This window comes from Manacus vitellinus, unplaced genomic scaffold, assembly GCF_001715985.3.
Source record: "Manacus vitellinus isolate BGI_N305 unplaced genomic scaffold, ASM171598v3 scaffold_29_pilon, whole genome shotgun sequence".
In the NCBI taxonomy this organism is placed as follows: domain Eukaryota; kingdom Metazoa; phylum Chordata; class Aves; order Passeriformes; family Pipridae; genus Manacus; species Manacus vitellinus.
Genome location: NW_021940207.1, coordinates 9,695,589 through 9,804,328, shown reverse-complemented (window position 1 = coordinate 9,804,328; position 108,740 = coordinate 9,695,589). Strand labels below are relative to the sequence as shown.

At 39.5% G+C, this 108,740-nt stretch overlaps 5 protein-coding genes and 1 long non-coding RNA gene across 12 annotated transcripts; 3 read left to right on the top strand and 3 right to left on the bottom strand.

Moving 5' to 3' along the window:
- Positions 1-8,131: 8,131 nt before the first annotated feature.
- On the top strand, positions 8,132-34,982 carry AGFG1 (ArfGAP with FG repeats 1). 6 transcript variants are annotated; one of them, XM_018074982.1, is made up of 14 exons: positions 8,132-8,219; positions 18,622-18,737; positions 19,181-19,343; positions 20,349-20,505; positions 26,139-26,258; positions 26,877-26,948; positions 27,883-28,092; positions 28,907-29,090; positions 29,757-29,836; positions 30,128-30,220; positions 31,585-31,632; positions 33,012-33,170; positions 33,773-33,858; positions 34,234-34,982. In XM_018074982.1, exons 1-14 carry the CDS (start codon positions 8,166-8,168, stop codon positions 34,291-34,293), a joined length of 1,602 nt encoding a protein of 533 aa, XP_017930471.1. In that variant the 5' UTR covers positions 8,132-8,165; the 3' UTR covers positions 34,294-34,982. The 6 variants fall into 6 exon arrangements, with proteins under 6 accessions (XP_017930471.1, XP_017930470.3, XP_008923722.1 ...); XM_018074981.3 differs by having other exon boundaries at positions 33,767-33,858; XM_008925474.2 differs by lacking the exon at positions 26,877-26,948 and having other exon boundaries at positions 33,767-33,858.
- A 2,577-nt stretch (positions 34,983-37,559) lies between these two features.
- LOC103759408 (thiamine transporter 2) lies at positions 37,560-46,003 on the bottom strand. 2 transcript variants are annotated; one of them, XM_018074986.3, is made up of 6 exons: positions 45,644-46,003; positions 44,909-45,065; positions 42,081-42,897; positions 39,430-39,622; positions 38,798-38,939; positions 37,560-38,031 (listed from the first exon to the last, which is right to left on the bottom strand). In XM_018074986.3, exons 2-6 carry the CDS (start codon positions 45,056-45,058, stop codon positions 37,909-37,911), a joined length of 1,425 nt encoding a protein of 474 aa, XP_017930475.3. In that variant the 5' UTR covers positions 45,059-45,065; positions 45,644-46,003; the 3' UTR covers positions 37,560-37,908. The 2 variants fall into 2 exon arrangements, with proteins under 2 accessions (XP_017930475.3, XP_017930476.3); XM_018074987.3 differs by lacking the exon at positions 38,798-38,939.
- A 1,089-nt stretch (positions 46,004-47,092) lies between these two features.
- On the bottom strand, positions 47,093-48,169 carry LOC108640117. Its single transcript, XR_001920946.2, has 3 exons — positions 47,846-48,169; positions 47,580-47,739; positions 47,093-47,168 (listed from the first exon to the last, which is right to left on the bottom strand). It is a non-coding gene; the product is annotated as an uncharacterized LOC108640117 (long non-coding RNA).
- A 2,414-nt stretch (positions 48,170-50,583) lies between these two features.
- LOC103759396 (thiamine transporter 2) lies at positions 50,584-67,968 on the bottom strand. Its single transcript, XM_025895354.2, has 7 exons — positions 67,933-67,968; positions 59,332-59,377; positions 56,538-56,704; positions 55,387-56,203; positions 53,748-53,940; positions 52,037-52,178; positions 50,584-50,816 (listed from the first exon to the last, which is right to left on the bottom strand). Exons 1-7 carry the CDS (start codon positions 67,966-67,968, stop codon positions 50,637-50,639), a joined length of 1,581 nt encoding a protein of 526 aa, XP_025751139.2. The 3' UTR covers positions 50,584-50,636.
- Positions 67,969-73,112: 5,144 nt separating this feature from the next.
- CCL20 (C-C motif chemokine ligand 20) lies at positions 73,113-75,639 on the top strand. Its single transcript, XM_018075007.2, has 4 exons — positions 73,113-73,691; positions 73,917-74,031; positions 74,797-74,874; positions 75,142-75,639. Exons 1-4 carry the CDS (start codon positions 73,610-73,612, stop codon positions 75,167-75,169), a joined length of 303 nt encoding a protein of 100 aa, XP_017930496.1. The 5' UTR covers positions 73,113-73,609; the 3' UTR covers positions 75,170-75,639.
- A 10,005-nt stretch (positions 75,640-85,644) lies between these two features.
- On the top strand, positions 85,645-105,131 carry DAW1 (dynein assembly factor with WD repeats 1). The gene is made up of 13 exons (XM_018074819.1): positions 85,645-85,942; positions 87,254-87,326; positions 88,549-88,693; positions 91,905-91,963; positions 92,628-92,750; positions 94,344-94,443; positions 96,880-96,987; positions 97,674-97,780; positions 100,123-100,225; positions 100,585-100,699; positions 101,758-101,834; positions 103,789-103,951; positions 104,600-105,131. The coding sequence occupies exons 1-13, from the start codon at positions 85,645-85,647 to the stop codon at positions 104,632-104,634; spliced, it is 1,506 nt and encodes a 501-aa protein (XP_017930308.1). The 3' UTR covers positions 104,635-105,131.
- The last annotated feature ends 3,609 nt before the right edge of the window (positions 105,132-108,740 follow it).

Below are 108,740 nucleotides of genomic sequence, written 5' to 3'. Positions count from 1 at the left end.
TATCTAAACCTTGGAAAGGGATTGGCTCTGATAAACTAATTGCATTTTTCCTGTTCCTCATTCCTGCATGGGCCTCCCCACTACTCCTCCCTTTTCCACCCATCCTCCTCTGAGATAGTGTATATGAAACTAAGAGTTGAAATCAGTCAGTTCTGAATTACAGTCACACAGACATAGCTTAGGGGAAAACCCTTCTGTCGTCAGTGCTACTAGCTTTAGCTAGATATATTTGCATTTTTTATGATTCTGTACCATTGTGCTTATGGGATGGAGCAGAATCAAAGAGTAGCTGGAGAAGTAATAAATGGTATGTCAAAGGATAGATTGGTGTTTGTAGGGGTTTTGAGTTCATAAAAGGCGTTCAGGAGCTTGAACTAATTCCTGCCCCCTTAATAACCCAAACAGGCCTTCCGAGTAAGGTCTGGTGTTTTAGAAGTCAGTTGGTAGTTACACTGAGCTTCAAAACAAAGCAAACATGTTAGTTCTGTGCCGAATTTACATGGAAAGAACTGCCTTTTATACTACTAGACAGGTCATTAGACTTGGGATGTTTTAACTTCTACTTTGTGTGGACTTTTGAACAGTCTTGACACAAATACAGAAAATACATTTAGCTTGTGAAACTGAAAAGAGACTTTGGTTTTTCACACATACATGCTACTCAATCAGCCAGCTCTGGCTATTGTTTGCTCTCTTAGCAAACTGTTATTTGTGCTGGCATGTGAAACTATTTTAAGCTACTGCACTGAGCTTATTTAATGGTTGCACATGTTCTTACTGGTTAGACTGACAGCGTGATAAAGCTGCGCCACGAGAGTATTTGTCTTTATTTTTCAGGCTTCTCGACCTTAATAGACAGCTATATTGTGAATGCTGCTGAGATGCTTAGCGTGGGTTCAGAAGGATCTGTTCCCTTTATTTGTTGTCTGGGAGGTGTGGACTAGTGAAGTGTGTAGTCCAATTTACAGAAACCAAAAGGATGCATAGGCAGTGAAACAACTAGCAAGCAAGGGACAGCTGCCACTTGATGTTAAGTTGACCATCATTTGGATGTTACCATGATTAAAGGAGGAAGACTTTCTGCAAAGAAGTGGTTAATGTATTGGCATTCAAATAAAATACAGATAGTTCTTTCATTTTAAATATACAGTTTTTTTGTGTTGCTATAAAAAAGCAACCACGAACAACATGTTTGGTTCTTACAGCTAGTAACACCTACACTTAAAACTGGAGTAAAGGATTGTTAGGGGGACTTAAAGCTTTCTTCTGAAATACATTTGGTCTCCCTCTTTCATGTTGACTTGGAAAAGCTTTCATAAATTGTGTGTTCAGGATCATATACATTGGTTACCACCTTAGAACCTAGGCAGTGGGGTATTTTTGTTACTGATGAGACTCAGTATAGGTCATGTCTGTTGTGTAGCTCAGAACTGTTATTTTCAACACTTCTGTCAGAACAATCCTTCATACAACTTATTTCCAAATGCTTTTCACTGTAGAATTCCACAGTGGAGGGAAATTACTTGAGAACAAACCACATAATGGCAAATAAGCACAAAAGTGCTGTTGCTTCTGTAGTTCTTAATGGCTGCTTGCATTCTGCCTCATAATACTGGTTATACTGTAAGGCTTTAATAATCTTAGTACTTTATCTGTTTGTATGCTATGTGAATGACTCGCATTGCTTCTTGTTTTAATTATTTTTTTCTAATCTGGTACAGGAAGTGTTCTTGGAGTCAAGTAGACTAGTTTTTTCAAGTATGAAGTGCCCAATGCAAGATTAAAATATTAGTGTATTAACAAGCCTCCTTCAGAAAGGTTTCTCGATTAACTGAAAGTGGTTGCTAACAGCAGTATCATCTTAAACAGGCATGTTGTTCTAGATGCAGTTAACTCTAAACTTTTTAAAACTGTAGTATAACTTTTTTACATGTTTTTTGAAGTATTCATTCCTTGTCCTGGTGAGGACTGTATTCAAATCCAAAACTGTAACTCTGGATCCATCCTTAATTTCCATTAAGTATTTTAAGTGTATAAAGACAGCAATGCTATTTATTACTCGTTTTAGTTTAAAAAAACCTACTATTTCTTTAACTATTTCCAAAAATAGTATGTCTAACTTGCTCAAGTACTTATAAAAATGATTAGAGAACTAGTGACTTTGCTTAAAAGATGTGTATCTGACTTTGGTGTTGAAGGTGAGTCACGTCAAGTTAGAAGTATGAATGACACAGAGGAGGTTCTTTTTCGTAATACCTGGGTCTAAGTTGCCTTATCAGATCGGGTTTAGCAGAGCAGAAGTTTTGCTGTGCAAAATGGTGCATGCAGGAGAAAGTTCATGAATAGTGGCCTGAATGTGCTTCCTCTTAAAATACTTCCGCTTGTCCTCTGTGTTTAAATGTTTCATGTGGGAAAAAAGCACGATAACATCACACAAGGTAATTCAGCTTTTTGGTGTTGGACAAGAATATAGGATATGTAGAGATATACACACCATCATTTCTTCCCTGAGAGCGGGAGGAGATGCCCTAGAGGAGCAGCCTGCTCAGGTCAAGGATTACAGTCCTACAACACAGGAAGATTTCTCTTTATGATGGCAAAACAGCATCTCAGGAAGTGTTGGCAGACAGATTCTTTTGGTTTTACAGAAATCCTTTGATTCAAAGGATTTTGTTGGTAGCTGTGACTATTGTTTTTTGGGATGCTCCCATGTGTCCAACAGTGACATCCTTCCCTTTGTCTTATCAAATGCCTCTTTGCCTTGGATCTCAGCTGTCTGTGTGCAGCTCTGCTTTCAAGCATTTCTGTACAACTCCTAGTCAGCCCACTCTGAACTTTCATAAGAAGAATGTTTTTAAATTCACCAATGGAAAATATTCCTGTGTGATTAAGAGTTCACTTGCACAAGTTTTGTATTATATAATTTTTTTGTTTAGTCTTGACTCTTTTATATTTGCTGATGTGATAGTTAAGGCACTCCTATCCTTTCTCTCACTGCTGCCCTCTTAACTCCCTCCCTCCCAGCTTACTGAGGAAGTCTCTTGTTCAGATGTTTTCACTTCTGTCTTGTGTTAGGAAGGAGCAACAATGAATGCTTAGAACACAGAGGTACTGTGAGGAATCCCAAAGGCCTTTTATGCTATTTCTTACAGTTACCGGGTCATGTGGCCTTCTGACTGCTTCTAATATGGGAATAGGAAATTTTAAATTTAAAATTTTATGGGTAAGGGACTTCTGTATCAACCAGGTGAGGTATTTGATGGCAGATACACTAGTAAAATACTTAAAATTTTTGTGCAATAGTGCTGAATTATTGTCCCTTTCCCTAGAAGAAGTTTTGCAGAAATTAAAATAGTTTAAATAAACAGTCTTAGAGTGAAGGTGATTCAGATTGTGTGAGCATGACTTTTCAGTCCTTTTTTTTCCTTTGGAGCATGTTTGGAAAATGTGTTTGTATATTTAAGGATATTTCCTATATTACTATATTTCTTGTTTTCAGTTTCAGGGCTGGAGAGCAAAGGAAATGTCTGTATACCGCAGTGAACACTGTGCAGTTCACAAAGAATGTTTGTTTGTTTTTTTAAGAAAAAAATTAACCTTGACTGTGCTTCAAAATGTGTGTGTGAGCCTTCTGCTGTTAAAAATAAATGAGCTTGTGAGATGGTGGAGGGTCTCCAGGGAGGTCTACAAGTATCAGGAATGGCCACTGCTGCTTATATTCTCTTTTGCTAATTACAATAGCATAGAAATAATAACAACTGCCATGACACTGGGTTTTCTAAAGCTTGTTTTTTGGACATGTGGGGATGTAGGGTGCTTTATGATGGCTTGGCATTTGACTTGCCTCATTAACTTCCTGCTTTTTAGGGGATCAGATTTTACTGGCTTAGACTTGAGATCTTAAATCTGATACAGGGGACACTGGCAGTGTTGAGTAGCATCTGCCCCCTGTTCCTCCCACGGAGGGGACCCTCTGTTTCTGCAGAGCCCACTCTTGACATTTTTTTCTCTTCCCAGCCCTGGCCTTTGCAGACAACTTTGCTGACACTTGTTTGAGGTGAATTCAGGAATGGCTGCTCTGCCAAAAATCACAAGTTCAACTATAATTTGCCACTAAATTATGTTAGTAACAAATATCCACTGCTTGTTGACAGTGTTTTTGAATGTTTAATGTTTCAGTTGCCAGACTGTAGAATCCTGTGTCAGCAGCCTTAAAGCTTCCTTTGTTTGCGAGAGCCCCAGTTTAACAAAGCTCTCTGGAGAACAGAGGTCTCATGTTCTCTGTGGCTGCCCCTACGGTGGCTGGGACTCGGTGGAGGGTCAGTGGAGGAATCTCATGGTTGGATGCTCTGGTCACAGTGCTATTCCACAGAAATAACCGTTGCTGAGCGTGAAGAAGTTGGCAGTGATGAGTGGGATCTCTGTGTGGGATGTTCTAGCTGTGGTGTGCTGGGTAAGTGCAGATGGCAGAATTGTCTTACTCTGTCATCTTTCCTCAGGGCCTCTTAGGAGATCACTGCCTTCTGGATTAGTGCTGAGGTGGTGTTTGGTTGCTGTCTTCCTCAGGAGCTCTGTTGTAGAGAAAGGAGTAACTGGTACCACTGCACAAGTGCAGGTTGCAAATATTTGTTTAGGCTCAATTTAAATTAGGGCATGATTCATTTGGAGTAAGGGACTATAATCCATTCTGTCCCCTGTTAAATAGGGAATACTGTAAAGCATTAGAACTGGGCAAGGCACTTGTCAAATACATGGAAAGAAACATTTTTCCTATGAAAAAGAAGGTTTGTTAATTCCTCATAAGGGATAATTGTACTTGGCTGTCTACCAGTAACCTTCCCCCATATGTAGGTGAGCTGTTTCTGAATCATTTGGTTCAAGTATTCTTTGTAGGTAAGGAAGGGTTGGTCCTTGAATTCTGCTTCAAAAGTCCCACAACTGCTCTGTTTTAGGGAGATTTTAGGCGGTTCATGGGTGTTACGTTAGTTAGAAATCATAAAAAAATAGGGTGTTTCCTGTTCTATCGGTAGAATCAAAGTAATTTCTCTAAGGAAGATAACACATATGCTTGGGCTGTGTTTGTGTGCAGCTTCTTGTCTTGAATTCCTTGTTCTAGGCAGACTTCTTAGGCTGTTTTAGCATAACAGGAAGCTTTTCATAGGTTCTCCCCCCAGCCCTTGCCATATTAAATAAATGTAAGTATGTGGATGTGTAAGTACTGCAGCTTGATATTTCTCAGCATTTATGGCTGTTGAAGTTCTGTTCAGGATTTCCAGTCCTCCTGGACCACTGATGTTCTCTTTCATCATGCCAGACATCTGACACTTCTCTGTTGTGAGCTGACCTTTAGAAGTGGGGTGTGTCTTCCTACTTTAGCAGGATGGTGTAAAAGAAATGAGAATTCATCTTATCCCATGTAGATATGATGTATGTATCAGGGAACTTTATAACCTGAACCTCAAAACTGTAGAACATTCTTCACTGGAGAGGGAGGCAGGGAGGAAGTCTCTGGTTAGACTAAACAAAATCTTACCTAGGCCTCAAGTACACTTAATATTGCTGCTTAATAGAGCTGAAGATACATATTTGCTGATTTAAATGCTATGAAGAGCCTTAGTAGATCAGTAAAGAGTAAGTACTGCTTAAATAACTTGATCAGTGCCTTCAAATTGTAAACACAGATACAATAGAGCACTTAAACTATACTTATTGCAAAAACGAATTTCTAGCAGGAGCTGGTGGGAAAGTTTAGAAAAACTATTTAACTGCATCTCTGTAATTAATAGGAGGAGGGTAAATTGAACAGACTAAGGTAGACAGAACTGCTTTTACTGTAAAAGCAAGGGACAGTGGTTGTCATATAATATTTGATGGAGCATATTTCTCTGAAATGCCAGGTGGATGCCAACTTCATTGCTGTGCTGTCAGTCAGTATGTGATTCTACAATGTTGCTCAGTGTAATGTAATTACTCACATGCACAGAACAGACCAAGGTGTGTGTTTAAAACCCAAAAATAAACAAACCCCAACCAACCAAACCTAGTACTAGCACCAGCTCTGAAACAATGAACTTTAACTGCGTAAAACTCCTACAGATTTCTTTTAAGTTGCATCATCTTAAAATGAGTACTTTGAAGAAAATCTTTGATAATGGTACAGTATTTTCATAAGTGTTGTGTATTTGTGATGTAGATGTGGATTTGATTTATGGCTAATTGAAAGATGTGACATTTTTAATTTTAATTTGCCAGGGAATTTAAATGTTTTGAGAGAAGTGAATTTCCTGATAGTTGATTTAACTATCTTGAAACCTCTCTCACTAACCTTAGTAAAACTTCTACCTTCTTGTCAAGGTGCTGAATTGTAGAGTTTAATTCAACTGCTCTGATTTCAAAAGTTTGCCTAAGCAAATAATGTTCTGTAAAATTAGTTCTCATTTGCCTGTAGGTTTCTATGACTTCTGCTTTTCAGGTACTCAAATTTATTGCATTTCTTAGCAAAACACAATTGTTTATCCAAGTGCTTCAAAGAATGATTCTCTCAAATTTGTTTTCTAATAAAACTTAGGCTAAAATGTTACTGCTTAGTGTTCTAACCAGTATTCAACTTTTAACTAAAAATGTGGAGATTCTTTTAACACAGTATCAGGATTGTTTTCTTACAGGTATATTGTGAATTTAGGTGTCAGGGTGAATTTGCAAGCTAAATGCACAACAATATCTTTCTCATTAGACTTACTGACAGAACTTGAAGTGCTGTAAATTTTGTCTAAAAGTTGAGTATAATGTGATAATACTTGGAATATCAGATTTTTGTCATAGGGTGTTTTGATGGATAACAATTTAATTTCTAGTCAGTGTTCTTGGAATAATCGCAGAGTTTAAAGAAAACCCCTAGTCATCCTAAATTAGATGTCAGTGATTTTTTTTTTTTTGACCAAATTTAGAATTAAAGCGTAGGAGCAAATATAAGCAGTAAAGCTATCAGTGATTTTCTTAGCAATTTGCTAGCCCTGTATTACATCCCTGGAAAGTTTTTTGTGTGCTTTCACATCTCACAGTTAATGTATATTAATTGGTTTTTAAGATGGTATTTCAGAAATCCAGGCCTGATTAACTTGAGTGTTAAAATAGCCTCCTTGTGTTGCCTGAGTGTCTCCACTGTTTGGCATATGTGGGAAGTAAATGTTCTCGCATCCATTGAGCAAAGCACGGCTTGCTTTTAATTACAATTTTGTGGGCAAAAGCAGTAGTTAGCATGTATTTAAAGAAAGAGCTTGAAAAGAAAGCAAGCTTTTCTTACCCTGGTGCTGTTGCTCAGCAGGTTTTCTCTCTGTGCTTGCAGGTTTTGACTGAACTGGGTTTGACAACGTCAGGCTGTGGCAGCACAAGAGCCTGGCATTTGTTGGCCCTGCTGCAGCAGCCTGGCGTGGAGGGAGAGTGGTGCCAGTCCTGGCATAAGGCTGAAGTTTTGAGCTGTGGCATTAGTAATGGTATCTCTCATTTGAGAGCACATGAAAAACGTTGTCTTTTTGCTTTTGTTGTGCTCACTTGTGTAGTGCTCAGGAAGAGGAAGAAGCCCCTGTGGATGCGGGGGCAAAAAGTAACTAGAAAATGGTGCTGGGAGGAAATGGGAAATGTAGGTTAAAGCAAGAGAAAAAGACTGAGCTGGGGAATTTAGTGTGAAGAAATCTAGTGATTGGGTAGAAGTTGTAGTAAGAAGAGATTGAAGTGAGGGAGAAATTGGAGGGAAAGAAGACTACAACAGGGGGCCCAAGGTGGAGAGATGAATGACAGAGACAAAAGTCAAAAAGTTTGGGGAAGCAGATTAGTATTTTAAGAAAAGTCTAGCTATGTTTTCATAAATTTGCATAGAAAGTGTCAGAGCTTGCATGTGCAGTTGTGAATATTGGTCTCTCCTGAAGTTCAGTCATCTGACTTGTCATGCTTAATGTTACTTTGAGAAGAGCTTTCAAAGCCTTAAGTTGCACTGCAGTACCAAAAATGAGTGTGTTTTACAGGAATGGCTCCTGATTTTTAAGACTGACCAACTTGCAGCTGTTTAAAGTGATTGTGTGATGACAAACTTCCTAAATACTGAAGGAACACTTCTTGCTTCTTTCAGGCGGGGCTTGAATCCACCCCATCGAGTGAAGTCGATTTCAATGACTACGTTCACACAACAGGAAATAGAATTTCTGCAGAAACATGGAAATGAAGTAAGTATTATTTGGAGAATAAAGTGGTTTTCTCACTTTGATATTAAAGTTTAAAACACTACTTAAAAGAAAATTTGGTTTATTTTTTTTTCTTAGCAAAAACTAGACATAAATCATCATAATGTTGCATGTTATTACCCAACACAGACAATCCAGATTCACATGATCCGTGTTTCTGAACTGGGTTTTCTTTTGCTTTTGCATAAGGCAATAAGCAGCTGTCTCTTTTTTTTTTGCATCTCAGACCTTGAGACTGAGTGCAGCAGTGTTTCCTGAGTGTACCATGACAAAAATAAATACCAAAATACAGCTTATAGCTGTATTTGTTCAGAGTAGATGTCAGAAAGTCTTCTAGAAGTTTTAATAGCCTCCTTACTGAATAAAAGTATATCCATGTTGAAGCGTCTTGAAGAGAGAAAGGAAATTGAGAAAGAAGTTCTAGTGTACTGAATTTTTGTTCTTTTTAATAGAAGAAAAAAATTGGAGGTAAATGTTGGATCCACCTAAACCCTGGATGTAGCTATTATGTCTTCAATTTGAGGATGAAGTTTGTGTTTCAATACCATACTGTAGTGTTGAGGATTCTAGAGGTAGATTGTGCCTCTGTTCAAACTAGATAAAGTTCTATTTCACACTGATTGCATCTGTATTCAGTTTTAGTAGAACTATTGCTTGTAGGCCACAGAGTGTCTCACCAGCGTGTTCTTGTGAAGCTTTGTGAGGATGTATCCCATCATTCGTTAAAATGCTGATACTTGACTTTCCTAACTTGGCCCCTTCTTAAGTGTCAGGTTGAAGAATGAAAATAGAAGTAACAATTTCTTTTCCCGTCCTGGTAAATACACTTTAGTTGTTGAAATGACTCTTAGTGGATGATTCCTCTAGACAGAGCTGGATCAAGGTCTAAACTCTTCTGGACATTATAAAATACTCCTGATGGCTTAGGCTGGTTGGGTTTTTTAAAGCTGTAGAGCATTGCATATATATATATATTTGTATATAAGTATATTATATTACTGACTTTCTGCATAGGGAAAATAATAAAGAATTCTTTGTGTTCGTATAGACTATTTTGGATTCTCTTTCCATTAGATTGTAAACTCCAGCTTTGTTTTAAGCTTCACAAGTGTGAAGGAAAATGTGTGTGTTTGTACTTCCCTTCCTGCATTGGTTTTAATTTCAGCTTTTCACTGAATCTGCTGTGTCTACAGAGTGGTACAAGTTTGTTTTCGCTGATCTGGAACCTTAAGTGATCCCTACTCAGTTGATTAGTGTAATTGTCCTTGTTATAGACCTGACTACTCTGCCAATCATAATGATGTAGTTGATACATAATTTATTATTGACATACAGAATGTTCACAGATCTCTGCAGTGCTGTGCTCTGTTTCAAAAGCAGGTGTCTTTGCACTTGTAGTACTCTTAATAGAAGTATTGAAATGACTTAAATGAGCTGCCTCATAAATGAAGATGTCCTCCTGAGTTTAGTTTTGGGTTGTTTGATTATTGCCTTAATTCTAAAGTAAAACTGAGTAGATAGTTGTAACTGCAGATGGTAGATTGAACTGAGCAAAACTGATTATTGTCTTAAACACTGTTAGAAATTTAAATCCTAATTAAACATGTTTTCACTTTGTTGTGCTTTGTATTGCAGTAGTTAAATACTCGTTTTGCTTTCTCTTGTTAGTATTGGACTTTGGAATACTTACCTGCAGATAAGATAAAAGTATTGGACAGATGAAATTCATCTGACCACACAAAAATCTTTGCTTGGCTTCTGTTCAGCGTAGGAAGTTCTTGTGTCTATATGAAGAAGTGAAATTTCTTAGAATAAGACTTCAAACATGGAATTGTCCAACATATTGGAACATGCACATGTGAAACAAAATACAGTCACTGAACAGCTTAGATGTTGTAACATTGTTTCATTCTGCATCTACATATATATAAAACTCAACTTTTTACAATCTATTATGTTTAACTTCAATTTTTCTGTAACTTTTAAAATACTTTCATTCCCACTTGTTTCTTCTGGTCTTTGTCCAACATGGCCAAGGCCTCTGTGGTAAACTTTCTTGCCTCCAGATGAGTAGATCATGGTTTACAATAGGGATCTTGTTCTGAATAGAAAGGAAAACAGCAAGCAAGCTTCCATGAGATAAAGTAATTAATAAGGTGGTGAGTTGTTCTTAGAGGAAGTAGTTTTCCATTCTCCTTCAAAGAGTTTAAGGTCAGTGTATTGAATGAGGTTGAAGTTCTCTAAAAAAAAAAAAGAAACACCCAAACCAAACAAATCAACAAAACCAAAACACTTCCTAATATCTGCAATCCGAACTTTTTGTGAGTTGTTATAAATTACCCTCTTTGTGGCACACATGGGTAAAACGTTCGCTTACTGGAAAGCTTCTACAAGGCAACTGCTTTGGGAAGAGATTATCAGAGCAGCTTCTCTTGAGGTGAGACACCATATTCCCTGTATATACACTTCTAAGGTAACTTGATCTTTATTTTGGATGAGTTGTTACTGCTTCAAACACAGTTTTAAATCCTTTTACTGGGTTAGAAAACTTCTGTATTTTGGTGTTGTTTACTCATCTGTAGGTATAAACAGATGTCCAGACTCTGGTTTTGCTAATGTTGGGGTTTATCTCACTTTTGCAGCAAGAATAGAGGCATCTTCCAGCTGATATTCCTCAAGTGCCTTCTGCAGTCCTTTTGAAGGATAAAGGCAATTGGGACTCACTGGGTAGGGTTTTTCCCCTCCTCCTTCTCTTCATGAAGAGCTGGGTGAGGTATTTCCACATTTTCATGTTAGGAATAATGAGGAGAGTGTGGTATGGACATGCTTGTGTGTGAGTACTCACACTCAAATGACACCATGGTGGATTAGGCCTCTGAATCAATTGTGCAATGGTGGTAGGAAGTGAACTTGCTGTTTGCAGAAAGTGGATGTGGTGCTAATCTCATGTTGCCATTACAGCTGTGAATATTTATTCAGAAACTTTTCCCTGAAGCTGAAAAATATTATTATGAGGAAGACCAGTTGCATAGTTAATTTTTCTCCTACCCTTTTGAAAAATGAGAGGTGTTTTATAGCCTTTCCAAGTGACCCATTCTAATATGCACATGCTCAAAGAAAAAAGATTTTGTTGGTCTAGTATTTAGAAAATCTGTGTTCCTCTGGGGGAAAGGACCATGTTTACCGGAGTTAATGAGTAGAATAAGATGCAGGTATGCTCAGCTGCTTGGGGTTATCTTAATAGTGCTTAATTTTGTTTTGGGGCCAATCTTCCTGACTCTCAGTAGCACCTGAGATTGCAAGGTACAAGTACCAGCTTGCTGCATTCTTGTAGCAGTAGTAGCAGCACGAGGCTGGTTCAGAGCTGGTGTTAGGCCCGACCAGAATTTTTTCCTAAAATCTCCTTACTATGGAATATGGCCTAAAAACCCAGGAGTGGAAAAAGCAGCATTAATCTGGAGCTGATGAGTCCTGACAGCATGAGCTGTGCAGTCAGGTGTCTCTGTAGTACGTTCCTGGTTCTGCTAATACGATATAGAGATACGTGAGCTGATTGTGTGTAGAACAATGTCTTTGTTAGCAGGATTTGCTGGCTTGACTCTGCTTATGAAACAGCTATAACTTCTGTTCCTTTGAAATCAGTATGATGGCAGTATAAAATTCTTTTAACCTACAGAGATTAATGAATAATATTGGCATCAGAAGTGCAGAATTACTAAACAAAGCTATAACTTGCTTACATAAGGAAACTGTTTCCAAATCTTTCTTCCTGTGGGGTGAGTGTTATGTTTTGGAACATAGTTTTGTCGTGTGGTAATCTACAGTTCTTTGCACTGTCAGCATTGCATTTGGTGCATAACTGAGAATATTTTATTGGCAGCAGGGGGAGAAGAAGAAATCTAATTTGGCATTTACCAGCCTCCTGAAAGGTAGTATCTCATTAGAGCTTTTTAAACTAGACTGATGTGTGATCTTCCTATGCAGTGGTGTGTCTGGGTCTCAAGAAGTGTTGTAGGTCAAGGAGTGTGCTTTTCCTAGTTGAAGTGCAGCTTCTACCAGCAGAAGTACGTGTCCTGTTGGAGCTTTTCCTTGCCTTGCAGCCTTCACTGCATACAAGAGAAGGAGGCTTCATGAGCGAGAACTTTCATTTTGCTGGCCTAACTGAATTTTTGTTATTCCTAACTAGCACAACTGTGCTAGCAGGAGTTTCTAAAGTGTGGTAGCTCCATGTGTTGTGTAAGCAGAAGGCCTTTGTCTCTCCCATATCCGCCTTCCCACACACGCTGGAGATCTGTATCAGTGAAATAGTTAGGACTTGGTGAAGTGTTGTTTGGTAGTTGAAATACGTAGCACTGGAATAGAGGTAACTGGAATTCAGGTTCTGTGTTTCTGCAAAATTTGATTGATGTTGCTGGTTCTTTTCTTTATTAGCAGTTTTTGGTGTGCCTGTCCTTCCCCACTTGCTCTGTAAAAATACATAGGGGAAAAACCCTAAAACATGTCAATAAACCTAAAAGCAAAACAAAAGCTAAGTTTTTATGGAAAACAGGTTCATGTATTTTTCTCTTAGACTCTGAGCCCTGTGTGGAACTCCTGAAAGCTTGAAATGTTACTGGAGGCTGGGTTTTAAACCAGAAGGCTTTCTGGTCAACTTTGTTTTGTGGCGTACCAGATGTGCACAGAATGGGATGTGTTCTTTGTTCCTTTCTGTCAAAGCTGAAAACAAGGGTAATTACTCAAACCATAGGACTACAAATGTAAATAATGCATGGAAAATAAGATGGGTAAATTGAATTACTATAGGAAAAACAGTTTTTACGTCAAATGGAATAGCTGTGGAGTGCAGATTCAGGGAAACCAATAGCATGAAGAGAAATATAGGTAAAGACTTTATTATAACAGACAGTGTGCACTTGGCCCAATTTCTCCTTTGGACAATATATTTAAGTTACAGTAACTCACAGTTTCTGCCTTGCTACCTCCTGGGTTTTTATCTAGGTCAGGGTGAGTAGGTTGAAGCTGGTTGTGATTCTCTTTCCCTCTTTACTTCATGCTGTACTTACTGATCTAATTCTGAACGTCCCAGTATCTGGTTGCCAAGTGTCTAATGACATCCCTTGCAGGACTGGAACTTGTTGGCAGAGGACAGGTGCTGTTCTTCCCAAAGCAGTTGTAAGGGGATTCTCATGCACTGTTGAATTTCCTGAAGACAACTGCTGAATCTTGTCATCTACTTATTATTACCTGACAAGATGAAACTTTGCTTTGTCTTGTTCCTTTGCAGCCCCCACAGTGTAGCAGGGACAAAAATTCAGAGTATTGCTTCTGTCAACAAAAATAGACTCTCAAATGCTGCATATGCTTAATCATTCTGACTTCAGTGCTGTCCCTTTTTTCCCCTACTGCATTGGTGAACCAGTGGGACATGGACTAATTATACTTTTCAGGGACAGTGGACAATGGTTATGGATTGTTGGATATGTTCCACTGTTTCTAGGGGCTTCCACATAACTTGAATGTTTACTCTTGGCTCCAGCTTGTCAGGCTCTTCTTCTCTAAGCAGAGCATTTTGTCTGATACAGCTTTGGTTATCAAAAGAAGGAGTATAGCAGAGCTTTTGGTGAATGAACAGAGCTTTTGAGGAGAGGCTTATTTGTGCTGCTGTTGCAGAAAGAACAATATTAATATTAAATGGCTGAAACAGAGTATCCCCAGGGAGATGGTGCAGTGTAGAAGGACTTCAGAAAGCCAGAGAATTTTTAGGCCCAATACCTTAATAGTAGTGTTGTGTAACTGTGTGGTGAGTTGGCATGATTCTTTATGTATTATCTGTAAAAGCAAAGGAATGAGTAATTCTGTTAAAATGAAGCTTAAGATGTATCATGGAACTTGGGCAGTAGAATTTTCTGAATGAGCCTTGCAAGTTTGATTTGGAAAACATGCTCTTTGGGATATCAAATTCAAATTCCTCAAGGCAAAACTTTCAAAATAAGCAAAAATTGAGAACAATTACTTCAGTGGTTTTTTTTCTCAAATAGTGAGTTTGTATTAAAAAAAACTAAGAAGAAAACTGTGTTTAGTAGATCAACTGGCTGCTTAAAGCTTGGGTTTGCACAGATTTACATTTCTTTTACTGCCTTTTTGCACTTCCTGCTCTCATGTCCTGCAGGTAATATCCTGCAAGAGTCAGCACATGCTGTGTATATCTGTGCTGATTTGTTCGGGTGTCCTCCCTGGGCAGCTCCTGGGCCAGAGAGAACATAGAACTGAAGTTCAACTAAAGTTACCCATCTGATTTTTCTGTATTTCCACTAAATTTTTTTTGGTCATAATTAATCTCTTGGTATCTGTCAGATTCAGATGGTGAATTAGTGGGGAGTAATCAGGGTACCAAATATATAAATGCTGAGTGATCATTCTGCACCATAAACAGCCAGTTTTATGGCATAAATTTCCTTGATCTTTATCATAACAGTTACATTTAAATAGCTTTGAAATAAAAAAAAAAAAAAGTGATAACCTGATCAACAAAAATACTCAGCAAAAATAAGAAGTTCTCACAGCAAACTTTTTTCTTTGCACAAGATTCAGGACTGTTAGTGACTTATTTTAAAATGACTATGGAAGGATAAGCATTTAAAACCCCCACAATTACATGATGATATGAGTTCTCTGACAACAGTTTTTTAAATTCTGTTTTTCAGTTTTGATTTCATCCTGTGGCGTTGCACAGCACTGCCACTTGTGTTTTTGTAGATAGCTGAAAATTGTGTTTTGTGGTTCCCTTGAAGCATAATCAATGCAGTGTTGTGGATCCCTGTCAAGTCAGATGATAGTAACAAAAGTATAGCTAGAAAGAGCATACAGGTCACCAGCAAACGGGAGGACAAGGGGCCTTTCATTGTGCTCTGAATGCTGGCTTGGAACGGCTGCTGATGTTCAAAGCATTGTGTGGTACTTCATACAGAAAGACAAAACCATGCCTTTTAATGGTTTCTTGTGTGATATTAAGGCTTTATAAAATTTGGCTTCTTAAGGGCTTAAGTCAGAATTGTGTAAGTTGGAATAGACCTTTAAGGTCATCAGAGATGAAGTAGGGAGACAAAACCGCTGTTTTTTGGCAGAAGCATTGTACAAAATGCCCTTATGAGCATGTGATTTACCCTTTGTATTCTACTTGTGGTGTATACCCACTCACAGTTTTATGGTTCATTCTCATCATTGCCACTATCCAAATCCAAACTGCTCTAATCCGTTGTGGTGTTCTGGTTTTGGCTTCTAAGACTTGTCCATATTTAATACTTTTAAGCAATTTTACTTTCTCTGATAACTGTTTGGGTAAATGAACTTGCATGAAATGTGATTTGAATCTCTGGTGTGATGAAGTAAATCTTTTATGCTGTGTTTGTATGGCTCCTGCTGTCAGACTGTGTTACACTGAGAACTTCTTGCTGAAGCGTGTAGGACTGAGTAGGTTCTTTTGCTTGGTGGTTGTGTGTTGCCCATTAGTAAAACTGTTTTCTCTACTACCAGTAACAGAGAAACAATGAGGAGAGCCTGGCAGTTTGTTTAAATAAATTACAGTAGTGACCTAAGGCATATTTCAGTTGTTACTTCTTTTTGTGGTTAGGTATTTAGAAGGAATTAGTTGCTCCAGGAAACACTTTTGGAAGCCTGCTTTTTCTGAAGGTTTGCAGAAATTGCAGTGCAAGAGCAGATGCCTTTAAGAAGCTTGCATCATTTTAAGCTAACAGGTGTTCAGCACAGTCCTCCTCCGTCCCTGTTTGCATATTCATAGAGCTGTTATCTACTATGGCTCCATAGCTGGGAATGAGCTAAAGTCACACAGGACCTTGTTTTCTGATTTCTCCTATAATTCAGCTGTAATGGTCAGGATGGCTTGAGACTGACATGTGGTGGGTTTTCCTTGTTGTTTGTACTCTTTTCTCCTCCAACTGCTCAGGCACTGCGGGGTGAAGATGAAGCAGAAAAGTGGGAGGAAGGTCAATGACTGGGTTGTGGTTTGACTGTTGCTGTGAGTTGATCTCCGACAGGTTTCAGTGGTATTACTGACATGGTAATTATGATGAGTTTTTTTGATCTGACTTGTTTTGGGTGGGAGTAGGAGTGATTGAATGGCCTGATATGGGTGGGGGTGAGGACCTCCTCTTTCATTTGCCAGCACATCTCAGGCTGGATGCAAATGGATTATCATGGTACATCCCCAGGTGTTACTGTGCTGAGTGTGAGATCAGGGGCTGTTGTGACACTTGTCCAAAATTAAGCACTTTCTTTTCTTTGTTTCCTGATGTTCCTTCCAGTACTGAAAAGGAGGTTGGGAGAGCACTCTGTGGATTCGGACACCACCAACTCCTGCTGCTAGAGATTCTGTAAATAGCCACAAGCAGGGCTTCTCTTCCTCCCAGCAGTCATATGACACTGCTACTTGTATAGTTATACTCACAAATCTAAGTATGGAAATACTATTGCTGGCCCACCTCAGGCAATCGACTGCAAGTTTAAAGCTGAACACTGAAATATCCTGACTTTATACATTTTGTCAGCAAAAAGTCATGCTCATGGGTAAGATTGGTACTATTAAAACAGTGATTCATGCTATTAGCTTTTATTTTAGAACAGACTTGTGACTTTTTTGACTGAGTTTATATCTTTTAAGTTTGCATGAAGAAGTATTAAACAGATAAATTCAGTTTCATTTTATCTGTTACCATACTGCAAATGACTGTTCAAATTTGAGAATTCAAATCAGTGCATTGAACCTAACCCTTTTGTGGAGTACAGTTTCTGAATAAATGTGGAATAACTGAGTTTATTTAAGAGTGGAACTACTGATCTTATTTTTAGATGAGTATTTAAGTGGCTAATTTAGAGTTATCTTTTGATCATTAGGTCTGTTTCCTGTTGTTTGTCTCTATGCAGTAGATGATAATAAGGACCGTGGAGTGTTGGACATGCAGTCAGGCTATATAAAACTGAGACATCAAGTATGCAATACATCGTTATGATGTCTGTCTAATCTCTCTAATCCTGAGAACTCTTTGAAATGACCTGTAAGATTTATGACTTGACAACTAGCGCTCCCTGGCCAGGTAAAGAAGAAAACCTGTTTGGGGAAGATGACGAAGTGGAAGTGTCACAGCTTCTACATGGATTTGCCAACTTTCAGAGCAATCTGTTTATGCAGCTCTTGTTTGGTAGAGCATGTGCTTCTCCTGAAGGTCACTGGGGACAATGCTGAAAACATGACACTTGCAGGGATAAGAGGGCACGTTTGTGGGAGGTATGAAAGGAGGGTGGTCAGGACTATTTCAGAAATGGTGTGAGTAGAAAGCATATGCATCATAAAAGCCAAAGTTTTTTTGACTCTATTTCTCTGGAAGAAACCTGTTCTGAAATGGCAGTCTGATTTTTTTGAGGGTAGCTAATGTCTGGTGTTATCATTTGGGTGCATGTTCAAGTTACTTGGAGAATGGTCTGAAGTGCTTACATTTCAAGTTCCAAGTCCTACATCTTGTTCAGTTTTGAGAACACCTTTCCTTTTGTTTTTGTCAGGAATTGAAGCTTGAATGTCCTGAGAATTTTGCGAGTGGTTCAACTTTTGCTCACTCACCACTACAGTTAGAAAGTGGAAGCAGAGCAATAGTACTTTTACCCCTGCTCTTGTAAACATATGATATTGTAGAAACTGCATCACAGTAACACAGGCTGTTTAAAAAAAGTTCCTGTACTCAAATAGTAATGATAAGTATACATACTAAACCTCAGATCCCTTAAAATCTACCATCTGGGGCTTAGAGCATATGGAATCTGTTGAAACAGTTTAAACCCTGAGGTACAGGTAAGGGAACATGTAGAATTAGGTGAAGGGAGAAGAGTCTTAAAGATCACAAGTAGAAATCGGGTGCCTTGCATTTCCTGAGTACATTCTACAAATACTTTGTAAAAGCAGTATTGGATGGGAAATTGGATGCTAGGATGTGCTTGCCCTGCAGTGACAGATGGTCTTTCAACTTTAGGTATTTAGACAAGTACATGGTGCACCAGTCAGTTGTTAAACCAGCTCTGTCTGGAATATAACAGCACCAACCCTGCCAGAGTTCAAGAAGCATTTGGATGATACTCTCAGGCACGTGGTGTGACTCTTGAGGATGGTCCTTTGCAGGGCTAAGGGTTGAACTCAGTGATCCTTGTGGGTCCCTTCCAACTCAGCATATACTGTGGTTCTGTGATAAATTGTGCAGCCACACAGGTTTTAGTGGTTTAATGTATTAACAATAGTCATCTTAAATAAGTTTTTAATTAAGGTATTTTCTCTGATCAATCTGTGGTGTTGTGTGTTTGTTGTTTTTTTTTTTTTTTTAAGGTGTGCAAACAGATTTGGCTAGGCCTATTTGATGATAGGTCATCAGCAATTCCAGACTTCAGGGATCCACAGAAAGTAAAGGAATTTCTACAGGAAAAATATGAAAAGAAAAGATGGTAAGATACCATTTTAATCAAGTTTGCCTCTATGATGAGGGAAGATGGACTGTTTCCTCTCATTTTCGAGTGTGCTTTTCTTGTGTGCTCTTCAGACTGGGTTGCACAGCTCTGTGAAGTAAAATGATTTCTGAACTTCATGCAGAGCTCCTATAGGAAGCAGAGAAGACAGGCTAAAAAGTTTCTCAATGTTCATATTGATGGAACAGAAATGGCTTAAGGGGATGTCAACAACAGTGTAAAGTAACAGTTTTGTAGATTTTTTTATTAGGATGAGAAAGACGTGTGGTTTATATTTAATAAGTGCTAAAAATATTGACTTTAAATTCGAGTCCATTTTTGAAGAACTATCTTGCATATTTAAATAGTAGTTATTTTGCAAACTGTTGATAGAATCTAGAGCAGGATCAGGGGTTCAAAGCTGTTGCTCTCCTCGGATGTAGGTATGTTCCTCCAGAGCAAGCCAAGGTGGTGGCGTCGGTCCACGCGTCCATCTCGGGGTCTTCTGCCAGTAGTACAAGCAGCACACCTGAGGTGAAGCCACTCAAATCTCTCCTGGGAGAAGCTGCACCCGCACTGCACTTAAACAAGGGCACACCCAGCCAGGTGAGTAGTGACAGAGCTGTTCTGTACTGCTTTTTCCTCTTTTAGTGGCACAAAAATTCTTGGAATAGCAACTGTTATGATCCATATGAATGAAATGCGATCACTACAGACAACTTTATATATTTTGTTGAAGTATACAGGTGTTTGCAGGTCAAGTACTAAATGAAGTTTGTTTCTGTTGAGCAAATTGATTTTTTTTTTTTAATGGTTATTTTCAGTAAGCATAGGCTTCTAGTGTGATAAGTTTAATTATGATTGTCTTTTGCTTAAATATCTCTAAACTGTGAACCTAATGTGGTATATTTTCATGTTTGCTTTTTATTTGAAAACAGTAAAATGACTGATACTGTTAACCAAGAGATTAGTAACAAATATATGGATGAAAGCATGCCATACTTATTGTTACTTCCTGTGCATTTGAAACTGTCTTGTCAAGTGACTTTCAGGGATGCTTTCAGTATGCTTTTATGTAAAGCCAAACAACACTAGGTACTTTGATTTTTGGAGGGAAGACAGGTTTTTTTTGAAAACTGCCTTCAGTATACAAGCAACTTCTGAATGGACTTTTTGAGACTCAGACAGTATAAATTTGTGACTTGAAGCCTTGCTATGAAATTTGTCAGTTTTTCTCTCCTTGTACTGAATTGTAAAGATTTTTTCAGAATGAAGTGAATAATTATTTTTCATCTTATAAAATTGTTATTGTTTGTATTTGTATGGTATTTGCAGTTTAAAATACATAATTCTGAAGTTGCCAGTATATTGCTACTTTATTCTTCTAGGCCCTATTAAACCATGGAAATCTGCTGCAGAGTTCCTTTAAAAGCCACAGTAGTAGCATAAATAGTCCTCAGAGAAGGGTTTGTGCTGCATACAGCATCCTAAACTTCAGGAGTAAATGTCTTGTTAAAGAAATATGCTTAGCCTATTCTTCTAATATTTTGCAAATGTCAGTTTGGTAAAATACCAGCTTTTTGTATGAGCTAATTGAAGTGTTGTTTGTAGTCTCCTGTTGTAGTTCGATCTCAAGGACAGCAGCAACAAGAAAAGAAACAATTTGACCTCCTCAGTGACCTTGGCTCAGATATCTTTGCTGCTGCTCCTCCTCAGTCAACTGCTACAGCAAATTTTGCTAATTTTGCACACTTCAACAGTCACACAGGTAGGTGTTGGGACCAGTGTATCCCTTTTAAATGTATAAAATGTAGTTTTAATTTTGATGACTTTAGTCTAAACTTTATGAGGTGTATGTAATCGCTGTGCCTTAATGTTGTGTTGCTCAAGATTTAGACTTTATAAAGAAAGGTTGAAGAGACAAAGAATGACAATTCTGCTTTTTGAAGTGGGAGTTGCTATAGCTATTTTCTAGGATATGTATGATTAGGCTGTTTCTGCCTACTACTAAGCTTCAAATTCTTTGAGGGAGAGAGTGAGAGGATGAGTAACAAAATGTCAGGAGAAGCTGATATTAGACCTTCAATTTTCTTTCTGAAAATTATTAGGAAGAGCATTTGTGGAAAGCAAGCAGATATAGAGACTTTAAAGGAGTTCAAATGCATTGATAATATCTGCCAATTTGTCAGAAGAAAAACAAAAGCTTCCTCAATTTAATGACCTCCTCTTTTGTGCGTGTGTCTGTTTGAAAACTGAGTACTACCCATGTGGACAGTGTTCTATAGTTTCAGGAAGAATAAACAAGCCTTGAGCATATGTATTGACTGAGGAGGCCTTGAATTCTTAGAGAATGACTTCAGTAAAATATGTTGAGCCCTCAGGGTTTTTTTCAGCCACAGATCTAGAGCCATAGAAGTCTGTCCTAAAGAAAAAGTTGGTTCTGTGGTCCTTGGAGTTTGTTGTTGCTAACTTGCATTGTAATTGTGGGAAAGTACCTTTGCCTGCCTGGTCTGAAAGGGCTTTTCATCTAGTTTTTCTGAGAAAAACTGTGATGCTGCTAAGCCGCCAAGAAAAAAAGATATTTCTTGTAAATCAGTCCTGAAACTGAGACAAATGGAGAGAAAGTGGGATGGAGGGGACCTGAGATTCACACCTGAGGAACTGAGCAAAATACCAAGGATTTATTAGTTAACTTCCAAAACCAAACTTTGTGGAATAATTGGTTGAATTCAGTAACACTGCAACAGCATTTTTTATTCTGTGTATTTTGTAAAGTCCTTAAAATAGATTTCATGTTAATCATCTTTCTGGAGGTACATTTAACTGGGAGAACTTGTGCTGACTGGCCAGTGTTGTACAGTGTTAGTGAATCTGCTGCAGATAGTTAATTCTTTCTAATATCTTCTTTCCAAACTTGTTGCTGAATGATTATTTATATACACTTACTTATTCTTTGTAGGTTTTTAGGATATGAAAATTCCATTAAAGCAGTATTTCAATACTGTCTTCCAAATCTAGGTAAATTCTCTGTTGGGTAATTTTTAAAAGGATAAAAAGCTATATGAGTGCTCCAGAATACATATAATCTTAGGAGTCTGTTAATTTCTGGTTGAAAGAAGTGCTGAAAATCAAAATTGAGAGGAATATTCAGCTGTACTGACTAGTTTTCTGTTTCAATAACTAACCATTGTGATCTTTCCTGTGACTTCTTTCCATAAGTTGTAGAATCCAAAACAGTTTCTGGGCTAGTAAATCAGTTTCTTGAAGACAGAAACCTGATTGTGAGCATGCAATAGCTGAATGTGTATTGCAGACCTGTTACCTGAAGGTGTTTCCTGACTTGCCTGGGTAAACTGATCCTAAGGCTTGTTCTATGTGCAATAACTGCAGAGTGGTGTTAATGAAATAAATAACAAAGTGTTACAGACTCTTCCCTTTGGATCACGAGGAGGGTTGATCAGTCTGCCAGCTTTGGCAAAAATGAGTTTGAAATGCTCATTAAGGAGTTGTATAAACATGTAATTTTTGTTAGTAATTTGCACACTGCAGCAGAGGATGGAAGAACTTGCACTTAGTCTAGCACTACTTTCTCAGAATTTATGGTCTGGTGTTCTTGTTTTAGGCTTGGTTTTAGCTATGCCTACAGTGGATGGACTTTTCTTTTTCCCTTTATGTACACTATGGTTAACTAAGGAAATCACTGAAGAGCACCAGCAAACTTAAGATCTTGCAGTATAAGTTACTATTTCTGCTATTAAAGCAGAATTGAGTGCAACAGCTGATAGGAAAATATGAACAAACTTGTGCTGTAATCTGTAAAGTGTAGGTGTAAATACTGAAAATTATGCAGGAACTGCAACTTTCGATATGTTTGTTCTCAAAGTTTTTTAATGTACTGAGCTGGCTCAGGACACTGTTTCTTGAAGGGCAAACATGCTGACCTTACGTTTACTGTCTGTATTTAATTTACAAAGTTCCACATTTTCTGCAAAATGATGAGATTTTGAAGATGGTACAGAACTGTTTGTACTTTACAGATGGGTAATAGGAACAAGGATCAAATTCTGTAGATTTTTCTATAAACTAATCGAAGACTTGCATAAAAGATTTTAGAAAGGCAGAGTGACACAGCACAACTCTGCCACAGGTAACACGGGAGAAGAGACTTTATCTAGAAGAAACAAAATAGTAAAACAAGTTATTTTCTAGAGAATTATTTTCAGCTTTGGATATATGTGGACTTTATTTTAGGGGTTTTTTTTGTTTGTTTTGCAGTGTTTCATGCCGTTATTGTACACTAGGTAGTGCAAACTTCACAGAAGAAACTGTGCAAAGATTGTAGGGGCAGCTGGCATTACCATGACTGGTACTGTCATACTTGAGCTGGCTTTGGTAGTGCCTTGTTGATTTGCAGTCTCAACAGCAGTTGTAAATCCACACCAATCTGCAGTCCCCTGCAGTTCTTTAACTTAGTTAGAATTGTTCTTAGGTTTTTGCATGGAGAACTGAACTTTGGAATTGCCAGTGTACATATTGTCCAGGTACAGGAAAGTAGGAGTCTTACTGGATCTTTACCTTTGTGCCACATTTACATAGGTTTAAACTTTACTGCATAAAAGAAAGCAGGATTAACATCTGAATACACTGCTGAAGTCTTTACAGCTCTACTGCTTGAACATGGGCCCATTTGCAGTCATACTTTGTATCAGCTGATGCAGTAAAATTGACTATCCTGTAATATACTCCAGTTTTTAATCTAGACCTAAAAGATATTTCATTTAAGGTTCTTGACATAGTATTCTGTTTGTGTGAGTGATTAAAAGCAATACTTTGGCCATAATTCTGAGTGACATTTATTTGCTTAATCCTATTTGGTCAACTAAACATCAGTCTCTCAGTATCTATCCAATTCAGGATGAAAGCATCACTTTGATTTTAAAGCAAGTTGCAATTGAATTCTTAATTCCTCTTAAAAAGCTACTGGTTTGAAAACCAAAACAACTCAAACTATGGAATTAGGAGTTAGAGTCTGCAAAATGCTGTTTGAACCAATACAGATAATATAATAATAGAAGTAATTTTGCATCTGTTTGTACCAACTTTTTCTCCTTGCACACTTGAAAGTGAAAATAACTTTTCCAGGATCTTGCTTTCTCTTTGATACTTTTTTTGTTTTCCTTGTCTACTCTCATGCAGTGGTGGTTCGACTTTGCCCGGCTGTTCACTCCTCCCCCTCAGGAGGGTGGGGGGGATAAAATATGAAAAAGCTGATAAGTCAAGAGAAAGTTACTGTCATGGGCAAAACAGACTTGACTTTGGCAAGATTAACTTGGTTTATTGACAATTAATAGTAAAGTAGGATAGTAAAAAATAACAAAGCCAAAACCACCTTTGCCCATTCTTTTTAGGCTTATTTCCACTTCTTACTGTTTTAGCTCCTTCTCCTGAGGGGGATGGGGAGTGGGACTTGCAGTTAGTTCATAATATTTCATCTCTGTCACTGCTTCTTCCTCCTGCTGCTCCTCTGCTCCATTATGGGGTCCCTCCCCTGCAGTGAGATATGGTCTTTCTCAAACCTCTTTCAATGTGGACCCCTTTCCACAGGTTTCAGTTCTTCAAGGACTGTTCCAGCATAGGTCCTTTCCATGGGATACAGTCCTTCAGGCAGGGTCACAACCCCTGCCAGGAGCCTTCTCCAGCAGGGGCTTTTCGGAGGCTCCAGCTCCTTCCTGCCCTGGTGTGGGGTTCTCCCCAGGCTGCATGTGGATGTTACACTGTGTTCCTCCGTGGGCTGCAGAGGGGACAGCCCTCTTCACTATGGTCTTCTCCAGGGCCCCAGGAGAACCTTTTCCAGTGCCTTGAGCATGTCCTTCCTTCCCTCTTAGCTGACCTTGGTGTCTGCAGTGTTTTCTCTTGCATTTTTCTCCCTCCTCTCTCTCACAGCTGCTGCACAGTGGTTTTTAACCTTTCTTAGACACATCACCACAGAGGTGCCTCCAGCATTGCTGATGGGCTCAGTTTTGAGCAGCAGCAGGGCAGTTCTGGAGCCAGCTGAAGCTCAGAAATGGGGGCAGCTTCTGGTCCCTTCTCCCAGGGACCACTCCTGCCACTCCCTGCTACCAAAACTGTGCCCTGTAAACTTAATGCATATGCACAGTTTTTATTAAAAGTGGCATCAAGTCCAGTCAAACCTCACCCTCTCTCCTGTGAAGGGAAATGCTTATGTTTTATGTATATTAGCAGCATTGTGGAATGCAGCAGTTTTTATTAGAATGTCCTTTTAGTTTATAAATCTGTAGTACAGATTCTTTTTTAATAGGAATTTTTTATTAGCACTATCTGAGTACTAGGTAATGGTACTTAGGCAATAGTTCTTTTTGTATATACTTAATCTGCAAAATCCCTCCAGAATAAACAAATTCTGATCTAAAAATATAATGTATTGCCATCTGTTATTCCAGAAGGTGTTTTGTGGGCTTTCTTTAGATAGTAACTTGAGTTACCTATATAAAGAGGTTTAGTTTGCATTTCATGAAAAAGATTTTTTTCCCTTCTTGCTTGTAATAGAGTTTAAGGGTTTCTGTGGAGCTGATCAGTTAGACATACAATTCCTGTTGACTCTATAGATGCTTGAATGTCCAGCTATTTGAAATTAGATTAGTGTTAACTTTTATTTTCTCCTATAGTATGGCACGAAAGGAAGGCGAAAACTGAAATTCTGTTTGAAATTTCCTTGGATTTTATTTTGTGGATACACACTATGAATGCTATCTTCTTGACATTGGTATTGATTTTCCATATTTCTGTACTCTGATTTAGTTTTTTTTAAAGATTGAATTTTTCAGTTAGATGAATTTATAACCCTAGACAAAACTTTTCAAGTGGTGCCAAAATTAATTCAGCTAAGGAAGCAGCACTTTGTATATGAAGAATTTGAATTGTCAGTAGGTTACAAGAATAACTTCTAATTTTTGTCTATTTAGCCCACAGATTCTAGTTTTGGAAACTAGCATTTAGAATGATACCTGTTTGGGGTCCACAGGTATATATCTGGTATTCTGTACTTTATGGCTGTTTTTCCCTGAGCAGCCACCACTGCAGACACTCTAGAGTTAAGCTGAAGTGGACTTCATCAGGTCATGCAGTTGTGAGTAGCAGGATGTGTGAGGAGGACAGAAGGAGCATTAGCTGGTACAGCTCTGTGAAGGCCATTTGGGAAAGCTTGTTCAGAGATGACTTTGAATTGCAGAATAACATGTATAATTTTTTTCACGTAAAAAGCAAGTGCATGGTAGGACATAACCCTTGGAGGCTGTCATGACCATGAGTTCAGTTAATACATCTGTTTTTGTGTTGGTTTCCCATATCCATTAACATGTTTTGTTCCTTTGCGATTTACAGCGCAGAACTCTGCAAATGCAGGTTTTGCAAACTTTGATGCATTTGGACAGTCTAGTGGCTCGAGTAATTTTGGAGGTTTCCCCACAGCAAGTCAGTCTCCTTTTCAGCCCCAAAATACAGGTAGAACTCCTAGCACTTTTGATTAATACTTAATTGAATTAATCCTTACCTTTATGTTGGAAGGTATTGAAGTTGAGTTTTTCTTGCATCTGCCTGCTTTAATGCAATCAAGCCATCTGAAGCTCTGGGGAAACTCAAAATGAATTCCTTCTGTTTGGTGTTGATTTTTTTTTTCCCCCTAATGCTACTCATAAGTCTGATTTATGGCACTATGTGTTTGTTAGCTCTACACCTGAAATAACTGTGAAAAGAGTAAACCATACTGCTTTTGATGAGTATTGAATTGACTCTTCTGTTTCAGTAGACACAAAAGCACATCACAGTACCAAAAAAAGTGTGTGATTCTGCGTATGTATAGCATATGCACACACTTCAGTATCTGTGACTTCATGTGTAGAGCCTATTGCTAAGATTTATTTTGCTTTCCTTTAATTTGATCATGCTTTAGGACTTCTGCTTGAGCTTACACTTGCTGTTTGTCTAGATCTTTGGCTGACTGACTTTCTTTTCCTTTTTTTTTTTTTTTTTGAGTGTGGTGTTGTTTTAAACTTTTTTTTCAAATTTTCTTTCTCCCTTCTTATGTTAACTTTAACCCACACACAATTTCTGGCTGTCCAGCGTTCAGAACGCTTTCATCTAGCTGCAGTTTTGGTGAATTTACTTCAGCTTTTCCTCTCCAGGCTGTACACAGTAAGTTCCACGCAGTGGAAAACTCAGCTTGCTTCATTTTATGCCATTGTAGTATAGCACTTCCATTCCTGCTGTTGCATATGTTGTAACTTGTTGATTATGCTATTAGAAAGTCATGTTCTGTAGTATGAATGCAATCATCAACCAACTGTTATAAAACGTGACACACTTAATGGAACAGCTCAACATAAATTTAAGTATGTGACCTGCCTAGATTAAATTGTCTGGACATGGAAGAGATGGAAGCTCATGGTTTCATAGTAACTCTGAAGTTCAGTTGTGTGGATCCATATCAGATTTCTAAAATTGATTTATCTATCTCTGACATGAGTGGAGACTTGGTATAAAAGAGCTTTGTGTGTCTTCCCTATCCCCTCTTTCCTGATTGGATGTGGTCTAAAACTGGAGAACAGAGAACCAAACTATCTAAACCTTGGCATGAAACCATACTACTCTTAGACTTCTAGGCACTGTTTTTTGCTTAGGATAATGACTGACATTTGAAATGGCTAAGCATCGAACCATTAAGTAAATGCAAATGGTAGCTATTCCTTAGCCACATACAGCAGGAAATGAAGCTTCTGGATTTTGAATATTAAATATTGAGAAAAATACTTGCTTTTCTAGTAAAACATTAACAGCTAAGAAACAGCATATAGTTTTCAAGATCAAATTATGACTCTGATTTTAGCTGTTGAAGTTTGGGGGTTTTGTCCCTGATCTGCAGACCAAAAAATATATTAGAAAATATTTTTTTCTGATGACCCAGTAAACTTTGAAGGAACTGGGAAAGAGTCTTCAATGTGTGGGATGGGGTGGGGAAACATGTTGCCTCAGGAAACCACAAAGGGAGGGTTAATGTGCCATCAGTTACAGGTGGAGAAACTTTCTCTAATTTTGGAGTATTGATCGTGTTTAACTTAATTTGTTACAGGTGGAAGTGCTGGATCAGTGAATGCTAACTTTGCTCACTTTGATAACTTCCCCAAATCCTCCAGTGCCGATTTTGGAGCCTTCAATGCTTCTCAGAGCAACGCCACAGCAACTGCAGCCAGTAAAGCTGCAGTGAATAAGCTGAACCTCCAGTCAGCTGACAAATACGCAGCTCTTGCTAATTTAGATAACATCTTCAGTGCAGGGCAAGGTATTAAACTTCATTCTTTGACATGCTTATTCTATAGGTGTATAGTTACTATGTGTTTGTCAAAATAGTAACTGTATTTCAAAATGCCCTTTCTCTGAGTGATCAGTAGAATTTCCTGTGAGTTTACCCTTTAAGTGTGAGATGTGAGTTTTAAGACTGACATCTTTCCAAAAGGATGTATCATGACTGCTTTTTAGAAATCTATTTCCCATCAAGATGAAGAATTCTAAATTGAAATATCTAAATAATCATTACTGCAATAATGAAAACCAAAAAAAAAAATATTTTATATTTGTACTAAAACCTATAGTGAAGGCTCTTGAATGGAGAGCTGCAGTTGTTGCAGAGAGCTGCCAGAGGACCTTTCCTTCCTCTCTGCCACAAAAAGATTGGGCTTTAGTTTTTTATAAAATAATAGCAGTGATACTTGAATTTAGTTGATTTTAAGTTAAAGAGAAGAAGCTAGTTATTCTACTACTCAAATGTAGTTCTTCTCAAATGGTGGAATTTGTGCTGTAGAGCTTTGTTCTGAAATGGATTATTTGAGGGTACGTGTTTGGTTAAATTTTCTAGTTCAAGATGATGGATTAATTTTTTAGGGAAACCAGAGGTTTGTTGGAGCTGCAGAATATCTATAGAAGCATGACATTTTGCAAACAGCTGCTAGTGGCTTGTTAAACACTTTTTGCTGTGTGCCCTAGTGCACATTTAATTTTTAAGTCTGAAAGTGTCCGTAGACTTTCATGTAGTTCTGTCAGCAGGACAGAAAGTGAAGCCATCTTCATTCCTTTGAATCTGGTTGGTTTCTTTCTAGGTGGGAGTGAGCAAGGAAGTGGTTTCAGCACAGTGGTGTCGGCATCAGCAGGTCCCACATTGTCAGCCCCAAATCAGTCAAGTGCATCTTCAGACAAGTACGCGGCTCTGGCAGAGCTGGACAGTGTGTTCAGCTCCACAGCCACCTCCAGTAACGCCTACACTTCCACCAGTAACGTCAGCAGGTACTCGGGGGGAGCTGCTCCACTTCTACCTTGACTTCAGCAATGTGCAGAAAAGTAGCCTGAAGTTGTTTCACAGATCTGTTTGTTTCTTACCTGAGTGGGGAAATGTCGAATGGGTTTAGAGGTACTACTGGAACTGAATCCTTTGTTTTAAATAATAGCAGTACTGATTGGTAGGATATTATAAGACAAAATTGAGAATACTGTCAGCAGGATGTTCTTTGCACTTTTCTAAACTCTTAGATGGTAGCACTTTCCTGTACAGAATACTTGCATGCATACTGAAAATCATCTCTGGAAAAAAAAATCAGATATTTTTAATGTAAGTGGTGCCACCCACTTCCTTTTGAGATCATTGAAGTAAGAAATACGAAACCCCTGTTAGCTGTTTGGTATTGCAAATGCTTCTGCTTTGCAACCTTTATGCTCAATATTCCTTCTGCTGCTGTTGATGGAGATGACTTTCACTGCTCAGCAGTAGTGAGAGTCTTTGGCCCTGACATTGGGGGCTCAGTTCCTGGCATCAGTGAGGTGTATTGCAGTCTGCAGACTGCACAGAAGCATTCATCCCCTTTCTTCTACATGCCAGCAATAATTGTAAATTGTATTTAATTGTTAAACAAGCAATTCTGCCTTTACTGAAGGAATTGTATAAATTCTTTCCAGCAATGCTTTTGGAACAGTACCTGTGGCTGCTACTGCACAGACACAGCCTGCATCTTCGAGTGTGCCTGCTCCATTTGGAGGTATTTAAGTGTTACTGACACCCTTTGTGGACTGTAAGCAACCAACCTGCTAATTTTTAGTTGATAGTGCTGTACTTTGACACTACTAATACTAAAGTTACTAAAGGATGCCAGAAAAGTACTACTGTTAAAACACTTAATTTGAAATGCATTTCATTATAAATGCCTAATATTTCGTATAGTTTTAGATATTTGTGTATCTTTGTATAAAAGCTGTATAAACTTAATGTGAGTCAGACTGGCTGATGGTCTTTAAAAGACTTATTTGATAAAATGTTTTTAATCTTTCAGCAACACCTTCCACAAATCCATTTGTAGCTGCCCCTGTTGCCCCAGTGGCACCTTCAACAAATCCATTCCAGACCAATAGCCGAGGAGCAACAGGTTAGGAAAAAAACTATTAGGTGTTTGAGAAACTTTCTTTCAAGAATTGCCATGATTTTTTTTTTCTCTAACTGTGTAATTTGTTTCTTAATTATTTTCTGTATTTCTGTCTCTAGTATATTTGACATGTTGTGTGTTTATGCAGTGTCGAGGTTCAATTCTGGGATTTCAAATGGTGGCCATGAAAAATGTCAAAGTGATGTGTTTGAGCTCTGCCTATTTGTAGTTTGTGTATTACCAGTTGGGTACCTTCCAAGACTATAACCTTGGCTTTGAAGCATGCTTTATAGCAGGTTGCCCTGAAATTAGGGATCTTGAAAGCCCTGCAGCTAGCATGGTAAACTCCTTTTTAAAATTAATTTATTTATTTCAAAGTGCTGAAAGCTCTCAAAACCAAAGAGCTGGAGCTGGAACCAGGAAAGACAAGGCTCTTGGACTGGTAACTTCTCACCAGTCCACTTACTCAGTACATTGGTGTTCTCTTTTGTAAAGTGTATGTTTAATCTTTACACTCATTTATTATATTGATTTTCTGTGGGAGAATTTTGTAGAATTCTAATTCCATAGGCAAAACTAAGTCACTTTTTAAAAAAGCAAACTTGTACTTCTTTAAAACATTGAACTTGGATTTAGATGGCTGCTAGGTTATTCTACTTTTCTTCTCCAGGGTCAGTGCTAAATTTTGACACTTTTATCTATTAGCTGGACTTCCAGAGATTAAATCTGCTGATGTGTGTATTTTGACATTGAGTTTTGGTTTGCTTGGTGATTTAGGTAGGCTGAATTAAAGTGATCAGGCTGAGTTAAAACTGAATTGATAAATTCATGTTCTCTGCTAAAATTAATTCTGGTTTTAGTGCCTTTTGAGATATTATGCAGCTGAACTTGTTCAGATATCTTTCAAACATCTTTCCCCTTACTTTAATCTCATTCCAAACTGTGCTGTTTTGGATCATCGTTAAGAATTTGTAGCCTCCTTAGATAAATTTCTTTGAAAATGGCAACTCTATCCTTCCATCTTCTAAACTGCTGTCCTTGGCTTGCTGAGGTTCCAACCCTTTGGCAGCTGTCCTGATGTTATGAACTAGGTGACAAAGATAATGGCTATAAGGAGGTGTGAAGTGTTAACTTGTAGCTTGTCTTTTATGTTTTCTTGCTGCATGAACTTTGCTATTTATTACATGGGAGATCTGTTTTGTAGTGTTTATTCCTAATGTTTTTTTTTAGCTTAATCTATTGCTGGTATGGATGAATTGTTTGGTACATATACATGTATTTATCTAGATATTTATAACTTAAGAAATGACTGTTCAAGAGTGTATAAATGATTTGACATTGTCTGGTCTCTTTGTGGCTTCCATAAGGCCTCTCGGGAGCAATGCACTCTCACATATTTCCTCAGGCTCATTTTGGTAGGTGGCCACATTTGGTATCAAGTTTCTTGTGGCTAATTGTTCTTGCCTGTAAAAGCTTATTGATACCTATCTGGTTCTCTGCACAAAGAATTTTGGAAGACTTTGTTTTTTAAAAGGGAGCGGGTGTGGGTATTTGGCAACCGGGCAAAGGGAGAGAAGAGCATACATGAGACAACCTGTTGAGAAACCAAAACAAAACCATTATTGATATCCTCTATGATCACAATATAATGCTAAAGAGTGACTCAAAGTTTCTACCAACAACAGTTTGATGCCTTTTGGGATATCCCAAGTCACTGCTCCTTTTGTTGTGCTTTTGTTTGCTGTTTTTAGCGAGTTTGCCTGTTGAGTAGCTCCTCTGCTCACTGTAACTTGAGAACAGTGTTAGTACATCAGTTTTATGTGCACTTTGTCAACAGTTTATGTATGTAAAATGTCTTGCCCTTGAATATTTTTGGGGTAATTTTTTCAACTGATAATTAAACTATATTCATTAAATTAACTTTATTAACTTTTTTAAACAGTTGACCTTGCATAAAATCTAACTCGCAACATTTCAAAAGAGAAGTCCTGTCTAACTAGCATAGAATACCTGGTGTCTGTGTTTGTACCAAAAATCCTTCTATACCACTTCTCCTTTCAAGAATAACTCCCAAAAGACTGAATAATGGTTTTGTTATTACACTTTTACACCTATTGTGCTCCTGTTTATTTGCTTAAGGCACATGGAAATGCCTCTGAGCTGCATGTTATTTACTTGAAATGTTCAGCAGAGAATCAGATGAAAAGTTTTGGGTTTATTTGTTGTTTTAAGTCCTACCTCAACAGTAAGAGGGTTTGCAGTAGGAACTTTGTGTGCAAATAATGTGCATGGTGAGAATTTCCTTTTAACGTACCATTAAGGATGGGATGAAGAAAGGGGATGCATGTATCCCTTTGATTTGTTTTTGTTATTGATTTGTAACCTACTGTAGTGCAACTTGAAGTAGGAAGATGCTTTCATGCTCTCCTCAGAAGGAGAAAAAGAGTGGCTTAGGCTGCCTGAATGTGCTTGATTCTGGTGTGTACAGACTTCTACCAGAAAAACTCTGGGGGAAATATATAACATAGACAACCAAAAATAATTTCCTTTTCAGAAAGTATATCTGAGTGTGCTGGATCTAGTAAATTTTAAATGACTTCATTAATTTTTAAAGTGTAAAAGTAAATTATGCACCTAGTTGGTGGTGATCCAAGTGAGAAAATCAGTTCAGTGGCTGTAGAAATTGAACTGACCCTTGTTTGGTTAGGAGACTTTTAACAGGGCATTATAGTAATTTGTTGCATGGAAAAAGTGATTTCTTACAAGTAATCAAATGTTATTTTTTGCCTATCAGCAGCAACATTTGGTACTGCATCCATGAGCATGCCTGCAGGATTTGGAACTCCTGCTTCCTACAGTCTTCCTACTAGTTATAGTGGCAACTTCCAGCAGCCCACGTTCCCAACCCAGGCAGCTTTCCCTCAACAGACTACTTTTGCTCAGCAGCCAAATGGTAGGTCTGCATGTTTTAGATAATCTTGTCTAAATCGGAAACATAAAGAAAATGATCTGTCTATAAGTTGGCAATAATGGGTGCATATTTATTTCTTCATGAACTTGGTAGTAATGTTGATGAGGGGTTCCCACACTTTTTTGGCTCTGTAGTTGAGCTTTCTAACTTGGCTGTGTGCACTTGTGCAATGACAAAACTGAAATTTTAGTAAATTTTACTAGAATTGTAAGTATTCCCAGGCTTAAAGGGTTTTTAAGGGCTTTTTTGGAGTGTCTGCAACACATTGTTACTTTCTCTAACTTCATAGAACACAGGCAAGAGAAAACTGGAAAGTATTTTCTCCCTAAATTTATGGGATACAACAACATTGAAAAAAGTGTATATGCAGAAATTGGAAATAGATTAGTTACAAACAGTTGAAAACAACCAAAGCTCAGTCACCATTTTTTAGGTGTATGTTTGTGATAATGTTTAAGTAGGATCAGTCCTGCTGATTCTGCAGTTCAAGCTTCCACTTACATTTGAGTGGGAGCTGCACCAAAGAACTCTTGAAAGATTGTTTACTAGTATTAATATTTTTCACTTATCTTTCCAAGGAGCAGGTTTTGCTGCATTTGGGCAAGCAAAGCCTGTAGTAACTCCTTTTGGACAAGTTGCAGCTGTTGGAGTATCTAGTAACCCTTTTATGGTAAGTGAGTTGTTGCATGGTATTAATAACTTCTGTATCTCCAAAGAAGCATAATCTGTAACACCTAATTTAGAGATACACAAAGATATTGGGGTTTTCTTCCTTCAAGTAAAGAGAAGCAGCGTGTGACTCTGCTAATTGCAATTCAGTGTGATGATGACACGGCATCTGTTCAAATCAAAACAGAGGTATTTGGATACTATGTTCTTACAGTAGTGTAACTTCAGAGAGGCACCAAAAAATAGACTGCAATATAAACCAGAAATATTTCCCCGTAGGTTATTTTCTTTTTTATATATTCTGCATTTATGATTTACAATATGGAAAAAAAGTCTTAAATACTTGCCTTATTTTTGCTCTGTCCTTTTCCCCCAGGCTGGTGCACCAACAGGACAATTTCCAACGGGAAGCTCATCAACCAATCCTTTCTTATAGCCTTATAGACACTTTACCCAAAAGAACTCTTATGTGGTCACATAACATCTCTGCGCCTCTTGCACTGTTGTCTTGTTTCACTGATATTAGCTTTAAACACAAAAGAAGTCTTTAAGAAGTAAAAATAAAAGCCTGCATTGTGTACCTTTAAAAAATTTTAAAAAGGAAAAAAAAAACCCCAACACAAACAAAATGAGAAAACCAACCCCCCCACCAGGTAATAACGTGCAAAACAGAGGGCTGTGGTAACATCCTTGAACCTGTGAACTGGCAGGTAAAAAGTAGCGGTATCATGTATATTAAAATTGGCTAATAAGTTATTGCAGATACCACATTCATTATGCTGCAGTACTGTACATATTTTTCTTAGAAAATAGCTATTTGTGCATATCAGTATTTGTAACTTTAACACATTGTTATGTGAAAAATGTTACTGGGGAATAGATCAGCCACTTTAAGGTGCTGTTGTATCTCTTGGAATGAATGAGCTGCATCATTTTAACCGTTGGTATTGGAAGTCATGAAGTTAAATTGAAGGTTTGTTCATTTCTCAAAACGTTTTCCTTTCCTAAGAGCTATTCTATTTATACATGCCTAAATCTCTAATGTTAGAGGGATACCTGTCTGCATAATAAAGCTGATCATGTTTTGCTACAGTTTGCAGGTGAAAAAATAAATATTAGAAAAAACAATTGTGTAGCATTATTTCTGTGCAGTAACATTTATTGGATGAAAATGTGCATCCTGCAAGTCTTGTACACAGATGAGGTATCCAGAGAATGAGTTAAGCTTAAAATTTTTACATGCCTCACTTGGAAATGTTTCTTTGTATCCTGCAATGGAGTTTGCTGTTCTAGCTCAAGTGAAGTGACCTATCAAACAGGAGAGTGTTAGATGAACTTGGGTTATTTGGATAGAATATCTGTAGTGAAGGACACTGAAGCAATGCAGAGGGTAGTCATTCAAGAAAGGGTTTGCTGCAAGACACCTGATTATGGGTAACTAGTTGTGATGAGAACAGAATGTGTGACAGCAGGACAAGGTACCACAGATGTAATAGCACTTTTTATTAAAAACTGATATATATTAGTAAAAGCTCCTCTGGAATATTAAATTCGTCATTTTTAAATTTACAGGAATGTTTCCTGCCTTACTAGAATGGAATTCGTAGAGGGGGTAAAAATGTCTGACTTGTCTAGTCTGTAATAGTAATAAGGTTCAAGAAAATGTAATTGTATTGGAGTAGTTGGTGATGGTGTTTTAAACACAGAAATAATTTGGCTTAACTTCAAGTGTAATACTGGAACTAAGCAAATAATATAAATATATCATGAATACATAAACTGCAAGCTTAAAGGTTTTGGACCAGCTGGAGAAAAAATTTTATAGCTTTCAGGATAACAGGAATAAATAAGGTGAGGTTGATTTTTATTTTTTTTTGGTTTGGTTTGTTTTTTTTTTTTGAAAAAGGGTATATAAGCCCATTTGAGATAACCATGACAATTCTTGAAGGTAGGACACTCCACTTTTAATTTACTGCCTGAATGTTAGATCTGTTTATTTCTAGGACATCTGAAAGGCTTGACCTCTGATTGTAAAATTATTAAAGGTAATGCTTTTGACTTCAAATCAACCAAATGTCCTGAAAATGAGACAAATGGTGTTGTGAAAGGGGAACAATCCTGTGCCTGCTTCACCTCGATTGGTATAAATGAGGCTTTGGGCAAGGGCTGATGAGATCAGCATCTGTTGAAATTGTCCTTATCCAAATGAAGCTGATTCTTGCTGATACCAAAATTGATTTAAGTATGCAAGGCATGTAGTTCTAGAATGTGCTGCAGAAGTAGTGGAATACCTTAGTTTTCATAACTAGGTTAAATGCAGATAAAAGGTTGGCAACCTCCACTATACACAGCCACATCTGTTTAGTCTGTTCACTAATTTTGCGTTTTCCAAACTCCAGACAAGCAGCTGAAGTTTGTGTTGTTTTGAGTCTTCTGTATGTTGAGCAGAAACTGCCACTGTAGCTGTTTTGTTGATTAGGTTTTAAAAATAGCCATATTTACTAAATGAATTCTTCACCTGTGATTATAAAGTCATCTTGGAAGTCTCTGCAGTTGTTCACACCATTGCTCATGCATAGTTGCCAAAAAGCTGTATTCATGCTTTAGCATCAAAGAACTTCACTTGGTAACTTCAGCCCTCTTATACAGAAATTAATATGGAAACCTCCTAGATTAGTACTTTAGTCCTAAAATGTCAGCTGTTACGTGTGTAAGAAGAGGCTACAGTTGTAGGAGTGGATACATCTTGTTCGGAAAGGCAGATGTGATGTCCAGGTACTGCAGTTGAAAGGTATTTAATGGCTGCAAACATCCAAATACCATGTTGAAACAAATGCTGAAGCAAAAAATTAATTTGGAAGGCACCAAATTTAGTTGGATTTCCTGAAAGAAAGCTATATGATGCAAGTATTCTGCCCTCTTGAAGGGAAAACTTACTGGGACGTGAAAATGAGCTCAAGTAGCTTTTCAAAACTGTTCTGAAAGGAATTGATGATTTTTACTTCTTTTTGTGAGATGAAGTGGGTCAGTTAATTCTGAGTCTTGACGAATCTCTAAGTTGTGGTAAAGGAATACAGTAGAATTTACTGCTGTCTGGTACAGCTGACTAGAAAGTGGACAGTTGGAAGAACATTCTCTAATTAGCTTTAGTTATATTTAAACTTTAAGTCATGTTATTTAAGACTGTTCTGTATAGCAACTGAAGTGTCTCCCTGTGGTTTAAAAATAAGTTAGTTTAGGAGGCTCTTTGCTTCCAAAGATAAGTGTGTGGGTCATGGCAATTGTTGGATATAATTATTGCAAATGCTTATCAAGGCAGACACTCAAAGGGAAGGTCAGGGTGTTGTGTTCATGCTCCTTCAACAAACTCATGGTAAAGCTGTCATTGCATCAGTAGCAGTTGATCTGTATATGATGACATGTTTTTCCTTACAGTGCTGTCACTTCACATTTCTGAGGAGTGCATTGTCTGTGTGGAATCTGAAATGCCTGCATTTGACCATTGGGAAAGTGACAATATTGCTATACTAAATCACATGGTAGTAATCCAACATTTGAGTAGGATCTTTTGGGGAAAAAATATTGTTTATTGCTATTTGTTAACTTGTTTCAAAAATCTGTCACAACTTCCAGTTGAAAAAGTGTTGTTTCCTTTGTGGCAATCTTTCCAACAGATATCTTGCTGCCAGGGGCAACTGTTGCTTTATATTCCCTAGGAATGTTCAAAGGTCTAAATTGCCTTTAATTGAAATTCTCAGTAGAAGTGAAATTTCAGAGGTTCTGTAAGTTCTTCTGGTGTGAAGTTCAGGCACCTGCCTGTACTTGTTCTTGCGGAGCATTAATCAAAGTTTGGGTGTCGATCACTAGCTTTGAGTTAAACTACTGATGAAGAAAACAGGCAAAATGCATTGCTGCTGACAAAGCTGTCTGTGCTGTAGGCTCGTTAACAGCCTGCTTCAGCCTGCACCAGTTTTGCTTGATGGGACATTATATATTGTTCAGGTGATGGAGCCTTCTGCACTGTTGCTTGTAACCATTCTTGTCTCTGTTGTTAATGACCAGTGCTCTCCCCAGCCGTGCTGGTATTGCTGCGTTTGATGGAGATAATGGTGTATGTGCTTCTGATGAGGAAAATTCCAGCTATGACTGCAAAGTAGCTGCCATAAATGAGAAACTGGGAAATGGAGGTGGGAAAGAAGGAGGAGAAAGAGTCAAAAACTGCTTTTGCTGTTAGATAATAAGAGGTGTCCCTCCACTGCTGCCCTCCCCTGTCACCTGTGCCCAAAATGATCCCATTTGAAAGGACTCGAAGTCTGACTGCTTGATTACATACTGTAGGAAGTTTGAGGTTGTAAAAGGGGGAGAGAATATTCTGTAATGGGCTTGCCTTTCCTACCTCGGTAAGGGAGGATAACAGTCCTACATTTGTGTCTCTTCTCTGCAAAGATGAAAGCTAGAGACTCAGACCTCATTTGGTACATATGTATCAACTTTAAGTTTAGAAACTTAGTGGGGAATTAAGTTAATTTTCAGAATTAGAGTAAATTTCATGGTGCATCCACTGGAACTATCTTACTTAGAATTACCCTAATAAAGGACCCATTGATTGCTTTTTGGTTTGGTTCCTGCTTCTAGTTAGGGTATTTTGACAATAAATTTGTGAATAGTAAGCCTTTAATTGCAGAAATACTCTGAGTGAAGGTGGTGGTCTTTCCTCTCTGTTCTATGAAAATATTCTCAAAATTATAGCAGAAAAGCAAAACTGAGAGGACTGGAGAACAAGTCATAGTAGCTTATAGCAGTTCACTTTAAATGAACTGTTTTTTGCAACTAACTGGCCTAAGCTCACACATTACCTGGTATCTTCACAAAGGCTAGTCTTAGAGCAGAACCCACTTTCTGGGAAGAGTAGGGGGACTGAGAGCAGTCATGTAGCTTACCTGAGTGCTGATATCCAGTCCCAGACCTCTTGAATCTACTACAATAACAGTTAAAATTGTTTGAATCACCAGTGCAACAAAGTTGTTGAAGCCAAACATCAAAGCATAACGCTCCATGCTCAGGTTGACAGCAATCTGAAACCTGCCAATGAATGCACAGGTTGGCCAAACTATGGAGAGCAAGGACGTGTGCACTTTAATGTGCACAGTGGACTCTTCAAAGGACAGTCACTTCAGTCTTGGCTATTAAGCTTTAACAGCTTCAATTTGGCAGAAATTCCTTGGTTTTTCTGGCTTTGTGACTTTTGTGCATCCTACTTACCTTTTACTTGAGTGGATATTTTTGTCGAATACTGGTATATATTTATTTGATCATGTATAGAACACTTGTACATAGATCATTGAACAGCCAAATGCAGAAGCTACCTTGTTCTGACAGGAACTGTATTACTGTAGTGATTAGGTCATATAATTTTAAGCATAGTTTTGCACAGGCTAGAAATAATGTATGCTGCTGTCATAACCTAGTTAAAATTTATTTCTAGGGAAACTTCCAGTAAAATTTTGATAAATTTAAAAATTTGACACAGATTTAAATCATTTTAATTAGAACAGTTGTGTATTGTACTTACGTTGCTATTGTTATAAGGAGCATATAGCAAGCCTTAAATGCAAGGTAACCAGCATAACATGCCCAGATGTTCCCAGTGAAGTACATGAGAAACAGAGAACCAGCATCCATTGCAGAGAAAATTCCCAAGGCCAATTCTCCAGAGAGATCCCAGTTCACTTTGACGTATCCAACTACCATGGATGTTACTGAACCTAAAAATTGGAAAGTACTGATTAAAACTCTGAAATGTTATTATCCTTGAGAGCCATTGTATAACTGTGTAGCTGGATCATGCCAGGAGCTCTTCAGTCTGTTACAGTCACAGTGGGCTCTGATACTGGTGTGGTTTATATTTCCTATTAGTGGTGTGGGAGTCTTCCATTTGTTTGGGTGTTTTTCTCCTTGCTTACAGACCCTTCACTGACTGAAGTGCTCTGGGAAAGTGCCTCATGTCCAAGGTTGGAGGCAGCAGCACACAATCTATTGTTGTTTCTTGCATTTTTTGACAACTGAGCAAAGAGAAGAACAATCTCACCAAGCATTTTCTGCCAAAATAGGTATAATGAGTTCTCTTACTTCATGTAAAGATCTTTATGAAATGAAAATCTGTTGTACTTCACGTTTGCTTTTTCTGAAAGTGTCTTTTCAGTTTCTGGTGAAAAAATCTTGTGAACTGCATTTGCCTTATTGACCACCACATGTAACAAAACCCTGACTTGAGTGCATCATGGTGTAGCAAACTCCGTGTTTTCAGACAGGTTAACAGATTGGACTTTGTTTGCTGGTTGTATGTGCTCTTCATCAGAATTCCTTAAGTTAGAGCAAACCAACCCCTTTGGTCCATCCCTGCTGCAAGCAGAGATTTCCAGTATTGAGTGCCTTCTGTAGTCTGAAATAGTGTCAAGTGCCAGAGAGTGTAAAAGCAAGAAAGTCCTTGGGAACACTACTCAGAACAGTAGTAATTCTGGAGTAGCTTCAGTAAAACAGATTTTCATGCTGATTGCAGGGAGGAAAAGTAAACTGATAGTTCCTTGGAAATGTGGGACGAGGCTCTTGGAATGAAGGGGGAGACAGATGTGTAAATGAGACCTCAAAAAGGAAACTCCATTGGTACTGCACAGTCATGTAAAAGAAGTTTCACTTTGGCCATAGCCTTCTGTTCTGTGGCCAAAGAGAAATGTCATTGGGATGGACCAAGGAACTAATGAGAGTCAGAATGGCTGAGGTTGGAAGAGATGGATGGAGATCACCTGGCCCTGCTAAAAGCTGAGTCAGCTAAAGCAAGCTGCTCAGGATGCTGTCTAGGTTTTCACTATGTCCAAGGATGGAGAGTCCACACCTCTGGTCAACCTGTTGCTGTTTTAAATCACCCTTACAATAAAAATGTTCTTATATGTTTTAGTGGAACTTTGAATCACAGAATATGCTGAGTTGGAAGGAATCCACAAGGATCATCGAGTCCAAGCCCTGACCCTCCACAAGAGCATCCCCAAGAGTCACACCATGTGCTTGAGAGTATCATCCAGATGCTTCCTGAACTCTTGTCAGGCTTGATGCTGTGAACCACTGCCCTGGGGAGCCTGTTCAGTGCCCAACCACCCTCTGGGTGAAGAACCTCTTTCTAATATCCAACTTAAACCTCTCTTGACACAACTCACTGGTCACCACAGAGATCAGTGCCTGCCCCTCCTCTTCCCCTCAGGAGGAAGTTGTAACTGCAATGAGGTCTCCCCTCAGTCTCCTCCAAGCTGAACAGACCAAGTGCCCTCAGCTGCTCCTCACATGGCTTCCCCTCAAAGCCCTTCACCATCTCCGTTGCTCTCCTTTGGACACTCTCTAAGAACTTAATGTCTTTCTGATATTGTGGCACCCAAAACTGCCACAGTATTTAAGGTGAGGCCATCGCAGAGCAGAGCGGGACAATCCCCTCCCTCAGCTGGCTGGTGCTGCTTTGCCTGATGCCCCCCCGGACACGATTGGCCCTCCTGTGCTGGATTTTGTGCCTCTTGCTTTTTGTCCTGTCACTGGGCACCACTGGGAAGAGCCTGGCTCTGTCTTCTTTGCTGTTCCCCTTCAAGTCTTTATGCACATTAATGAAATCCCTTGTTTTCTCAAGGCTAAATAATTACAGTGCTCTCAGTCTCTCCTTGTATATCATATCCAGAGGCAAACTTGCTGATAAGGATATAGATGCAGCACAGAATATTTGCTGAGGAGCACTTAGCCTGAAATGATCTTTAATCTACTGTCTAAATAGACCATTTAGAACAGTGTATCTGTTAGTGTGTTATTTTAATTCCTAAACTTGCCAGCTTAAGGTGTATTTGAGGGAGGTATATACAAGGTTAGTTGTGCAGACTTTCAAACTGCTTGGGGTTAAATTCATGGTCTAAACAGAGCTGTGAACTTAAACTCTTAAAGCACTTAGGTGGAATAAGGTTCCTCTAGAAAGAAAAAGCTTTTTTTAATATATGTATATGTATAATTTTTGAGAAGCCCACTGATAATAAGTCAATAGAAAAAACATGCTTTGCACACTGTTTGGGTGTTATATGTCAGGCTGTTGCTGTTAACCCTGGTCCTCATATGAGATGGAAAGGCACCAAAGGTATGCTGAAGAATGCCTCAGTGCAGGGTGGGTTACTTATTTACTAATTATCTTTTACTTACCTAAAAAAGTTGCTAGTGCTTCGACAGCTCCATTGTACACTGCAGAGCTGTGAGAGGGGGCTTGGAAGTCCCACAGCACTTGGATATAATTCAGGACCTGATAAAAGCCGGCCGTAGCCAGAGCCCACCACAGGGACCAGTAGAGAAGTTTCCTGGAGCCGTAGCAATCCCTCAGGTCCTTGCTCAGCTGCACCAGCACTCTGAGCATGTGATTCCGGGGCTTGGCATTCCCAGCCTGCTGTTGGGGTGTTGGGCTCCTGCCAGCGGAGTCGGAGCTCGTGTCCTCTTGGCAGCTCGAGGGACGGTCAGAACCGGCCGGAGCCGCAACTTTGTCAGGCCCCGGGAGAGACTGGGAGGCATCTTTCCTGTGGAAGAACATGCTCTTCTGGGGCATGGGGAGGAAAAACGCACACAGGAAGGCCAGGGCCACGGAAGCCAAAGAAATGGCGTTGAGGTAGAAGTAGGACACGTCTGCCAAGGACACCAGCAGCTGTCCCAGCACGGCGGCAACAGTGGCTGCCACCAGAGTGCTGCTCCTGCAGTAGCTGGTCACCCTCTGGTAGCGGTCGGTGCTGACCACGCTGTAGATGTAGGCGTAATAGGCCACCTCAGTGGCCGTCACCATCCCGTAGAAGAATTCCACCACCTGCATGGCCAGCACTCCGTGTGCAAAGAGGAGCAGGAGCCAGGTGACGATGAGGCTGATGCCCTGGAGGAGGAGGACGGGCTTGTAGCGCAGGTAGTCTGTGAGCAGGAAGACTGGGAACAGGAGGGCAAGGTAGGAGTATGTCCAAACAGGCAAAATCTGGTTGGTAACCTAGAACAGAAGAAAGAAGGAAATATTTAAAAAAAAAAAACCCAAGCACATAAAATACTGATTTTTTTAGATTTACAGTTATGTTATTGAGGAAACAACGTAGTTGTGGTCACAGGAAACACTGAATTATGTAAACAGTGCAGACTTAAACTGCTTTCAGTGACATTACTGTAAATGTGCTACATAAGGGGCAAAGATAGTGATGCTACACTCTGCTACAGAAACAGGTGGATTGGCTTAAAAATTCCAGTAAAAGCCTATAAAGAAGGCAGATTTTGATATCCAGCTCTTTCAAGCAGTTGTAACTGTGTGTCAGAGGAAAGGCTGTCTAGCTTCAAATCCTATTCCCCACAGTAGCTGGAAATGAACGCCTATTTAGTTTTAACTTTTTACATGAGTCATTGTACACCTTTGGTTACCTCTTTCCATTGTTAAAATTGGACTGAAAAAAGCAGCACGTGCCTCGTACAATGTAACTGGAACTGCACATAGTGAATGTGTAGCTGCTACCAGGTTATCTGCACCGTCTATGTTTTCTTTCAGTTTAATGTGTAAGAAGTAAGCAAGTCTTTGAGGAAGCAGTATTTCAGTAAGTTTCAGCTGGACTCGAGTATATAGATGCTCTGAAAAGAAATTATTTCTCTTTTTTCTAAAACTGTTCTGCATTTGGGTTGGAAGGTGCTGTTTGCAGTCGCCGCTAAAGCTCGGTGCTTGCCCAGGCAGTTTGGGTACACCTAGGTCAGATGTCTGCTTTTAGATGCACATCATAAAATGAGCTTTTTCTGTAAGTTGGCTGTTTTGGGGAGGTCTCACCCAGTAATTATGGGCTCTGCTGGGGGTGTCCATTCCTGATCACTTGTTCTCTGCTTAAACAGAGACTAGAAAGGAACTGTATGAAATGCTGGAGGACAATAGTAGGTGGTCATCTTTTTACTTCTGAACAGGTCCTGGAGTGAGTTGCATGGTGAGCAGCTGGTTCACTGTATCTTTCTGTGTGACTTTTTTTGTTTCTCTGAACTTTAATTAGAATTTCTAAGTGTTTGACTTAAAATTATGTTATAGAATTAGCTCACTGGAGGTGAGTTCGGCTGAAAGAATTATTATCTGTACTATGCTTATTTTTGAGTTAAGGATTCTTGTTGAAATCAGAATTAAGGCATTCTGTGATCCTCATTGTGTATTTTATATAAAACTTCCCTTTGTGATTAAAAAATAATAATAATAAAAAAGGGGGAGAAAATAAACCCTAATGACTTAAACCACAAATACCTTTTCTCAGAAGAAACCTTGGGTTCACACTGTGCTGGTAGATTCTGCCTTAACATTTGCTACTGCGCAGCAGGAATGACTGTTCTTCATATTAGCTGTATGTGGGTGTACCAAGCTTGTGTTTTCTAATTATACTGTTAGCTCCATGACTCAGCCACGTGTCAACTATGGCACCTTTTCCTGGGAAGTGTACTCCTGAAGCAGCCAGTGCTGAACAGAGGAGCAGAGCAAGAAAACTTGCAGTGCATGCTTTTTTCAAAAAAAACCCCCACTTTTCTGAATGTGAACCTGACCTTCACAGGTTAATGCATAAAACATAAGGGGAAGGTTGTTTAGTTTTCTTATGATTTGCTATCAGTGTGTGTCCTGTGGTGGTAACACACCACCACAGTGTGTTAGTGTAATCAGTTCCATGATAAGTATAAATAAATGTCAGTGTTGCCCCTCCTCTGGGGTTCTGCTTTGGAGAGAGGAGTTAGCTGACCTGATTTTGCCAAAAATACCAATCTCTTAAACAACTACCAAAGAGTAGTTGTTTCAAAGTCCTGAGAATGTGGGGTGTTTAATGTTTTGACCTTCTGCCAAAGAGGTGACTCCTTACTCTTTCCCAGAAGCATCTTAAACGTGAGACTCTAGATAAAATATATCCGTATTACTGAACACTTCATCTTCCCGTCAGTTATTGCTGTAAGGCTTAATGCTTTAAGCATTTTAATTATTACTTAAGAGGATAGTTACATACCTCTTCAATCGTTAGGTTTTTGTCTGGCCCCGTTAGATAAGGGGTGAGAAAAGACTCTGATGGCCTCATTGTGGCAAAAAATCCATTTGCACAGATGATCACCGTGGGATAAATCCAGCTGCGGCTTATGGCTTCCTTCCAGGAATCCATAGCCTACCTAAAAGAAAAAAAGGTGGCAAAGAAATGAACAGATGCTCTTCACAACTGGTAAAAATTCATCTGCAAGTTTACTTTTTAACTAAACCTTCACTGCTGGACCCTTAAGCGGGGGCTGTGATGGTGGCATCCAGTTTAATTGGACACTGGGGGACAGATGACAATGTGATAGCCTGGAAGGGCTGCCTGGAATGGTGACACAGAGGTCTTGCTGATGTGCAGATGTAACTGTACATCAATGATCTTGAGCTCTCCTGCACAGCAGTGGAGCTGCACACCTGGATCTCCCTGTGGGCAGGGATGCCTCTCGCAGTTACTCATTGAGGTCCAGAAATTTCTTGCCACAACAGATCCTTGGGAAGTGACTAATAGTGTGCTCAGCTTTGAAATCTTGGCTGAGGACTGACTGCACATGTACAATCCTTTAGACATAGGCAGTTGACCAAATCTGGGACTAGCAGTGGGTCTGGCTGCACCTTGACTCCTCTCTGCGAGGAGTTTAGAATCCTGTGACTTAACAAGAGGGTCTCCCCGCCAGTTCTGTCTTACCTTGTCCTCTGTGCACTAAGTCAAGCCTACCTTGCTGTCGAGTCTTGTTAAACCACTGTCGCATTTACCGTTGAACTTTGATAGATCAGTAGAGGATATTGTTGTGTCTGTCTCAGGAGTGGAGTGACTCCAGCTGTGACACAGCCTGAGCCAATGTTTCTGTCACTGCCCCTGCCTGTGATCACAGATGCAGCTTGTAAATGAATAACTCAGATCAAGGTGCGTTGGCCCATGGTAAACTCCGGTCTCTGTTATTGTCTGTCAAAGGTTGTTCTCGGTGAGGTACTTAGGGCTGGGTGCACGTGCTGCAGGGGAAGAATGAAGTTCCATTACAGTCTCATTTCCAAATAAATGAGTGGGCAGACTGTGAGATTAAAGCTCATTCTCAGGGTGCTGCAGCCTGAGTGCCAAGTGGCACAGTGACAGTGCGAGTGTTCTCAAAGACAAAAGAAGCCACCAGCCAGCTCAGCCCATTGCAAGCTCGTTTTCTTCAAAGTGCTTTAACATTCATCATATTTCTTGCACTCCAGTCATTTGAGAGGGTAGAGAAAGACACAGAAACCATCTGCTCATGGTACCTGCTCAGACTTTGAAAAGAGAAAACTTGACTTCACTTTTAGAAATGATGATCAAAAGGAAAAGAAGGAGGCTTCTTTCTTCGCTGTAGTCAGCAGCAAAAAAAGTCTAAAGAGATTTGTTTTTTTAAGCTTATATTACTTGTTTTGCATTAAAAAGTCAATTTCACTAATCCTGAAAACAAGTGAAATAAGAATGTTCTGAATCATGAGGGAACGAAAGCAAAGCACTAACTGATGTTTAATCATGCAGTTACAAGCTATTTCTTTTAAATTGTTGAATTCCACTTTTTAGCAGGCACTTTTTCAAAAGTGCTTCTACTTGCACTGTAAGATTGTATTTATTAAAACTTAGCATAAATAGTATGTTATAAAGACAGTATTTATGTGACCTCAGAGGAACGTTACAAAAACCAGCCCTAACCCTTGAAACCTGATTTTAAATGATTGCCTTTGTTATCATCTTTCTCTTACAAATCATTATATATAAAGTACAACCTGTACTACCTTTAACTCAAGACCTAATTTGAAATGTTTTGGTATGTTACCTTTTCGAAATAAAAATATATTAAATCCTGGGCTGATCAGTAACATCCGCATAAATGTTTTATCACCTCAAAATGCACTGAGCAATTGAGTAGCCACCACACTCCCAAATAACTCCAAAGGTAATGAATTACCTGTCAAACCTGTGGCTGTGGTGCATTTCTTATGGATTCATGTGCAGTTCCTCCTAGGATGACTTTGTCTTGCAGAGGAGAAGTCAGAAACCACCCTTTAGGTAGTAAGAAATTTCTGTGTCTCTTTTTTTTCTGAAATGTTCTTTCTAAACTTGATGAAATGTTACCAGAATTTAAATAATAATACTAACTCATCACAGCTCTTCTTGCTTGCAGAACTTGTCCATGAAGACTGTAGGGGGGGAAGCATTCTCCTTTACAGGTTTTATCAGCAAACTGAGTTGTATTTTTATGATAAAGCTATAATACAGTAGCTAATGATTAATAAAATCTGCCACGGCAAGAAAGCAATCAATGATTGCATTCTTTATGTTAATAAATACCTTTAAAAGCTCTGGTCTCTGATTCATGGATAAGACAGAGCACCAGTTCAGCACAGCTTGGGCTAACACTGGCCCTCCCCTGTGCATAGTGTAGTGGCCTCTGGGCTCAGGGGGTCTCTTCTGACCATCCTGGCCTTGCTAGGAGTTGGGAGGTAGGACATGGAATGTCTCATACTATTAGTTGGCCAGTAATTACTTCTGTATAAGGACTGATCTGTCATTTAAGGGCAAATAGACAATAAGATGAGCTTCTAAATCTGGCTTCTAAGCTAAAAAAAATCAAAACAGACCTGCATTAGAGAAATTCTGTTGCTTTGCTTTGCTGTACCTGTTTTTTCAGACTGGACTCCCTCTGTCTTCCGAGGTTCACTAGAGGATGGAGTGAACCCTGAGGCCGGTGGTAGGATGTGTGTTGGCACTGGCAGTGGCTGCTGTGGCCCTGGCACAGGAGGGGCCCCTTTGTGAGCTCGGCAGGGCCTGGTCCGGTTCTGCAGGTTTGGAAGGTTCTCTCAGTGCTCAAGTGTGTGGTGCAACCAGGCAGGCAAGTGCTCAGGGGGGCCAGGTTTGTCTCTGCACTTCCTTCTCTTTCCTCACCGAGGGCTTCTGAGGAGGGGAAGGAGCCCTGGGGAAGGTGCTGCTGGGTGGGTGTGCTGCCTGCTGGAAGGGGGCTGCTGGCTGGCGTTTCTCTGGTAGCCCTGGCTAGTGGTTGGGCTATACCTGCATGCTTTGAATCCAAAGTACTCTGTTCCTTCCTTGTTTGCCCAAACTGGCCTTACCAGCTTGCTGGACTGTGTCTTCACGTGAGACTTAGGCCCAAACCCACTAATGCTTCAAAGGCAGTTAGTGCTGTATTTCGAGGGGTTGTAGTTATGGGGAGCAACGAGCCCAGCTCTGGAGTTTCATGTTTACATGGAATCCTTTAACATGCTGGAAGAAAGATCAGCATTTAATACTAAAAGTTGCAAGGAGAGGTGGATGTGTTGAGTTTCCTTTTCCTGCAGAATTAGACAGCCTGTGGTTCCAGCCTTGCTTATAACCTGCCAAGCCTCAAGTATCTTCTCTCCAAAGAGTGTGTGGGTACACAAACACGCAGGTGGATGTGTGCATCTTACTCTTTTAGATTAAATCTCTCATTGCTGGGTTAATTCTGATTACTTTGTGTAATCAGAATTAATTTACCCTGTGAAAGTCCAGGGTAAGACAAGGCCTTGCCTTTCTCTTCCTAACAGTCCTAAGAACTGCCCTCTTCCTCCTTTGTTTCCCTCATAATGCTCCCCCCAGCTTCCAAACTCAAAATCTTTCTTTTGGAAATTGGAGAGAATAGGATTAGATTTTTTTTCTTTAAGGTCTTATCTGTTTTCTGAAGATGGGGCTCTCTACAACTGCAAGCCAAATACACTGTGTCTGCTTGGTTTCTTTGCTCCTCAGTGACATCCCACAAACAGAGAAAGCAGTGAGCTCTAATCAGAACATAAGAATTTTCATGGTTATTTCTACCAGTTTTTCTAGCTCCTTTCCTGCAGCCAACTACTGGCATTATTTTTTTAAGTAATAACAAAAAAGTTTCACATGTTGTTGATTCCTTTTGTCAGATGCTACATGGAAATATTTGTTAACTTTCTGTGCCAAAGGCAGTTTGAGACCATGGCCATGGAGCTGAAAATATTAAGTTCTTCCTTTTTCATTTAAATACAAAGTCTCTTTAACTTCTAGTCAAGGACTGGCACCTACTTCTAAACTAAATGCCTCAAAAGGAGATTCCTACTCACAAGGAAGAATAGAATAAATTAGTCCTTGCTCTCCTGGACTCTGTCCCTCATTCTTCACGCAGGAGTATCGTGCTCTCAGTTCTGCAGTAATAAAAGATACTCACTGCTCAATGCAAACTAAATACATCTGATTTTATGAGTGTATTGATTAAACTGTTCTGAGTGTATTGATTAAACTGTTTACAATAGAGAATGTCCACACAATGCACAACAGTAAACAAAATGCCTAAAAAAACTAGCCAGGTTCATTTGGTCAGATCCTACTGATTCTTCTTGTGACTTGTAACAAATTGCTTCTCTCCTGCCTGCCCTCACCTCTGGGCACTTTGTCTAGTTGCAATATGTGACTGGTATAAAAAGCAGATATGTCTGTACAAATGATAGCTTGTGTCTCTGCAGGAAAAATATTATTCTGTAAATGCTAGATGTTTTCTATTTTTATTACTTAGGTGTAGGTATTGGAAGCTAGAAGCAAACAGCAGTACAGAAATAACTTCAGTATATGGATATCAATCATATTAAATTAGGTATTCACCATGAAAACTCATTTATAGTCTCTTGTTTCTTCTCCTGGACTAACTGTTCTTTCTGTTGGACTAAATTAGCTGTGAGACTTGAAGTTTCTTGATAAATTCTGAGATGCTGACCCTGCCAAATTCTTGGCCAAGATCAGTGGACCTCCCTCACTTGGCATTCAAAAGCACACATGATGTTTGTTTCAGTTATAAATCTTCTTGGATATTCCTGTTAATCTGGAATTTTCCTGTGTGGAATCAGCCATATTTCTCCACAATGTACTTCTGGAGTTTTAGTCCATACTACTTAAGCCCCTTGATAGCTTTTTTCTTTTCTTGTTGAAATAGAAAGACAGTCAGTCCTGAATTTAATTTTACCGGGAGCACGAGGAAAGGAGAGAGGCTCTTTCATTTTGTTTGGGCTTGGAAGTTTCTCGCTTCTCGGCAGAGATTTCTATGAAGTCAGTGAAGTGGTTGCAGCTTTCAAATGTGGGTCAAGCAACAACTGTGGCTTAGCAGTGTTGGAGTGAAACCCCTGGGATGGGATGTGCAAACCCTGCACGAGGCCTCCTCTGACGTGGGCTGTTCAATTAGGCAGGAGGAGCCTGTCAACCCATCTGCCTGCACTTGGGTAGGAAAGAATGTAATGATGCAGACACAATCCTTTCTTCCTTGATTCAGAACAAGGGATGTGCAAAGGGAGGACAGACCCTTCACCCACGTGCAGGAGCAAATGTGGTTGGAAGCAGCTTTGCCAGCACTGCACACAGGAGCCAGAACAACAAGGCAGGGTGAACTCTGATCTTTGCTATCGTGCACAGGGAGGAGATGAAAAGGTGGTGGTTGTGCTTCTGGGTATAAATTACTGCTGTTAAGCTCTTTATAGGCAAGTAAATAAGAATTTAAAGCAATTTAGCTTTTATTCTTGGCACAGGGCCGTTATGTGAGCTCTGAGCTGGCATATGTTGTGCTGAAGTGCTGCAATGATTCAGCGCAGCTTTCCAGGGCCGTGTTGAACGTTCTTCTTGCACTGCTGTTCCCTGCATGCTGCAGCCTGAGCTCTTCTCCCAGGAGGGCCTGGCCAAGGAGCCTGCCTGCCTCCTACAGCCGTGTCAAATAGCCTGTAACAATCTGCTCTCTGGATTGGTGCTCAGCATGGTTCAGCTGCTCTTTGCAGCATCTTGCTATTTTCCTTTTGCATTTGCTTGAGACAAGCACACAAATGCTTCTGATCATGAAAATCCCGTGTATGACTGCAAAGTAGCTGCCATAAATTAAAAACTGGGAGAGGGAGAGAAAAAGGCAGAAGAATTAATGAAAAATGCTTTAGGGAAATGCTGCTGCTTCTGGAGACGACAGACACTATGATTTTCTTTACCTGTGTTCTGGCACAGTTTCTCTATGTTCAAGTTTTTGCTTTGTGATTTGCTTTTCCAGCAAACAGCAGATATTTGTGGAATGAAGAACTGCCCTTTGCTTCCATTCCTTATGCCTCTTAATAAACATCAGAGGGGGAGCAGAATAGGAACAGATATTTTTTTCTATTAGTGCAAAATATAGAATTAGCTTCGTTACCCACGTAGTCATGAATAATGTAAGTGAAGAATCTGAGTTCATCCTTGTTTTGCTCTTACTTGCACATTTCAGTGCTGTCACCACAGTGGTTTCTGTAAATACACTGTGACTTTGTATCACTGTTTCCAACAACAGCGGCAAGGCTATTTATGAGGTCCTACGTATTCCTGCCTTTCATTTTAAAGATTTAATTTTTAATGTTTGATTCAATCCTTATTCTTTTACAGTAACTTTTGCCTTCTCTGTGCAGAATATCTGGATAGCTTTAGTCTTCTTCAAGGGAGTAGGGAGCTGCCCCAGCTGAGAGCCCATCTGAGGAAATGCAGAAGTCAGTACATCTCAGGTGACTTCAACATGGGTGGCATTGGGCTGGCCGAAGTCTCAGCCACTGTTGTGAGATAGGATATCTCATCCCAAATTAAGTGCCCAGGCTATGGGCAGAAGACTATTACACATGTTGAGGTACAGACCAGGTTTGATCCTGAGCTGGAATTAGAAGTCAGATGTCCTTTTCACTTGAGCTGAAATAACTCCAATAATCCAGGCTGTGTCTCGTGGTTTGAACAGCACTGATAACATGTGGTTATGTTGATTCTGCATCTGACAAAAGCACTCTGAGTGTTTAGGGAGAGAGGATGTTATTCTGTGTCCTATCAATGACCAAAACTGGTCAGATAACAGGGCCTGAATAACTATGTTCTGATGTATCTCCTTTTAAAAAGTCAAAGATCAGCATCTGTAATCCTAAATGCATGAAAAGGCAAAAGGAAGAATTACGACTGACATGTGAGAAGAACAAGATGTGCAGATTTCTATAGAAGGAAGAGGGAATTAAGTTGTCCTTTGGCATAGGAATACCTTTTTTGGTAAACTTTTGAAGACAGATTGGCAAAGCAGTAAATAGAATATAAGGTAATAGCACTTACCTGAGTCACTATGTCCAGCCCCAGGCCTCTCGAATCCACAACAACTACTGTAAGAATGGTCTGAATCACCAGGGCAATGAAGTTGTTGAATCCAAACATCAAAGCATAGCGTTCCATGCTCAGATTGATGGCAATCTGGAACCTAATGTGAGACTGGCAGGTCAGTGACTTTCCAGTTATTGCCCTCCAGTCAGTCAGTGAAGAGAAATGATTCATGGAGATGATACATCAAGGACAGAGTAAACAGTGCTTCGTTTGTTTGTTTGCTTCCTTGCTCACTCTAAAATAGAAAGCCTTTAGTACCATAGTATATTTTGATGGTTTTTTTACTTGTCTGTGCTGCTTTTTCAAACTATACTATCAGGTGGTTGGTACAATATCAGTTCTCTTTAACCCTTTGCTCCTTCTCAACCCCCACAGACTGTGCCAGACAGGCTGTAAAGTCTCCATGGTTGGGGTCTTTCAGAGACCTGACCAGGCAAAGCCATGACCTGATCTGGCCGTGGCAGCAGTTCTGCCCTGGCAGGGACGTCAGACCAGAAGGTCGCTGTGGGTATCTTCCAACCAAATTTTCTGTGATGATGTGAGTCACTTTTTGCTTTGGGGCTTGACAGTGAAGGTAGCATGCTGTTTATTTCTGTCAAGAGCCTGTAGATTTTACTTGCAAATCTTTTTTGATGATAGTTAGAAATCTTTCCCTGCAATAGCTACCTGCAGAGTTTATATCTGAACAAAAGGGTATTATTCCTTCAGGACTCACTTTAATTGATTTTAGCATGTTTTTTATGTGCAAGCTTTGACTCTTTTTGTTGTTGGTGGTTTTGGTTGGTTGGTTGGGTTTTGTTCTGTTTTGGTAGAATATTTTGAAATAGTTCAGGTGTGATTTACTATAATGTGGTAGCAATAAACCAAAATGAAAACAAAGAGTTCACTTGGCTTCATTTGAGAGAGGCATAATCTTGCCATGCATTATAATTTTAGCGGGTTTTTTAAAATGGTTTCTGACTAATTATGGGTTTTGACATAAAATGCATCTGGTATTTCTGTTAATGAACTAGTGTGGTATGTCTGAAGACATTCCAAGCAATAAATAACTGGAATAATAACATATTTATTGCACAGATTAAATATAATATTTGCTATTAATATTATTATTATAGCTTGGTCTCCTAAGAGATCTTGTCCAGTGTTCTCTTTTACTCCTTCTTTACATCCTAATATCTTTAAGTATTATGTGTATAAAATTACATTGGGGAATGCTCTATGTCAAATCTTCTCGAATTCATGCAGTTCATGGCATGCTAAAAGGTTTATCAGCAGGTGGTCTAGACATTATAGGATGGCTGTCAAGGTATGCTTGTCCCTGTTGTTCACTTTGCATCTTTCCTTCAAGAAAGAAGGAAAACAGCTTCTGCATTTTGCTGTTACCATTCCCTTTAGTACTAAAGTTACCTTGTACTTTGTTTAACTTCTGCCTAGTTAAACATTCAATTTTATGAATATTCAAAAATTTTGATAATTTTTCTTTTGTGGTTGTTTAGAAGAATGAAAACAACATAATCAGACATTTAACTGTCCTTGTATTTACCCACACAGTTATGTCTAGCATTAGGTCCTCTTTCTCTGAGGAAAAGGAGGGATGCCCAAAGCAAACTCAAGGTAGGGTCAGCATTCTGTGCATAAAGGCAGCACTGTCAGGTTTTATACTTACGTTGCTATTGTCAGGAGGAGCATATAGCAGGCCTTGAAAATGAGATAGCCAGCATAACACGCCCAGATGTTGGTAGAGAAGTGCATGAGAAACAGAGAACCAGCATCTACTGCAGAGAAGATCCCTAAAGCCAGTTCTCCAAACAGGTCCCAGTTAATTTTCATATATTGTACTAGGAAAGACGTTACTGAGCCTAGAAAAAGAGAAAAATGTGTAAATGTTGTATGTGTTCCATAGCCTGTATCACCAAATCTTGCCACCCTCACGTGCCAAAAGGCAATGCCAAATAATGAAGCAGAGTAGTTCTGAAATTTGAAAGCATTTCTGATGACTTCTGCAGCCATGCAGATGACTGGTCACTTTTAGACAACTGCATAAATCAAGTCTCTGCCATTCTGTTCTTAGTGCTTTATTCCACTTGACAGGATAAACTGTAATGTAGAAGGATTGATTATTTGGTTGTCTGTACCCAGCACGTATCTCTAGGGAGAGAACTGGGAACACAGTTTGGAACTCAAAAAGTTTCTTCCAGCTTCTCCTAGCTTACTGCACAGCTAGGCTAGTAAACCTGCTAATGTAACAATTTAGCTCCATGCACCTCATAAAGGAGGTAAGCTGCCAAAAATTGAATTTTGTGAGGTATCAGAAGCGTGTATCCAAGGAAATGAGAAAGGATAAGCACTGTTTGCTCTTGGTGGGCCTCCTAGAAGGTGCATCTGTTGCAAAGATAAGCCACCTGATTTAATATCTTCTGTACTTCTATATGGAGAAACAGGCAATTCCATGACAAAGAGGAATTTGTCAAGGAGAAAAATATTCTAATTCATGATTCACTTGGTCTATTTAATTGCCTGCCTCAAGACAAGAGTAGTATCTATTTCTCCTTAATGACTGTAAGGGTAACCTGAATGACTAGGTGTGATGTAGACATGTTTATTTTCCCTGGTGGATCACACCCCAAAGTCTTGTGCAAGTTCTCTACAGCAGCACAATGTGATTATGTGAAACTCTGCCAAGGCAGGGTGGTGTTCTCTGATGTTACCTTTTGATAACCTCACTTTGCTTGTGTGGTGTGAGCATCTGCTGCTGGTGCAAAAGTGGAATACTTAACATCAGTCGCGTAAGGAATTCAATGGGGTCTTTTTTGCAAGTCTCTGCATCTTGCAATGACTAAAATTCTTCTTTTTTTCCAGCTGCACAAGAGTATTTCACTAGAAAAAGATCTTAATTAGAGGATTATGTTCTTTTGGTGTAAAATATTTAGAAATAACTTCTCCCATCTGTGTAAGCTGATAGCATTGTTATGGGAACAGTGCCATACTGTTTTGGGAAAAAAAACCCACCCAATATCCTCATCCAAAGACACACGAGTGCCTCTGAATGGATTTACCAACTGGATATAAAGTCTGTGTAACTTGCACAATTTCTGCATACTGGTAAGACAGAGTTGGTTATCTGGTCCTAAAGAAAAAGCAGCATAGCTCATATTTGAGCTGTTGTAGATCAAAGAATGAGGTCTGGAAGGCACAGTGCGTGCAGTGGCTCCCTGGAGTGCCTGCAATAGAATGGCACTTTAAAAGCTTTCTCAAGTAAAACTTTAGAGACTGCCTTTGTGATCAATGTTTAGACATTAACTTACTCAGAAAAGTCGCTAGTGCTTCAACAGCTCCATTGTACACTGCAGAGCTGTGAGAGGGGGCTCGGAAATCCCACAGCACTTGGATATAATTCAGCACTTGGTTAAAGCCGGCCGTAGCCAGAGCCCACCACAGGGACCAGTAGAGAAGTTTCCTGGAGCTGTAGCAATCCCTCAGGTCCTTGCTCAGCTGCACCAGCACTCTGAGCATGTGATTCCAGGGCTTGGCATTCCCAGCCTGCTGTTGGGGTGTTGGGCTCCTGCCAGCAGAGTCGGAGCTCGTGTCCTCTTGGCAGCTCGAGGGACGGTCAGAACCGGCCGGAGCCGCAACTTTGTCAGGCCCCGGGAGAGACTGGGAGGCATCTTTCCTGTGGAAGAACATGCTCTTCTGGGGCATGGGGAGGAAAAACGCACACAGGAAGGCCAGGGCCACGGAAGCCAAAGAAATGGCGTTGAGGTAGAAGTAGGACACGTCTGCCAAGGACACCAGCAGCTGTCCCAGCACGGCAGCAACAGTGGCTGCCGCCAGAGTGCTGCTCCTGCAGTAGCTGGTCACCCTCTGGTAGCGGTTGGTGCTGACCACGCTGTAGATGTAGGCGTAATAGGCCACCTCAGTGGCCGTCACCATCCCGTAGAAGAATTCCACCACCTGCATGGCCAGCACTCCGTGTGCAAAGAGGAGCAGGAGCCAGGTGACGATGAGGCTGATGCCCTGGAGGAGGAGGACGGGCTTGTAGCGCAGGTAGTCTGTGAGCAGGAAGACTGGGAACAGGAGGGCGAGGTAGGAGTATGTCCAAACAGGCAAAATCTGGTTGGTAACCTAGAACAGAAGAGGAAATGTCTGTGTCTTTATTCTCAGGAAAAGGAAGTTCATGCATTTTTTATAGCTTTGTAGAGGGAAGTTTTTGCTCTGAAGGAATTCATAAAATATATAACCACGCTGAAGCAGCGTGGGACTGTTGGGCAGGCAAATGGATGTTAGATCCATTAAATGGATCTTTTATTTATGCTGTCTGCTGCAAACTGTAGCCTGCCAAAGCTGATTACAGTTATGCTTTTTTTTTCTTTTGATCTTTGTTTAAATACTTTAAACACAGTTTTCCTTTTCTATTTTTGCTGCTCCAGGTAAAAGAAACATCAGAGTAAAACCATACCTCATCTGTGGTCAGGTTTTTATCTGGTCCTGTTAGATAGGGTGTTAGGAAAGGTTCTGATGGTTTCATCATGTAGAAGAATCCATAGAGGCAGAGAATCAGGGTGGGAAAAGTCCAGGTGCTGCTTTTCTCTTGCTTCCAGCAGGCCATGGCCTCTGCAGCAAAGCCAAAGAGAAGGTTTGTTAAGAGGGATGATGCTGCCTATGCAAGTGCAAAGAGATCTTGTAATTAATTTCTATTTTGTGGTTTCTAATGCTAAGGGGTGCTCTTTAGAGGTTGACAGTTGGAAAACATTTTTCTTTATAAAGTTAAAGTGAACAGCTTTTCCTTACATTTGTCTGCTGCCTCTCTGTCTTTGTAGAAAGTGCATAAAGAATGAATCGGAAGATCTTTAACTGGGAGACAAACTACACTGTCATTCAATGTGCACTGACCAAGATAAACACAGGAAAAGCCTTTCTAGACAGAAGTGGCTGAAGACAGCTGAGCATGGAGATTTCCCTTGACACCATGACTGATCACAGCCAAGCACCTTGTTGAGTGACAAGTAACTAGTTCACAGTTGCTGTTTTTTCTCCCTCGGCTCCTAGATGTGCGTGTCTTTCCTTTTATGGAGAGCTGGTAACTCTGGAGCCCAGCAGATGGGAGTTGCTAATAAATACACAAAGGATATCAAGCCAGACGGTCATTAATTGACAATCTGGAATTAACTGCATCAGAAATCAAGTTTGGATAAAGACATCGTATCTTCCATCTATAAAACTGGTCACGGAAGATAATAGTCTGTACTAAAATGAAATGAAGCAGATATTTTTCATGTTGTCTCTAGGTGAGATGATGGAATAGATTAAAATTTGCTACTCTGCTGGAGAGAGCCCAAAGAGAAGTCAAAATGGGTGTCATGGGGGCATGCAAAGGAAACAGACCGTAAGTTATAGTCCATATTCATGTTGGTATAGGCAATGTCAGGAATCTAAATGCATCCAGTTTATCTTTTGAAGCCCTTTGGAGGTTGTTAATAAGCAGATGGGATTTTCACCATTCTGCTTTTGGTTTTTATCAGCTTCCCTCCTGAGAACTTCTCCCTTAGGCAAAAGTTTTAATCTTAAAAATGAAGTAGTGTTTTTCCTCAATTTTTTTTTGTAAAAACTGAAGAAAGAGCTATTCAGCCAAAAATATTCATGTCCTGATGAGTACATTTCTCCAGACTGGATGGACAGAGGATGCTCTTTTTCAGGATGTGATATATATAATATATAAGGCAGTAGGCATTATGCATTTTCTTTTCTAACTTCGCAGATGGCAGCACATTTTACTAATGGCCTGATGCACTAAGAGATGGGTGCAGATCAGGGGGAATTGGAATTATTTCCTTTGCTACATAACGGCTGAAAACATCAACATTAGAGGACTTGCAGCAGAAACGAACTCAGCTCTGTAGTGTGAACCACTAGAGGGCAAGGTAACCCCAGCAAAGGGAAAACGAGTACGGGAGGATTGTGAGATACTCCAAGCATTTAAGGAAGGAAGCGTTTCTACTCCTCCCTTCCCAGTTGTTGTAATATCGGTCTGCTGCAAACGTGGCTTTGGCAGGACTAGTTTCGGCCCTGCCCAGAATAACACTCATTTAGTCACCATAACATCCCTTTGCTTTTCTTTCACATGATAATCATTAAAGCTTTACAGCATCCTGATGCCATGTGAACGCTTCATGTGGTATCCTGAGATTCTGAGAAAGGCATCAAAAAGAGTGGGGTGAAGAGCATCTCTTGCACTGTAATGAAGGACATTTGTACAAGTTAGCTCTGTGACTTAGCCAGGCCATACTTTTCCCTTCCCATCCTAGATTCTCTGCTCCAGTCTGTTTTGGGACTTGCCATGTTTGCTCTCCCCACAGCAGGCTGTGTGACACAAGGGCAGAAGGTCTCATGGATCCTTTCAAAACGTCCCCCACCTTGGAGGTGAGTGGGGCAAGCTGCTGTCTGCCCAGGGTTTGCAGGGTGCTGTGTGCTGCCCCTCTGATGCTGCCCATTGGTGGAAAGGCTGCACCTAATTAGTAATTTATGGTTTGACTGTATACAGAAGAACTTCAGGTGTGCCCTGGTCTCTGCATCCCTCCAGCCCCAGCACATGCACTGTTTGGGGGTTTTGGCTAGACATGTACCTCTGGTTGGTAGTCTTTGAGGTGCCTGTGTTAGGCTGGCAGGGAAGTCAGATGAGAAGTTTCCCACTTGAATGAAGCAGCTGTGCAGAAAAAAACCTGCCACTGGTGCTGAGCTGGGAAAGGCAGTGGGCTGAGGGCTCTCAGGGGCAGCCCACTCTGCCCTTGGGGAGGGGGAGGTGGGTGCCCCCCCATCCACACTGGAGTGTGTGTTCTCCTCACACCCCAGCCCTTGGCCATCAGTGCAGCCCCGGCTCAGCTCTGCAGCTGCTCGTGTAACCACTCCTTTCTGCATTCATAACCACAAACCTCTGACAGCGAGAGCTGTGCCTTGGTGCATTAGGGGAAAGGATCCAACTTGTTCCCATTCAGTCACCCCATATGGTCATTTCCTATTTTATAAATCTAGGTTTTTCTTAACTTTTCAAGATATGGTAGGATGCCTTGGTGTTATTCTGCAGCAAAACAATTCTCTGTTTCCTCCTGCAATTCTTGGTGCCCGAGCTGTCAGCTCTTCTCCCACTCAGTCTGACCCAGCCTGCCAGTTCCCCACCAGACAGCTCTCTTCTTTTCTCCCAGTTTCCCTTGTCACTGGAGGATTTCTGATTTCCAGTGTTCATATATAATCGTACCTTGTCTGCTGGAGCTCTTCCTTTCTTACTTCCAGGGGAAAAGTCTCCTTTTAGTGTTTCCAACCTTTCTTCTGGCCGTCCTGTGTGTATTGCAGCTACTGGACTGTGTTTGGTTTTATGCTTTCCTGTTTTTCTGGTACTTCAACTTGCTCTGACACCTCCTTTGAAATTGCCTCCAGTTGGCTTTCTTTCAGCATCCACGTTCCCTTAAAGGAACAGCCAGATAATCCTGGCCTGTCTTTGCCCAAAGGCAGCAGTAAATCAAGACTGAAACTACAGTTTGGTGCTTGACTGGCACATAATCAATAGAGATAATTCTGTTCCCAAAGAATTTTGGATCTATTTGACAGGATAGGTGGCTTTAGACCCACCTGTCCTTCAAACTGGTCTGTATTAAAGATGGAGCAGTAGCTATGTGTGGGTAATGACAGAGGAGACAGAGAGCAGATACCAGTGTTGTAAGATTTGAATGTTTCCCCACTACATACTTGGGGTTTCATACTATTCTGGGAAGTTTAAAAAGTAAAACACTCTTGACTTGTTGGTTGGCAAATTTCTCAGGTTTTTTGCTTAGGCGGGTTCTCACAGTTCTACTGAGGATGGAGATGGCCCACAGTCAGCTTTTCACAAAAAGGAAAAATCCTACAAATCTAGATCCACTCCCACCCTGTAGACATGAAGGTCTGGAAGGAGGCATATAATAATTGCTTAGGAATGTGAGCAGAACAGTAGGAAAATGTAATTTGTAAATATTTTTAAATAACAGTAAATAATCCAATCAGAGGAAGGCAGCATCTTGGTTCATACACAGTAAAATGGAACAGTAACTTTAGGGACATAAACATTAATATGAAAAACATATGAAATTCCCTGGGTCTGAGGAGTTGCCCAGCTCAGCCAGTCCTTTGCCTTCAGCCTTGGCCACATTTTGTAGCCTTTTTGCCTCCTACTCCTCAACAGTCAAAGTTATTAGATTAGTGATGTGAGACTGGCCATCCCTGCCTATTTCCTTTGTAATTTGTTTGTTGACCTTTGTCCATGAAATCACCTACTCCTGCCTGAGATAGTGCTGTTCACTTATCAAGTCATAGAATATCTCGAGCTGGAAGGGAACCACAAGGATCATTGAGTCCAACCCTCTGCTCCTCACAGGACTATCTAAAACTAAACCATGTGTCACCCACGTGCTCCTTGAATGCTGACAGATTTTGTAATATATATTAAACTAATACATGAAGGGAATGTAATAATTCCTTTGGCACTTTCCCAGCTATCAGTCACTGTCTGACACTGATTCCAGAGCTATTTTTGGTTCTGCATGTTTAATTGAACCTGTGGCTATAGCAGGTGACAGCTCATCTGAGAGGACACTGTGTCTGCCTGCATTTGGTTGTATTCTCAAGGACTCTTGCTAAAATGCAGAGAACTGTTGAGGTGAACAGTGTTACTTGGGATTTGCATTGACTTACTGAGGCAAGAATCCAACTTGAATTTCTCAGCACTGAGAAAAACCCCAAAATTCTCTTTTTCCTGTAATGTAACAATGAGAAAGAATGATTTAAGTAACTTCCAGGCATTGATATTTGGTTTTTCTGCTTTCAGATCCTTTTTTATCCTTTATTATTTGTTCTCTCCATAGACTTTAGTCCATCTTGTTTGTACTTAAACTTTCATCCTTTTTCACTGATTAGATCTGAATGCCAAATGGAAGACTCTAAAAATGTGATGAGTTTATGCAAGTTTTTGGTCAACTTGAGCCCTATGCCATAAACTGCCTGCAGCAGAGTTTCATTGCTGGGTTTGAATAGGACCATACTCTTTATGCTGGTCCTGCTTGGAGATTGTTCTGCTTGGACAGTGGGCTGGGCATCTGTTACTAGCTGGCATCCCAATTCTGTTCAGCTGGGAAAGGGAAGATTCTGTAAGAACTAGAGAAAAGGTGAATTTTATGGTATCTATATATATTTGTTAGTATATCCTAATGAGTTAATGTAATATGGTCTCTAATGTATCAAGAAGACAGGAAAATTCTGAGAAGGGGCAGAAAAGGCAGTAAGAGAAAAGACTGCAAACCTCTGTCATCCTGGTACTTTCTCCTGCCTCTGCTGCCCATTGGGCTCGATCCTGGTGTTCTCTCTGGTGCTTTGCAGGATGGCACTGAGGCTGAGAGACTGTGGCTGTGTGAGGTATGTGTCTCCCTCTCTGTCTGTGCTGATCTAGGCACTGACTTTCAGTTCACAAACCACATCTGTTTCTTGACACCTGGCTGACTGAGGCGAGGAGACTTTGCAAATCAAACTGAAGGCATATTCTTTTTGAAGAATGTGTACTATACTCTCAAAAGAAAGCAGCAGCAAAGAAAATTTTCTGTGGCTAACGCTGGAGATTTTTCTCAATTGACGGTCAAATACAACCCACACACAGAAAGGCTGCAATGGCAGCTATGAAGATTAAACTGAATTTTCATTGGATTTCTCAGACCCAGGAGTATTCACAGGGCAAGTTCACTTTCTCATTCATGGATGAGCTGATCTTTATCTTTTCTCATATAAACTACATGCTCGCTTTGGGAACAAGCTGCTCTTTGCAGTCTGGCCCTGAATCCCACAGTGTGTGGGTGAGGGTTTCCACAACTCCCCTCTCAGCTGAATCTCACTCAGGGTTCCTAAGGTGGTGAGACACTCATGGTGGGCCCAGGTGCTTTTCATCTGAGACACTAAAATGCTTGTATGCAAAGTTTAGTTTGGAATATTTAGCTAAAAGGTACTAAGGGCATTACTCCAAGGAGCAAGTTAGAGAATACATTCAACCACACTAACGTTTCAGGTATTTAGTTTAAATGTAGACTTACAAGTGCTTCCTTACTAAAAAGTAATGATGTAAGGTTATTTTTCACTACACTGTACCTTATATAAGGATCGTGCCTTTACTTCTTAGTCACTCTTTGTTTTCCTCTTTATTTTACTCTTCTTACTCATGTCACTGGAGTGTGCATTGCCACTTGCACCGTGCAGGCTAGGGGCTTCTGGTAGCATTGCAGGATCTCCATTTAACCACTGGGCCATTAATTATCACCCTGAGACATTTTGGGGGGTTAATTAATTTTTCTTACAGACAGCATTTTAGAGGTGCCACACTTGGATGTTTGCACAAACAAGGCCTGGATCTCTTGGTATAATGTGCTACGAACATGGCATGGAGCACATAGAAGTTCTGTGATGGGTTTATAAAGGCTGGTTGAACCTTCTTTGCCTGCAGAGCCGTGCTTTATGTCCCCTTTTGTACACTAAGAACTCTGGGTAAGGGCTGGGTTGAAAGGAGTGCTTTACCCTCTTAATCTTTTGGTTTTGACCACGGAAAGTAAAGTTCCATTAGCTGCTGGCAATGTGAGTCACTGGTTGGATTGTCCCTTCTTTCGGTTAGTGTTTCATTGCTAAATTCAATGTAGGTGGCAGGTCACCACTACAGTTGCAAAAGACCAGGGAAGCAGCATCCAAATTATGCTGGGTGTCCTCTTGGAAGCACTGCCGAGGCTTTACAGGCATCCTTATTTGTACCACAGTGACCTGATTTGTTCCGTGTCTCTTGCGAAAACCTGTCAGAGGCTTTCGTAGGTTTCCAAATAAAGGTGGTTCCCACTGGCTGAGGACTGGGTTTGTTGGTTGAGCAAGATCCCCCTTTCACTTTCTCACTCATACTGGCACAAAGCACACTTTGGTCTCCCAGTTGGGGGGTGCAAAGCAGTGTGGTTCAGAGGACTCGTGGAGCTGAGCCAAAAAACAGTCCAGCATGTGAAAGCATCTGTTGATTCTCTTCTGCTACTAAATTTGTTTTTCAAAATGAAGCTGTTTGTGAGTTTTGTGGTATCTTCCTCTTTGTTTTATAGGTCTGAGAATGCTGGAAAATTAAGTTTTATCTTTTTTTGTTTGGTTGGGTTTTTTTATGTTTCAAAACTACTTTTGAACAATGGCAACAAAATCAAGCAACTTAAATAGACAATAAAATTTCCAGGATTGAGCCAGACAGATGATATCTTATGTATGGCCTCTCTCTGGGCATCAAGGTTTATTTTGGCCTTAAATGCCAAATTTATTTCTGTTGTAATTGTGCCAATAGCAAATTACTGTCATGAAACTTCTAAAATGCAGAACCAAAATTCCAAAAATATTGTGATCTGAAGTTTACTGGAAGGTGGGGAAAATCTTCCTGTTGCACTGAATGAATGTTACAGCAGGGCAGAAGGGCTTACAGAAGAAGGTTATGCCTTAAGTAGTTCCTTTAGTTTTACATTTTTTTTTCCAGATCATCAGTGGAGAACAGGAACTACTACTTTGTCAGTGGGATTCTCTGGGGACTTTCTTTTCAAATAAAATTTTATGAGGACATTACTGTAGGTTTGCAGCTGACTTTTATGCAAGTGCTGACTGTGGGTGGGTATACTGGGCTCTGGGCTCCTTCTGCTCCCTACACTGTCTGTCAGCTCTTCTAATGGCATAGAAATGTCACTGTTTAAAGGAAGAACAGCAGTTTGGTGTCTCTGGATGCGGTGGGCAAAGATGATTCTGGCAAGGAAAAAGTGGTTGAACTTTTGCTGTGACTGCAAATCTATCTTTTTACCATCACTTTGATGTCGAGATTGTCAGTGTAGTTCACAAGCTGGTTTTGAGCTCTTCACTTCTGCAAATTGTGGTTGAGACTGTAGCTAATAAGAACATTTTGCTTAATACTTCCTTGATAACGAGCTATATGTTACATGTAAGAATTAAACAACAGCTTTCACAAAATACCAAATGCTCTAAAAGTTGAGGCCTGTTTTCTCATCAGTGCCAACCCCAGATCAGCCCCATGACACCTATGCTCCCCATGATGAATGAGCCAGCCAAGTTCCAGGAATCCACTTTTGCTGATTTTTTTTTTCAGTAGAAATGAAAAAAACCTCATCTTTTAAATTCAGCGCCATTGCTGTTCCACACAGTAACAAAAAATGAGCAAAACCCATGCTTTTAGGAGATGAGAAAGAGAATAAAATATTCTATTAAGCTTCATCTTTAGAATTTGGAGGGCACTGTAGTTAGAAATGGATGTGTGGGATATGATTATCCCAGCACCAAAAAACCTCTCATATCTCCAAGTTTTCTACTTGATGATTCAATCTGGTGACTTTGACATCCTATTTGTAGTTCTTGTAACGAAGCCATACAATCTAATTCAATGCACACTCTTTGCTTGTGCTCTAGTCTTTATTGCATACTGTTAAAACCTCCAGTTAAGTAACAAAAAGGAAATGAGACATAGGTCAAAGAAATCTCATTTGAATAGGTTAATACTTGTAGCGACTAGTGGTCACTTACTGTGGATTGCCAAAGAGAAATGAGAGGAAAAACCTGAAAGGATTTCCAAGTAACTTTCCGTGTTGAAAGATCACTTTCCGTGTTGAAATATCACTTTCCAAGGCGTGTTCCCTTGTACACTGATCCTACAAACCTCCCCCTGCTGGCAGATTTTGCCTTGTCGTCACAGACTGACGCCTCATTTCGGAGATGCAAATTTGTGTTTGCCCAACTAGTGTGTGTAGGAAGTTTCAGCTCAGCAGCTCCACTTTACCTTTTTTTTTTTACCCTCAAGGTGCATCTCGCTACAGACACTATGGGAGACTTTGAATCATTGCAACAGCCCAAGTAGTGTAAAGTCCTGCTGGAAGAGCATTTGTCATATTTTGACAAGTGCTCATAATTAGCTGGCTGCTTCATTTATTGCTAAATTGCTAATGACGTTTGAGACAGACTTAAAAGAAATGCATCACACTGCTAGTGTTTGCTTGAAATTAAGAATTCTTGTACTCAAAATGTCCTGAGTTCTTCTAATACCTTGATTTCTTGCCAGTTCAGAAGAATTTGGATCATAGAGTCATCAAAGTCTTTGGGGTTGGTTTGTTTGTTTGTTTGTTCACTTGTAACAAACGTGGATAGAGCCTTCCTAAATCTTAGTTTGCGAAGCCTAGCCATGATGATGTTTGTTCATCAACAGCATGTGAGGTTTTATCCCTTTCATGAAGAATAATTTTATTTTATGTGGTCCAAGCTTTTCTCCATGTGCCTTCATCTTCCTGTGAGTCCTCTCAAAGGCAGAGCAGTTAGAGTGTATGTGTCATATCCTGAAGCTCTGCCCCAGTTCCCATGTCCCTTGATGTGCTAGGTTCTGCACTAACATGAGTAGAAAAAAGGACCAGTCTGATCTCAGGGAGGCTGAGCCTACTTACTCGAGGAGAAGATATTCTTGTAAAACACAGTTCATTTTGGAATAGCAGATTTCTACCAAGACCAGATTGCTTGACTTAAAACATCTTTTCTGGCTCTGGCTCTTGCCTTGTGAGCAGACTTGCATGGTTGGGAACAGCACCTTCCTTAAAGCCCCAGCCAAGGGCCCAACCAACAGAGGACTGCTGGGGCTGACTGGAGTTGTCCAGGCTAGCAATAAGTAAGAAAGACTTTGACAATGGGGGCAAGCAAGATCATGCTTGAAGAAGCCAAGGGGAACCTTGTAGGAAGAGAAGAAAAATTACCCTGACAGATGTTTCCTTAACAGGACCTAGGAAAAGGCTGACTTTGTTAGGGCCCACAAATGTCTCTTGCAAGAAACCAAGAAGTGAGGACTAAGGTCCAGAAAAGGGGTGTAGGAGGATAAGAAAGTCAGTTATCTCAGTTTTACTGTGCAAAAGAACCTGTAAGAATCAGGACAGAAGGACTTGGATGTGGTAGTGTGTTTTCCTTGGGAAAAGGGCAGGACTCTGGGACAGAAGGAAGTCTGAGCCAGCTGCTTTGGGAAACTGTGGTTTAAATCTCCTCACAGGAAAGTCCCTATAATGTAACTGTGTAGTGCTGAAAAGCTGCAGTGATTGCAGCATTTGTCTTGAGAAGGCCTGTGACCACAGCTACTCTGCCAGGCTTCATAACACAGCTACTCAATAGGGTAAACTAACAGCTATTAAAAACAATCTTGTTTGGCTGCTTGTTTGGCAATCCAAAAAAAGCAGGTGTCACTGGGTATTTTTAAGCTGGTCTTCCAGTAATGAATGACAAAACACTGTCTGTGTCAATCATGTGCTAAGTTGTCTAGAGTGAGCACATGTTCTATATGTCAAGTGCGTCTTAGTAAAACCTTCAGTCAATGAGTCCTCTTGGTAAACCTAAAACTTTACCACTTCATGTTACTTAGTTCTTCTTTCTCCTCTTTTCTTTGTAAGGTTTGTTTTACTTGCTTTAGGTCTACTTGAGAAAGCAAACACAGAACACAAGAAAAAAAGCAGCTTCACATTTTCTAAATTATTCTCTTCTAATTTTATACAAAACCATGTTTCCATTGAATTCACAAATAGTTTCAGACCATCTAAAGCTGCATTTTAACAAAAATTATAAATCCCAGATTTTTTTTTCCCTACCTCTATTTTTTTCTGTTAATTTTCAAGATCTGGAAAATGTCATGTATTTCTCTTTCATAATTTCCAAGGAATAGCATCTTTTTCTCATCTTTCTGAATTAAATATTTTTAAAATGCAAACCCTCATTTATTATTACTGGAAGACATTTTGATGTTCAGGCTGTGGATTTTGAATCCAGCCATTCTCCTATTCCAGATCTTCTTTGGGGTCTATACATCTCAGGGAAACTTCTAGCCAAACCAGAGCAGTGGAGAAGCACTGACTGACTTGTGCAGAGGTGGTGATGTGAGGGCTACAGCGAACCAGGAGATTCAGGCTGTTTCAGTGTGGTTGCATGATGACCTTAGTGCTGAAAAGTTGCTGATAGCTTTTTTTGGTGAAGATTTCAGAATGTTAGACACATTACTACTTAATTACATTAAGTAGCAATGTGTTTAACATCCTTACATTACAGTAATTATTTACATTAATTCCTTACTTACTCGCATTACTACTTTTTGTAAGCAGGTTTCTTTTTGTCTGTAAATGACTCTTGGTGGTCTCAGTCCCTTGCAGGAGATAGTGTATGATCTCAAGCGATTCCTTTCCTTCTTCCTCAGGTTTGTGGAAGTTATGCAGAAAATCAGCACTTCTCGACTTCTTTAATAATCAGAAACGTATTAGTCAAAATGTTTCTATTTTTGTGTTTATTATGCCGAAAGGCAAATACAAATTTGAATTGGAAAAGAAATGGAGCCATAATAAAACAAATATAATGTAACCTAGAGCTCAGCTTGGCAAGCAGCTTTTCATTGTTTCTTCTTTTAACTATATGATGGGTTGACACTGGCTGGATGCCAGGTGTCCACCCACACTGCTCTATCACTCCTCCCCTCAGCTGGACAGAGGAGAGATAATATAAGGAAAGGCTCAAGGGTCAAAATAAGGGCAGAGACAGATCACTCACCAATTGCCAACATGAGCAAAACAGACTCAACCTGGGGAAATTAGTTTAATTTATCAAACCAGAGCAGGATAATGACAAATAAGACCAAATCTTAAAGCACCTTCCCTCCACATTCCCTTCTTCCTGGGCTTAACTTTACTCCTGATTTTCTCTACCCCCTCCCCCCAGCAGCACAGGGGTATGGGAATGGGGGTTTTGGTTGGTTCATCACCCATTACCTCTGCTGCTTCTTGCTCCTCTGGAGGACTCCTCATACTCTTTCCCTGCTCCAACATGAGCTTCTCTCTCCTTTGGGCCACAGGTCCTGCCAGGAGCCTGCTGCGGCGTGGGCTTCCCAAGAGGTCACAGCCTCCTTTGGGCATCTCCCTGCTCCAATGTGGGATCCTCCATGGGCTGCAGGTGGATTTCTGCTCCACTGTGGACCTTCATGGGTTGCAGAGGCACAGCTACCTCACCATGGACTACAGGGGAATCTCAGCTCCAGCACCTGGAGCACCTCCTGCCCCTCCTTCTGCACTACCTTGGGATCTGCAGAGTGCTTTCTCTCACATATCCTCCCTCTTCTATCCATCTGCATTTGCACAGGTTTTTATCCCCCTCCTAAATACATTATCCCAGAGGTGCTGCCACTGTTGATGATGGGCTCAGCCTTGTCAATTGACAAGTCCCTCTTGGACCCAGATAGCATTGGCTCTGTCAGACACGGGGGAAGATTCCAGCAGCTTCTCAGAGAAGCCACCCCTGTTGCCCACCCTCTACCAAAACCCTGCCATGCAAATCCAATAAAGACTATTTTTTTCATCCTTCTTTCCAGTTATAGGCTTTGTCTTCAGCTTTGATAGGTCCATTTCTGTGAAAAGGTGGTTGGCTATCCCAAGGGCTGTAGACAAAATAGAGTTAGCTTAGAGAGAAATCTGCTCTCAGAACACTGGATACTCAGCTTCTATATGTATTTAGCAGCAAGCAACCAGCAGTGCTAGGATGGATTGCCAAAGAGAAATGAGATGAAAAAGGTGAAAGGATTTCTAAGTAACTTTCCTTGCTGGAAGATCACTTTCTGTGTTGAAAGATCACTTTCCAAGGTGTGTTCCCTTGGTGCTGGGATGTTCACAGGAGGTGCACCAGTCTCCTCATAACCTGCACTTTCGATAGGTGAGAGGTTAATTTCTCCCAAAAGGCATATGATAGGTCCATAATTGCATCAAAGCAATGTCATTCTATAGTATTTCTGGATCTGTAACTTAGGAAGTGCAACCTATAATTAGCAAAAATTGCCTTCTTCCTTCAGACGACAATTTTGTCAGTCACACAAGCATTGAAGTGCATGAAATCCCCGGATTGCATCACAGCCTCTAAAGCTCCAGAGGTATTGAGCAAGTTACCTGTGGAACTTTTGTGCTTGGCACTTATTATGAATGTATACATCAGGGATTGTGCAATGATTAAATCCCTGCATTTGGCCATGATCCTTTCAGCTAGTGCCTTCTCATGCCCTTTGCTCTGTCAAAGGAGTCCTAAACCACTGGAAATTACAGAAGGGAATTTCCCCCATTCAGTTCTGTTTTTCCTGTATTGCTGTAATGCTTTATTTTCATCAGTTCAGACAAGGCAGTAATATGCATTAAAACAACATCTCTTTGTGAGGGTGAATAAACATGGAAATTTTGGTTAACTGCCAGTCAATTAACAAGTGTCAATGTTTCTCATTGTAGGGTATAGGTAAAAATATAGACAATGTCTAACATCCAAGTAGGTAAGAGATGTTTTGGGGTTTCTTATTTTACTCTTTCATGTTTAATATTAGACCTAAACTCATAAAGTGACTATAAGATATAGTCTATCAATCAAATAGTTAATGATCATAAAATTCCTTCTCTATCTTTCTCTTCAGAAATTAATGATGTTTTTTAAGCCTTGCATCTGTTTTTTTAGGAGCTGCATGGTCAAATAGGTTACCATTGTGGGGCTACAGTTTCAAAGCTGATCCCCCCCAAAATAATGGCCATTTTTCCACTGGAATAGGGGTATTTATCAAGGCTGAACTATTAAGTCCCTTCAGCACTTCAGACTTTCAGCAGGTCCTTTGGGATAAAAGAGAGGAGCATATTACCAGGATGCAGCAGCCTGGTGACCTGGAAAAGTGCAGATAGAGGGGCTCTAGCTTTGCAGGTGGTGTCTGACAGCAGTTTGACTCCCCAGCTCTCCTCTCTAACATCCCCAAACTGCTCAAAACTGTCAGTTTCCATATATATATATATATATATATATATATGAAACACACACACACACATATATATATTATTATTATGTGGAAAAGGCTCAGTTTTCCCTGATGCATTTCCTCTCCTTCCATAGCTCTAACTGAATGGCCCTGCAGCACTGGCACCTAGGCTGTCTTTGCCTCACCATTTGTAATACTGTTGCCTAAAAAGAGCACTTGAATTAAACCTCCAAGACAAATTTGTGAGCTTTAAAAGTCAGGCATCCTTTAATCGGCGCTGGGTGCACTGGGTATCATCATTACATGAGTACTCATTTTTTGTTCCCCTCATTGCTGTTACATATTCACGACATTTCCCAAAACTTCTTAGCATATATGCATGTCCTTATAAGGTCTCTGAGGGTCTTCATCTGGGGTCTTCAGTGGTCTCCCTAAGTAACTGCCTTGTGAACTTCTTCAAGACAGTGCACCTGGTTAAAAAGTAATTGGGTGTTGCCTTGCTGGCTGTCTCGCTTCCTCTCTTCATGGTTTCTTTAAATCACTTGGCTCAGCTATCTGTAGTTTCTATGTTGTAAATACTATCAGTTCTTGTTACATCTCTAAACCCCGACATCAATACATCCGGGAGGGTTTGAGCCTGTTCCTTCTGGCCCCTGGAACAACAGGAGGGGAAGCCTAGGAGAGGCTGAACACTTTGTCAGTCTGTGTTTTGGTGCTTTGTCTTATTGTGAGTGCAGCATCAGGGAGGGAGAGCAAGGTCTGTGGGGGAATCTGAGCAGGGGCAACAGGAGGGAGGGAAACTGAGAAGCTTACAGCAAAGTCAAGTCAGGAAGACAAATAAGTTGGGAAACTAAAATAAGAAAAGGTGAGTTAAATGTGACAAACCCAGAAAAAATAATGTGGGTTTGATTGGGAAGGAACCAAAAATGGCTTGGGAAGGAACCCAAGTGTAAGATCATGCTCAGGAAAGGGCCACATCCAGCTGAAGTTTGAGAATCTGCAGGTGTATTCAAACTGGGCTTTCACATCCTCTCCAGGCCAACCTGTCCCTGTTGGCCAGGGAAAGGGGGTTTCCATGTGGCTGATGGGAATTTCCCTTTTCACAACTTGGGTCTGATGGCCCTTGTGCTTTGGCTGTGTCCCTCTGAGGAGACTCTGGGACCAGCCCTCCCCACGTAGCCTCGCAGGCCCCAGGGCAGGGCAATGACAGCTTCCCTCGACCTGGCAGCCCCCTCGCTGACCCTCTCCATGTGCAGCCTTTGAATTGCAGCAGTATTAAGACACTAAACACAGGGAAACCAGGCTGGAAGTCTGGTTGGATCAGGGTGGACAATAGTCACCATCCACTTGTTCCCAAGGAAAAATGAATAATCACCTCCCTTGAACACATAAGCACCTCTCTGTTTCTATATTTTTTTTACCCCCTGTTTGCATTATGGGATTGTAAAGGTAAAGACTGATAAGATACAGTGATGTGTCATATCAGGACTAGCAGAGCTTTCTTCAGCTGTTTGCATTAAAACCCTTTGGCTATTTTTTTTTTAAATTACTTTGTGCAAATAAACTGAAGGCACTTTGTACACAAGAAGTACAAACAAAATGACAGGGCTCCTGAAGTTGGGGCCCCCCTCCTGGCTTTTGTTCTAAATCTAAATCTTAACCTTATCCTAATTTCCTAAATCAAGCAAACCATGAGATAAAAGGAGCACTATAAGCACAAGTCCAGCTGCCACAGGAGGAGGCAAGATGCCAGCCTTGGTCACTGGTGGAGTGAGGAAAACTGCCTAGGGGCAGGAGTACAGGGTGAGCACTGCCTTCCTGATGTCATTGCTGAGGTATCCAGACTGCTGGTGCTTAGGTAGCAGTTTCAAAGTTCAGATGAGATGATTCTCTCCAAAAAGCACTGAATGGAGAGGAAATAGAGCTGTAGAGTCACAGGGGAGACTTGAGATGCAAGGCCACCTCCATCTAGATAACAGCATGGCCTAGGAAATGGCATAAGAAAGAAGCTGGGTATAGGTGTAACAGATTTGTGATCCTTGAAATCTGCGTGTTAACGAAAAAACTATCAAGCCAAACTGTCCTAATTTCAGGTATTACCATTCTAGTTAAGGTAGTTTGAGGCATTGCCTACTGTGGACAGATAGTCCTCAAAACAGCACAGAAATAGCTACATCCTGAGAGCACTGATCTTTACGTATTTTTATGGCATTTCACTATGATCCATAAAACAGTTACGTCAGGGCATGGGTTCTTTGTTGCCTCTTCCCCTGTCCTTGGCCAGGGGCTGTGGCTCTGCAGAGAAGCATCTCCAGCATGTCTGGTGCCATGCACACTGCAAGGCTGCTGCTAATGTATACCCAGCCATATGAGCTTCCCTAAATTGTGGCTATTGTATAGAGAAATTATCTTCTCTGAATAACAATCTATTCTGGAGTTCAAGCTGTTTACATTTCTAGAAAGAGGTACTGGCAGTCTGTGAAGGATGACCGTGCTCCTGAGCTCTACCTTAAGAGAAGCCACTTACAGCTCAGGTTACTCTATAAGCAGCTGGAGTCAGTAGCAGCTCCTGTGTACACTGGCCGACCAGGACATGGCCTGCAGCCAATCCATTATTTTCACACAGATCCCTAAACAGCACGGGAAAGTACCGTCCTTCAGTGGCAGCTCAAACAGGGTGCTTGCAGTGATGACAGAGCCTCTCCCCGGTGGTTTCTCCAGAGCCATGTGAGGCAATTGTAAGATTCCGTGTTTTTGTTGAATGTTCAGGAGTTGCAATACTCAGGTATGGTTTGGGATGGGAAAGCAACAAGCTACAGCTCTTGTTTATGAAGCAGCATTAATGCATTCTGGACAGCACAGATTCGGTGGAAAATACAGACCCTATTTCAGGTTGCTTTTAAGCTCGCTCTGTTTTAGATGAAATAGTTCAGATGTGTAATAAATGGGCAGAAAGTGATGACAGGGAATACATGGTATAGGAAGCTGAAGAAACCTATTTCCATGAATACTCAATATTGCTCACATGTCCTTGCCAATACTACAATCTAGATTTCAGAAAGCAGTAATCTGCAAAGCCTGATGTTACTGTGTCAGCCAACCAGTTAATATTGATGTAGTGCTTTTGTATCATCACAGCTAGTGACCCAGCTCCTGTGAGCACACCATACTGAAATGAATCTGGCTGGGTCAGCCCATCGCCACCAGCCCCCAGGCTGGGTTTATTAAACTAGAACACAGCAGACACACAGTTTCTGTAGGTAACATTGAGAGTTACCTACATTTGACTTTCCTCATTTCACAACCCACACTCCAACCCCTAAAGCTATACGTCCTTCACCCACAGAACCATTACCTCACAGACTTTTATTTCCTTTTCTTTTAGGCAGAATCTATTAAGCTACTTAAAAAAAAATAAAAAAAACATTTCCCAAACACACTGTTACACTCTTATCTCCAGTTATAGTACCAGGAAGGTGTGCTGGGGCCAAATCAGGCACGATGGAATTTGCCATGGGGAAACCCAGCACTGATGACAGCGGAACCCGCCCGCGTGTGAATTCCCGTGGCTCCTGCCACCCCTTTATAAGCAGGTGGAGGTGAGGCAGGGCTGGCAGAACAGGCAGGCAGCAGCCGAGCACTCACTGGAGCAGAGCTGTGAGTGTGGTTTGGGAATGGCTGGCTTTAGCAGCAAGAGCATGGTCCTGGTCTCCCTGATGGGGCTCCTGGCGCTGCTCCTGTGTGGCACCTCCAAAGGTGAGTGAACTCTGGCGTTCTGCCCCAGGAAGCGGCTCTTGGTGCTGCTCGCAGCTGGCAGCAGGAGGAGGGCGAGGTGGAGGGAATGCTTTCAGCAAAGTATGCTGCCTCATCCTCCTCTTCTGTCAGGAGGGAGCTGGATAGTTGGGTACAGCGAGTACTTAGACATCACAGCAGCATGAGCCAAATGGGTTTTATTTACTTTGCTGTTTTCCTTCATTCCAGCACACAGCAATCATGATTGCTGCCTGTCTTACACCAAAGTGCGTCTGCCTCGGTGGGCCCTGAAGGGCTACACTGAACAGCTCGCCAGTGAAGTCTGTGATATCCCTGCAATCATGTAAGTTACTTTTCAGAAGATCCTCCAGTTTTTCTGATACGTATTAACCTTAGGATGTCTGTTTGGGCAGAAATAATTATTTGAATGATTTTTCTTGCTTTTTCAAAAACCTAAATTAACTGAATAAATTGTATATAATACTTGTAAACAAAACACACAACCTGTAGTTGACAGGGACTACTAACTCATGGGACAGCCATACAATGTAAATAATAAATTTCTGACTGTTTAGGAATCAACTGTGCAAACAAAGACGTGCTTCGTTTCCAGCTGAGGGCCACTCTAGCCAACACAAGGTGTTCCCTTGCAAAGACCTGTTAGCAGACACATAAGTGACAAGAGTTCTCTTAATTCACAGGGATTGGATTTCCTTTTCCACAAGGTTTTGTCCCTCCTAGATGTTGATCTGTCACCTTAGTTTGACAGCAACTAATCTCCTTAATCTTAGAAATTATTTCTGGTATCCAGCAAAGGTCTTTGTCTCAATGGATCAAGTAAATTGAACACAATTTTATGGTGCAAACAATGATCCCTGAGACTGAAGCAGCTATTACATTTAAATTTCATTGGATGTTTCTTTATGTTCATATAATATTGGAGGAGTTTGGATTATCCTATATCTAAATGGCATTTACAAAAGCAGTTGTTATTGTTCATTATATAGAGTAACTATGACACTTTTTTTGACAAAATGGATCTTCACAGTATTTACTAGCAGGGATTTCTAATTATTTACTGATTTCTTTATCATTATCTCTTTTCCAGTTTCCACACCAACAGTGGGCTGAAGGCCTGTGTAAATCCTAACGAAGGCTGGGTGAAGAAGCATCTTCTTTTCCTCAGGTAGGAATCTAAACATCTACATAATGACAGGCTGATGAAAACAGGGCATATATGAAAGCTTGTTTCTCACATCTCCTGATGGCGTTGGTGAACACATTTGTCTTTCTATCTCCTGTCAGAATTGGCTACTCCTTTTTAGAGTCTTCTCAGGGACAGTCATGTCCACATGTCCCTTTCCCTACCTGAACTATTCTCTCAGAGAAGAAATCTATAACTGACCTGTGGCTGAGGTCTTCATTTATGTGTGTTCTCTCTTTTTTTCAACAGCCATAAGCTCAAGAGGATGTCAGCCTGATATGGTTTCCAGCAAGGAAATAAACATAGACATGGCTGAAGAATCACCAGGTTCAACCTCTTGGTTGGGATTGTCTTGTACACTGTTGTGTGCTCACTCACCTCCAACTCAGGCTTCTTTGGAACTGTTGAACTTCTCTAGTTGATTCATATTGCATCTCTGGTTTGCTTGAATTAAGCATTTTGTTACAGTTTCTATTTTTACTAATATGTGTACTAATATGACATGATATTATTTAGTAAAGACTACCTTAAGCTGTTGTACAGAGTATTAAGTTTATTGCACGTTGTTTTTGTTTTGTTCCACATGTGTAAAGTGGCTTATTTATTCTATTTATTTTATTACTGTCTTGTGCCAAAATGTTTCCTTTTAGCTGTAGTTAGCATTATAATACTTCTTGAGCTATTGCTAAAGAAAATCTGCCTGTGGAAAAAAATGGAAATTGGAGTTTAAAAAAAATAAATGTTAAAATCAGCACTCTCTGTGTGATACGTTTATTTTGTTAATTAAAACACGTGACTTTCCCTTGAAATGAATCCCTTTGCTTATGAGCCTCCAGCTGAAACAATTACACAAGTGGGTTGACACCTGTTAAAGGCACTTTCCACCTTCCTCACTTTGTTTGCCCTAGGGGTAGCTATGACCTCCACAGGATGTAATTGCTTCCTGACCCCCAGACAACTGCTATAAATCAAGCTTTTGCTTAACATGAAGACCTGTTCTTAGCTCAGTTTGATCTTAACTAGACTTGAGAGACTTTCTTTTACATGTTTCTCTATTTATTCAGGAGGAACCTTACACATACTGTCACTGGGCAAGCTTCTAGCCTGAGGAGGACTGATTATGGTAACACAGTCTGCTCTCAACTCAAAAGATGATATATCTCTAGAGGAGAAATTTGCAGTGCTTTTCTGCCCTTTTTGTGTTTCCTATGGTATCCTATGGCTTCTGCCATAATGAGGTTTTCTTGGTGCAGGATCTCCTGATGGAGGTTAATGATGCCTGACAAAAGTAATGAGACTTCATGGAAGGTAGGAGATGGGTGCAGGTTGAATGGGGAAGGCTGCTCAGCTCTTTACATACTATTACATGGCACACATGAAATTCAGGGATGTGACCATGTAGGCTGTGTAGTTCTCTCACTTTCAGCACTGGAGTATTATGGATAAATTTACACCTTGGCTTGGTACCTTTTAGTCATAGAGATACAAGCATTTATTTTAATTTAAACTGAGAGAGAATATATTTTTGGTGCCCTTGAGAGGGGAGCTGAGATGAATTGGGTTTTTGAAATGATGGTCATGAGTGGAAGGCTGTTATGTTCTGGTTTCAAAACTTGCTAGGACTTAAACAATCCGCTTGTCACTCTGCCAATCTGGGAACTGTCAGTTCTCTGTGAGTGAAGCTCTGAAGGAGCGAGATAATTTAGCTTTAATTTTCAGCAGGTGGATTTCATGTCCTTGATATAGAGGATATCAGGTGAAAAGCTATCAGCTTTCCAGGGAGGAGCTATTACCCAGCATGTTCCCTAATCCTTCCCCCATGTCTTCTAGAACTGGTGCAGGCTCCTGTTTGGGATCAGAGAGTTTTTAGGCTAAATCAGCTACCAACAAAATGGTACATACAAGACTAATGGATCTGTGTTAAAAGTGTCAGAAAACGAAGTTCTTCAAGCCTACCCCGGGAACAGGTGAGCATTGGTGGAGATGTTAGGAACCAGAGCTGTAATGAACTTGGTGCAGAAAAGCCTAGAGACCAAGCTAGTGAATTCAAAGCAGGGGAGCAAAATAAGAAGGTGAAGACAAATATGTGAAATTCTGTGGGTGGTTCTTTACTCCCTGGTTGGGCCTGTTAAAAGTTTTGTATTGTTTCTATAACTCGTCCTTCCTCTGGTCATCCATGGTTGCGTTGCTACAAAACCCCACATGCTTCATCCATAGAGCTATGACTTGTGAGATTTCTTTTTAGTTCCTCTTATTCTGGTTGAACTTTTTTTATATCCAACCTCTTCTGAAGAAAAAAAAAATAAATATTTGTTTCTATGCCCAGTATCAGAAATAGATAAGGTTGTTATGTTACTGGTACAAAAGTCTGTGTAAAAATAACATGTCCCTCCATTAATTCCTGAGGATAAAAACAAGTATTGTAAGCAAGTGCTGCATCTCCAAAATCATCAGATCAGAGGCACATTTTTGTAAGTAACCTTAAGTGCTCAGTTAAAAGTTCTGACAGCTCTGTAAATCATGACCATTTCTAGGAAAACTTGAATCCTGATTACTTTGGTGGGACTGTTTTGCATCTCTGTAGGTGAGTTTCTTTTTCCTCGCTATCTTTGGCCTTCAGCTTCTAATTCAGCATGTGCAATTTTGTTGAATAATTTGAGATGCAGTATTAGATGATGATGGTAATTTGGGGACTTTTCCCCTTCCATTTACATAATTTTTCAAATCGAAATTATTTTTTCTTGCAAAGTGCTGAGGCTTTTTATTACAGCTTGGATATCACTTGGGAATTGGGTATAAGAGCTTTTCCTTCAAAGTCTCAGCAAAACTTCATACTTCACTTTCAAAATCTCCTTCTTGTGCTGTACTGAGACCAGTCCTCAGTGATTCTTGTGCCAGCTGGAGTATTACTATTGAATCCTATTTGTGCATATTCTTTCTGTGTTCTGTTTGTTTGTTTGGTTTTGGTGCATTTTTAAAAAGATATGTTTTTGCTTCCTTTTTAATTTCTTTTTTTCCTTCCACAAAGCAATCTCACACCAGTTCCACTCAAGACACTGCAGCACTTTGTTTTGTTAGGATCCTTGACAGAATACTTTCTGTTCACTTAAGAATCATAATTAGATTTACTAATTTCTTATTTTTTTTTAATCCCACCCCTGCACAAAGCAACAAAATAACTGTGCATGGAAACTGATTTTTGTAAGGAATAGCAAATCTTCTGCTGATTTAATTTTGCTGGAAAAATATAAAACCTGATGCATTTCACCTGCTAGGCAAGTACTAAGAAGTTATTTGTTGCATTACTCTTCAGTTGATAGTAGCTTTTGGCTATCAGTTGAAGACTGGTTTTTTGTTCCTCATCTATTTTTTCCACCTTCCACACAGAGGGGGGGTTATAAAGCATCTGCAAATCCAAGAGACAAATGGGTCAAGACCCTTATCCTGCAGTGTGCATGTTTTCAAGTATATCTGAAATCCAAGCACTACTGGGTGTGCTTAGTGTCAATGGCACTTTTAGCTCCTGGGGATGTTGATAATTGGTCAGTTATTTTCAATTACCAATACCAATGAGCCCACATGTAGCCTGACTTCACTCCTGATGAACTGGAATGCATCATTCTGTAATTTTGTTGAGAATTGAATCAGGGAACTCATGAACCAAGAAGGGCTTTAAGCTTGTGATACTATCACTTGATTCTAATGGCATCCATCCAGCTGGATAAACATCAAACCAATACAGATGGATCAATTGTAACAAGCCTTCTGTATGCTGAGTTAAGCTGTGTTACACCCTGGCAGTCTTGTTCCAAATACCAGACTACAGGCAACATCCTTTGCCAAAATATGAATCATAAAAGAAGCTTTTATCACCAGACTAAATCCAGTGCATTGTTCATACTAAGTTTACTATGCAATTATAGTTGTATGACCGTACATAAATGAAAGCTATGATCTGTGTTCCCATGATGTCGTGATTTCTCTGTTCTGGGAGGTGTCATCCTTAACTGTGCAGTGTTGCAGTCCTAAAACTCTGTAAAGGCTTTTAAATTGCTGTGTTTCTTCCTTCTGAACTTCCAACTGCAGATAGCTTCCAGCCAAAGCTCTCCTAGAGTTGCTGGTGTTAAAACATTTAAACACAGTACACAATAGGTGCAGTCCTGTGGCTGCTATTATACATTAACCATAGTAGCTCATGTAAATGAATCCAGGCACTTGTTTAATAGTCTTTTATCTTCCTTGAATTTATAGCATTATTCAAAGATTATGCAATCAAAAATACATATTAAATGTAAAAGCAGCAGATGAAATTTAGAATACTGTATGGTTAAAACAGAAATATAGTACAGGAAAAGTAGAGACTAAAATACTATTGTTAATTCTTCTTATTAATATACAACAGCATTTCTGTAGTTTTGCTTCTATGACTTCAGTTATATCCCCAAAATAAAGTAACAATTTTATTTGTAAGCACCTCCATCTACGTTTCCATGTTCCTGAAGTTTTGCTGCACCCTAACTTTACTGCTGGAGATGGATGTAGTGGCTCACAGCCTTTAGAGAAGATTTAGTGTGTTCAGGCCAGCATTAGCTCTTCCCTGTGCCACAGTGAATGAGAAGATACACAGGGGTAGCTGTAATAAGCTGTCAGATATGCTCTTCTGTTAGTTGACACTTGGTAAGACATGCTTATGGTAAGAATGAGGGAGAGAGAGAGAAACCAGCTTCTGAAAATGGGAATAGTGTGGCCCAGCACTTGGGATTCCTGGTGAGAAAGCCTGAATGATAGGATCCATGTGATAGACAGCTACAGGATAAAGCAGCTTAGGAAACATGAAACACTGAAATAGTTCAGTTGGGGTACCATGATTAGTGAAGCCATGTACCAAAGTGTACAAAACAGTGCACAAAGCATTTCTAATTTCTTAGCCAAAATTTAGGTACACTCGTGATTCAAGCTGTAACTGTCTTCTCTCGTGGCAACGTGCCCATAAGCAAAGAAAAGCAGAACATTTATGTGTAGGCAAAAATGTTATGTGTAGGATGGCCTAGTACAACAAGTACTTGACTCTTCCTATAGCTTTTGGATGACAAAATTTAGTCAAAACATATATTGTTCTGAGCGTGGCTTGCAAGGGAATAAACTCTGTACCAAGAATTCATATACACAACTATTGAGGTGACAGCAGATGGCATCCTAAGGTACCAAGGGCAGAGAAACACTACAATCTGTTAGGAGCTACAGACACACACCTGGAGGGAACAGCAGGTGCTGTGTATGCACTGACTGATCAAGCTATCTGATTAGAGTCGTGCCAGTGAGATGGGTTCAAGTGAGTGGTCCAATTTGCAGTGAAACTGTCAATTACACTGTCAAGATTAAACTAGTAATTGAATATCCTTGCAGCATCATTGGTCAGGCACAAAGCTACTGATAACACTATAAACTTACAAGGTAGAAAAAGGGGAATTTGATAGATTTAACGTGGCAGATAAATCAAGCTGTAGAGCGGCTTCCAAATGTGGCAGTATCTCATGTATGACTAAGCTGTGTTATACAGCTGTATTTAGGGAATACAAATATAATACAAAATAATATTTTAGCTATATGTCCTACTACAGTGATTTGTTTTTTTCAAATGTACATTTAATAGAGCTGGTTCAAAGAGATGATTTTGTTCCCACGAGCATCTGAATGTTTCATGTTGTTATGACTCAGAGTAAATGGTGAAAATGTCTTTCAGAGATGATGCAAATCTCAGAGATGTATCAGGTATTGCAAATCCCAGAGTTGCTCACTCTGTAGCATCCTCCAATTTGGTATGAGAGTAGGCAAAAAGGTTTCATTAATTTGAAAGTGGGCAGTGCTGTATTATTGCTTATTACGATTAATGGATGATATACACTCATCTTGTTTCACACATCTGTATGAAGTACATTGAAATGATGGTAAAGAAACTTAGAAAACAAGACAGTGTAATAGGATTACCACACTTAGTGAAGGCATACAGAATCATAGAATGGTTTGGGTTGGGAGGGACTTTAAGGTCATCCAGTTTGAACCCCCCTGCCATGGGCAGAGACATCTTCCATTAGAATGGATTGCTCAAAGCCCTATCCCACCCCATCCAAACTGGCCATGAAACTGATATATAGAAAACATAATGGTTTATGTGAAATGTTTAATAAATTTTTGCATTATAAAAATTAAACATAAAATCACAAAAGAGTTACTTTGGCTTTTTTCCCCCTTTTTTTAAATTAAAAACAATGGTGAGACGAACATACTTCTACTTTAGTGGAGCTGTGTTTTCTTAAAACGAAGTGGCTTTCCCTACTTATCTTTTTCAATGCTACTCTACACTCACTAGAAATCCTGTTATTTGTCAGGAGTTTTTGCTTCTCCCAGCTCATAGTTTGACCCAATTGTGTATTATGTAGATGTAGAAGAGCTTCTCTATTTTTCTCACTAGGTGCATCTAGAAAATTTCCTGGCTTTTATCTTGCAGCTCAGACAATGTGACCGCAGAATACTCATGTAATTACCCCATACCATCAGCTTTGCCTTGTCTTGACTGGATGATGCAGACCTCTACTAAACCAAAAGGTCTTCAGCCCCCCACGGTCTGGGCCATGGAAAGAAAGATTAAAGGCTTTCTGAAGTCTTCTCTGAAATGCTAAAATAAGTATCTCTTACTGTTTTTTTTTTTTTTTGCGTTGAGTTTTTTTTGTTGTCAGGTAAACTCATCAGCTTTGCAAGGTTAAAGAGAAGAGCTCCCCCTTAAAAAGTGGACAGCAAGGAAAAACTTGTTTCAGCTAAGTGAAAATTTGACTGAAACAAGTAAGTACGTATGGAACTGCCTGACTGCATGGGATAAGCAAACAATTTGTCAGCGATGGAAGACAGAAGAAAAGAGCAAAGAAGAGACTGTTCCTTTTTGATACTCATTATTATCTCACTGTGGGTGAACAGCACATCCAACTATTTCTGTGAAAAGAAACTGGTAGGTGACACACTTTCTTGGTAAATTGCAACTAGTAATTTTTTTTTTTTAATTTGAGATTTTTAAATTGATGAAAACAGCCATACAAAGATTGAAAACAATCTTTGGGAAAGAGAACACTTTGTCTGTTCTATAACACACTGTCATTTCTTTCTCCTAGAATAGCTCTTACCTAGCAAACAGTAAACTCCCAGAAGATCACATTCCTTATACAAGTAATAGAGTTTTAAAATTTTTCATGGCTGTGGTATAATGATTAGTACTGGAAATAACAGAGCAGAAGGGAGAAGGAGCTCTAGCAATGCACGGAGAAGTGTATGCATGTAGCCGAGTCTGTTTGGGCAAGAAGCAGCAAGTTATCTATGCCAGAATAAAACAACCTTGAGAAAACATTATGTAAACCCATTTAATTCAGCAAGCAGGAACAAGGAACTATCAGAGCACAGTCCTTCTGCATTTGACAGACCTGACAATTATGAGAAAGGACAGCACACAAAAACTCCCCTTAGTAGAAATTCACTGCACCCATTACTGACATAACAGAAGTAGGAAGTGGCTTTCTACATCTTTCCCTTAGCTCAGACTACTCTTGGGCTGACCTTTCTGATTGAGTTCAGCACACCACAGACTGACCTACTTCAGAGCAAGTGGGTCATGATACAACTTTAAATCAGGAAGCTTAAAACCCACTCTTCTCTGTGAGCATGTTTGAGTCAGAAACACTTGCTTCTTGTTATCCTTAGGATGGTACATTGGCTCAAGAAAAGATTGGCAGAACAGGAAGAACTCAGGGTTCTCAAAAGGAAGCTCTTCATTGTAACTGCATTGATTTTGCTTCACATTGTCTGACATAGTTGTCTCCAGCATTGTAGATAAGGGTATATTGCAGTCTTTCAAAGGCTCTTGAATATAGACTGATCAGGTTTATAGTATCTTAACTTTCTGCCACTCCTGGAAGCAGCTGACGTAAGCAAAAATGCACAGGGAGCAACTGATATATAAGTTATCTTTCCAGGCTGATATGACCAATGCTTTTCATCTCTGTACATAAAAGCTGATTATTTCATCCTGGATGTATGTCTCAGCACCTAATTTTTCTTTCCAGTTTAGATATCTTTTAACTCCCTACAGTGTGCATTCTTTAAAGCTGGCCTTTCACGACTCAGATACTTGTGTGCAGTCCTGAGATAGTAAAACAATATTAGGGCAACAGTTTTGCATCTAAATTTTCTATCTAAAAGCATACACTAGTCGCTCATTTCCATGAACTTGAAAAAGAGCTGTATTTCTGCTTAACAATCAAGGTTAATGGTATGGACATCTGCTCAATCTGCTGTATCATCAGATGTCCTCCTTGACTAGGCTTCGAATAGTAAGTCCTGCTCTTCACTCCTTCACCACAGTTTTACCTTTTCTGCCTGAAGCCCCCTCAGGTAATCTAACCTGTGCTACAGCTCTGGTTCTGATTTGTCATAAAGACATACCATTAGTCACTATAAATGTATTTTGCATCCAGGCCTGCCCTGGGTAGCCCTCTGGGAAAAGCTTTGTCTCAGCACATTGTTAGCCCCTCGTCCCCCACCCAGGTGGTCAGCAATTTGTTCTAGTTACTGCACAGGAATGGAGCAAACAAGGCCATTATGTCAGTGCCTCTTTGGGTCACCCTGCACAGCAGGCACAGAGCTTAGAGTGATTGGCTTCTGTCGTGACTCCACTGCTCCGTAATCTCCTGCTTACGGAAGCAAGGAAAGGAGGTGAAAGCTGAGGCCTGATTTGACTTATTCGAGTGCCATTATTGCATCTTGATCCCAGCTGATGACAAGCTGTGAGGTGTCCGTGTTCAGATGGAGATTTACTTCAAGAAAGTGAGGGGAGAAGGTGCTGAATCATCAGGTACTGACATCATGGAGCTTTGGAGTCTTTCCACTACCCTCTCCCCTGTTTTGACTGGAGCTGCGTTTCCTTTTGTGTCTCATGAATAACCAAAAAAAAAAAAAGCTTGTTGGTATAAGATACTGAAACCCTTGAAAAAATGATTGCTCAAGAATAGCACAATTGATTCAATGATGCAAACTCAACCTTGGAGTACAGAATTGAAGAGATGTTTAATATGTGAGTTATAGTGGAACTGCAGACACTCTTCATTTATGTACCAGAAATGTATTAAACCTTTAAATTTGACCAAAAAAAATTAAATGTAGCACTTCTGGTAGGTGTCAAGTAATGCTGAAAGTACAAGAAAGGCTGCATGAATCTGTGTTTACGATGAACAAACTAAGTTAACGTAGGAAGCAGTGTCCATGCCATGTTTGTTTTCACATCATTTAAGTTAAAATGACAGAAAAACACTTATATTCTGAAGTTATAATCTCTGTGGATACATATCATGGTAAACAAATACAAAAAACTGTTAAGAAACTGGAGACCTTCAAGACTTGGGGTTGTTTAAAGAGTTATTTTTGAATAAGTTTGGTCCAAGTAAGTTAATTCAGTTGGAAAGTTGTTTGGATTATTTTCAATAAAAATATTTCTTATCTGCCTCAAGACTTTCCACATACAAACAAGATAAAAGATTTAAACAAACAAATAGGAATGAAAAGCTCGAAGACCACTTTGTCCCCCTGTTCTGTCCTGAAGTCAGTCTGGAATTGGCCATTGTATTTTACTTCCTGGCTTTCAAAAACCAAAGGACTGTCTTCAAAGGGAAGCTGTAGGGAGCCATAAGGGTGTTTTTGGAAAAGTCACGTATTTTTAAACACTGAGTGGGACTCTCTTCTATTGATCCATTGTCAACAATGCAGGCTGCGAGACTGGTTAAATGAAAACGTATTTACTGCTTCCCCCTATTGATGCTCTACCATCATTTCAGCATATAGCTTGACTCAAATTTTTAGCTCTACCATTATCTTTTAATGATTCTATGTTGGCTATCTCTTTTAAATTACATTTTTTCTTCTGTCTTTGATGAAATGCTTGTCCAGAGAAGGGCGATGGAGCTGGGGAAGCATCTGTAGCACAAGTGTGATGAGGAGCAGCTGAGGGAGCTGGAGGGGTTTAGTCTGGAGAGAAAAGGAGGCTCAGGGGAGACCACACTGCTCTCCACAGTTACCTGAAAGGAGGTTGTAGCCAGGTAGGGGTCGGTCTCTTCTCCCAAGTAACAAGTGACAGGACAAGGAAATGGCCTCAAGTTGTGCCAGGGGAAGTTTACATTGGATATTAAGAAAAATTTCTTCACAGAAAGTGCGGTGAGGCATTGAAACAGATAGCCCAGGGAATTGATGGAATCACCATCCCTGGAAGCGTTCAAAAGGTGCGTGGATGTGGCTCTTGGGGGCACGGCTCAGTGGTGAACACGGTGGTGTGAGCTCATGGCTGGACTCGGTGCTCGTAAGGCCTTTTCCAGCCTTAACAATTCTAAACCATATTCTCACACTTGTGCTTCAGCCTTGAGTCTGCCTTCTAAGAAATTAAGCTGATTTTTTTTTATTTTTATTTGTTACTAGTAGTAGTCTTTGTCTGCTTTCCTTAGCTATGTCTTGACTATTTGCTTTTCCAATAGTTTTCGCTTAATTGCTACACCGTCATTCCTGGCTCTTTAGCCCTCCGCACTTCATATATATATATATATACTAAAAATACATATATATATATATATATATGTATGTATTTTTAGTGCACTCTGCTTCTTTCCTTGCTCCGGCATAAACTGGGCAGCACAGACGAGCCGGTGGCCAGGCCGGGGCCCGTGCATGCGCGGCGTGCCGTTGTCCACTGGTCAGGCGGGCGGACGCGCGGAGCGCCGGGGCCGGCGGACGGATGGCGGCTGCGGCGCCGGGTCTCCTGCTGCCCGCTACTTCCCGGCCGGGTGCGGGAGCTTGCCGGGCCGGCCGCGGCTGGTGCCGCCTCGCCGGGGCTCGGGCCGCGCCTGGGAGAGCCCGTTGGTTGTCGTGGCCGTGGAGGCCCTGGGGCGGCGCGAGGTCGTGCGCGGTTTCCTCCCCCTGCCGGGGCTGGGCGGGGAGGGCGTTGAGGTGCGGGTGTTCTGGCGCGGTGAGGGGCTGCCGCTTGGAAGCGGCCCATCGCGGCTGGAGTTAATGATTTACTGCAAAATCGTGGCGCTCTTATTAGCATCACAGTGAGGTGCTTAAACAGTCAACGGTGATGACAGTAGCTGGCACAAAAAAATGTATATGTGTTATTATTAAAAGGAGTGTTTAGCAAAAAAGAGTTGCCACTCTCTACAGCTCCCTGAAAGGAGGTTGTAGGCAGGTGGGGGTCAGTCCCTTCTCCCAGGCAACTAGTGAGAGGATGACACAGTCTTAAGCCGTGCCAGAGGAGGTTTAGCTTGGACATTAGGAGGAATTTCCTCAGAGAAAGGATGATTAGACATTAGAATGGGCTACTCAGGGAGCTCGTGGAGTCACTGTCCCTGGATGTGTTTAAGGAAAGACTGGACATGGTCTGGTTGACCATGGCACTGGTGTTCTTTCACAGCTCCATAGTTTGTTCATGGTGGTGTTGGGCCGTGGGTTGGACTCAACGATTTCAGAGGTCTTTTCCAACCTAGTCGATTCTGTGATTCTTATTTTTTTTAGTTTATGAATTTCCTAAGCAGAATCACGCTTTGAAAAGCGGTACTGCCACTGTCTTCATCATTTATCCTCAACTTGGGCAGGGGACTCAATGAAATTTCAGAAGGGAAACATGATGGATATGGCCAGCTCAGGAAGTGTACTGGAATAAGAGATCTTTCTTTCAAATGAAATACTTTTCTTACAAACTTCCTAAAATGCAGAGTAACACAGAAACTCTTCTAAATTGTCCTTTCCCGCAGAAAACCAAGGAGCAGTAGAGCCCCATAATCATCTGTTTCAAAACAGGAATACTTCAGCTCAGTGAAAGTTGCAGAGGTGCCAGAGTGACCCTAGAAATGGAAAGTGCATTGTGATTTTTCATACATTACTGCACACAGGCCTTTGCAAATGCTGGAATAAATATAACAGGTTTTGTAAAACATGTTTTCCAGGCTTCTTGGAACACCAAACTACAGCAGGTATCTTCAGGACAGCTTCCTTAAAAATACACCTGATGAAATGATGCAAAAAGTTGTTGGAGAAAAGGTTCATTTCCAGAATAGAAAATGGCTCATAAATAATATTGTTTAGTATCTTTTATCATATAAGCACATCAGAGTTGTTCATCACTCTGCTTACTCTCAGCAAGAACAGCCAAACTCCCTCCAGTTCCAAAACTGCGAATATGTCTCCTGAAGTCAGTGGAGCAGTAAAAGTGTTGCTGTCTACAGCACATTATGAAATTCCAAAAGTCTAATTATGACCTGTTTATCGCTTTTTTTAAAAGGAATTATTCTGGAATATGTAGAAGGTGGTGAGTCAAAGACCAGACCTATAGATCTTCTTGATCTTAAACCTGAGTAAGTATGATATTATTTCAGATAACAGTACTCTCTACTGTTTTATAGCATGTTCATATACCACTCTACTGGACTGTTTTAAACATAATTGAGGTCAGCTATTACACGGAACCTACATGCTCTACTCAGCCAGCTCTGGTAGGAAGAGCTTTAGAAAGATAACAAAAATTGCCACCATTAAATAAAGTGCCAAAATCTCTGGAGTTTATTAGGCAGAAAGGCATGAAGTAATATGATTGTCTTAATACCAACAGTGACATGGAAGAGTCCTTGCATGTAAGCCAAAGCCAGTAGACAATGTAGGCTGCATATGCAAGATGAAAAATCCAAATTTAAAAATTACTAATTTTTGTCTACCTGGAACTGTCCAGAGTAGTACTGTGGATAAAACCTAAGGAGTCACTTTGTGAAAGAAATAAGTTGTCTGGTGAACAGGAGTATAAACACTGAGAGGATACTAATTTATGGAGATGTTAGAGGCCTCCATTTAGAGGACTGATACAGAAAATCCCCTTTAGACTGCAATATTTTACATACAACCAGAAATGCTTGGCTTTCTTGCTAGGACTAGTTTTAAGAGCATGTTGGTGCTTTGACTGCTGGGTATTGTCAGCTCTTAGTTTCTCATTCTGCTGGTGGTCAGGAATCAGCAGTTTATCTGATAATATGAAGAGATGATCCAATTCCACAGGCTAGCTGTGTCCTGGGGCTCCATGGGCATCAATAGGCTGTGGACCACATCATGATAGTTATCATAACTAAGAGTTATAGAAACAGGCACAGATTTGTGAAACCGCAGGCAGAGATAATTTTAACACTTTCTATATATAGTTTATTTTGTTACTATTTCATAGGCAATTAATTTGGAATTTATTCTAAAAGTGACAAATTGGGACACACGTTTCCCATGTCGGACCCTCTATGGAAATCCTTTGGAAAAGTTAATTTCCTGCCAAGCTACAATTTTTAGAAATTAAATTTTTCTGTACAACTTTAGTAAGAGAGGGAAGGAAGCATAAAAACCAAGAAAGATTTGTCCATGTTTCTTTAAGGCATTACAGAATGAGATAAACACATAACATTTAATTGCTTACTTCAGTTTCTCTGCAAGTAAATAATATTCTTGGGTTTATATTCGTAATTATTGCCAGAGGATAGAATCTGGTGGGTTTGTGCTTAGTTTTTTGGGAGGGATTTGTTTTAATTCTTTTCTTATAATTAGCACAGATGTCACAGCCTTAGTAGAAGAAATTCAAAAAGGAGAACCTCTCATCACAGCTGCCTGCGTGGAACACGTCATACTTTTAGTACGAAGATTGCAGCAGAAGCTGGTGGAAAAAGAGAATCACAAATTCTCTCTTTTTAAGGTCAGAGGCATGTTTAAAACAACTTGGATCATTTTGGGGGGTTTAAGTTGTGGTGCTGTGAGTATGTTTTTCCTGCTGCATATTATGCTGGAGAGCAAAATTTGGACTTTATGACTGATTTCTTGACTGTTTTCAATCCTCTCTGCCCTGTTCAGAGCAACAGAGTCTGGCCTGGTTTTATGTGCTGGGAATTCCCCCAGAAGGCTGAGAGGTATAACTGTTCCCAGACTGTTTACACAGGGTTATACATGAGGGTGTGTTTTGAATGGAGAGAAATAAATCTTTTATTTATCAGGTAAAAATTTATGGACCAGCAACACCCCTAATTTGTTTAAACAAAACCTGTAAATAGACCCCAAGTAAATTAGCTGTTGGGAAAGGAGCAAAATATTTTTGTACCCTTCTCTACTTGTTCTTCATTTTGTGAAAATTGTGGGGTTTGTGCTATTATTTTGTGAAAGTTTTGGGGGTTTTATGCAGTTGTCATTAGTAATCCTTGTTTTCATTACTTTCTGTCATTACTATTTTGTTTTAATATTGATAGTTTGATCTTCAGCTTACAGACAGCACTTCAAAAATTATTTCAAACAAGTAAGCTTTTTAAGAAAGCTTACTGAATGATTGATTAGAGAGACCTTTCAGAGCTTCAAATCCAGGATCCAGTCTGTCCCCTCACAGTACACAATTTCTTCCTAATATCTAACCTAAATTGCATGTTCCAATCTGAAATAATTAAACGTTGTATTTTTATTGTGTCAGCAGATGGCAGTGTGTAGCTGTTAAAAATTACTGGTCAGTGCTATGTTGTGTATTGTTACTTTAAACTGAGAGAGAAAAGGGAGAAGTTTTGTCCAACTAAAAAACCCTTACATGTTCCTAGGTATAACTTCGGTTCTTTTGACCACCGGTACACATCTGCAAAGATGTGTGTATTTAACCTGCAAAGAATTCTGCAAAGATATGTGTATTTAACCTTGAAAACAGAGCTATGTAATAGGGCATCTTAACTTAAAAGTTTCTGTTCTCTTTTAAGGGATGCTCTCAACTGAGATAATACCTTGCTTTTCAAAAGCTTTTAAAATTGTTTGTTCATCATAGAGACTGATAAATTCACAAAAGCTTGTTCAAATTTGAGTGTAAATAATGTATTTGTTCATTGTTGGGTATAATGCTGTATTTGAGCTTCTGTATTTGGAAATAATAGAGGCAGGCAAATCCAATCAGTGCTGGCCTATTTCCTTCACTGGAGCAGTTGGAAGTGTGTGAAAAGAACTTCTGTGATGTTTCAGTTTCATTTAAGGCTTGTAAGTGAAACATGAGTATCAGGTGCTTCTGAGGTGGGTGGGAGTGAGTTTTCTTTTTCTTTTCTCCCTAAAAAGTGTTCCATGTCTTTGCATTGTTTGGAAATGAATGTTTTGTCCCTGTTGCACTGGAGTATAATCTAAAACAAGTGTCTAAACTCATCTTTTTGTTATTTCCAGTAATTGTGGTGATGGTGGTGTGTTAGGTACCCCACAGAGAAACCAGCTTTTGTAACAATTCTCAGGTTTTAAACTATTACATGGCATGGGATGCTGTAGTGATTTACACATTTTTATTTTAGGTCCTGCTGTAGCAGATTTTGCAGAACTGAGGTATATTTTTTTAATATTGTCATTACTGCACCATTTGCACAAGCAATTCTCCCTGACTCAGAGTTATGTGGATGAAGCAATTGCAGCACTGAAGAACAGAATTAGTCCCATGATCTGAAATTAAATATAAACCTATCTTGTTTTCCTCCCTTTTTTTCATAATGTTTGAGTATCTTTGTTCAGAGCTGCCTGCATGGAGTCCTAAAAATGTCATGGATCAAATTTCCCTAAATTTCCCTAATTATCCATCCTCATCTGCAGATATTTGTATATTGTGGCTGTTTTTAAAAATCAAAATATTTTTGACATTTCCACATCTTGACTGCTCATTCCCACTACTGTAGCTGAAAGTACAACTTATGTTACTTTCTCTAGAGAACAGAAATTGTTTCTGTGACATAAAATGTATTTTCTGTTTCTCTCTCAGTCCTTCACTTGACCATTTTTATTTCCATTTTGATGAGTCCTTTCTCTTCTGAGTAGAAGATCAATGAGCCTCTTTCATTTTCCTTTTGGAGACAAGCAGCTTGGAAAACTTGAGATAAGGACAATAAGTTGAAGCTCTGGTAACATGTCAGTGATTAAATGGCATTGCTCATAAATCAATTCTTCTTCATTCTCACACTACAGAAAAAACCTAGTGAGCCACTGAGGTATTTGTAACATCCCTTTACTTTCCTGTCAGCAATTGCTGTGATTTCCCAGTTTATGGTTTTATTTTGCTTTAGTCTTGAGTAGAGGGGCAGGGAATTGTTCAAATGCAAACTGTGTTGTGCAGTAGCCACTTTATTCAAACACCAGCCAGACTGTATTTTTTTTTTGGTCTATTGGCAGTGTCTGAAACTATTTTCACCTGTGTTTAATAAACCTCAATCTGTATTATTATGGCTATAGGATCATGAAACATATATACACTCTATTTAAAGGACTTTGTAAGCAATTTTAGACAACAGTGACCTCCATAACCTACACAGCACAGGTAGACATTAATCTTGAAATGCTCTCTTGAATTTTGTCTTGCCAAGTACCTTTGTTATGGTTTTTCATGCCTTGTCATAATCTCATAGGACATAGATGCAGCTTATATCTGTTCTTTCTGGTTTTTATAGTAAAATCACATGCTAGCTAGAAGTTGCTCATATCCTGAAAGACTCAAATACTCAATTCAGTTGGATTTCTTGATTCACTTTATAAGACTTAATATTAGTTGGGATTTCTTTCATCAGTGACCCCAGCAGGCATGGTCTCCTCACTCATTTGTTTTGCCCTTTCAGCTCTGATCTAGGGTTACTTTGCTGGTCTCAGAGAAGATGAATTAAAATCAAGCATGGGGGAAAAGGCAGTTAATTTAAATAAAATATAAATTTGAAATAATTTAAAATAAATAGCGTATAATATCTTCACTGATAACCTGATAATACATGGGGAATTTTTTAGTTAGGGATTAATGTATAACAGCTGTAACTGGTAGTATGACAGGAGGAGGAGAAAAAATTAACCTGTCGAATATTTTGAGCAATGTTTTTGTTTTATTTGCATCGAATGTTTTTCCTCTCCCTGCCCCACTTCTATTTCAGGTGCTTAGAACACATCTATTGCCATTGACTAATGTAGCATTCAACAAATCTGGTTCCCGGTAAGTTGTTTTCAAAGTCAAAATACATAATCACTAATTGAAGTTTGGTATTTGTAAATTAAATGGGAAGGGAACTTCAGTGCTCTTATCTTGCTGCACAAAGAGTTCAGCTGTGCTGCTTATAAGCACCTTCAGGCACAACTGGGGATTATATTTTGGGCCTCTGTGGGAGAAATAATGGGAGATGCAAAAAAGTAGCAGGAGAGATTCAATTTGTGCAATTTTTTTCTTCCAAGGTGATAGTTTGTTGATAATTACCATGTTACAGACAGAAACACCTTTATGACAATAAACTGCATATTGCTAGAAGCTAAGTGAGTCTTCAACATAAACTCAATTGGGACTTTCACTATAGTGGAAGTGTAACTTTCATGTTAATTGATTTCCATGTGGACATGTGTCTTATCATTTTTTCCTTCATGCCTTGAAAGCAGCAGCTTGCTTTCTAGGTGAAATACATTCAAGATTAGAAGAAAGGTGTTTTTAGGAATAATATGTTTTAAAGAAAAGAAGAACCTCTATGGTCATTAATCTGTATTTTTGAAAGGGAGATTTAGGGTCTGAGACAGTGCTAATTGAAATCTGTGAAAATAACTCATTTGACTGTGCATCAGGACCAGTTAGCTATTTACTATATTCAGAATTTAATTTCTCTTTGCTTTAGCTTTATCACTGGAAGCTATGACAGAACCTGCAAACTATGGGATACAGCATCAGGAGAAGAGCTGCATACACTGGAGGGACACAAAAATGTTGTCTATGCAATAGCTTTCAATAATCCCTATGGGTAAATATATAGCCTCTGAGATACCTCATAATTGCTAATCATGTTATTTTGCAAATACTCTAATATAAAATAGATTATTTCAAACTGAAAGAGTTCAACTTCTGAATTTGTAGAGTTCAACTATAGCTAAACACTGCGGGAGGATACTATTTTATTTGTATATTCAAACATGTTTTCTGCTATAATTTTTTGAAATAAAATTTAGAAATTCTAACCACAAATTTAATTATGTATTCAGTCTTGAAATATATATATATAAGTCAGTTTAATATATTGAAGCACAGATTTATTTCAGTAATACCTACAGGATCAGATTGTGTTCTGAATGTTAATCAGAACACATAATTGTATGTGATGTGAGATATAAGTACTTATGACAACCTGTGTTGCTTCAGTTAAGGAGAAAGAAAAGTTCTGTCACAGCAGAACTGGATTTCTCCATTTGCTATTACACATTCATTATTAGTTAGGACATGATTTAGAAGTTCAGAGCTGTTGAGTAATTTTTATAAAATCCACAGGGGGCCGCTGTGTGAACGTCAAATATGAATCTGTACACCTTTGTTTTCTCCAATAACTTTGCCCTAGGCTGGGATTGCCACCTGTTAGGTGAAGGGAATTACATGTTAGCTACTTAAGTTTCATTGTCATGTGCTTTCTGAGAAAGCTATCATGTGTGAGAAAACCATTTTGTTTCTCTGCAAAGATAAATTAATTCCTATTTTTCTATTGAATCATGTTACTTCTTTTGCTGTCAGATGTCCTATTTATAAGTTAAGCAATCCATAGTTAACATCAGGAAATAAATGTTAAAGACTTGTTCTTACACTATTTGAGGCTTCATCTCCTTCTTTGATATGAAAAGGAAAACCTAGAACCTGCTTTGTCAATGTTTTATATTCTGATGTTATTCTTCACTTTAAAAAAAAACAGTTAATGAAAATCTTTTGTATACTTTGTAGAAAGTAATGACAAAAATCTGTGCAAAGATGAATAATTAGACTGTAAAAGTGGAGAAACAAGATACACACAAGAGAATCTGATCAGAACCGTGAACTACTTTTACATTAAAATTTCATTAAAAAAAGAATGTTTTTTCCTGCTAATCTTTAAGTGTTGATTCAGTGTCCCTTGCTACATTTTCTGGATACCTCAGTTCAGTCTTGCTCTAACTGCAGTTGGTCACACCACTTCCACTGACTTCAGTGAGAGTGGAGTTCGACCTCTGAAATTTGGGTAAACTGCTTATAAAAGGAGTCTATAATGGTTGATAAACAGATGTTATCTGATGAAATGGCGTAACTTTTTAATGCACCTGGAAGTGCAGCAGATAACATCATCCCTGAAGTAGTGTAGTCAGCAGTTATGAACACTTCTGTGCTCACAGATAAGCGCAGTGACTCTCTCAGAAACTAATTGTGTCTGCTCATTTTTTCCCTTAATGTAACTTGTGTCTGTGACATCCTGCTCCAGGATCTTGTAGTGTGGCAGTGCGTGCAAGCTTCCATGGCTGGGTATGTTTCTGTGAGTTCTGCTGTCTTTGGAGTCAGAGGGTTTTTCTGACTAGAAACGATAGGATTTTTTTCCATTTAGTGACAAGATTGCCACTGGATCTTTTGATAAAACCTGCAAACTGTGGAGCACGGAAACAGGAAAATGTTATCATACTTTCAGAGGACACAGTGCAGAAATTGTGAGTAGTGCTGGATATTTCTTATTCCTTTGTTTCCTCACACCATCATTGGTGACTGTGGGTTCCCAACTCCCCATGAGCTCCCATTGAAAAGCACAGCTATTCTGCTCCCCCTATTCACAGATTCAGATATTGCTAACACTTCTGCACTGCAAGAGAAGATAATCTGACAGCTCTTAAGAGAGAGAGTGAACCATCATATACATATAAAAATATAAATATTTTTATTTTTACTTTGTTCCAATTTCCCCCGATTGCTAGATGTTAAAACATTGAAAAATACCATAGCATTTGGATTTTTCAGTTTATTGTACATATTTATTGCTTGATTATGCATCCCATTTTTTTCTAGCTATCTTGCATTGCCTCTCACATTTGCAGAACTAAATACATAAGAACATCATTGCTTGTCTTCTTGTCTTTCACACGGAGATCTGAACTTCATGTACTGAACCAACTGGAGTCATAAAGAATGAATTTCTGAAATTTAAACTGTGTTAATTGGGAATATGTGGGATGCTGAAATATCAAAGATCTATGAAATTAAAACAGTTTAAGCTCAATAATTCTTGGTTTCCTTTCCAATGCACTAGGACCCCTATCAGCAACAGCAATAGCTATATAATCACTATTCAATAAAATATTGCTGGACATTGTTTCTGGGGAAAAAAAAAAAGAATTTAATGTAGATTGTGAGGCCTTAACTAGTGCAAGAAAATGGTGTTTTACCATGGTGGAAGGTAGGTTTGTTTCAGTGTGCTTTTGATTCTCTGGATAGTGTGAAACAGTTATCCCTTACAATGGAGAACATGTTTGCTTATTGAGAAAGGCTGCAGTGATTTTGCTTCCCCAGATCAGTTAGGTAAATGTTTAAAGGCCTCTCAATTTTTTCTGACTTCTGTAGAGGTTAGATTAGACCCAGAGTGTTATGAGTTGTGGCAGCAAGTAATTAGTAGAAGATAATAGTCAGCAAAAAATGATGTGTTTCTCTGAATGAGGCCTGTTTCTGAAAGGCTATTATTGCAGCTGATACATTGCTGGCAAGGGCATGTCTATAGTTATTCAGTATTCAAAAACTGAGCTACTGTTTTCCTTTTCTCATGGCACCTCCTATTCTTTATTTGCAGAACAATCATATTGAATAATTACAGAGAATGGGAGGATGACTACATGATTTTTTAATGTGAAAAATGAATTAAGCAAGTTGTTGAGCTTTTGTTCTTGCTTTTTCAAAAATAAATATGATGTTGTGGGGACGCCCTTGGCAAATGACATAGATAATAACACCTGAGAAGATAAGAGTGTGAGTGTACAGAGTGTGTTTGTGGGTACACAAAACTGTTTGGAGGGTCTTTGCCCCAAACTAACCAAGTTAAAGAGGAAGCCTACCAAATGATAGTGTTAGGGAGGACTGTCAGTAGAATTGAATTGTAAGTGGAGAATTTCAAAGAAAATTTTGAAATAAAGAAGTTGAATTTTGAAATAAAAAGAAAGAAGTAGAAGAAGATAAAAGAATCAAGACAAATTATAACGGGGTGGGGGAGACATTGGTCTGGAACCAATTGTTCTCAGTTGTCAAAACCTACTCTGGTGCACCCTGAGCATCCCAATCTCTGCATAGACCACAGGGAGAATAGCTTGTTTTTTGGAGACACCATTAGGAGTCTGCATCCAGCTAGTGGATTGTCAGTATGAGGTTCAACGAGAAGGCCCTGTTACCACCATGTAATATGTACATATATGAATTTGGATGCCTCTTTCCTGGAACGTGGATCAGGAGATAGTGGGAAGTGGCATGAATTCAGCTAAAGCTGGAGCACTTGTGTCCCTTGGGGCAGGTGTGGGGGTATTTGGGGAACACATACTCCTAGGAAAGGATGTGCTTGCAACCCACACATCCTGTGAGAGAGGATGAGTGTGCGTGCAAAAGTGTGTGTGTGTGATTAAAACCTCTTTGGAGTTAGAGGAGGAGGTTTAAAAATTTGCAACTGTTTATTAAGATTGCATAAGCTTATCTATTTCATTATAGATAGTGATACTGAAGACATAGTTCTCTACCAGTTAATTATGTGCTGTTAATAAATTAGCAAACTCCTTCAGTCCTGTTTTTCATTAAAACTTTGTGAATTAAATAGTTTTTCCTTGTGACAAAAATGAAACAGGCTCAGAAAACAATACAGGAAAACTTCCAGTAAGTCTTTAGTGTATTGCTGTTGCAAAGCAGCCAAGTAGTCCACTTGATTTGGGCAGTCATCGAGAGTTATGTGGTAGGGACTTGTTGCCCCTCTAGTGAGCTGCTGGAAGAACTCTGTAATTTTTCTGTATGCCATAAAATATTGTCAGACTTTTTTAAAACTATTAATCTTGACCCCTTGTTTTTGGCAAAATATATATAAATAGACTCCCACTTTTTCTATCCAATGTTTTTTGCTACAGGTATGTTTATCTTTTAATCTTCAAAGCACATTGGTGGCAACTGGAAGTTTGGATACCACTGCCAAATTATGGGACATAGAGAAAGGAGAAGAAGTAGCCACTTTAAGAGTATGTTTGCCATATGTTTTTAAAGGTGTTCCTTGCTTTCTTAGTTTTCCAGCTGAGGTGAATAACATTACAGCAGTTTCAAAACTTGCTTAATTTCTTTTACCACGTGGTCCCACAGTGACTGCAGTTACAAAACAGAGTAAGAAAACTTGAATGGAATGAGAAAGCTGTGGTATTTTATAAAAAGCCCTATTTATCAAAAGACAGATTTTCTAATTTCAGTGACGTTCCTGCTATAGATTAGAATGCCCTCATTAAAACATGTTACTGTCCTGTAAATTGTGATCTCCTCTGTATGGATCTTCCTGTGAAAATCAGCAGAGGACAGGCATCCAGTTACCTCTAGATCTTCATCTCTCTTTGCTCTGCATGGCTTGCTGGGATTCCACAGGTTTAGATTGGCCTCTGCTGTTTCAATGCATTTCTCTTGTGTAAATCCTAAATAATATAGTGAGTAAGCTTCCTGCTAAAGGGGTGTGCCTGCTTTTTTGCAGTTGTTGGGATATTGGCTATTCCAAGTTGGGTAGGTATTTCTGTCAAAATTGTGATATACTGGCCCAGACAGTAAATAAAACATTGATGGGTTATAGAAGGATTATGCTACTGAAAAAATCCTACATATTAAACTATATTAATGGTAAAGTCATAATTTGTATTCTTATACTCCTTTTTAAAAATCCTCTCAGGGGCACTCAGCAGAAATTATTGCACTCTCTTTCAACACCATTGGAGATAAGATTATCACTGGCTCCTTTGACCATACAGTAGCAGTATGGGATGTTGGCACTGGCAGGTACTAAAGCACTAATAAATATAGTTTTACTTTGCATGCTTTCTGGACAAAGGAAACAGTGTTGAGCTACAAATTACAGACCACATATTTCATTTAGAGTATATGTTCCTTCATCTTGTCATTTTTTACTCCTTTGTGCTTCTGAAAAGGAATGCTGCTCATGAAATGCTTTAGTATGTGTTTTTTGTTTTAAATTTCCATCTTACGAGCATTAAGGAGGCAGAAGGAATGGACAGATCCTGCGCTCGTTCCTCGTGAGTTCTCCAAACGGGAAAATATTTTATCCACATGGAAATTCATGGTTTGGAAGGTGTCGAGAATTTCTAGATGGAACAGACTGTTTAAGTAGAAAGAAAGTATATTTTATGTCATAGAAAATTCATCTGGTTACATTGTCTTAAAAAACTATAGAAGTTGCAGTCAGAAAGATTATGAGCAAATCATGCTTTGCTGTATAGAGGTTCAGGTAGAGTTGCAGAAATCTTCTATGTGAGGTTGTGTGTGCATGTTTTTCACCATATGAAATATATCAGAAACACTGCTTTCCAAAGCTGAGCTTGAACTTGGAGTTTCTTCTAATTTTGCTGGCTGACTCCAATAAGCACATGTGTTCCTCAGTTTTATTCTGGGTGGGTATCCCAATTTGTCCTGAGGGAACTTGACGTAGGGACAAGAAATCTGAATGAGATTCAATATTTTCTTCATAAAATATTAAAGTTAAAAAGACAAAAACAAGGAGGAAGGGGGAACCTGCTTTTTTAATACAGGTCTATATTTAATCAGTAATTTCTCCCTGGCAGATTCAGTTGGCTATAGTTCAGTTGAAGGTGTCTGCAAAGCTTCATTTGGCAAATCAACAGCTTGACCAGGGGTCAGGGTGCTGAGACATAAGCAGTTTCTTATTTGTAGTTATGGTCAAATACAAGAGCATCTATATACTAAATTTCACTGGAAACTGAAAATTAAAGTAGTATTATCATGGCTGAAGCTGATTTTTTTTTATAAATAAATGGAATTTTTTTATGGCACTTTACAAGTGTCTTTTTGTGTTCTTTCTAATTGTGTATCTCATAGATAGTGGTTTCTGTGAGATGTTCCACACCTTGCTTTTTATTCTGTTTATTGATTGGATCTTTATGTTGAAGATTGAAGCCCATCCTGACTTCTTTAAAATTGGAAATTAAACATTTTAAATTTTAATTTAAAACTTTCTTCTTTATTAGGTATTTTGGGCATTAGGTATTACAATAACAGTAGTTAAATAGCAGAGCAAGTAATTTGTTTATAAAAGTAAGAAGTTTCCCTCTGTTGTTATCTGCTTGTTGGTTTTCGGTTTTACTGTAAGAAGTTCTACATGAATACAAGTGTGGGCCTCACAGTGTTAGAAACTAAAATCTATAAAATAATCTGAGTTTAATCAAGTTTTTATTACCATAAACAGATAGAAAATTCAGTTGCTCAGGAGATTTGCTTTGCTATTTTTTTAGCATATATATTAATTTAGCTACCCTTATATATCTTATGCAATGAATAAAAACATTTCAGTCACTTAAACTAATTTAGTTGTTTTCCTTGTCATCAGTTTATCCATTATTTAAAGCGTGTTTCTATTAATGATACAGTGATATTAGCACTGTGATAATAACCCAATTTACTAATCCTTTAATACATATATATCTCAATCTTTTTTAGGCTTCCTTGCCTTATAGGCCATTAATTCTTAGGAAGCAATAGCAGCTAATTGTAACCTCTCTGTTCTGATAAAGCTGAAGAATTTAATGTAGCCAGTCTTGTGCAGCAAGAAGTTTAGGATTAATGAGGATTAGAAATCATATTTCAGTTTGGCCTTCATTTGCCTGTTATTTGGGAACATGCTCACATTAAGCACCTGATTAAGTTCTATTTGATCTTCAGTGGATTTTATAAAAGGTTTAGATTACACAGAGTTTTTTAAAGATGTACTGTTTACAGTTCATTGAGGTAGGATAATGGGATAGTAACGTGGAAAACCTTGCTGTATATGTTGAAGAATACAAGGAATTTGTCTCTGATACCGGAAAGTCATTGCATTTCATTGGAAATACATTCACTAAAATAGTTTTAAAAGAGAAGGGAGGACTTTTCCATTTTATTCCTTACTGCCTCTTTTTTATCAAAGATAGAAAATGGAATTGATGTAGTGGAAGAATCCTAAATGAACTGTACCACTCCATTTAATTGCTTTAATGGATAAAATGGTGAAGACGTTCACCTTAACTATAGCATTTTATAAACTTACTGATAATTTCTATGTATATATCAAAATGCACACTATAAATGTAAATTACCTTTTTTTTCTGTAGCAGGTTACATACTTTAATAGGTCACCGAGGAGAGATTAGCAGTGCCCAGTTCAACTGGGACTGTTCTCTCATTGTCACTGGATCAATGGACAAAACATGCATGGTAAGAATGTTGAGTATATACTGAATGCAGCTACATGACATAAAAATATATATATATTTTAAATAAAAGAGCATTATTTTAAACTAGTACATGTAATTAAAAATTTATAACTAAATGTATGCTTATTCATTTCAGTGAAGTCCAGTTAAGTCTTGTTTAATCAATACACTGAAATAAAAAAATATATAGGACTTTATTAAACTAACCAGTGACTCTTTATTGATTTATATCCTGGTTTTGTGTTAATACGTGTCAGATATCAGAAAGGGCCTCTATGTACTGCTTTATCCAACAATTAGGTATCTATCAAGTAAATTAGTCAAAGTAAGCAAAAAAATTACCCCTATTTATCTGTGCAGCTCTGGAATGCTGTGACTGGGACACATCTGGCAACTCTGGCAGGTCACAGGGATGAGATCGTGGATGTGTGCTTTGATTACACCGGCCAGCGCATTGCCACTGCCTCTGCCGATGGTGAGTGCAGTGACTGGGCTGCTGCAAGAATTCACCTGTGGCATTGGTTTTGCTCTGAGTGTAGCTTGATGGAAGAGGAGTATTTGATTCAGAACTATAGGTCAAGCAATGTTTGTTGTGTTATAGAAAGTTTGGCATTAAACTTAAGTAGTTTTCTCCAGTGAAGATGTTCTTATTTTCATACTTTGATCAACTCAGTGTGTGTTTCCCCTTTAACTTCAAACTTGAAAGGAAATATTTCACTTGTGGCTGGAAATATGTTTTAAATATGTAGGTAAATAGCTTTTGAGGGGGTTGATTTTTATGACTCAAATTTAGGCTTAAATGAAAATAGTTGGAATTTTACTGGTGGATTTACTACCAGGCTTTCCAAATGCACAGGAAGAGAATACTCAATGCAGAGGTAGTGAAAGAAGCAATTTTGGTTTGTTATTGGTATGCAGAAGTTTTACATGCTCATTATTTTTTTAGGAATTGCAGTAAATAGTTTTTTGTATTTACCTCTCAGTTATTTATATTACAGTGCATAATGACAATACCATATTATTTTTACATATATAAGGGCTTTGATTTGCACTTCCAGAAACAGGATACCAGACTGAATGGGGGGCATTATTTTGGATGTGTTTTGCTGTAGGTGCTATATTCAGACAAAAGACAGAGTAAAAAGTTTCCTGAAATTTAATCAATAGCTTATTAAGTATAACGAATAGCTTATTTAATAAAATGAGTATCTGAAATATAATGAAAGCTTTCTAGATACAGTGTACATGCTTTCTGAAATTATAGACTTCAGTAGTCTGGACATTTGTATTTGCATTTTAGAAGTTTTCCAGGAGAATCCATTTCTGGTCAGGAAAGAAAGTCAGGCTTTTCCAAACAGAGTACAGATCCTTTTTAATAGACTTTACCCTTGGAGGAAGCTCTATGAAGATTGCCTTCTGTTTCTTTTGAAATGAAGCTTGAGGATGAGTTCCTTCTGACCTCATTGAAATGTTCTTATTGAAATGCATGCTTAAGCATAACAGTCACATATGGCTCCCCATCTACTGCAACAGGATCAGCAAGAGTCTATGATGCACAAACACAAAAGTGCATTGCAAAGCTAGAAGGTCATGGAAGTGAAATTTCCAAGGTAAGTTGTCTGTGGTTTGCTCCTTTTTTAATTTCAGTATGTGTGACTATCCAATCCACCAGTTACTCCATGACACAGAAATACTGTTAAAGCAGGTGAGAATATAGTAATTATTATTTAAAATTGAGAGGTCTGGCTAAGGAGTTATCTTTACTAATAGAACATTCCTTTTGGCTAAAAGCTATCAGTCAGTGACTGTTTACCAATTCCCCACTTCTGAGCTAAGATAGCCCTGGGGTTGCTACTCCTATAGGCTCCAAGAGCCACCTCTCTACACTGTCATGTTATTTACTATTTTATTTCTTACAATTCTGGCAGCTACTTAAGAAGTCCATCCCTCCCAGGGACAGATATCTGGCTTTTTTAACATTGAAATGACTTGTTTTCCTTAGCTTTTTCCTTTTGCTGAAACAGTTTACAGGTTGGGTCACCACAATTACTTGGCAGGGAATGGGGGAGCAGCGAGGGAGATACTGTCCAAGTGTTCTCTCAATATGATCAGAGTTAATAGAGCTTCTGTCTGACCTGTCCTAAATTGTACCTGTGTTATTACACCCTTGGAGTCCCAGATTCTCTGACAGAATAAGCACCATGTTTTTACTCTCTTGTTAACATCTTAAGGCTATTGTCTTTGAGGCTCTTACCATCACCCTTCTTCCTTACATCTACCAGATATGTTCCTGCTTACTCTTTTTCATTTCTCTGCACACTCGATTTATGGAATGGCAAAAAATATTTCCGTGGATAAATACATGGAGAGTCTTATTTTCAAAAGTGCTTAAGGGACTTGGAAGTATAAAGCCTTTTTCAAAAATCACTTGGTCATGAGGAGTGTGCTCATGTGCTTTGCTGGAAGTCTTATCAGGCTCAATTTTGAACACCAAAGTTCTGTTCCAAATACATTTAGTTGCTTCCAGCATTGTACATATTTTTCAAACTTTGTTATTTATTACTTGAAACTTTTTGTTATTCTTTCAAATTGATAGTTCTCACTAGCTTCAAAGCTTGAAAGCTAAGTCTGTGCTGCTTTCTTTGGATGTATTTTGAAATTGAAACATTACTATTTTGAAACTAGGATGGTTCTTAGTGAACGGAACCCACCTTCTTTCATTTTATTGTTTTGTCTATTATAATCACTCTGCTGAGAGAATATTCAGTTCAGAAAGGCTGGTATTTCCTCATTTACTATAGTCACTGCAGTATTTCACACTCAGATCCACTGGGTACAGTTGGGACGTGTGAGTGGGTTAAAGACAGCTTCCATCATAGTCCTTCATGCTGACAGGATTGCTTTGCTGGAAGTGAGAATCTGCTCATCTGGGAGCATGTTGAAAAGTCTGTGTATTTCTGCAGATATTCTGGGTAGCTGTGACCACTTGGGAAGGTTATTACTTGGAAATTGGGTTTTTAGGGAACAGATATTTTTGCCCTCAGTGATTAAGCAATTTTGCAATATATAATAAGCTGGTATTGTCTGGTTAGTGCTAGAAAAATATACCTGATTGTCTGGAAATGCATGTGGCTTTGGCAATGAATGTTTAACAAATATGAAGACATACTATAAAATGAATTGCTTTCAGTGCAAATTCTGATACTACAGAGATGCATGTTATTTATGTAGAACTCTATAAAATATGTATAAATTTTACATTGGAATAATGATAACATTTGAATAAAGTCGCTAAAGTTGTGGATCAGTTGTCATTTTGGGGCTTGGTATTCTGAAGTTTTGATCCTATGGTAAGGTCATTGTTTATAGACTTTTGTAAATCCACAGTTTTCAGCCAGAGAAGTTTGCCAATGTCACTCTAGTGAAATACTATCCTTAATTTTAGCTGAAAAGCTGAATGCAAGAGTTTTTCATTTCTATTTTCATCTTTTAATCACTAGATACACTTCTTTCTCTAGGCATATTGACTTGCTAAGTAACAAAACTCATTTCTGTATTTTAAAGGTATGTTTCAACCCTAAAGGCAACTTTATACTGACAGCCAGTTCTGACAAAACAGCTCGACTCTGGGATGCTGCTACTGGACACTGCCTTCAGATATTAGAGGGTCATACTGATGAGGTATTCTCCTGTGCTTTCAACTACGAAGGGGATACAATTATTACAGGTAACTAATATATTCCATTATTTAGTTTCTTTTTGAGAGACATTTGAAATCTCGTTATGGGAAAAAAATAGTTTGAAAACTTTAGTAGGGCTGTGTGCCAAACGCAGATACCAGCAACGACTTAGAATATAGTCAAGAAAATCTAGAAACTCACTTTAGAACTGAGGTTTAAGTGAAAATGGCCATTAACAAATTTGTGTAAAGGCATGGGCATACCCTCCCATCTCTCCTATGGCCTATACTAGCACCAGAGCAGGGACTATGCCATTTTCTCACAGTGCATTGCTGTGAAGGAGGTGTGGATAAACAAAAGGCAAAGGTTTATAAATGGGAGCACACCTTTTGTGTATTTGGCACTGAACTCTGGTCAGGTGTTCTTCATTTCAGGAAAAAGTTATGGGAGCAGGAAAAGACATGAACAGTCAGGTTGCTTCAGTCATTTGACTGAACAACCAGAATGTGGGATGCAGGATGACCTCAGCTAAAAATATTGCTCTAGACCTTGCTGCCTGTTGCCAGTCATGGACAGGAAAATATTTATGTGGTTCCTCAGCATTCTGGGTACATTGTTGATGTAGGTGATAACAAAAATGGATAGACTGTGTAATACAGATACATGATTTCTTCATAATGTGTGTCTATTACTAGGGAGCAAGGATAACTCCTGTTGCATATGGCACTGACTGAAGAGAAGGAATGATACAGTTCAGTACCTGACTGCTCTGTAGTTCCAGAGACAATAAACTCAGCCTTGGAGATCTGTCTTCTTTTACTCTCTTTGTTCACCTTCTGCTGATGTAGAACAGTTACCAAGATTTGATAGGTTTGACTTAGAAGTCTGTTAGATACGGAATCGTGGAATCACAGAAGTTGGAAGGGACTGCTGGAGATCTTCTAGTACAACACCCCTGCCCTACTCAGCACCCTGTCAACCAAGCAGGCTGCCCAGGACTGACAAGGTGTTGAAATCTCCAAGGATGGAGACTCCACAGTTTCTCTAGACAACAGTGGAATAGTTTCTTGTATTTCAGTTTGTGCATGTTTTGCCTTTTCACTGAGCACCAGAGGAGTCTGGTCTGTTATCTCAGTCACCTGAGAGAAATCATGATTAGTGTGAATGAATGCAGTAGGATGGCTCTGTTTCTTTAGGTGTCATTTTTAACTTGTAACCTTTTTAATAGAAAAGAAATACAGCATTATAATACTCACAGGTGTGAAAGGAGTGTTGGTGTACACTTGCTTGGAGTACTTTTGTATTATTTTTTTTGTGTGTGTAATAAAATACTGAGTTAAAATACCAGTTTGCTACTTGCAATACAATGTCCCATTAAAATTTCTGGAGAAAAGCAGCAACCATTTGGGAACTGCATTGCTCTCAGCTTATTGCATGCATGCTGTAGTTAAACTCCCTGCTCATACTTGCCCACACCTTTCCATTCCTTCCATTCCTTTCTGCTCAGCCCTTGTTCTCGCATTTTGACCTGAGATAAAAGAAAACTATTATCAGTGGTGACTCCAGCTTTGAATTGTGGCCCAGATATTAAGTTCAGCCTCAAGAAACTCTCTGTACCAAAGATTTGAAGCCAAGGATTATGATATAAACTGAGAAGTGGATGAGAAATTCCTGCAAGTTATTTACCACCAAGTTATTTACAACGAGCTCTTATCCAGGCTTACCTCATTCCAGCAATTGGCAATAGGTTTCACCTGTGCAGAGCTCTTCCCACTATAGGCTTCACCTGTGCAGAGCTCTTCCCACTATAGGTTTCACCTGTGCAGAGCTCTTCCCACTATAGGCTTCACCTGTGCAGAGCTCTTCCCATTATAGGCTTCACCTGTGCAGAGCTCTTACCACTTTATAAAAGAGCACCTGGAACTGCACATGCTCTTTGTAGTGTAGTGGTGAAGGAGCAGAACTGAGTGGTCTCTTCCAGCAGACTTGGAAGAGGAGGCAAAGAGGGTAGGATCGTGCAAATGGTGTGTTTTGGCTGCAGGACAAAAGGAAGAAAGGAAGCACACAGCAGAGAACGGACTTGGAGGTATGTTGTTTATATTCTATGTCTCTGGGTGGTTATAGACTTGACTTCAAAATGTTGTTAAATTTAATAGGAAGTTTTTAGAGCTGATGTATTGTGACTGTCTGAGTGCTTGCCAACATCTTTGTGTGTAAATGAAGACACAGAAGTGCCTGTCATCACTTGGCAGATATCCTGGTTATTTCAAGTACTATCGTGTTGTGGGAGAACCAAGCAGTATGCTGCAGATAATTTAAAATTAAACCTTTCCCAGTAGGAAAAGTGGCTGATATAGATGTTACTGTAATGCTTGTGGTGTTTCCTGTTGTCTTACAAAACGTTATGGTATCAAAAGTGTATCTCAGTAATTTGGAATTGAAAGGGCAGTGCCATTCTGTGTTGCTTTGAAATTGTCCAGTGTCCCTAGGTCAGTTTGTACTTGTGATATGGGGGATTTCTAGCTGACAAAAATGGAGGAAAATTAGTTTAATGTGTACGAATACTGCTACATAGTTAAAAACTGAAATTTGATGTGCTATGAAACTATTGCAAAGTAAAAAAATTCTTTGGGCTGTGTCTGGGAAGCATGGGGTTTTTTTCTTAATCTTTCAGGTTGGTTTACTTTCTGTTGCATTTTCCTTTATGACTTTTCTCTTATGCTAGTGAATCAAATATTAGTAGTAGCTCTTGGTTTTGAACTCTTGTCCTATTTTTATGAGAAATTGGAGTTGAGGATTCATACACTAAGCATTGAACTGGGAGGCCATCTGCGCTCTGTTTGTGATTCTCCCTAGATTCCTGTGTGTGTAGAACTGCTTTTCAGGTTAAAATACCCGGGTTTCCTGCTCAATTGTGACATATTTTCACATCTGGTGTGATTCACAACGCTGCTGAAAGGAGTGCTGGCTTGGTGCCTTGTAAGAGCTTCTCTAGTACTCTAGGTACCATCATATGAGTGCTTTGATGTTAGGTTCTCTGCACCTTGGTTTACCCCTATGTATATTTAATAACATTAGGAGTGCATTGCATAAATGCATCTTCCTGAAACCATTATGTGTATCTGGCAGCAGCTCGATCCCTTTCTCCAATTCCACTTTAGTTCCTGCAACCAAAATAGTGGATGTGTATACTCTAAGTCTGTTACCTGGTACTTTTTTAGTCTTACAAGAACATTTAGCTTCTATATACCTTGTATTCTTTAAGCTGCTACTTGAATCGCTGTGTGGTTGGACTGAGATGTGGCTTTCAACATTATCCTGAAATGCTGACAAACTTGGTTCACTGTGACCTTATTGAAAAGGATTACCTCAGGAGGCCTCTGAAGGGTGCTTTAGTAAGGCTTGTCACTGGAAATTGTATTTTCTGTATTGTTTCTGTCCTTTAGACCTTTGAAATCCTTTCAGTATATACCTCTCTGGATATACAATTTTTTTTTTCTGGGAAAGAAGTTTGTATCAGTTAACTGTCCTAGGACAGAACATACACTTTACAAGGATGAGGATTTTGTGTGAGCATATGATGTGTACCTGGGCTCGTGATGTATCTCTTGAGATTCTCTTTCTGAATAGGTGAGGATAATAATCGTCATTCCCACTCATGTTTTAAAAGTGGCATTTTGTGAGAATTTCCTTTTTTGTCTCCTGTGGGAACGCTTGCATTTCCTGGGTAGTTAGTGAAAGGATCTGAAATATATCCTGCTTGTTTCTATTTTCTAGTTTGCTGCAGTCTACTATTTAATCCTCAGCTGAAGCTGGGAGGAGGATGCAGTATTCATCAGCCAGACCTGACTTCACTGCAAATTCTTTTAGTTAGTTTGATAGTCTGGCTATCTAGTTTAACTGTCTGTCCTGCTAAATGCTGTATAGCTGCAAGTTGCCTTCTGAGGGCCTGTTCCTAGCAATGACTGTATTTAGAGTTTGAACAACTGAAATAGAGGCATTATGGGTTTGCTTACGCTTGGCAAAGGCTTAGGGATGGTTCTGCCTTGAATTAAAATTCTTAAATTGGCTACTATGCATGTGTTTTCCTTCTCAGCTGGAATTTGTTTTATTTAAGTAGGTTACATGGGCTCTTTATTTCAATGGAGTGGTATTCTTTTCCCCCCTACCCCTGGCATTTTGAAGTTTAGGCTTCAGGATTCTCAGTGACATTCTCATACTTGTCTGTCATAACAACTCTGCCTGAAACAGGATAAGAGAAACAGTAAAACTGGCCTCTTCAGAAAATTTATAAGTTGAATTTAACAGGTGACTCTATTTATTATAGATCACAAAAAATGGTTAATTTACTTGAAGACACTATGAAAATCTTTAGAGGTATGACAAAACTGAGGTATTCTACTAATTTCAATATTAAAAAAACCCTAAACAAAACAAAACTGAAAATGAAGTTTTTAAATACTTAATTCAAATACAGTAGAATTACCTTGTGAAAAATAACCAGATCTGCCAGCCAAATTCTTCTCTTCGTTATGTGGGTGGTGAAGTCAAACCTGGGGAGGAAGGCATCTTTCCCTGAAGCCACCCTTGGGAAGGGGAGCACTGCAGCCACATCTGCTACTCCCATGGGTAGCTTCTGATGGCCAGGGCATCTCCTGAGACATCTCTTTCAAGTACTTCTCCAGCTCCCACTTGATCCTGTGTACGAGTCTTACATCCTCTCATTTAAAAACCTGTCAGCTCTTTCTGTTTGCCTTGAATCTGGTTTATATGAATTCCATTTGTTGTGTCTTAGTTTTTATTGGGATAGTGAACAATCACTCCCTCGTGATCCTA

Coding starts and splice junctions, on each gene's coding strand:
- LOC103759396 (XM_025895354.2), bottom strand. CDS start 67,968: ATGAGGAGTCCTCCAGAGGAGCAAGAAGCAGCAGAG. Junction 52,179..53,747: donor CTCCTCCTGACAATAGCAAC/GTAAGTATAAAA, acceptor GTCTCACATTAG/GTTCCAGATTGCCATCAATC. Junction 50,817..52,036: donor GGCTGGACATAGTGACTCAG/GTAAGTGCTATT, acceptor TCCCTCTCCCAG/TTTTTAATTTATGGCAGCTA.
- CCL20 (XM_018075007.2), top strand. CDS start 73,610: ATGGCTGGCTTTAGCAGCAAGAGCATGGTCCTGGTCTCCCTGATGGGG. Junction 73,692..73,916: donor CCTGTGTGGCACCTCCAAAG/GTGAGTGAACTC, acceptor CCTTCATTCCAG/CACACAGCAATCATGATTGC. Junction 74,032..74,796: donor TGTGATATCCCTGCAATCAT/GTAAGTTACTTT, acceptor TCTCTTTTCCAG/TTTCCACACCAACAGTGGGC.
- DAW1 (XM_018074819.1), top strand. CDS start 85,645: ATGCGCGGCGTGCCGTTGTCCACTGGTCAGGCGGGCGGACGCGCGGAG. Junction 91,964..92,627: donor TTCAACAAATCTGGTTCCCG/GTAAGTTGTTTT, acceptor TCTTTGCTTTAG/CTTTATCACTGGAAGCTATG. Junction 101,835..103,788: donor ATGGAAGTGAAATTTCCAAG/GTAAGTTGTCTG, acceptor TGTATTTTAAAG/GTATGTTTCAACCCTAAAGG.
- LOC103759408 (XM_018074986.3), bottom strand. CDS start 45,058: ATGGATTCCTGGAAGGAAGCCATAAGCCGCAGCTGGATTTATCCCACG. Junction 39,623..42,080: donor AGCACTAGCAACTTTTTTAG/GTAAGTAAAAGA, acceptor TCCAATTTTTAG/GTTCAGTAACATCCATGGTA. Junction 38,032..38,797: donor GACTGGATATCAGCACTCAG/GTAAGCTACATG, acceptor TCCATTTCCCAG/TTTCTCATTTATGGCAGCTA.
- AGFG1 (XM_018074981.3), top strand. CDS start 8,166: ATGACTACGTTCACACAACAGGAAATAGAATTTCTGCAGAAACATGGA. Junction 30,221..31,584: donor CAATAGCCGAGGAGCAACAG/GTTAGGAAAAAA, acceptor GGCTTCCATAAG/GCCTCTCGGGAGCAATGCAC. Junction 31,633..33,011: donor ATTTCCTCAGGCTCATTTTG/GTAGGTGGCCAC, acceptor TTTGCCTATCAG/CAGCAACATTTGGTACTGCA.